The sequence below is a fragment of the Nicotiana tabacum genome, chromosome 24 (genome assembly GCF_000715075.1).
Source record: "Nicotiana tabacum cultivar K326 chromosome 24, ASM71507v2, whole genome shotgun sequence".
In the NCBI taxonomy this organism is placed as follows: Eukaryota; Viridiplantae; Streptophyta; class Magnoliopsida; order Solanales; family Solanaceae; genus Nicotiana; species Nicotiana tabacum.
Window position 1 is genome coordinate 55,009,221 of NC_134103.1, and position 144,179 is coordinate 55,153,399.

The window sequence follows — 144,179 nt, forward strand, 5'->3', positions numbered from 1 at the left end:
AATATTTCTCAAGGTCACGATGTCATATCTGTGAAATTGAATTCCCCATGTTGGGGTTCACTCTATTTATCTTGCACGATCTATTGATTTATATGTATCCTCTTGTCTAGCCATAACTAGCCCCTTCCTGAATCAACTACTAACTACTCGTTGGCCCATTCTCATATCAATACTCCGCATAATCTTTCTTGGGTTATTTTCTTTGTCTTAACTTACGTCTCGTACTGGCTCCTTATTTATCAATAACATCTTGGATAGGAACCCTTACTTCCTTTCCTTGACATCATGCTTGCATAATGTTCTGGAATTGTATCATATTAGTAGTATTTGAGTAAGTGCAATCTCATCCCTTTCTCATTTTTATCGCATTTTTCTTTTAACACTCCATAGTTACTAGAACCACTTAACTATGACTTAATGCCACATCATTCCATATTCCCCCTTTTAGGGGAGTACTAAAAGTTGGAGCTATGACAATCTACCTATAGATATTTTACCTCTTCACCCTTACTCGCCTTGCGGTAATTCTTCTATACCAAGGATAACAAAATTCCTTACTCACGAGGCTGACACTTAGTGTAACTGGCACACATAGTCCCTTAAGCTTAACTTTGCTCACATTGCTTGTTGTAGGGAAGCGTATTCCTGAATGACCTTTCTCTGAATTTTTCATGAATCTTCTTCTGTTGTACATTCTATTATCGCCGGAATGCAAGCTAAAATTCTCATGCTGCTGACCATTATCAAATCACTCAGTCCCTAATTCATGTTTAGTTTATCTTGTTCGCCAGCCCATACTAATTCCTATTACTCTAGGGTCTAACTTTTCCTTCTCGTAATCACGTTAGAGTCACGAACTTATTTCTCGAAATGAGGATATGATTTATGGCCTATACTCTTTTGTTGTCTCAAGGTCTGTCACCTCTCATCTTTTCCTTCCCTTGACTATAGACTCTGTAATACTATCATTTATTTATTTTTATCTACCTTTGTCATCCATGTATCACATCTCACTCATAAAACTTCATTAACTCTCTTCTTATTTCCTTGCTAACATTTCTGTCTATCACTTTATTCTGAAAACTTCAACAAGTCATTCTTTTTCTATTAGCTCCCCTTTGCTCCATCCACTGGCTCTTCGGGTTGCCTAACATTCTCTGTCTACTAGGGATGGGAGCCACGCTAAGATAATATTTATCCCTTCCAGGATTCCAGTGCCTGTCTTTGAACATTCTAGTATTCATATCTTGCTGTACTATTGTAGAGTGCACCATCTGGGTGTCTCACAAGGAAATCTATTAGCACATTTGTAATATCCTTTGGAAATGTTAACTAACGCAAACAATCCATCCACCATTCTGGGTTACTCTAACCCCAGCCGGATCCTGATATCCTTTCCTTCTCTTAAACCATATCTGTTAGCTCCCATAGGGCATAAATGAGATGGGTGTGGCCGATTGTACATACCTCTGTTATTGTTGAGGTAACTCAAAATGCTTATATATCTCTTCCTGAATTGTAGATAATGTTCATCTTTACTAACTGGGTACCTCGTACCCTTCTTCACCTTGCTTCTTTTACTTGTTGAAATTTGTATCTATCTTCTAAATCTCTCATTGCCTTTCACCATAGGGGTGGATAGATATTCTTGTCTTAAGGCTCCTTATCAAAAAGCTTGCACGTCTTAGTATCCACATATTCTGCTGGAGACCTTAATTTACTCATCATAAGCATGATGCAAAATCGAGTTCCTCTGACTCAATTCTTCCACAGCCATATTCAATCCCTTACCAACCGTCTTTCTAGATGTCGGTATCGTTGTATTATGAATATAATAGAAGTTAGGAGTTTGAATTCCTACGACTGAGCTCTACCACACGATCTAGAGTAAGAAGAAAGAGTGACAGTCCTAAATGCCTTGTAGCCTCCAACTTATAAGTGTGGTGCACAACACACTCATAAACAAGACTATACTAGACACGGCTTGTAGACTCCCCAGGACAGAACTGCTCTGATACAACTTTTGTCACGACCCAAACCGATTGGCTGCGACGGGCACCCGGTACCTTACTCAACCGAGTACCAACATAACGTATCTTTCGTATCATTCCATCATAGGTAAATGAACCGGAGTAAATCATGAGGGAATAAACTTATACATATGACATACTGGCCTATAAGACCCAAAACGATCACTCGTACAGTGAACATAGGCCGACAAGGCCATACAACCTTTCATATATATGACATCTGTCTACAAGCCTCTAAGAATACATAATTGTCATAAAGATCGGGACAGAGCCCCACCATACCAAACAATGCACATCTAAATCATACTGACAAAACAAGCAATTCCGGAACAAATGGAGTGCACCAACATCTTCCGTTGAGCAGATCGCCTACTTGGAGGACTCTCGCCCTATCTATGGAGACCTGCAGGCATGAAACGCAGTGTCCCCAGGCAAAAGGGACGTCAGTACAAATAATATACCGAGTATGTAAGGAATGAAAATCAGTAAAGAATAGACATGAGATAAAGATGGAGTAAAAGACTCGTCATGTATGTCTGCACAGCTCTGTGAATCATTTCATTTTTATAATGTTATGCATATGCATATAAATGTCATACCATGCATAGGTATATACGTTCATAACATCATCAAGCCTCTGAGGGCATCCCATCATATCATTTCGGCCAATGTGGGCAAATCATCAATGTATACCAGCTGATCAGGTGGTGGTGCATATATAACGCCATAACATTTTCCCATATCCCATATACATATAATATACGCGTATATAACGCCATCTGGTCATGGGTCAATATACATGTATAAATGCATGAAATGCATAAGAATTACATTAATAAGATTTCTAGGAATGTCATAAAAATCAATATACCTTTCAGATAAACTTTGTCAAATACATATTTTTCTGAGACCCATGAATAGAAGATATAATAATAATTCATATGGGAAATCAAGAATATAGGCATCCAGTATTTCTATGAATAGAGTCATTTATGAAAGTTACGTATTTTGCTCGTTTCATTTGTATTATTTGGATCACCCCAAAAGGAAAGAAGGGATAGCCTTAACATACCTGAGCCGATTCTCTTGACACACCCTCTAACATACGTCAATTGCGACAAATTACATAATGGCGGATCGAAGTTGGGAAAAATCCATATGATATTCTTGAGAAAGATTGTACCGTACTCCCTTAGAATCGCAAAATCTTGTTGCTATTATGCTAAGAAGTATCGTATGAATTGAAGTAACTTATGTTACTATCATATATGATCTTGGATGATCTTGGATGAAATTTTTCTTGCTGAAACATTCTTTGAATTGTAGAGACTCAAAATGAATTAAAGAGATCTCTTTAATCTTTTGGGTGTGGGCCCCACATTTTTGTGATGACTAGGCCACATAAATTCTCCAAATGTGCCACCTATTTTATGCACTTAAGAGTTATATATTATGCTTTGATCAAGAATTTATTGGCTGCCACATTGGGGCCCTTTAGTCTTTATCTAAAATTCCTTAATCACATTGTTAATCTTCCACCAAAATCCATAATTAACCAAATATCCATATAATTAAGAATTATCTCAAATTACTTAAAATACTACTCACTTTTAAAACACTTCATACACCTTATAATATCATGGTCATTTGGTACCTTTTATGGCACTAGTCCATAAATACGGGATATTGAAACTTGGACCTTATTTTATTTCATAATGTCAAACTTCGACGAAAACTCATTTTCTTCGATTTTCTTACCCTTTCACCTTCACGAATTTACTTATCACTTGTTTGAAATAGCATAATACTTATAATCTCCAAATAATCTTGTCCTTGAACTGGGGTCGATTATCGTATGACAATTTTCAACGTACAATACTATAGGGTGAAACATCATTGTAATATAATACTGCGGAGCGTAACATCGATGTAATACTGCGGGGCGTAACACCCGAGATGTTAATATTTTTTGGAACCCTTTTAGAAAGCTTAAGGGTAAGTTTATGGGTGTTCTCTATTCCTGTTATATGAAAAAATGAAGAGAAAGCTGACTTAAGACCTATATATATCAACTTTTGAAAAGTCAAAGAGGTGCTAGCTTGTCACCCTAACATTGGCCCATCTTCAGACGCTTATACCTTTTTATACGGACGTTGTATGAATGCGCGATTAAGATTGTTGGAAACTAAATTCCAAGACCTTCAATTTGGTATATAATATGTCCCAAAAAGACCTTATACAGCACATGAAATGTATAGCTCAAAAAGCTTCATTACAAGGCAAATCCTTAGTCAGTTTTTCCACAACTTAAATCCGATTTTTTCCAAACTTTATATTTTATATCCAAAAATCATATATAGTCATATTAGGACTTTACACTCATTTAAATTATTATTAACAAGTCTCATATTCATTATACATCGCCTTGGGATACGCAGGGTATAACAATCTTTCCCCTTAGAAACATTCGTCCTCGAATGTTAAACTCTCAGAGATCTATAGAAATTTAGGCAGAGTCTCCTTTATAACTCTACTACTACCAACATGTCACGCACAAAACCCAACAATACAAAGCCACACACGGCCACAATCATCAATAACACCATGGCCTCACACGACCAATGACAGTAGCTAACATAAGAATCCAATATCATATACGTAACTAAAGGCTGTGATGTCTTAGTCCGATCCTTCCCCGGAAACGGAAACAAGTGAGGATACCTAGACTTCATGTCTTCTTCAGCTTCCCATGTAATCTCCTCCACATTTTTGTTTCTTCAAAGTACTTTAACTGAGGCGACGTCCTTAGTTCTCAATATCCGAACTTGTCTATCTAGTATAGCAATGAGAGCTTCCTCATATGATAACTGCTATGTGACCTGAACATCGTCAACTAGAACGACTCTAGAAGGATCTTTGATACACTTACGGAGTATAGAGACATGAAAGACTGGATGTACGGACTCTAAGTCGGAAGGCAAGTGATAACAACACGATAGGGGTCCAAGAATTACTAAAGAAAATCAAGAAACGTGCGGGAGCTAAAAGAAAATTAAAAAACAAAAAAATAACAAAAAATTAAAGATAGATTGAATTTAAGAAAGAGTTTCTTGAATTCAAGAAGTCTATTCTTGAAGTTGAATCCTAACAACAACAATTAGCTAACAAAGAGCTATCGCCTTTGGTAGAGAATTAAAAACAAGAGATAGATTGCGAAACCCGACCCTTTAGAATAACAAGAACAACAATAAGCCTAAATTTATCACCTTTCTTGAATACCTAGAAGTGATCTAAGATTTCTAAAGAGTTTAATCTTACCACCTTAAGTTGAGTCTTGAAGGTTGAAGAATAAATCCAAGAGTAGCCACAAACAAGAGTGCAAGAAAAATCTCACAATTTTTATTGATATTGTCTATAATAATCTAAAATCTAAAAACAAAGAAGACACCCCTTTATATAGAGAGGGGGTCACGAAATTCCTACATAAAACCAAGGAAATAAAGTCCTAAACTACTTTGGACAACAAGTCCAAATACCTTAGGAAAAGGAAAAACACTAGGAAACAAAAACCAAGTCAATCTTGGAAAGTAACTCCAACAATCTTAGGAAAAGGAAAACATAACCTTAACTACCTAGGAAAGCAATAAATCTAGGATCAAAATATATGAAAATAAGTTAAAACCAATCTTGGATAGAATCTTGAAAGTCGCAAACCAATCATGGATAGGATCTTGGAAATCTTGAAGGCAACTTGCAAGCAACTTGGCACCAATTTGTACCCAACTTCTATCACGCCTATTGAACCTTTCTTGGGAAGCAAGTAAGTCCTTTTTATGTTATAAAATCGTGGCTTCATGTAGGACTTATTGGGCTGCAAGTTTGGACACATTTTTAGGTGCCAAATAGGTCCAATAGTGGCCTGATTCGGACCTTCTTCAGAGGATGTCTCTTCGGATCTAATCCACCTTTTCTTGGACATGAATTTGGACCATAAAATAATTATAATACCTAGACAACTCATATCCTTTATCCTTGAGCTCTTCATCCCAATTAACAACTTCTTTATTTGCACTTGAAGTCTAATGACCTTGTTTTGCAACTCTTTAGCTTGACATCTTGTTAAAGGCCCTCTTTGAGATTCCAAAGCTTCATTATTATCCTTGAATAGATTTGAGCTTACTAGGATGCTATTATTCCCCTCTTCTTGAAGAAAATTCGTCCTCGAATTTCGATCTTGCAAGAAAAAGAAGTCACGCACTAGTAAATGGCATCCACTAATCTGAAAAAGTGGTAGGAATAAAACAAGATAGTGACCATGTGTTCACTTAACCCAATTAAGCCTAATAGGTGTAAATACTCCTTTATAAAGCATATGGACATCATCATCCCAATAAAATTTATGCCTACTTAGAGTTGTCCAATAAAAACCTCTCTTAGATGCACTATGTAATGAAATTTGCAATGCGATCTTGTCAATAAGGTAGTCCAAACATGTGCATTCCAAAGAAATTACAAAATATTGGTCATGCATCCATTTAACACAAGTATCTCTGCCACATGTATCAAATAAGACACTCTTATGATATAGCCAAGTATCAATTGTGAGATTTTTCTTTCACTATTGTGTGTGGCTACCCTTGGATTTATTCTTCAACCTTCAAGACTCAACTTAAGGTGGTAAGATTAAACTCTTACGAAATCTTAGATCACTTCTAGGTATTCAAGAAAGGTGATAAGTTTAGGCTTATTGTTGTTCTTGTTATTCTAAAGGGTCGGGTTTCACAATCTATCTCTTGTTTTTAATTCTCTACCAAAGGTGATTAGTTCTTTGTTAGCTAATTATTGTTGTTAGGATTCAACTTCAAGAATAGACTTCTTGAATTCAAGAAACTCTTTCTTGAATTCAATCTATCTTTAATTTTCCGTTGTTTTTTTTTGTTTCTTTATTTTCTTTTAGCTTCCGAACGTGTTTTGATTTTCTTTAGTAATTCTTGGACCCCTATCTTGTTGTTATCAGCAAGTCTAACTCATATGCTACCTGGCCTGCTCTTCGTATGATCTTATAAGGTCAAATATACCGAGGGTTAAGCTTTCCTTTCTCACCGAATCTCATAACGCCTTTCATCAGCGATACCTTTAGGAATACTCAATCGTCTACCTGAAACTCCAAGTCTCGTCATCGATTATCTACATAGGACTTCTGACGACTCTGAGTTGCTAATAGCCTTTCCCGTATAAGCTTAATCTTCTCAACTGCCTGTTGTACCAACTCTAGTCCTACTAACTTAGTTTACCCAACATCAAACCATCTGATAGGTGACCTACACTTCCGTCCGTAAAAGAGCTTCTTATGGAGCCAGCTGAATGCTATAATGATAACTATTATTATATGCGAACTCAATAAGCGGAAGATGATCATCCCAGCTACCCTTGAAGTCTATCATACAAGCCCGTAGCATATCCTCAAGTGTTTGAATAGTACGCTCAGCCTGATCATTTGTCCAGGATGAAATGCAGTACTAAGACTTACTTGAGTCCCCAATCTTTTTTGGAAGGACCTCCAAAAATCAACTGTAAACTGAGTACCTCTATCTAAGATAATAATTATAAGGACACCATGAAGTCGTACTATCTCCTTAATGTAAAGCCTTGCGTAATTCTCTGCTGAATATGTAGTCCTCACAAGCAGAAAATGGGCTGATTTTTTAAGTCTATCAACCATCACCCATATAGAATCGAACTTATGCTGGGTACGAGGTAAGCCTATGATGAAATCCATATTAATTACTTCCCAATTGCAAGTCGGAATCTCTATAGCCTGCAATAATCCATCGGGTTTTTGATGCTCAATCTTAACCTGTTGACAATTAGGGCACTGAGCAACAAACTCTTGTATATCCTTCTTCATTTTGTCCCACCAGTATATTTCCCCGATATCATGATACATCTTCGTCGCTTTTGGATGAATAGAATAACGAGAATAGTGAGTTTCTCACAATAGATATCACAACCATCGATTTCCTTTGGGAGTGTCAGAACCGGTGCAAGTCAATTTGTCATTCAATGCCTGGAAATTCCGCTCACAAGCATCAGTCTACTAAAACTTAGTTGCCTTATGAGTCAACTTTGTTAATGGTGCTGAAAGAGAAGAAAACCCCACAAATCTCCTGTAACAACCTGCCAAACCCAGGAAGCTACGAACCTCCGTCGGTGTCGTAGGTCTAGGCCAAGTTTTCACTGCTCAATCTTCTGCGTATCAACCCGGATACCCTCACCTGAAATAATATGTCCAAGGAAAGCTACAGAATTCACATTTAGAGAATTTTGCATAGAACTTCCTTTCATGTAGAACTCTGAGCGCAGTACGCAAATGAAATGCATGCTTAGCCTCTGAACGAGAGTAATCCAAAATATCATCTATAAATACAATCATAAACAGATCTATAAATGGTCTGAACACATGGTTCATCAAGTCCATGAATACTGCTGGGGCATTGGTCAAACCGAATGACATAACACGAAACTCAAATTGCTCGTATCTGGTCCTGAGGTTGTCTTCAGAATATATTTCTCTTTAACCCATACCTGATGGTACCCATACCTCAAGTCTATCTTCAAGAAACACCTGGCACCCTACAAGTGATCAAATAAATCATCAATCCTCGGGAGCGGGTACTTATTCTTGATCATCGCCTGATTCAACTGCTTGTAACCAATACACATCCGCAAGGAACCATCTTTCTTTCTCACAAATAACACAAGTGCTCCCCACTATGATGTACTGGGTCTGATAAAGCCTTTTTCAAGCAAATCCCTTAGTTGTTATTTCAACTCTCTCAGCTCTGCAGGTGCCATTCTATAAGGAGGAATAGATATCGGCTAAGTGTCTGGTAATATGTCAATAGCAAACTCAATCTCCTGCTCTGGCGGAAGTCTTGGAAGCTCATCGAAAAACATCGGGAAACTCATTAACCACCGGGATAGACTGAAGGGTCAGTGACTCTGCTTTCACATCATGTACACAATCCAAGTGATAAATATAGCCCTTTCTGATCATCTTCCTTGCGTTGAGATAGGAAATAAACCTACCTCTCGGAGATGCAGTATTACCTTTCTACTCCAGAACTGGCTCCCGTGGAAACTAGAACAGAACCAACTTTGATCTACAATCAACGTTAGCATAACAAGAAGCCAACCAATCCATACCCATTATAACATCAAATTCTACCATATCTAACTCAATCAGGTCTGCTACTGTAGAACGGCTATGAACTACTACTATACAATCTCTATACACCCGTCTAGCTATCACTGGATCCCGACAGGTGTAGATACCTCAAAATGTTTAATCAACTCAAGTTCTATCCCAAACTTACTATCAACCCACGGAGTGACATATGATTATGTGGAACCTGGATCAATCAATGCATATACATCATATGAGGTGACTAATAATATACATGTAACAACATCAAGTGACGACTCATGATCATGTCGACCCGCTAATGCATAAATGCGGTTCTGAGGACCGCTCGAGCTAGATGCTCCACTTTTGCCTCTACCACGATCGGCTGGTGCTTGTGAACCGTGCCATGGGGGACGTACTGATGATGAAGAACTAGCTACAGATCATGCTGGTTGAACTATACCTGCACTACCTCTCATCGGACAATCTCTCATAACATGGCCTGGATAACCACAAGTATAACAAACACCCAACCCCACAAGGCACTGCCCGACATGCTGCTTAACACACTGAGCACAACATGGCAAGGGTGGCCTCATCTGACTTGACTCACCCTATACTGAGACTTAGAGACCCTGGAAATCTGATTGGGCCGTGAATATGCGAAGCGATCAAATCTCCTACCGACAAACTGAAAGGGTGCACTAGCAGATGGCTTGTCTGGATACCTCAGGTACTGCTGTCTCTGACCACCTCAAAACTCACCAGAAGGATCTGAAGATCTTGATCTCTAACTCAAGCCCCTATCATGCCCACGATCGGCCCTTTACTAGCTGATGGATGTTCTGGATACCTCGGTTACTGCTATCTCTGACCACCTCGAAACTCACCAAAAGGATATGGAAATCTCGCTCTCTTACTCTGGCCCTATCATGCTCATGATCGGTCCTCTACTTTTGCTTACGCTCCTCTACACCCAGAGTGTACGTCTGAATACGAGAAATATCCATGTCTGGCTGAAGTGAGACCGACATACACTCATTAAGCAGGTGCAGCTCCAACCCTATCATGAACTGGTGAACTCGATCCTCTATCTTAGCTACAATAGTGGGAGCATAACTCGCCAAAGAATCAAACTGAAGGTTTTACTTCCGAACACTCATATTACCCTCCCGAAGGGTCAAGAACCTATTAACTTTATCCCATCTAAGCTCTGGTGGCAAATAATAATGAAGAAAAGCCTTTGTAAACTCCTTCCATACTGCTGGAAGGGCATCATCACCTCTGGACAACACCCAAGACTCGTACAAATTAACTGCAACATCCCGAAGTCTATAGGATGCTAGCTCAACTGACTCTGTCGCAATGGCCTTCATTACCCTCAAAGTCCTCTGCATCCTATCGATAAATACCTGAGGGTCCTTGTTTGGATCTGCTCCAGTGAATATCGGAGGGTCCAAATTAATGAAATCACGAACCCTCGCATTAATGGCCCTATCTGCATGACCAATACCTAATTCCTGGAGCCTAGTATGTGTGGCCACTAGTCGAGTCAATAGTTGAATAGCATCTCTCATCTCCTGACCTAGTGCATCTGGCTGAGGAGCTGGCGGTGCTGGGGCGGGCGTTGGAGCTGGTGCCCCTCAGATCTCCTCTAGAGAGGGCGGGCTATGAGAAGTTTGAGATGGATTCTCACTCTGAGACTCTCCCCGAGCCCTGTTAACTCGTGGCGCACAACTCGTAGTCTCATCAGCCATGGACTTGCCCTTCTGGGCGGCTGTAGACTTCTTAGGCATCGCTAAAAACATAACATATCATTAGGTAAATGAATTCTTATATCGCACAATCTAAGATAAGAAGGGAGGATAAAATCCTATATGTTCTGCAGCCTCCTGTTTATAAGTGTGGTGCACAACACACTCATAAAAAAGAGTCTACTCGACACGGTCTGTAGACAACCCTAGGATGGAACTGCTCTAATACTACTTTTATCACGACCCAAACCTGATAACGACAAGGTCGACAAGGTCGGGAATCCAAACTAGAGTAAGAATTTAAAAAGTAAATGCGGAAGCAATATCAATAAGGAATTGAACAACTAGAACTAAAGGGCAGAAAATAAATGATATGGAAAAATTCAAGGAAAGAATTCAAAGAACTTCCAAGAACGCAAGTTCTATAGCCTTGACAAGATCAAAGCAACAACGTCTTGATTTATTGAAGAAATCAAATGCCTTTACTTAAAAGCAAATCAAAACAATAGATTCGGATCTTGACCGCTTTACGAGTAACTTGAGACAACAATTAGTAACTAGTATTAATCGCCTTCTAAGAATACCAAAAAGGAATCAACGATATCACAATAGAGAAGTAATCTTACCACCTTGAACTATGAACTAGTAAAGGTTGAAAGATAAATCTCAAAGCACAAGTAACAAAGGTTCAAAAGAACTCTCAAAGTATGATATACTTAATCAATAATGAAGTGTCTCAATGAATGAGAAGAACTCTTTATTTATAGGAGTACTAAGGCATAAAAAGTCATTACAATTAGGTAGGGGGCTGCTAAGGGGTAACAAAGTCATCAATATTAGGTAGGGTGGTTGCTAAGAAATAAGAAAAGTCACAAAATTAGGTAGGGGCGGCCAAATCACTTTGGGGCAGATTTGGGCCTTAAAACTACTAGTTTGGGCCATTGGTTTGGACTCCAATTGGGCTCCATTTCAAACACCCCCATTTGGACCTCTTTTAAGCTCACTTTGGGCTCTTCTAGGTACCCTTTTGCTAGATTTCAAGGGCCGAGTTTGGGACTCAATCTTCCTCCTCTTGGACTTCAGTTTGGGTCACCAAATAATTGTAAAACTTGTATAATTTATCTCCTTTGGTCTTGAGCTCATCCTCCACAATTAAAAGCTTCTTTATTTGCACTTGAAGTCTAATGGCCTTATTTTGCAACTCTTTAGCTTGACATATTGTTAAAGGCCATCTTTGAGTTTCCAAAGCTTCATCCTTGTCCTTGAATAGAGTTGAGCTTCCTAGGATGCTATAAAAACCAATGGGCCATAATGAGTACCCGAGTTCTATCTGTCGAACACTGTTAAGCATATGTCTATGATATAATCATGAAATAGGGGTAGGTCATGCATAACATCTATCAATAAATTGCTGAATCATGTGAAGAACATATGTGAGAAAACATGCCTAAAAGACATATATACATATATATATATATACGCGAACTAGGGTGAGCCGACAAGGCCACATACTATCCAACTATACATGATTGTCTACAGACCTCTAATAGAGTGTACAAATGTACAAAGTATGAGACTGGACCCCTTCATACCCATATATGTATACAAGAATATCGTACCAAAACCCAATAGCAGCTCGATCAAATGGAGCACACCAACTCTCGCTAAGAAAGGATCCTAAGAAAGGGGACCGTCATCCTATCTACCTGCACCTGCGGGCATGAATAACTCTATGAATCATGAAATATTTATAATGTCATGCATATACGTACAAATATCATATCATGTATAGGTATATGCGTACATAACATCATCAAGCCTCTGAGGGCATCCCATCATATCATCTCGGCCTTAGTGGGCGAAATCATCAACGTATATACGAACTGATCAGGTGGTGGTACGTATATAACTCCATAACCTTTCCCCATACCTCATATACATATGATATATGCGTATATAATGCCATCAGGTCATGGGTCAATATACAGGTATAAATGAATACAATGCATAATGAAGTAAGTCAACAAGATATCTCGGAATGTCATAAGATCAATATGGGACGTACAAGGTGTAACATAATAATTCTTTTACATAACAGAGTATGAGAAAATGACTCCACACAAGTAAATTCATCTTGAAACTCAATTCGCCAAGTAACATGGAGGCACATGTTGGCACATTAAAAAAACACAGCAAATCACGTAGATGCATGAGTCATATAAGAAGTCACAATAGTTTCCACAAAAAAATAACAACAAATAACCAAATACAATCAAAATACAAGTCAGATAATTTAAGGAAAATCAATAATCTTTCAAATCAACAAGCCTTTTAAATGAAGAATGTACAACAAAATCACATCGATGTATCACACCTCATATTCACATTTCACAAATCACAATCACAATCTTCCTTATATTGATGTGTTAGCCTTGCATATATTTTTGAAAACTTTTTTCCCGAAATAGCTTCACGCGCTTTAGCCCAATATTGTCACAGTGGGGCTTCAAGTAATTGCTATACTAGCAACACGCGTATAAATCCCACCTTATCTTGCCGCATGCACATCAACACCTATCCTTATACCACCGCGTGATCATCAATATCACAACACAATAATCAACTCACACCACACGTGTTCATATGCTACAACATTACCAAATCAACAATAACAATGTTAACATAACACATTGCCCACGGCTCAACCATAATATGTACAAGAATCTCAATAATAAAAAAATGAATGAGAAACAACTCAGCGAGGTAAGATATTCCAATAACCAACAATTTTAACCACAACCGGGTTAGTAGCTTACAACAACTACAACTTCAATAACTCAGCATTGAATGTATTTACATGAAATTGCAACTTCAAATCAAATGCATAATTTAGGCTTGACAAGGAAAGAGATAGCACGAACTAGAAACTACAAATAAATGCATGAGAATAACTCAACAATGGGTGAAATAACATGTAATAACCACTACCACTAAATGCATATAAGAGTAACCTCGACAATTAAAATATAGAATATGTAATAGCAACTTTATCTAAGGCATGTAAGAATAAACTTGACAACGAAAGATATGAAAAATAATAGAAACTTTAGATAAATGCCTATAATTGACCAAGAGTGTATACCGGTCAATTGTTCTCATATAAGACTATTTACACATGTCATGACCCAAACCGATGGGCCACGACGGGCACCGGGTGCCTTACCCAACTAGTACCAACGTAACGTATCTTTCTTATCATACTATCATGGGTAAATGGGCAAGAAGGGCCGTCATGATATAACCAGAATAAAACACAATGGAGCCCAACATGGAATACAAACTTATACATGTGACATACGGGCCTATAAGACCAAAATGATCACTTGTACACTCAAAACATAGGCCGACAAGGCCATAAAATCTTTATATGCATGGCATATGTCTACAAGCCTCTAAAAGTACATAAACGTCATAAAGGTCTGGACAAGGCCCCACCATACCAATCATTACATGTCCAAAGCATACCGACCAAATAGGTAACTCCAAAGCAAGTGGAGTGCGCCAACACCTTCTGTTGAGCTGATATCCTACTAGGAGGACTGTCAACCTATCTATCGGGACCTATGGGCATGAAATGCAGCATCCCCATGTAAAAAGGACGTCAGTACGAATAAAGTACTGAGTATGTAAGGCATAAAAAGTAGTATATAAAAGACATGAAAGAAATATGGAGTAAAGGACTCAACTTGTAAGTCTGAATAGCTCTGTGAATCATGAAACATTTATAATATCATGTATATGCGTAAAAATGTCGTATCATGCATAGGTATATACATACATAACGTCATCAAGCCTCTAAGGGCATCCCATCATATCATCTCGGCCTTATTGAGCGAAATCATCAACGTATGACAGCTGATCAGGTGGTGGTGCATATATAATGCCGTAACCTTTCCCCATATCCCATATATATATATAATATACATGTATATAATGCCATCTGGTCATGGGTCAATTTTCAAGTATAAATGAATGCAGTGCATAATGACGTAAATCAATAAGATCTCTCGAAATGTCATAAGATCAATATGCCTTCAGATAAACTTTATCAACTTACGTATTTTCTTAGACCCATGAACAGACGATATAATAACAGGACACATGGAGACTCAAGAACATAGGCACTCCTAATACTTCTATGAATAAAGACATTTATGAAAGTTACGCGTTTGCTCGTTTTGTTTGTATCATATGGATCATGCCAAAAGGAAAGAAGGGATAGCCTTAACATACCTTTGTCATTTACTTAACCTCATGGAATTGGTTCAACACGTTAGTACTTCAATATACAACAACGATATGGAAGCATTGTTAAGCTTACAGAAGCTAGAATTCAACACAAATGAGCGACTAGCTCGTCTACGAGTAATTGGACAGCAGCTCCCCTTATTCTTTTCATTTCCTCGAATCAAACAACAAGACCAACATTCCCAGAATTTAATCAAACATATTACATCAATATCCCACCTTAAAATCCATCGCAATACATCACCAAAACAGTTCACACAATCTTACACAACAACCCAGTGCTACTTTGCACTTTTCCATCCTTAAAATTTAGCTAGAACTTTTGAATACACTTCAATACTAACAACGATAATATACTCAGGTTATACATATGGATTTTAAACCACAACACAACACAAAAACGAACTCATAGCAGTGCACAATTACAGCAACTCAAAATTGATTTTTAGACTATTACTTCATCAATTCTTACTCTCACAACTTAGTTAAGACACCAATAAGCTTAAAAACAACATGTCCAAGCCAAGATTCACATGTGACAGCCATATAATAACATGAAACTACTCCAAGTCTCATTCATCTTAACTTACTTAAGACTTCGATAAACATTCCTTAGCCTTGAAGAAGGATTTCATCCTTCTTGAGCTTACATTAGATAATTTTATAATGATAGTGGCGTCTAAAGTACGGGGTGTAACATCCTTCCCCCTTTAGAAACATTCATCCCCAAATGTGAACTCTTAAAGGCTTGCAAAAATGGGTCGTAATATCATTAAATTACTTTATATAATTTCAAAGAAGATCTCATTTACGAGCTTACACAAATTGACGTACGACGTTTTTTCACGTACGAAAACATGGGGTGTAACATCATTCTCCTCTTTGGAACATTCGTCCTCGAACGTTGACTGATGCGCTTATCATTCTCATAACCTATAGCTCTTACGAATATTTTAATACTGTCCTTGCCATCTAGGCAGCTGTATTGTGAATCAATCCATTGGCCAGGGTATTCCCCCCTTTAGGCCTCTTTCTCACACCATGAGTTGTGGTCAAAATTCATCCAATCTTGTAACTATTACTACCTTCTATCATGCATTACGTACGACTTTGTCCCTGTATGTGCGCCTATGCGACTCTTCTATCCTTTTTCCTTTAGCTTTTAGCCAATCTCTAGGCCTCACTTTGTGAACATATACAAAACTATGACAAGTTGTCCCTCTCGGCATCTATAGGTTTACTGAAGTTCTTCGCTCGATACTTTGTCAAACTTACGACCATTGTATATCTTGTTTCCTAGCCTCAGTTATCTATGCTTATGGCTTTACTACATCTAGGTAGGTCATACTATACCATAACTCTTACTTTGATTCATTATTTTCGGGGTCTGCTACCCAACTCTAGGTTACTCTCTCACTGCTTATCCTATATGAATAAATCTAAGTCCTTTAATGCTTCCTTATTATTATTCATCTAAAGAATGACATCTTTATCTCCTCTCACACATTAGAATATTTATCCATTTATTGTTGATTCACCTTAATGTTGATCTATAATCTACCACTGATAACTTGAAACCTCTCACGCAATACATTGTCACTAGGGCTCGTGTCTTATCGGGTAACATCTTAAGTGATTTCCATGATTTACTATCACGATCCAAATTCCAAACCATCGTGATGGCACCTAACCCAACCCGCTAGGTAAGCCAATTAACAAAATAACATAATATAATAACATTGATGTGAATGAAAGATGAGATAACTGAATTTTATACAACTCCCCAAGGACTGGTAGTACAAATCATGAGCTTCTAAGATTTAGAATTTACAAAGCTGGTATAAAATAAAATACATCATCTGTTTAAACTATACGGGAACAGATTAAAATTCTAAAGCTATAAAGATCAAGAGGCAGTTGTGACCGGAACACAGGTACATCTTCAAATCCAGCTCCCGCCGTGCACAGCAACATCAACATCCAACATATGCAAGCAAGGTGCAGAAGTGTAATATGAGTACAACCGACCCCATGTACTCATTAAGTAACAAACCTAAACTTAGGTTGAATGTAGTGACAAGCTGGGACAAGGGTCAGGGTCCAACTCCAATAACCAGCAAAAATTCATAATAATATGATAAAGATGGTACAATAAATAATTCAGATGGTTCACAGTTACGAAAAATAGGCATACTTTTCAAGTATAACACTAGATCCCAGATCTTTCACCGAAAACCTCAAAAATATATGGATAATTTTGAAAACTGTGATTTTCCCAAAAAATACCTTTCAACAATAAACAAGATGTTTCATTTTCATATAGCAGGAGGAAAATACATCTCTATGCCTACATGTCAATATACAGGTGAAATCATGAATGTCACCAACACCGGGTAGCATGAGAAAATGCATCTCTATGCATGTATCTCAAGTAGGCATGTCAAATGCAATGCATCTCAATGATGAACCTATGTACCTACACTTTCAGAGTACTCAATCTCGCTGTCTCGTATTCTCACTCATCATGCTCAATATTCAGCACACTCAGTCACTCAGTACTGTACATGGCAGATCCAACCCAAACATATTAGCTGCTAGCAACTGCGCTCAAACAAATGGTCGGGTCGTTACATCCACCTAGGGATGATACTATACTTCAGTAATCGTATTTCCTAGCACCCCAACGCGATTCATCTTATGGGAGGTATTCTATCCCCGTGCAATTCATGAAATATATTTTTTAAATCATTACTCAATCAAAGGCCTAAACGTCATTCTCTTATCTATAACAATTACACCCTAATTCCACTACCAGGGCTGCATTCCATCTCTTCTAAATGCTCTTAGTCTTAGACTCCTCCGAGTTAATTCAAGCTATACTGAGCTTTCTATAACTTACGGAAACCATTGCCTCTGTCATTTTGATGGGCTTAATTCTGAAGCCTTACCTATTCTTGTCACCTTCTCACTCACCTTTTCTTATCTTTACTCCTATCTACCCAAAATCTTTTCACTCTACAATACTTTAGCTTGCAACCTACACATATCTATTTATACTACTCGCAACCTTCCTTTAACTTGCTTGCACAATAGATTTCCTTTCGTGCCTTTGTAGTTGTCTTTAAACATAAGCAAATACTTTTCCTTGTCGTTCTGCCACTTGCTGCATGGATACTTGGCTTATCTTAGTTCCCACTAATACTGAAAATCCATGTAACTCATATGATCTTAAATATCACTTTTGATTTTTTTTTTCCTGTTTATTAGCCACGATAGGTGCCACTTTCTTATAAAGTGCATAAAATATTGTAGTGAGGCTGTTGTTACAAGATCATTTCTTCTTTAGGTCACTATGCTTAGGGTGAAGCCTTCTTCATTATTTCCTCAGCTGGTATTCTGTTGAAGTACTTAGGGGACAGCCTCTGACTGTTGTAAAGCTGCGAGCTTATTACATCGTATACCCGGAGGATGTTTTTGATGTTCTTACTCGCCCATAATTATCCTTAGTTACTTTCTTCTGCACTCTTGTGCTCGTAGGGTTGCTTCTGAACTGAAATTTTAACTTGTATCCCTAGTGGCACTCTCTTTTATTTCTATAACACCTATATGGTACCTTTAACTACCCTAACTCATATCCGAATATTTTTCAAGGATCACAATGTTATATCTACGAGATTGAATTCCCTATGTTGGGATTCACTACATTTATCTTGCATGATCTATCAATTTATCTGTATCCTCTTATCTAGCCATAACTTGACTCATCCTGAATCAACTACTAACTACTCGTTGGTCCATTCTCATATCTATATTCCGCGTAATCTCTCTTAGGTTATTTCATTTGTCTTAACTTACCTCTCGCACTGGCTCCTTATGTATCAAGTGTTCATTCACACTTATTTATCAATAACATCCTGGGTGGGAACCCTTACTGCCTCTCCCCGGTGTTGTTCTTGCATAATGTTCTAGAGTCGTAACATGTCTGTAGAATCTATATAAATGCAATCTCATCCTTTTCGCCTTTTAAGCACACTCTTCCTTTACTATTCAATAGTTACCTGAACCATATAACTCATACTTAATACCATTTCACACCACCCCCCCCCTTCATCTTTGGTGTCATTTCACATCTTCACTTACTCTTACTCGTCTTGCGGTAACCCTTCTGTACCAAGGATAACAAAATTTCTTACTCACGAGGGTGACTCCTAGTGTAACTGGCACACTTAGTCCCTTAAGCTTAACTCTGCTCATAGTGCTTGCTTCAGGGGAAGCGTCTTCCTGAATGATCTTCAAAAGATGTACTTCTGTTCTCCATTCTATAATTGGCGGAACCTGGTCTCTGAAATTCTCACAGTGCCGACTATTATCAAATCCTTCGGTCCCTAATTCATGTTTAGTTTATCTAGTTCACTATCCCATAGTGATTTCTATTACTTCGGGGACTAACCTTTCCTTCGGTAATCATGTTGGAGTCACCAACTTATTTCTCGAAATGAGGATATGACTTTATGGCTTATGCTCTTTTATTGTTTGAAGGCTCGTCTTGTAATAACCCGACCGGTCATTTTGAGAATTAGCATCTTGTTCGGTGGCTTAAGGTCTCAAGTAGCTTCGTGTTATGTATTATGACTTGCGTGTGTGGTGGAGTTCGGTTTTCGGATAATTCAGAATTGATTTGGAAGGATGATACTTGTCTTAGAAGCTTAAGCGGTAATAGTTGACCAAAATTTGACTTTTGTATAGGCAACTCTGGAATAATGTTTTGATGATTTCAATAGCTTCGTATAGTGATTTTGGACTTAGGCATATGCATGAAATTGGATTTGGAGGTCCGTAGGTTGATTTGATGCATTTTAGCAAAAATTGGAAAGTTAAAGGTTTGGATTGTTGATAGGATTGACCGGGAGTTGACTCTGTGAATATCAGTTTTGGATTGTCATTCTGAGAGTTGGAATAGCTCCGTTATTTCATTAGGGACTTGCATGGAAAATTTGAGGTTATTCCGGGTTGATTTGTTATGATTCGGCGCGAGTTGTAGATGTTGAAAGTTCATATGTTTATTAAATTCGATTTGAGGTGCGATTTGTACTTTTGATGTTTTTGATGTGATTTGAGGCTTTGAGAAGGTCCGCGTTATGTTACGGAACTTGTTGGTATGTTCGGACGGGGTCTCGAGGAGCTCGGGTGAGTTTCAGGGTGGTTTAAAAAATCTAGGCCATTTTTAATTTCTGGATTTTGGCCACAATGGTATGCATCGCGATCGCGGACTTTGGGTCACGTTCGCGCAGAGCAAATTTGATGTTTGGGCACTGTTAATAGTAATCACGGAAGCATTTTCGCGATCGCGTAGAGGAAATTATGTTGTCACTGACCCGACTTTGGAAGCTTATATCTTGGAATCTATAAGGAATTTGGAGATGATCCAAAAATGAAAGTTGTATCCCTTTGAGTCTATGTTTTAGAACATCAAAACGTTTGTCATTTGGAGTATTTTTACAAAACAATATGTTTGTTACACTACGTACTGTCTCAGAAGAGATTGAGAAGGGTAATGGGAATTTGTTCATCGTGATCGCGGGGAAAAGGCCGCAATCGCGAAGGGTAAAATTTGTGTTGGAAAATTTTTGAATCGTGATCGCAAGGTTGGTGACCGCAATCATGAAGTGTACCTCTGGAGCCGTGTTTAAAGTACTCTATTTCGAAGGTCTTGGTCATTTTATCATATTTTGAGCTATGGAGCTCGGATTTGGGCGATTTTGAAGGGGATTTTCACACTTTAAATTGGGGTAAGTGTTCTTTATTCAGATTTAATTATATTTCGTGATTCCATATTTATTTGTAACATTAAATTAGTTATTTGAATGGGAGAAAATGAGAATTTTTGTGTAATCTTTCAAAAATGTAAAATGAGGATTTGAAGGCCGATTTGATGTCTGAATTGGATAATTTTGGTATGGTTGGACTCGTATCGGAATGGGTGGTCAGATTTTATGAATTTTGTTGGGTTCATAGGTGCGGCCCCGGGGTTGACTTTTTGGGTTGACGTTTTAGTTTTCATTAAAGATCGAAGTTTTATTATCCGAAATTATTTCCTATGATTTTTATTTATGATATTAAATTAATTTTGGCTAGATTTGAGCCGTCCGACAGTTGTTTCACACGAGACGGTCATTTTTGTCACGACCCAAAACGATGGGCCACGACGGGCACCCGGTACCTTACTCTACCGAGTACCAACTTAACGTATCTTTTCGTATCTTACTATCATAGGTAAATAATCTGGAGAGGCTATCGTGAGATAAGTAGAATAAAACATGAGGAAATACTCGACATTGACCGACCCAACATGTAATCCAAACTTATACATATGACTTACGGGCCTATAAGACCAAAATGATCACTGAACATAGACCGACAAGGCCATACATCTTTCACGTACATGACATATATCTACAAGCCTTTAAGAGTAGATAAATGTCATAAGGTCGGGACAGGGCCCCGATATACTAATCAATATGTGTACAATGCATACTGACCAAATAAGCAATTTCGGAGCAAATGGAGCACACCAACACCTTCCGCTGAGCTAATAGCCTACTTGGAGGACTCTCAACCTGTCTATCGGGACCTACGGGCATGAAACACAGCATACCCGAGAAAAAGAGATATCAGTACAAATAATGTACCGAGTATGTAAGGAATGAAAATTAGTAAATAAAAGACAGATAAACTGTAACACCCCGAAAATTTTTGAAGTATTTCAGTGTAAGGCCCCGTAAATTTCGCAAGGGAATTCAAGGTTTTGTGGTGCCGGGTAGGCTTACATGTTTGTTGCGTGGTTCGGACTTTTTGGGTTGAACAATGCACCGGAAAGTAAAGGAAAATTTTTGGCGGAAAAGCACGTTTACGCGGTCCATTATGCGACCGCATAATCACTCTGCAGGCCGCATAATGGCCGCAGAAGTGAGCAGGAGAAGGGCCAGTCTGGGGGCAATTATGCGGTCGACTATGCGACCGCATAACTGTTATGTGGTGCATTATGCGATCGCATAATAGTTATGCGGACCGCATAGTGACTGCATACACAGACAGATTTTTGATCGTTTTGGTCTGTAATTATGCGACCGAAATGCGGTCCGCATATCTATTATGTGGTCGCATATGCGACCGCAGAACCTGTTGCGAAGCTCCATTTTTGGGTTCTTACAACCTGACCTTACTTCATTAAATAAACGCAAAGGGTCATTTTCTAATGTTTTAGAGAGAAGGGAGAGTGTTTTAGAGAGAGAGAAAATCCTAGGCTAATTATTCATCAAGTCTTGCTCAAATCTTGGAAGATTAACAAGGAAACCCCACAAGTTTTTCATCTAAGAGGTACGGTTCCATACCCTAGTTTTTAATTTCATATCGAACTTACTATAAACATTGTCTTTGTAAGTTCTTTTCAAGAGATCCCTTTTATTTGGAATGGGATATCTAATCCATTTCAAGACAGCATTCAGAGCCTCATAGTTTATAACTAATCTAGGAGCACCTCTTTCTTTCTCTGTACTTTTGTTAACATAAAACGCAGAGCAACTCTAGGGAGATTTAGAAGGACAAATGATTTTATTATTACTGAAGATATTAACGAAGATATCATCTTAGGAATTTCTTTTATCACCCAGATAAAACATTTCATTACTGGTTTAGACGGTATTGCTACATGCATACTAGGAAAAGAATTGCATTTTCCTTTTGTTAAAACCCTTTCACAAGATGAAAGTAATTTCATTAGAGAAAAAACTGTTTTCCGCATAAACAAACTTTCTCAGCATTTAACCTTTTTAAAGGATGAAATTAAAGTTAAGAAAATCGAGCAGATTTTAAAAACCCCGATGATGGTTACTAAAATAGCCAATCTTCAAAACCTTTTTAAAGAAGAAATATGCTCTGATTTTTCTAACGCTTTTTGGGAAAGAAAAAAGCATTTAGTTGAGCTTCCATATGTTGAGGGATTCAATGAACAGGTCATCTCTACCAAAGCAAGACCTATCCAGATGAATCAAGAAATGATGAAAACTTGCAAAACGGATATTTCAAATCTTCTAAAAAATAATATTATTCGTCCTTCTAAATCTCCCTGGAGTTGCTCTGCGTTTTATGTTAACAAAGGTGCAGAGAAAGAAAGAGGTGCTCCTAGATTAGTTATAAACTATAAGCCTCTGAATGCTGTCTTGAAATGGATTAGATATCACATTCCAAATAAAAGGGATCTCTTGAAAAGAACTTACAGAGCCAATGTTTATAGTAATTTCGATATGAAATCTGGTTTCTGGCAAATTCAAGTAGCCGAGAAAGACAGATACAAAACGGCATTTAATGTTCGTTTTGGCCAATACGAATGGAATGTGATGGCATTTGGGCTCAAGAACGCCCCATCTGAGTTTCAGAACATCATGAACTCCATCTTTAACGATTACAGTTATATGTCTATTGTTTACATAGATGATGTTCTTATCTTCTCTGAAAACATAGATTCCCATTTCAAACACCTCAACACCTTCCTTAATATTGTTAAGAGAAATAGTTTGGTAGTTAGTTATCAAAAGATTAAACTCTTCCAAACTTCCATTAGATTCTTAGGTCATGACCTATATCAAGGATCTTACAAACCTATTTGTAGAGCCATTGAGTTCTCATCCAAGTTCCCTAATGAGATTACGGACAAAACCCAACTGCAGAGATTTCTAGGAAGTCTTAATTATGTTGCTGATTTTATCCCCAACATTAGACAAGTTTGTGAACCTCTTTACAAACGACTTAGAAAGAATCCTGTCCCTTGGAGTTCAGAACATACTAAAGCTGTCATCCAGATAAAGGGATTAGTGCAAAACCTTCCTTGCCTAGGAATCCCTAACTCAGAGAAGCTTACCAAACCCCAACCTAAACCTTTAGAAAAAGGATTAGCATCCAGCTCTTCAGTACAGACAAAAGAGAGCTACGCCATGAAAGTTCCAGAAACTTTCACAGAAGCAGTCAACCCTTCAACAAAGAAGACGTCACAAGAAGATCTTCACAAAGAAGAAAAGTTCGAATACGTTACCATCCAGGTATTACCCATATTAGCTCTGGATAAGGAGTATGAATGTCTCAGGATAGAAGGCCTAATCAAACCTTGTTTCATAAATTTTAATTATGTGGATATTGACAGTCCATACAAGACGAGGAGGTTCTACGAAGCTATCCTCATCGACATAGACTCCATTGAAGTAGAACATACTTTATGTGATAATAGACCAGGGTTCATTAATTACTCTAGGTTTACTATTAAAAAAATCTTATCACCGTTTGAGTAGTTTGTAGATCATTTGCACACCCCAGTAGCACTTAGCACTTAGACATCGTCCCCAGACTTATAATTGGCACGATTATAAAGCAGCATGGTTTAATTTCCTATACCACAGACCAGGACATACTTGGTTCGTCAAATATAGTTTAGATGTTACTAAAGCTATAATTCCTAGATACTTCTACGAGTGGCGGAACTTATTCGGAGGAAATAGAGAAATCCTCCCACAATAATTCTTCAACAGGTTTGATAATTTTCAGACCAAAGAGGCCATTTCTACTTTACTTGAGCACATTAGAATGTGCAAATATTTTGTTCAGAAACGTATATCCTTCATTATCAGTTGGAATTTCACTAAGGCAGAATTTGATAGAATCAAATATCTATCTAAAGAAGTCAAAATCAAAGGATGGACTCCTAAACAGCAAGTCCCAAAAGTTCCGAAAGACATCCAGCAAAGCTTCCCTAAAGCTTCACTTTCCAAGGCAGCTCTCAAAGAAAAGCTGAAACAAGCCTTACAAAACATAGACAACTATGAAGAAAGCCAAATCATGTAATTGATTGAAAACGCAGCTTCTACAGGAGAAAGCAGCAATGGAGACATGTGCGACCCAAAGGGAATAGCTTTGGCGTACATGGACCCAAATTACGACTGAAAAGTCTCTATCAACGAAAGCCGACCAAGTCTGCATCAGCAAAGGAATCTTATACTTTTTTCTGTTTACTTTAAAAAAGTAAACAACTTTCACCATTTGCTTTTTTAAAGCAGGACCCCCCATTACTACCCCCCATTACTGGTTGTCGATCAAATCTGACTATACAATTGTAAGCCTAAAGAAAAAAGGCATCCCTCACTTAGTATATATAAGACTCCCATCTCCCATTGTAAGAGGCATCAGAAAATTACCCAATTTTTAAGACCTCTCTCCCCTCTGTATTTTCCTACTGCTATGTTTTAATGTTAAATCAATAAAACTCCTGTAAGTTTTCAAAGGGCTTTTGTTATTCTGTTTAAATCTTAAATACTACACTTCGTTCCGTTTTTAAAACGTTGGTATTTGGAAATCATGTTTTTCATGAATGAAGCTGCTAATGAGAATGAGAAAAGAAGTTGTTAATAAAATATTTTCAGTGAATGATTAATGGAGTACATCTTCTCTTTATTCACGGATGAGTTTGGGTAGAAGGAAATCTAATAGGCTTGCTCGGCCGGGTTCTCTCGGTAGAGCGCCGATCGCGCTCCCCGAGTTTAGGGCGTGACAAAAACATGGAGTAAAAAACTCAACATGTATGTCTGAATAGCTCTGTGAATCATATTTATAATATCATGCATATGCGTATAAATGTCATACCATGCATAGGTATATGTGTTCATAACATCATCAAGCCTTTGAGGGCATCCCATCATATCATCTCGGCCACTGTGGGCAAATCATCAACGTATACCAACTGATCAGGTGGTGGTGCGTATATAACGCCATAACCTTTTTCCATATCCCATATACGCGTATATAACGCCATCTGGTCAAGGGTCAATGTACATGTATAAATGCATAAAATGCATAGAAAATACGTTAATAAGATTACTCGGAATGTCATAAAATCAACATGCCTTTCGGATAAACTTTATCAAATACGTATTTTTCTGAGACCGATGGACAGAAGATATAGTAATAATTCACATGGGGAATCAAGAATATAGACACCCGTAGTACTTCTATGAATAGAGTCATTTATGAAAATTGTGCATTTACTCATTTTGTTTGTATCGTATGGATCATGCCAAAAAGAAAGAAGGGATAGCCTTGACATACTTGAGGCAGTTCTCTGGACAATCCCTCTAACACACGACAATTGCGACAAAACACGTGATGGCAAGATCGGAGTAGGGAATAATCCGTATGATATTCTTGAGAAAGATTTCGCCATACTCCTTTAGAATCGCAAATGACACGTTGTTATAATATTAAGTAGTCTTGGTATGAAGTGTTGAAGCAATCACGTTGCTATTGCAAATTATCACTCCGCTTATAGAATTTTATGGGTTGTATGAATTCTTTTGGTGGCTTTCCCATCCGTTACTTGTAGATGCATCTCTCGTAATGAAGTAAAGAGATCTTTTAAAGTTGTGAGCTCCATCCGTTACTTAAGATTAGATATAAGCATTTTCATTTAGTTAATTTAGAGAGGCTCTCTTAACCTTTGGGAGTGGGCCCCACTTAGGATGACTTAGCCACCCAAAAATCTCCCAAAATACCACCTAATTTCCTAACCAAGAGTCACTATTTGGGCTTTATTTAAGACCCATTGGGCTACTACGTTAGGAGCTTATCAAGTTTATTCAAAATAATTCACCCCTTTCCTTAATCAACTTATTAATCCCCCACTAATCTATAATTAACCAATTACCCACATAATTAAGAATTATCCCAAATTACTTAAAATACTACTCACGTTTAACATACCTTATACACCTCACTATCAAGGTCATGTGGTACCTTGTATGTCACAAGTCCATAAATACAGGCTATTATAGCTTTGACCGTATTTTATCTCCAAATGTCAAACTTCGACGAAATTTATTTTCTTCGATTTGCTTACCCCCTCACCTTCACGAATTTGCTTATCACTTGTTTGAAATGCGTATTACCTATAATCTCAAAATAAATCTCATTCCCGAGCTTACGTCGATTAACTTACGATGAAACTTTAACGTACGAAAATGCGGGATGTAACATCTCATTTCCGAGCTTTCATCAATTTACTTATGGCGTACTTTCACGTATGAAAACATGGGGTATAACATCATACCCCCCTTTGGAACATTAGTCCTCGAATGCTAACTAATGCACTTATCATTTCATAACCTATGTCTTCCGAATATTTTAGTACTCTCCTTGCCATCTAGGCAGCTGTTCTGTGAATAAATCCAAAAGCCAAGGTATTCCCCCCTTTAGGACTCTTTCTCATACCACGACTTGTGGTCGGAATCCTTCCAATCTCGTAGCTGTTTCTACCTTCTATCATGCAGCCTATACGACACTGACCTTATGAGTGCGCTTATGCGATTCCTCTCTCCTTTTTCTTCCAGTTGTTTTTAGCCAATCTCTAGGCCTCCCTTTGGGAACATATACAAAACTTGACAAGATGTCCCTTTGGGCATCTATAGGTGTACTGAAGTTCTTCGCTCAGTACTTTATCGAATTTACGACTATTACTATATCTTGTTTCATAGACCCAGTTATCTATCCATATGACTTTACTGCATCTAGGTAGGTCATACTATACCATAACTCTTACTTTGATTTATCTTTATCGTCACTGAGGTCTGCTACCAAACTTCAGGTTACTCTGGTTGCTTATCCTATATGTATAAATCTAAATCCTTTAATGCTTTCTCATTACTGTTCGTCTTAGGAATGATGGCCTAATCTCATCTCATACTTTGTATTTTTTATCCATCCATTGTTGATTCACCTCAATATTGATCTATAATCTACCATTGATAACTTGACCTTTTATGTAATCACTAGGGCTCATGTTGCATCGTGGAACATTTGAAGTGATTTTTCTGATCCACCTGGGGTGATACTATACTTCCATAACCGTATTTCATATCATCCCAATGTGATTCACCTAACGTGAGTATTTTAATCCTGTATCATCCATGAAATCCCCCTTTTTTCTTTTTCAAATCATTACTCAATCGAAGGCCCAAATGTCATCCTTTATCTATCACAATTACACCCTCATTCTACTACCAGGGCAACATTCCATCTCTTCTAAGTGCTATTAGTCTTAGACTCCTTTGACTTCATTCAGGCTATACTGAGCTTTCTATAACTTAGAGAAACCATTAGCTCTCTCATTTTCATGGGCTTAATCCTGAGGACTTATCCATTCTCGTCACCTTCTCACTCGCCCTTTCTTATCCTTACTCCTCTCTTCCTAAAACCTTGTCGGTTTATCATACTTTAGCTTACGACCTACACATATCTATTAATACTACTCGCAGTCTTCCTTCAACTTGCTTGCACTATAGATTTATGTTATTCTGGAATATCAAGCGAGACATTACATCGTCTCTAACTCTTCTTTACTCTTTTGACTAGATATCTCGGTACCTAGAAACCATAGGCTGGAAAACATGCCACTGATGATGCCGCTATCATTCGTGGATACTGAATCCCAGTGCTTCTAGCCTTCTATCTGAAGTATGGACTATTCACCACTTTCTGCATTTGAGTATCTCGTACGTTGTTCACCTTTACCTTACTTACCTTAAAATCTCGCATCACATCTTCTATCTCTTTCATGACCTCCCTTCCACATAGGTATAATTCACATCCACAACTTGAAGCTCTATTATAATACTTGCACCTCTGGTGCATACACAATCCGGTGGGAGTTTCATACTGACTTCTTATGAGGCTAGTACTTTTCTAACTTGCTCTATCGTAGAGCCGTTATAGAATATGGTTGTTGTACTATCTCTCTTGTACCTCTGATATTAGAGTAATTCTGCAATGTTCTCAATCACAATTTTTATAATTTTCTAGGTCCAATAATCAGATTCCTGCTTTACTTAGTTGATGTAATTTTTTAGTTTCCCCTTCCCTCTGATCAGCCTTTATAAAGGCTTAAGCTATCTTCCGATCTGCGGTTCATGGTCTAGTTTACGCTTTTATGGATGCTATGAAATATCCAGGATACAATCCTCTAACAATTCAATCCTTTGTCTATGACCTGGACTCAATTCATTCTTTTAACTTATACCATAGTCTTCTACGGCTGTATGATTGTCAACATATATGCTGCATAGGTAATACTCCAAAATCTTAAGTGCGTTCTGCCACTTGTTGCATGAATACTTGGCTTATCTTAGTGCCCACACATATTGGAATACCATACATTGAATATCACCTTTTGATTTTATTTAATATTTTTTTTCTTCCCGTTCATTAGCCATGATAGGTGCCACTTTCTTATGGGGTACATACAGTGTTGTTGTAAGACTGTTGTATCATGCCCCGAACCTGGGGGGCGAGACCGGCACCTGGTGCCTCACCTATCCCTGCGTACCAACTTGTGATTAAGGGACTCTGCAGATATAATGTCATACTTTAGCCATGGGCCATATTGCAAGACAATTGCGAATGCTAACTAAACATCAATATAATGCTAGGCCGACAAGGCCATCATAACTATTACAGCTGGCAAACCAACAAAATATACATAAAAGGCCTACAAGCCCAAAATACTGCACTAACTGACCGGATATGTCTACAAGCCTCTACTGATGGATATACTGTGATCGGAACAGGGCCCTGACCTACTCATATCATATATATACTCATAACATATATACATATATATACAAGATGTACATAATGCTCTAGACCCGGCAACTCCGAAAGACATGGAGCTTACCTATCAAGCTGAACTCGGGCAATACCTAATGAGGAGGTCTACCCGTCTGTCTGTCTGAACCTGCACGCATGAAATGCAGCGTCCCCAAAAAAGGGACGTCAGTACGAAATAATGTACCGAGTATGTAAGGCAATAAAATAACTGAAATCTGAAACTGAACTGATAATATGATAACTGAAATTAACTGGGAGTCAAAGATGATCTGGAGATATACTTACCTGCTGATACTGACTCAACTCCTTCAATATAGTAAGTAAAATAATTGTACGGCCTTATAAGGCTCGGTATATATAACTGCTCTGCCATAGTAGGCTCGCTCATAGGCGCTCGGCCATACTAGGCTATGTATCTCGGCCATGCTGGGCTCGCTCATAGGCGCTCGGCCACAGTAGGCTCGGTATATAACTTTCCATCTGATCAGAGGTTGCCCAATAGGGGCCTGCCCATCGATTATAGCTCCATGGTAATGAAAATACTGTAATACTGTATATATAGGCTTGCTGCTCTCTTGACTGGAAGAAGACAATACTAAATTGAATATAGAATCTCGATAAGGAATTACTGTAATTTATGAGACTAGGATAATGTATATAAATTAGGGAGTATGAACTTCTCTTTATGCCTCGTTATCAAACACACGTAATTACGAGATCATGCCAAAATGAGGGAAGGGCTTAGCCTTAACATACCTGAGCCGGTTCTCTTGACAATCCCTCTAATACACGTCAATTGCGACAACATGTAATCGGCAAGATCGGAGTAGGGAAAAATTCGTATGATATTCTTGAGAAAGATTGCACCGTACTCACTTAGAATCGCAAAATCCCGTTGCTATTACACAGTATATTTTCGTATGAAATTTTTGCTGAAACAAAATCACGTCAACCTATCTTACTTTGTAAAAGAGTCATATCAATTCTTGTTTTGAGACTTTCATCCGTAACTCACTTACAAGATATATGAAAGTCCCTAACTTTTAAGATTTGTGGGCCCCACTTTTGGGGATTATTTATCCAAAATTCCCCTAATCATGCCACCAAACTATAAAGACCAAGCATCATTGCATCTTAAGTTCCTTGCTGCCACGTGGGGATAGGGACTTTATTAAACTTGCCCACAAATTTAAATTAATTTGTTAACTTCCCACTAAATTTAATAATTACCCGATTATCCACATAATTAAGAATTATCTCAATTTATTTAAAATACTACTCACTTTTAATACATTTTATACACCTTACTATCATGGCCATGTGGTACCTTGTATTGTACTTGTCCATAAATACTGGGTATTTTAGCTGGGGTCGTATTTTATCCCAAAATGTCAAACTTCGACGAAATTTATTTTCTTCGATACGCTTACCCTCTCACCTTCACGAATTAACTTATCACTTGTTTGAAATAACGTAATACTTATAATCCCAAAATAAATCTCATTCCTGAACTTACGTTGATTAACTTACGACGAAAATTCAACGTACGAAAATGCGGGATGTAACATCTCATTTCTGAGCTTATATCAATTTATGTATGGCGTACTTCCACATACAAAAACATGGGGTGTAACATCATTCCCCCCTTTGGAACATTCGTCCTCGAATGTTGACTGATGCACTTATCATTTTCATAACTTATGTCTTTCGAATACTTTAGTACTCTCCTTGCCATCTAGGCAATTGTTCTGTGAATAATTCCAAAGGCCAGGTCATTCCCCCCTTTAGGCCTCTTTCTCACACCACAGTCTATGGTCGGAATTCTTCCAATCTCGTAACTCTTATTACCTTCTGTCATGCACCCTGTACGACTTTTTCCTTGTATGTGCGCCTATGCGACTTTTCTCCCCTTTTTTCCTCCAGATTTTTTAGCCAATCTCTAGTCCTCACTTTGTAAACATATACAGAGCTTGACAAGATGTCCCTTTGGGCATCTATATGTATGCTGAAGTTCTTCGCTCGGTACTTTGTCGAACTTACGAATATTGATACATCTCGATTTATCGTTATTGAGGTCTGCTACCAAACTCCACGTTACGTTTCGTTGCTTTATCCCATATGTATAAATCTATGTCCTTTAATGCTTCCTCATTACTGTTCATCATAAGAATGACGGCCTATTCTCACCTTATATTTTGTGACTTTTGTCCATCCATTTTGATTCACCTTGATGTTGATCTGCTATTTACTAGTGATAACTTGAAACCTCTTACGTAATACATTGTCACTAGGGCTTACGTTGCATTGAGGAATATTTGAAGTGATTTTCCTAATCCATTTAGCGGTGATACTGTACTTTGATAACCGTATTTTATAGCATCCCAACGTGATTCACTTTACATGGGTATTTTAATCCTGTACAATTCATGAAATCCTCTTCAAGTCATTACTCAATCGAAGGCCCAAACGTCATCCTTTATCTATCACAATTACACCCTTATTCTACTACCAGGCAGCATTTCATCTCTTCTAAATGCTATTAGTCTTAGATTCCTTTGAGTTCATTCAGGATACACTGAACTTTCTATAACTTAGAGAAACCATTAGCTCTCTTATTTATATGGGCTTAATCCCGAGGACTTATCCGTTCTCATCACCTTCTCACTCGCCCTTTCTCATCCTTACTCCTGTCATAAAACCTTATCGCTTTACTATACTTTAGCTTACGACCTATACGCATCTATTTATAGTACTCGCAACCTTCCTTCAACTTGCTTGCATCATAGATTTCCTTATGTCATCCTGGAACATCAAGCGAGACATCACATCGTCTCTAACTCTTCTTTACTCTCTTAATTAGGCTTCTCGATACCTAGAAACCATAGGCTGGAAAATACGCTACTGACGATGCCGCTATCATTCCTAGATACTGAATCCCAGTGCTTCTAGCCTTCTATCCGAAGTATGGACAATACCTAATCTTCTGCATGTGAGTATCTCGTATGTTGTTCACCTTTACCTTACTTACCTTAAAATCTCGCATCACATCTTCTATCTCCTTTATGACCTTTCTTCCACATAGGTATAATTCACATACACAACTTGTAGCTCTATTATAATACTTGCAACTCTGGTACATACACGATCCAGTGGAAGTTTCATATTGATTTCTCATAAGGTTGGTACTCTTCTAACTGGCTTTTTTGTAGGGCTGTTATAGAGAATGCTTGTTGTACTATCTCTTGTACCTCTGATATTAAGAGTGATTCTGTAATGTTTTCAATCATGATGTCTATAATTTTCTAGGTCCAATAATCAGACTCCTGATTTACTTCGTTGATGTAACTCTTTAGTTTCCTCCTCCTTCTGATCAGCCTTTATGTAGGCTTAAGCTATTTTCCTATCTGCGGCTCATGGTATTAGTTATTACTTTAGCCTTTCATAGGCGCTATGGAATATCCGTGATACAATCTTATGATAATTCAATCATTTGTCTATGCCCTAGGCTCAATTACTTCTTTTAAGTTATATCAGAGTCTTGTACGGCTGTATGAATGTCCAATATATATGTTGCATGGATAATACTCGGAAATTTTAAGTGCGTTCATAACGTAACTAACTCTGGATCATTGATCGAATACTTCCTTTCGTTCCATCTCAGCTTTCTTTAAAAGTAAGTAATTACTTTTCCTGGCCGTTCTACCGCTTATTTTATGAATAGTTGGCTTATCTTAGTGCCCACACATATTGGAATTCCGTACAACCCATATGATCTTGAATATCACCTTTTGAATTTTTTTCTTCCTCCCGTTCATAGATACGATAGGGGCCACTTTCTTATGGAGTATATACAATGTCGTTATGAGACTGTTGTTACAGGACCATTTCTTCTTCAACTTACTATGCTTAGGTTTAAGCCTTCTTCCTTATTTCCTCAGCTAGTCTTTCATTGTAGTACTCAGGGAGGACCTTCTGACTCTTGTAAAGCCACGAGCTTATTACATCGCATTCCCGATAGATTTTTTGATGTCCTTCCTCACCTATAATTATCCGTAGTTACTTACCTCCACGCCCTTGGGCTTGTAAGGTTGCTTCTAAACTTGATATTTTGACAGTCTTCCCGGTGGCATTCTCTTTTATTTTTGTAACACTCATACGGTACCTTTAACTACCCCAACTCCTATCTGAATATTTCTAGAGGATTCACGATGTCATATCTGTGAGACTGATTTCCCCATGTTGGGGTTCACTGTGTTCGTCTTGCACATTATGTTGATTTGTTTGTGTCCTCTTGTTTAGCCATAACTAGGTTCTTCCTGAATCAACTACTAACTACTCGTTGGTCTATTCTTATATCAATATTCAGCGTAATCTTTCTTGGGTTATTTCCTTTGTCTTAACTTACGTCTCGCTTTGGTTCCTTATCTATCAATAACATCTTGGGTAGGAACCCTTATTTCCTCTCCTTGACGTCATGCTTGAATAATTGTAAAACCTCGGAAAATTTTGAAGTATTTTAGTGTAAAGCCCCGTAAATTTTGCAAGTGAATTCAAGGTTTCGTGGTGCCGGAGTAGGCTTACATGTTTGAGGTCCGGACTTTTTAGGTTGAACAATGCACCGGAAAGTAAAGAAAAATTTTTGGCGGAAAAGCGCAATAATGCGGTCCATTATGCGACCGCATAATCCCTCTGCGGGCCGCATAATGGCCGCAGAAGTGAGCAGGAGAAGGGCCAGTCTGGGGGCAATTATGCGGCCGACTATGCGACCGCATAACTGTTATGCGGTGCATTATGCGATCGCATAACTGTTATGTGGACCGCATAGTGACCGCATACACGGACAGATTTTTGATTATTTTGGTCTGTAATTATGTGTCCGAAATGCGGTCTGCATATCCATTATGCGGTCGCATATGCGACCGCAGAACCTGTTACGGAGCTCCATTTTTGGGTTCTTACAACCCGACCCTACTTCTTAAATACACGTAAAGGGTCATTTTTGAGCAAATATTCTGATGTTTTAGAGAGAAGGGAGAGTGTTTTAGAGAGAGAGAAAACCCTAGGCTAATTATTCATCAAGTCTTGCTCAAATCTTGGAAGATTAACAAGGAAACCCCACAAGTTCTTCATCTAAGAGATTGGGATTGCTAGAATTTCCGGAACGTTGTAGTAATTTAAGGAAAAGCTCAAAGCAAGGTATGTTGGCTAAAATTTCTCTCTTAGAATAAATATCCATAATGTTTCCATAAGATCAAGTATGATTGGCTCAAGATTAATAACTTCTATATTCCGGGTTATTCCTTATAAACTTGTTTATTCCGAATGAGCCTTATGTCGAAAGATAGATGTTCAAAGTATGGTTTGCATATTAAAATGTCGTGGCTTTGAGCCGTGTTTTAGATGAGATGGCCTAGTCGATCGGGTCGTGATCGGACTCCGTACTAAATTTACAGTGGTATTGATATTGACAGTAATTATGGTTGATTCTCTAATGAGATAGCTTAGCCGATCGGGTCGTGATCAGACTCCGTACTAAATTTACGCTGGCATTGGTATTGATAGTAATTGTGGTTGATTCTCTAAGGAGATAGCCTAGCCGATCGGGTCGTGATCGGACTCCGTACTAAATTTACGGTGGTATTGATATTGACAGTAATTGTGGTTGATTCTCTAATGAGATAGCCTAGCCGATCGGGTCGTGATCGAATTCCGTACTAAATTTACGGTGGCATTGGTATTGATAGTAATTGTGGTTGATTCTCTAATGAGATAGCCTAGTCGATCGGGTCGTGATCAGACTCCATGCTAAAAGTACGGTGGCATTGGTATCGTGAACACTCGTATAGTGAACATTGGTATTGTGAAAATTGGTATTGTGAACACTGGTATTGTGAACATTGGTATTGTGAACATTGGTATTGTGAAAATTGGTATTGTGAACAATGGTATCTAATGATCTCCCAACCAAAATTATATATGAAGTTCGTATTTTGAAAATTATTATCTTTTAACTAGACGTTTGGATATTGTTGATTGTGACTTATTGTTTCTATGTGTTGCCTTTTCTTATATAGGCATTCTATTTTGAAAGAGGATTTTTAGCTATACATACTAATGCTATTCGACAGTACTAACGTCCCTTTTGCCGGGGCGCTGCATCTTTAATGGATGCAGGTGGTTCTATAGCATACGACATTGATGAGTGATAGCAGTACACTCTTTTCAACTGATTTGGTGAGCCCCACTTCATTTCGGGGTCATGTATCTTTTGTTTCTCATGTACTGTGTTTTGAGGTATAGCCGGGGCCTTATTGCTGGCATTTTCATATTACTCTTCTATTGTACTTAGAGGCTCCGTAGACAGGTTGTGGGTTGTGGTTAATGTTGGGAACTGAACTAGATATGTTGGTATTTGGAAATCATGTTTTTCATTAATTCTATAAAGTCGTAATATTTTGGAAATTATGAAGGAAGCTACTAATGGGAATGAAAAAGAAAGTTGTTAATGAAAGCTTTTCAGTGTTTGATTAATGGAGTACATCTATTATTTCATAAATGAGTTTGGGTAGAATGAAATATAACAGGCTTGCTCATCCGGGTTTACTCGGTTGAACGCCGGTCGCGCTCCCCGAGTTTGGGGCGTGACAATAATCTTCTGGAATCATAGCATATCTGTAGGATTTGAATGAGTGCGATCTCATCCCTTTCTCATTTTTTTTTTGTATTCTTCTTTACTATTCCATAGTTACTAGAACCATTTAATTCTGACTTAATGCCACATAACTCCATATTCCCCCCTTTAGGGGAGTACTAAGATTTAGTGTTACGACGAGCTACCTGTAGATATTTTATCTCTTCATCTTTGGCGTCTTTGCACATGATCGATGACCCTTCATCGCCTTGCGATAATCCTTCTGTACCAAGGATAACAAAATTCCTTACTCACGAGGGAGACACCTAGTGTAATTGGCACACACAGTCCCTTAAGCTTGACTTTGCTCACATTGCTTGTGTTAGGGAAGCGTCTCCCTGAATGACCTTTAAAGATTATTCTCCTGTCGTCCATTCTATTATCGTCAGAACGCAATCTCTGAAATTTTCATGATACAGACTATTATCAAATCACTCAGTTCCTAATTCATGTTTAGTTTATCTTGTTCACCAGCCCATACTGATTTCTAATACTCTGGGTCTAACTTTTCCTTTGGGTAATCACGTTAGAGCTGCGAACTTATTTCTTGAAATGAGGATATAACTGTATGTCCCATACTCTTTTGTTGTCTTAAGGCATGTCACCTCTCGTCTCTTCCCTCACTTGACTATAGACTTTGTAATACTATCATCTTTTTGATCTACCGTTGTCATCCATGTATCATATCTTACTCATAATGCTTCATTAACTCTTTTCTTATTTCCCGCTAACATTTTTGTCTATCACTTTATTCTGAAAACTTCAATAAGATATTCTTTTACTCTTAGCTCCCCTTGCTCCATCCACTAGCTCTTAAGGTTGCCTAACATTATCTCTGTACTAGGGGCGAGAGCCACTCTAAGGTAATATTTATCCCTTCCAGGATTCCAGTGCCTATCTTTGTAGTACTCATATCTAGCTGTACTATTTTAGAGTACACCATCTGGGTGTCTCACAAAGAGATATATTAGCTCATTTGCAATATCCTTCGGAAATGTCAACTAACGCAAACAATCCATCATTCTCTTAAACTACACCTGTCAGCCCCCATAGGGCATAATTGGAATGGGTGTGATCCATTGTATATATCTCTGTTACTGTTAAAAGTAACTCAGAATGCTTATATTTCTCTGCTTAAATTGTAAATATTATTAACCTTCATTAACTGGGTACCTCGTATCCTTCTTCACCTTGCTTCTCTTGCGTGCTGAAACTTATGTCTACCTTCCGATTCTCTTATTTCTTTTTACCGTAAGAGTGGATAGATATTCTTGCCTTAGGGATCCTTATCAAGAAGCTTACAAATCTTACTACACACATGATCTACTGGAGACCTTACATTTACTCATCATAAGCATGATGCAAAATTGAGTTCCTCTGACTCAACTCTTCCATAGCCGCATTCAATACATTACTAACCGTCTTTTCTCGATGTAGGCATCATCGTATTATGAATAAGATAGAGTTTAGAAAATTGAGTTCTTACAACTGAGCTCTACCACACGATATAGAGTAAGAAGAAAGAGTGGCAGTCCTAAATGCCCTATAGCCTCCTGCTTATAAGTGTGGTACACGTCACACCCATAAACAAGACTCTACTAGACACGGCTTGTAGATTCCCTAGGACAGAACTGCTCTGATACCACTTTTGTTACAAGACCATTTCCTCTTTAGGTCACTGTGCTTAGGTTGAAGCCTTCTTCCTTATTCCCTCAGCTAGTCGTTCGTTGTAGTACCTAGGGAAGACCCTCTGACTCTTGTAAAGCTTCTAGCGTATTAAATTGTATGCCCAATAAACTTTTTGATGTTCGTAGTCACCTATAATTATCCTTAGCTACTTACCTCCACGCTCATGTGCTCGTATAGTTGCTTCTGAACTGATATTTTGATTGTCTTCCCAGTGGCACTCTCTTTTATTTCCGTAACACTCATACGGTACCTTTAAATACCTAACTCCTATCTTAATATTTCTCAAGGGTCACGATGTCATATCTGCGAGACTTAATTTCCCATGTTGGGGTTTACTATGTTTATCTTGCACAATCTATTGATTTGTCTGTATCTTCTTGTCTAGCCATAACTAGGATCTTCTTGAATCAACTACTAACTATTCATTGGCCCATTCTCATATCAATATTCTGCGTAATCTTTCTTGGGTTATTTCCTTTATCTTAACTTACCTCTCGCACTGGTTCCTTATTTATCCATAATATCCCGGGCAGGAACCCTTACTTCCTTTCCTTGATGTCGTGCTTGCATAATGTTCTAGAATTGTAGCATATCGGTATGATTTGGATAAGTGCAATCTCATTCCTTTCTCATTTTTTATCGCATTCTTCCTTTACCATTCCATAATGACTAGAACCACTTGATTCCGACTTACTGCCACATCACTCCATATTCCCCCCTTTAGGATAGTACTAAGATTTAGTGCTACGATAATCTACGTATAGATATTTTACCTATTCATCTTTAGCGTCTTTTCACATCATCGATGACCCTTACTTGCCTTGCGGACATCCTTCTGTACCAAGGATAACAAAATTCCTTACTCACGTGGGTGACACATAGTATAACTGGAACACATAGTCCTTTAAGCTTAACATTGCTCACATTGCTTGCTTTAGGGAAGCGTCCTCCTGAATGACCTTTAAAGATTATTCTTCTGTCGTCCATTCTATTATTGCTGGAACGCAATATCTGAAATTCTTATGATGCCGACTATTATCAAATCACTCTGTCCCTAATTCATATTTAGTTTATTTTGTTCACCAGCCCATACTGATTTCCATTACTCTGGGGGTTTAACTTTTCCTTCTAGTAATCACGTTAGAGTCACGAACTTATTTCTCGAAATGAGGATGTGACTTTATGATCTATACGCATTTGTTGCCTCAAGGCCTGTTACCTCTCGTATTTTCCTTTCCTTGTCTATAGACTCTGTAATACTGTCATTTTTTGATCTACTGTTGTCATTCACATATCACATCTTACTCATAATGCTTCATTAACTCTCTTCTTTTTTCCCTGCTAACATTTCTATCTATCAATTTATTCTAAAAACATCAACAAGACATTCTTTTTCTTTTAGCTCCCCTTGCTTCATCCACTGGCTCTTCGGGTTGCCTAACATTTTCTCTCTATTAGGGACGGGAGCCACACTAAGGAAATATTTATCCTTTCCAGGCTTCTAGTGCCTATCTTTGTAATACTCATTTCTAGTTGTACTATGTTAGAGTGCACCATCTGGGTGTCTCACAAGGAGATCTATTAGCACATTTGCAATATCCTTCGGAAATGTCAACTGGCGCAAACAATCCATCTATCATTTTGGGTTACTCTAACCCCAGCGGGATCCTGATATCTCGTCCTTATCTCAAACCATATTTGCTAGCTCCCATAGGGCATAACTGAGATGGGTATGGCCAATTGTACATACCTCTGTTACTGTTGAAGGTAACTCAAAATGCTTATATTTCTCTGCCTGAATTGTAAATACTGATACTTTTCATTAACTGGGTGCCTCGTACCCTTCTTCACCTTGCTTATTTTACTTATTGACACTTGTATCTATCTTATAAATCTCTCATTTCTTCTTACCATATGGGTAGATAGATATTCTTGCCTTAAGGATCCTTATCAAGAAGCATACACGTCTTAGTACACACATGATCTGCTAAAGACCTCACATTTACTCATCATAAGCATCATGAAAAATCAAGTTTCTCTGACTCAACTCTTCCACAGCCACATATAACCTCTTACCATGTGTCTTTTGGATGTAGGTATCATCTTATTACGAATAAAATAGAATTTAGGAATTTGAATTCCTACGACTGAGCTCTACCACACGATCTGGAGTAAGAAGAAAGACCGACAGTCCTAAATGCCCTGTAGCTAGGAATAAGTGTGGTACACAACACACCCATAAACAAGACGCTACAAGACACGGCTTGTAGAATTCATAGGACAAAACTGCTCTGATACCACTTTTGTATCTAAACCGATGGGCCGCGACGGACACCCGGTACCTTACTCAACTGAGTACCAACATAACGTATCTTTTCGTATCTTACTATCATAGGTAAATGAGTTGGAGAGGCTGTTGTGATAAAAGTAGAATAAAACATGAGGAAATACTCGATATTGGACGACTGAACATGTAATCCAAACTTATACATATGGCATACGGGCCTATAAGACCAAAATGATCACTCGTATACTGAACATAGGCCGACAAGGCCATACAATCTGTCACGTATATGACATATGTCTACAAGCCTCTAAGAGTAGATAAACGTCATAAGGCCGGGACAGGGCCCCGACATACCAATCAATACGTGTACAACGCTTACTGACCAAATAAGCAACTCCGGAACAAATGGAGCGTACCAACACCTTCCGCTGAGCTGATATCCTACTTGAAGGACTCTCAACCTGTCATTCGGAACCTGCAGGCATGAAACGCAGCATCCCCAGGCAAAAGGGACGTCAGTACAAATAATGTACCGAGTATGTAAGGAATGAAAATTAGTAAATAAAAGACATAGAGAAACATGGAGTAAAAGACTCAACATGTAAGTTTGAATAGCTCTGTGAATCATATTTATAATGTCATGCGTATGCATATAAATGTCATACCATGCATAGATATATGCGTTCATAACATCATCAAGCCTCTGAGGGCATCCCATCATATCATCTCGGCCACTGTGGGCAAATCATCAACGTATACCAACTGATCAGGTGGTGGTGCGTATATAACGCCATAATCTTTTCCCATATCCCATATACATATAATATACGCGTATATAACGCCATCTGGTCATGGGTCAATGTACATATATAAATGCATGAAATGCATAGAAAATACGTTAATAAGATTTCTCGGAATGTCATAAAATCAATATGCCTTTCGGATAAACTTTATCAAATATGTATTTTTCTAAGACCCATGAACAGAAGATATAATAATAATTCACATGGGGAATCAAGAATATACACACCCCTAGGACTTCTATGAATAGAGTCATTTATGAAAATTGTGCGTTTACTCATTTCATTTGTATCGTATGGATCACGCCAAAAAGAAAGAAGGGATAGACTTAACATACCTGAGGTGGTTCTCTGGACAATCCCTCTAACATACGACAATTACAACAAAACACGTGACAGCAAGATCGGAGTAGGGATAAATCCGTATAATATTCTTGAGAAAGATTTTACCGTACTCTTTTAGAATCGCAAATCCCATGTTTCTATAATATTAAGTAGTCTTCGTATGAAATATTGAAGCAATCACGTTGCTATTGCAAATTATCATGCTGCTTATAGAATTTTGTGGGTTGTATGAATTCTTTTGGTGGCTTTCCCATCCGTTACTTGTAGATGCATCTCTTTTAATGAAGTAAAGAGGTCTTTTAAAGTTGTGAGCTCCAACCGTTCCTGAAGAATAGATATAAGAATTTTCATTTTGTGAATTTAGAGAGGTTCTCTTAACCTTTGGGAGTGGGCCCCACTTAGGATGACTTAGCCACCCAAAATGCCACCTAATTTCCTAAACAAGAGTCACTGTTTGGGCTATAATTAAGACCCCCTGGGCTGCCACGTTAGGAGCTTATCAAGTTTATCCAAAATAATTGACCCCTTTCCTTAATTAACTTATTAATTCCTCACTAATCCAATAATTAATCAATTACCCATATAATTAAGAATTATCCCAAATTACTTAAAATACTACTCACTTTTAACATACCTTGTACACCTCACTATCATGGTCATGTGGTACTTTGTATGGCACAAGTCAATAAATACCGGGTATTATAGCTTGGACCGTATTTTATCTCTAAATGTCAAACTTCGACGAAATTCATTTTCTTCGATTTGCTTACCCCCTCACTTTCACGAATTTACTTATCACTTATTTGAAATAGGGTAATATTTATAATTTCAAAATAGATCTCATTCTCGAGCTTACGTCGATTAACTTACGATGAAACTTTAACATACGAAAATGCGGGATGTAACATCTCATTTCCGAGCATTCATCAATTTACTTATGGCATACTTTCACGTATGAAAATATGGGGTGTAACAATTTTAGAGTCTCGGTTTGGCTTCTTTGAGGTAAGTATCTTGCCTAACCTTTTGTGGGGGAACTACCCCTTAGGATTTGAGTCGTTTGTGCTATTTGTGTCATGTGAAAGCCGTGTACGCAAGGTGACGAGTACGTACTCGAGCTTATATGTGAAAAATTGACCGGCTTAGACTCTTAGGCTTCTTGCATGTAATTATTTGGAATTGTTAGTACATGTTATATCTTTTATTCGTCATGTCTACTATCACATGCTTTATTTGAAGTCGTTGTTATATGTCACATTCTTTACTTGTCGAGTTTGGTCTTATATGCTTTATTTGAACTTGTTATCATTTCATCATTATGTGATTTAATTTATTGTGGAGTTACTCTTAGTTGAAATTGTTGTTACATGATATCCTTTTGTTGCCGAGTTAATCTCATGTATTTAGACGTAGTGCTAGTTCGTGCCATCACTTTCATTGTTAGCCTATTCATACACTAGAATCTGAAGTTTGCCATTTCATAGAAATACATTCCCTATTGAGTTTATCCTTAAACAATTAATTGGGATAGAGGTTATCGAAAGTCATTAATCTATTTTAATTGAAGTTGTGTTTAAAGGGGGTGTTGTTCCTTGTTAAGCTACTTTCCCGTTCATTTTGTTGCTATTGAAATTTTATACACATTGTGTTGAGCCGTGGGCTATTTGTTGTGAAAATATTGATATTTTTGGATCTTTGGAAAGGTTGTGGCCTATGGGCACTTGTGATACGAGTTGATATGTCGTGTTGTTGTGATATTAGCACATGTGAATTTGTAACACCCCAGAAAATTTCTAAGTACTTAAGTGTAAAGCCCTGTAAAATTTGCAAAGAAACTAATGTTTTATGGTGCCGGACTAGGCTTACATGTTTGAGGATTGTAGAACGGCTCGAACTTTTTTGGGCTGAACAATGTATCGGAAAGCAAAGGAAAATTTTGGCGGAAGAGCGCGTTTATGCGGTCCATTATGCGATGGCATAATCACTCTGCGGGCCGCATAATGGCCGCGAAAGTATGCCGGAGAGGGCCAAATCTGGCAGCTGCTATGTGGTTGACTATGCGACAGCATAACTGTTATTCGGTGCATTATGCGAGCGCATAATAGTTATGCGGAACGCATAGTGACCGCATACACAGACAGATTTTTGATCATTTTGTCAGCAATTATGCGACCGATATATTGTCCGCATAACCACTATGCGGTCGCATATGCGACCACAGAACCGTTCCGAAGCTCTATTTTTGGGTTTCTAAAACTCGACCCTATTTCGTTAAATACATTCTTTGAGCCATTTTTGAACCATAATCTGATATTTTAGAGTGAGAGAGAGTGCCCTAGAGTGAGAAGGTGTTCTTCAATAATTATTCTTCAATTCTGGCCAACGTTTTGGAAGATTAAGAAGGGAAACTCACTAGGTCTTCATCCTAAAAGTAAGATTCTACACCCTAACCCTCACTTTCAAATTTTGTGTAGAATTGGATAATTAGCAAGATAATTTCTGGACATGAGGGTTGTTTATTTACATGCATGTGATATCAAGGGGTGTAGGAAGATTGTTGAACTAGGCATGGTAAATATTGGATTGTGGGATAATGGAATTCTCCATAAAAGGGCCTGGAAACCTTATGCACACCTTGTGTTTGATAAAATACTCAAATGAGCTAGAACCATGATCATCTTCCTAATTTTGGTTCAATTTGTTATATTTCTAAAATAGATTGAAGTTGCTAAGAATTCCGGAACATTTAGAGTGTAAGGAAGCTCAAGTGAGGTATGTTGACTAAACTCTTCTTTAAGAATTGGAATTCCCAATATCCTTGTAAGTTCCGAGATGTTGATTATAAATGGAGTATTCCGATAAGTTTTGTGATGAAGATATATGTTCAATGCGTGTTTCAAATGCTCTTATCATATTGCATTATAAATTGAGGATGTGTCCCAAACTATGGATTATGTATCCACATGTTATAATTTCTAGTCGTGATTTATGTGAAAGTTATTATGCCAAGTTGTGTAGATATTTTGATTGTGATACACCTCCACCCGCATACTTTGGGGTGAGGCGGCATGACCACTTTGTATGGGGATTATGGTATAGAGATTGTGATTGTGACACACCTCCACCCGCATATATATTGGGGTGAGGCGGCATGACCGCTTTGTGTAGGGATTATGGTATTGTGGGACTGCACCTTCACCCGCTTACATAGGGGTGAGGTGGTACGACCGCTTTGTGTATAGTTTTGGTATTTTGGTGGCACCACCACCCGCATACATTGGGGTGAGGCGGCAGAGCCGCTTTGTATTGGCATTGGTATCGTTGATGCATTTCCACCCGCATACATTGGGGTGAGGCGGCATAGCCGCTTTGTGTAAGTTCTTGGTACTGTGGTTATACATCCACCCACATACATTGGTGTGAGGCGGCAGGGCCGCTTGATTAGAGTTGTGGTATTGTACGTACACTTCCACTTGCATACATCGGGTGAGGCGGCGGGGACGCTTTGTGTGAAGATGGTTACAGAGGATCTCATCTTAAATCCTATAAATGTTATTGATAGCTTTTAATAAGCTTGCTATGGTTTAAGTGGTTATCTATATTATTCTATTATTGCACTGGTTCATCATATTCATCTTGTATTTCCGAATTCTTAAATTAGTGTTTAGTTTTCATACTAGTACTATTCTACGGTACTGACGTCCCTTTTGCTGGGGGCGCTGCCTCTTTTAAATGGATGCAGGTAGTTCCACAGTACGAGATATTGATCAGTGATAGCAGCACACCTTCTTCCCAGCTGACTTGGTGAGCCCCACTTCATCCCGGGGTCATGTATCTTTTGTTCTTTGTGTATTTTGTTTGAGGTATAGTCGGGGCCTTATTGCCGGCATTATCATTGTACTCATCTTTATCTATAGAGGCTCCGTAGACATAGTGTGGGTTGTATAATGGTGCTGGGGTAGTCAAACTCGTGTGTTGTGCTTGAATTACTATTTCCACTTCAGATTATGAAAAATGTGTATCGAATTGAGACTTTAAAATAAAGTAACTGATGGTAAGAAATTGGTATTGCAGACATGATCACTTTATGTGTTGATTAACGAAAACATATATATTCTCACTATTCATGAATGAGTTTTGGTAGAAGGAAATCTAATAAGATTGCTCGGGCGGGTTCACATGGTTGAGCGCTGATTGCGCTCCTCGGTTTTGGGGCATAAAAAACTTGGTATTAGAGGCTAAGGTTTTAAAGTATCCTAGGATGTCTCGGAACCGTGTCTAGTAGAGTCCTTATTATCGGTGTGTTGTCGACCACATCTAGAATTAGGATGCTACATGGGCATTTAGGAATAATACCCTTCTTTCTTGTTCTTGATCGTGCGATAAAGCTGGTTGTAAGATTGTTCCTCCTTTAACTCATGCGTTGCTCTAATTTTCAGTACATGGCACCTAAGAAGAAGGCAAGAACTGGCCAAAGAGCCAATGTCACCCCAGGAGTGACAGTTTACCGTATAATTGATGATGCGGGTGAGAACGCGAGGAGTGAAAATATTCCTCCAGTTACTACACTGCTTGACTCTACTACAACTGATCAGACCGCACCTGTCCCTACACCTACAGAAGGTGCAACGGTTCCTCCAACTGATATTCCAGTTCCACCTCCAGCTCCAGCTTCCGATTCAGGTGTGTCTGATATTGATATTAGGGGAGCCATACAAATGTTTACACAGATAGTGGCTTCTCAGGCCCAGAGATCGAGTGTTGGGCGTACTTCTTCCAGTCATCCAGGGGAATCTGCTAGTTCCAGGGTGAACAAGTTTCTTCAGTTAGATCCTCCGGTGTTTATGGGTATTGATGAGATGCACAAAACTCTCCGGGTTATGTATGCTACAGAGACGAAGGGAGTAGAGTTGGCCTCCTACCGCCTGAAAGGGGTGGCCTATTCTTTGTTTGAGTTGTGGGAGGAATCCCGTGAAGAGGGAAGCCCTCCGGCAAGGTGGGGTAAGTTCACAGATGCCTTTATGGATCATTTCTTGCCTGCCGAAACTAAGGCAGCTCGTGCCGCTGAGTTTGAAAGCCTGAAGCAGGGTAGTATCAATGTGTGGGAGTACCATATGGAGTTTGCGCGCCTGTCCAAGTATGCTATTCACATGTTGCCCACTATGGCCTTAGCCCCTTGGTTATCAATGAGGCCTCTACAACTGCCTTGAATTTCGATATGAACTATGGTAAGATGGTGGCATTTGCCCAAGCCACAAAGACCCGCAAATTGAAGAATAGAATGGAGCGTCAGAGTAGAAGCAAGGCCCGGTCATCGGGCAACTTTGGTGGTTCTTCCGGTGGTAGTGGTGGTAGGTCGGCATTCAAGGGAGCGCCATCAGGACCATCCCAATCATTCGCCCAGTCTTCGATGGGTGCACAATGATCTGGACCTAGTTAGGGCAACATGGGACCCCACCAGCAGGGTCGACCCGACAGAAGGTTTCAACAGCGGAGGCTTCCATGCCCTAAGTGTGGGAAGTTGCACTTTGGGTCCTGTTTCATGGACCTACCAGTATGCTATGGGTGTGGTTTGAGGGGTCACATTTAGATAGATTGTCGCTCGTCCCTCCGAAATATGGGCAGAGGTGCGGCACCGCCAGCTAATTCTACAGCTACTACATCCACAACACCTCCAGCTCGAGGCACCCCAGCACCCGTAAGGTGTGGTGCAACTAGGGGTAGTGCACAGAATTCGGGAGGACCCAACAGATTTTATGTTATGCGGAGATGTCGGGAATCAGAGGCTTCTCCAGATATTGTCACAGGTATATTGACTATCCAATCTCTTGATGTATAAGCTCTTATTGATCCCGGTTCCACTTTGTCATATGTCACACCTTATGTTGCTATGTAATTTGGGATAGAACCAGAATATCTTTATGAGCCGTTCTCTGTATCTACTCCGGTTGGTGAGTCTATTTTGGCCGCGCGAGTTTATAGTGATTGTGTTGTCACATTGCATGGTCGAGACACTGTGGCCGATCTTATTGAATTGAGAATGGTCGATTTTGATGTGATAATGGGGATCGATTTGCTTAATTCATGTTTTGCCAAGCTTGATTGCCGAACCAGAACTGTTAGGTTCGAATTTCCAAATGAGCCAGTTATTGAGTGGAAGGGTGATGATGTGGTGCCAAAGGGTAGGTTTATTTCCTACATTAAGGCCACAAAGATGATCAACAAGGGATGTATTTACCATTTGGTCCGGGTTACGGACACCGATGTTGAGGCACCTACATTTGAGTCCGTGACTGTTATGAATGAATTTCCGGGAGTATTTTCGGATAAACTCCCTGGGATCCTAACAGACAGGGAGATTGATTTTGGGATTAATGTGATGCCATACACGCATCCTATATCTATTCCACCCTATAGAATGGCACCAGCAGAATTGAAGCAGCTAAAGGAACAATTGAGAGATTTGTTAAAAAAGGGTTTTATCCGGCCAAGTGTGTCGCCTTGGGGCGCACCGGTCCTTTTTGTAAGAAAGAAAGATGGGTCACTGAGAATGTGTATTGACTATCGACAACTTAATAAGGTCACAATCAAGAATAAGTACCCACTGCCAAGGATAGATGATTTGTTTGATCAATTGCAAGGTGCTGAGTACTTCTCCAAGATTGATTTAAGATCCGGGTATCACCAATTGAAAATCAGGGACCAGGATATTCTGAAAACAGCTTTTAGAACCCAGTATGGGTATTTTGAATTTTTGGTGATGTCTTTTGGTCTAACAAATTCCCCATCAACCTTCATGGATCTTATGAATCGCGTTTTCAAGCCATTCCTCGATTCTTTTCTGATAGTGTTTATTGACGATATTCTTCTATATTCACCCAATCGAGAGGACCATGCCGGTCAACTCAGGGCAGTGTTGCAGACTCTGTATCAACACCAGTTGTATGTGAAAATTTTGAAATGCGAATTTTTGCTCGAGTCTGTCACATTCTTGGGTCATGTTGTCTCTAGTAAGGGGATTAAGGTTGATCCTCAGAAAATTGCGGCCGTGAAGAATTGGCCGAGGCCTATAACTCTAACGAAGATTCGCAGTTTCTTAGGCTTAGCTGGATATTACAGAAAGTTTGTGGAGGGGTTTACTACTCTTCTCCATTGACTAAATTGACGCAGAAGGCAATTAAGTTCCAATGGTCAGATGCTTATGAAAAGAGTTTCCAGGAATTGAAAGCAAGATTGACTACAACGCTGGTGTTGACTCTACCAGAGGGTATAGAAGGATTTGTGGTATATTGTGATGTTTCAAGAATCGTGCTTGGGTGTGTATTAATGCAACATAGGAAGGTGCTAGATTATGCTTCTAGGCAACTAAAGAATCATGAGAAGAACTATCCAACACATGATTTAGAACTTGCGACAGTGGTATTTACATTGAAAATTTGGCATCATTATTTATATGGTGTCCATGTTGATATATTCACGGACCATAAGAGCCTTCAATATATTTTCAAGCAGAAGGAATTGAATCTGAGGTAGAGAAGATGGCTTGAGTTACTCAAGGACTACGACATTGATATTCTATATCATCCGGGAAAGGCCAATGTTCTGGCTAATGCTCTTAGCCGAAAATCTATGGGTAGTTTGGCTCACTTGGAGGCATATTAGAGGCCATTAGCCAAGGAAGTTCACCGATTGGCTAGTTTGGGAGTTTATCTTGCGGACTCTAGTGATGAAGGGGTAATTGTGCAAAATAGGGCTGAATCATTGCTTGTTGTGGAAGTCAAAGAGAAGCAATACAACGATCCATTGTTGGTGCAGTTGAAAGATGGGATTCATAAACATAAGGCCATGGCCTTTTTTTCTTGGCATGGATGATGGTACACTAAGGTACCAAGGGCGACTATGCGTTCCAAATGTGGATGTTCTTCTGAAAAGAATTATGACTGAAGCTCACAATTCTAGGTATTTCGTGCACCCATGTTCTACGAAAATATATCTTGATCTTTTGGAAGTCTATTAGTGCAATGATATGAAGAGGAATGTGGCAGATTTCGTGGCAAGATGTCTAAATTGTCAGCAAGTGAAGGTCGAACACCAAAGGCCGGGTGGGTTGGCATAGAACATAGAAATTCCAATATGGAAGTGGGAAATGATTAATATGGACTTTGTGGTAGGATTACCGCGCACTCCGTGCAAGTTTGACTCAATTTGGGTGATTGTGGATCGACTCACAAAATCAGCACAGTTTTTGTTGGTTAAGTCTACCGACATAGTGGAGCAGTATGCTCAGTTGTATATCAAAGAAATAGTGAGGTTGCATGGCACCCCAGTTTCCATCATTTCTGATCGGGGGGCAAAATTCACTGCTAATTTTTGGAAAATATTTCAGCAAGGTTTGGGTACTCAGGTGAATCTTAGTACAGCCTTTCACCCGCAGATTGACGGGCAGGCAGAGTGGACTATTCAGACGCTTGAGGATATGTTGCGCGCTTGTGTTATAGCCTTCAAAGGTAGCTGGCATAATCATTTACCACTCATAGAATTTGCATATAACAATAGCTATCATGCTAGCATTCAAATGACACTGTTCGAGGCTTTATATGGTAGGAGATGTAAATCTCCCATTTCGTGGTTTGAAATTGGGGAAGCAGATTTGATAGGGCCAGACCTTGTGCATCAGGTTATGAAAAAAGTTAAAATCATTAAGGAGTGGTTGAAGACTGCTCAAAGTCATCAGAAATCCTATCCGGATGTTCGTCGTAGAGATTTGGAGTTCCAAGAAGACGATTGGGTATTCTTGAAAGTTTCTCCCATGAAGGGTGTAATGCGATTCGGTAAGAAAGAGAAATTGAGTCCGAGGTATGTCGGACTGTACAAAATCATTCAGAGGATCGGTGAGGTGGCATACAAGCTTGAACTACCACCTGAGATGTCATTAGTACACCCGGTGTTTCATGTGTCTATGTTGAAGAAAGTAGTTGGAGATCCGACACTCATTGTTCCGGTTGAGACTATTGAGGTAAATGAGAAATTGACTTACGAAGAGATTCCGATTTCTATTAATGATCGGCAAGTCCGAAAATTGAGAAATAAAGAAATTGCCTTTGTGAAAGTGTTGTGGCGAAACCAACAGGTTGAAGAGGCTACTTGGCAGGCTGAGCAAGAAATGAAGAAAAAGTATCCTTATTTGTTTGAATGACCATGTATTTATAAAGTTGTGATCTAGGAAAAAAAAATTATTAGACTTACTTTTTATGAATTTTGTATCATTTGAACAATTGGCGTTAAGGGTGTTCCTTTCTGGAAATATATTGCTTATGAGGCCACAGTTGGTGTTGTTTTGTATTATGTTATGTCGTTGGAATATGTATATATTGTTAGGATATGTTTCTGGGGCTCTTTGACAGGTGGATAGGCCTAATTACAAAGGAAACTCTAGGGCTGCTAGTTTGTGGTATAAAACAAACTTAGTTGCATAAGATGCTAATGACAGATTTTTACCCTTATTCGAGGACGAATGATCCTAAGCGGGGGAGAATGTAACACCCCGGAAAATTTCGAAGTACTTAAGTGTAAAGCCCGGTAAAAGTTGCAAAGAAAATAATGTTTCATGGTGACGGACTAGGCTTACGTGTTTGAGGATTGTAGAACGGCTAGGACCTTTTGGGTTGAACAATGTACCAGAAAGTAAAGGAAACTTTTGGAGGAAGAGCGCGTTTATGCGGTCCATTATGCGACCGCATAATCACTTTGCGGGCCGCATAATGGCCACAGAAGTGAGCAGGAGAGCGCCAAATCTGGCAGCAGCGGTCGACTATGCGAGCTCATAACTGTTATACGGTGCATTATGCGAGCGCATAACAGTTATGCGGACCGCATAATGACCGCATAAACAGACAGATTTTTGATCATTTTGTCAGCAATTATGCGACTGATGTATGCGGTCCGCATAACCACTATGCGGTCGTATATGCAACCGCAAAACTGTTCCGGAGCTACATTTTTGGGTTTTTAAAACCCGACCCTATTACGTTAAATACACTCTTTGGGCTATTTTTGAACCATAATCTGATATTTTAGAGTGAGAGAGAGTGCCCTAGAGTGAGAAGGTGTTCTTCAATAATTGTTCTTCAATTCTTGCCCAAGTTTTGGAAGATTAAGAAGGGAAACTCACTAGGTCTTTATCCTAGAGGCAAGATTCTACACCCTAACCCTCACTTTTGAATTTTGTGTAGAATTGGATACTTTGGGGTGAGGCGGTACGACCTCTTTGTGTGGGGATTATTGTATAGAGATTGTGATTGTGATACACCTCCACTTGCATACTTTGGGGTGAGGCGGCATGACCACTTTATGTGGGGATTATGGTATAGAGATTGTGATTGTGATATACCTCCACCCGCATATATATTGGGGTGAGGAGACATGACCGCTTTGTGTAGGGATTACGGTATTGTGGGACTGCACCTCCACCAGCTTACATTGGGGTGAGGCGGTACGACTACTTTGTGTATAGTTTTGGTATTGTTGTGGCACCAGCACCCACATACATTAGGGTGAGGCGGCAAAGCCGCTTTGTGTTGGTATTGGAATCGTTGAGGCATTTCCACCAGCATACATTGGGGTGAGGCGGCATAGCCGCTTTGTGTAGGTTCTTGGTACTGTGGTTATACATCCACTCGCATACATTGAGGTGAGGCGGCAGGGCCACTTGATTAGAGTTGTGGTAATGTACGTACACTTCCACCTGCATACATCGGGTGAGGCGGCGGGGCCGCTTTGTGTGAAGATGGTTATAGAGGATCTCATCTTAAATCCTATAAATGTTATTGATTGCTTTTAATAAGCTTGCTATGGTTTAAACGGTTATCTATATTATTCAATTACTGCACTGGTTCATCCTATTCATCTTGTATTTTTGATTCTTTAATTAGTGTTTAGTTTTCATACTAGTACTATTCGACGGTACTAACGTCCCTTTTGATGGGGACGCTGCATCTTTTAAATGGATGCAGGTGGTTCCACAGCAAGAGATATTGATCAGTGATAGTAGCACACCTTCTTCCCAACTGACTTTGTGAGCCCCAATTTACTCCGGGGTCATGTATCTTTTATTCTTTGTGTATTCTGTTTGAGATATAGCCGGGGCCTTATTACCGGCATTATCACTGTACTCATCTTTATCTGCAAAGGCTCTGTAGACATAGTGTGGGTTGTATAATGGTACTGGTGGAAGTCAAACTTGTGTGTTGTGCTTGAATTACTATTTCCACTTCAGATTATGAAAAATGTGTTTGGAATTGAGACTTTAAAATAAAGTAACTGATGGTAAGAAATTGGTATTACAGACATGATCACTTTATGTGTTGGTTAACGAAAACATATATATTCTCACTACTCATGAATGAGTTTGGGTAGAAGGAAATATAATAGGCTTGCTAGGAATTCGTACTACCCTGCTTCAAGCTTTCAAACTCAGCGGCACGAGCTGCCTTAGTTTCAGTAAGCAAGAAATGATCCATAAAGGCATCTGTGAACTCACCCCACCTTGTCGGAGGGCTTTCCTCCTCACGGGATTCCTCCCATAACTCAAACCAAGAATAGGCCACCCCTTTCAGTAGGTAGGAGGCCAACTCTACTCCCTCCGTCTCTGTAGCATGCATTACCCGGAGAGTTTTGTGCATCTCATCAATGGAGTCCTGGGGGTCCTCCTCGGGATCAGTACCCGTAAACACTGGAGGATCTAATTGAAGAAACTTATTCACCATGGAACTAGCAAATTCCCCTGGATGACTGGAAGAAGTAGGCCCAACACTCGATCTCTGGGCCTGAGAAGCAGTATATGTGTCAACATTTGTATGGCTCCCCTAATATCAATATCAGACACACCAGAATCGGAAGCTGGAGTTGGAGGTGGAACTGGAATATCAGTTGGAGGAACCGTTGCACATTCTGTAGGTCTAGGGACAAGTGCGGTCTGATCAGTTATAGTAGAGTGAAGCAGTGTAGTAACAGGAGGAATATTCTCACTCCTCGGGTGCTCACCCGCATCATCAATTATACGATAAACTGTCACTCCTGGGGTGACATTGGCTCTTTGGCCAGTTCTTGCCTTCTTCTTAGGTGCCATGTACTGAATATTAGAGCAGCGCATGAGTTAAAGGAGGAACAATCTTACAACCAACTTTATCGCACGATCAAGAACATGAAAGAAGGGTATTATTCCTAAATGCCCATGTAGCATCCTAATTATAGATATGATCGACAACACACCGATGTATGCAGGTGGAAGTGTACGTACAACACCATAACTCTAATAAAGTGGCCCTGCCGCCCCACCCCAATATATGCGGGTGGATGTATAACCATGATACCAAGAACATACACAAAGCGGCTATGCCGCCTCACCCCAATGAATGCGGGTGGAAATGCATCAACAATACCAATACCAACACAAAGAGGCATTGCCGCCTCACCCCTATGTATGCGGGTGGTGGTGCCACAACAATACCAAAACTATACACAAAGCGGTCGTACCGCCTCACCCCAATGTAAGCAGGTGGAGGTGCAGTCCCACAATACTATAATCCCTACACAAAGCGGTCATGCCGCCTCACCCCAATATATATGCGGGTTGAGGTGTATCACAATCACAATCTCTATACCATAATCCCCACACAAAGTGGTCATGCCGCCTCACCCCAAATTATACGGGTGGAGGTGTATCACAATCACAATCTCTACACAACTTGGCATAATAACTTTCACATAAATCACGACTAGAAATTATAATATGTGGATACATAATCCATAGTTTGGGACACATCCTCAATTTATAATGCAATATGATAAGAGCATTTGAAACACGAATTGAACATATATCTTCATCACAAAACTTATCGGAATACTCCATTTATAATCAACATCTCGGAACATACAAGGATATTGGGAATTCCATTTCTTAAAGAAGGGTTTCGCTAACATACCTCACTTGAGCTTCCTTACACTCTAAATATTCTGGAATTCTTAGCAACTTCAATCTATTTTAGAAATATAACAAATTGAACCAAAATTAGGAAGATGATCATGGTTCTAGCTCATTTGAGCATTTTATCAAACACAAGGTGTGCATAAGGTTTCAAGGCCCTTTTATGGAGAATTCCATCATCCCACAACACAATATTTGCCATGCCTAGTTCAACAATCTTCCTACACCCCTTGATATCACATGCATGTAAATAAACAACCCTCCTGTCCAGAAACTATCTTGCTAATTATCCAATTCTACACAAAATTCGAAAGTGAGGGTTAGGGTGTAGAATCTTACCTCTAGGATGAAAACCTAGTGAGTTTCCCTTCTTAATCTTCCAAAACTTGGGCAAGAATTGAAGAACAATTATTGAAGAATACCTCCTCACTCTAGGGCACTCTCTCTCACTCTAAAATATCAGATTATGGTTCAAAAATAGACCAAAGAGTGTATTTAACGAAATAGGGTTGGCTTTTAAAAACCCAAAAATGAAGCTTCGAAACGGTGTTGCTGTAGCATAATTGCTGACAAAATGATCAAAAATATGTCTGTGTATGCGGTCACTATGCGGTCCGCATAACTGCTATGCGGTCGCATAGTCGACCACATAGCTGCTGCCAGATTTGGCCCTCTCCTGCTCACTTCTGCGGCCATTATGTGGCCCGTAGAGTGATTATGCGGTCGCATAATGGACCGCATAAATGCGCTCTTCCTCCAAAATTTTCCTTTACTTTCTGGTACATTGTTCAACCCAAAATGTTCGAGCCGTTCTACAATCCTCAAACACGTAAGCCTAGTCCGACACCATGAAACATTATTTTCTTTGCAAATTTTACCGGGCTTTACACTTAAGTACTTCAAATTTTTCTAGGGTGTTACATTCTCCCCAGCTTAGGATCATTCGTCCTCGAATGAGGGTAAAAACAATCCGTCATTATCAGCTTATGCAACTTAGTTTGTTTTAAACCACAAACTAGCAGCCCCAAATTTGACTAACTCCCTAAATTTCCAAAACTTTCACTAGAGTTTCCTTTGTAATTAGGCTTATCCACCTATTAGAGAGACCCAAAAACACATCCTAACAACATATACATATTCCAACGACATAACATAATACAAAACAACACCAATTGTGGCCTCATAAGCAATATATTTCCAGAAAGGAACACCCTTAACGCCAATTGTTCAAATGATACAAAATTCATAAAAAGTAAGTCTTATAATTTTTTTTCCTAGATCACAACTTTATAAATACATGGTCATTCAAACAAATAAGGATACTTTTTCTTCATTTCCTGCTCATCCTGCCAAGTAGCCTCTTCAACCTGTTGGTTTCGCCACAACACTTTCACAAAGGCAATTTCTTTATTTCTCAATTTTCGGACTTGCCGATCATTAATAGAAATCAGAATCTCTTCGTAAGTTAATTTCTCATTTACCTCAATAGTCTCAACCGGAATAATGAGTGTCGGATCTCCAACTACTTTCTTCAACATAGACACATGAAACACCAGGTGTACTAATGCATCTCAGGTGGTAGTTCAAGCTTGTATGCCACCTCACCGATCCTATTAATGATTTTGTACGGTATGACATACTTCAAACTCAATTTTCCTTTCTTACCAAATCGCATTAACCCTTCATGGAGGAAACTTTCAAGAAAACCCAATCGTCTTCTTGGAACTCCAAATCTCTACGACGAACATCTGAATAGTATTTCTGGCGATTCTGAGCAGTCTTCAACCGCTCCTTAATGATTTTAACTTTTTCCATGGCCTGATGCACAAGATCTACATCTCCTACCATATACAGCCTCGAACGGTGCCATTTGAATGCTAGCATGATAGCTATTGTTATATGCAAATTCTATAAGTGGTAAATGATCATCCCAGCTACCTTTGAAGTCTATAACACAAGCGCGCAACATATCCTCAAGCGTCTGAATAGTCCGCTCTGCCTGCCCGTTAGTCTGCGGGTAAAAGGCTGTACTAAGATTCACCTGAATACCCAAACCTTACTGAATTCCAAAAATTAGCAGTGAATTGTGCCCCTCGATCAGAAATGATGGAAACTGGGGTGCCATGCAACCTGACTATTTCTTTGATATACAACTGAGCATACTGCTCCACTGTATCGGTACACTTAACCGGCAAAAAGTGTGCTGATTTTGTGAGTCGATCCACAATCACCCAAATTGAGTCAAACTTGCGCGGAGTGCGCGGTAATCCTACAACAAAGTCCATATTAATCATTTCCCACTTCCACATTGGAATTTCTATGTTCTGTGCCAACCCACCGAGCCTTTAGTATTCGACCTTCACTTGCTGACAATTTGGACATCTTGCCACGAAATCCGCCATATTATTATTCATATCATTCCACCAATAGACTTCCTTAAGATCATGATACATTTTCGTAGAACCTGGGTGCACGCAATACCTAGAAGTGTGAGCTTCAGTCATAATTCTTTCCCGGAGACCATCCACATTTGAAACACAGAGTCGCTCTTGGTACCTTAGTGTACCATCATCCATGCCAAGAGAAAAGGCCATGGTCTTATGTTTATGAATCCCCTCTTTCAACTGCACCAATAATGGATCATTGTATTGCTTCTCTTTGACTTCTACAACAAGCAATGATTCAGCCCTATTTTGCACAATTACCCCTCCTTCACTAGAGTTCGCAAGACAAACTCCCAAACTACCCAATCGGTGAACTTCCTTGGCTAATGGCCTCTAATATGCCTCCAAGTGAGCCAAACTACCCATAGATTTCTGGCTAAGAGCATCAGCCACAACATTGGCCTTTCCCGGATAATATAGATTATCAATATCGTAGTCCTTGAGTAACTCAAGCAATCTTCTCTGCCTCAGATTCAATTCCTTCTGCTTGAAAATATATTGAAGGCTCTTATGGTCCGTGAATATATCAACATGGACCCTATATAAATAATGATGCCAAATTTTCAATGCAAATACCACTGCCGCAAGTTTTAAATCATGTGTTGGATAGTTCTTCTCATGATTCTTTAGTTGCCTAGAAGCATAAGCTATCACCTTCCCATGTTGCATTAATACACACCCAATCCCAATTCTTGAAGCATTATAATATACAACAAAATCCATTTATACCCTCTGGTAGAGACAACACCGGCGTCGTAGTCAATCTTGCTTTCAATTCCTGGAAACTCTTTTCACAACCATCTGACCATTGGAACTTGATTTCCTTCTACGTCAATTTAGTCAATGGAGAGGTAAGAGTAGAAAACCCCTCCACAAACTTTCTGTAATATCCAGCTAAGCCTAAGAAACTGCGAATCTTTGTTGGAGTTATAGGCCTCGGCCAATTCTTCACAGCCGCAATTTTCTGAGGATCAACCTTAATCCCCTCACTAGCGACAAAATGACCCAAGAATGTGACAGACTCGAGCCAAAATTCGCATTTCAAAAATTTCACATACAACTGGTGTTGATACAGAGTCTGCAACACTGCCCTGAGGTGACCGACATGGTCCTCTCGATTGCGTAAATATACAAGAATATCGTCAATAAACACTATCACAAAAGAATCGAGGAATGACTAGAAAACACGATTCATAAGATCCATGAAGGCTGCTGGGGCATTTGTTAGCCCAAAAGACATCACCAGAAATTCAAAATGCCCATACCGGGTTCTAAAAGCTGTTTTCGGAACAACCCGCTCCCTGATCTTCAATTGGTGATACCCGGATCTTAAATGAATCTTGGAGAAGTACCTAGCACCTTGCAATTGATCAAACAAATCATCTATCCTTGGTAGTGGGTACTTATTCTTGATTGTGACCTTATTAAGTTGCCGATAGTCAATACACATTCTCAGTGACCCGTCTGGTGAGGCGGCGGGGCCACTTTGTGTGAAGATGGTTACAGAGGATCTCATGTTAAATCCTATAAATGTTATTGATAGCTTTTTATAAGCTTGCTATGGTTTAAACGGTTATCTATATTATTCTATTGTTGCACTGGTTAATCATATTCATCTTGTATTTCTGAATTATTAAACTAGTGTTTAGTTTTCATACTAGTACTATTCGACGGTACTAACATCCCTTTTGCCGGGGGCGCTGCATCTTTTAAATGGATATAGGTGGTTCCACAGCAGGAGATATTGATCAGTGATAGCAGTACACCTTCTTCCCAGCTGACTTGGTGAGCCCCACTTCATCCCGGGGTCATGTATCTTTTGTTCTTTGTGTATTCTGTTTGAGGTATAGTAATGGTGCTGGGGCAGTTAAACTCGTGTGTTGTGCTTGAATTACTATTTCCACTTCAGATTATGAAAAATGTATTTGGAATTGAGACTTTAAAATAAAGTAACTGATGGTAAGAAATTAGTATTGCAGACATGATCACTTTATGTGCTGATTAACGAAAACATATATATTCTCACTATTCATGAATGAGTTTGGGTAGAAGGAAATCTAATAGGCTTGCTCGGCCGGGTTCACATGGTTGAGAGCTGGTTGTGCTCCTCGGTTTTGGGGCGTGACAGAATTATTGTGTGGGTTGGTTGTTGTTTTGATGAGTATAAGGGTGGAATTTCACCGTTGTTGTTATGCAGGGTATAAGGGTGGCATCTCACTGTTGTTGAATGTACGGAGTGATATGGGTGGCTATTGTGTTATTGTCCGAGCGGAGCGATAAGGGTGGCTATTATATGGTGTGATACGAGTAGCTATCAGAGTGATACGGGAGGCTAATAATATTGTCGGGGCGGAGTGATACGGGTGTCTATTATACGGAGTGACACGTGTGGCTATCAGAGTGATGTGGGTTGCTAATGATATTGTCATGGCGGACTGATACGGGTGGCTATCAGAAAGATAAGGGTGGCAATGTCAGGGATGATGTGTGATAGCTTAGGGACATTGTGTTGGTGATTTTCATGTGATGGTGTGCTTTTCCTTGTGTATGTCATACACCTTACATGATTTGTTGTGTTGCTTCGATGAGCTACTCGATGTCTTTGATATTACTTGTTGACTTGGGCTACAGTAGTACATTCACACAAGCATACACCGTAGCAAGCCACTTATACTAGCTCGGGAGTATGAAACTTGACATTTATTAATCATGCCCATGTGTTATTGTATTATCGGTTTTCATGTTGATATTGAGCATGTGACCAAGCCGGGCGGATTGTGATTATGAGTCTGTGACCATGTCGGGCGGATTGTGATTGTGAGCCTATGACCATGCCGGGCGAATTGTGATTATGAGCCTGTGACCACGCCGGGCAGATTGTGAATGTGAGCCCGTGATCATGCCGAGCGGATTGAGATATTGGCACGTGAGTTGTCCGCGGGGCTGTGATTTGAAATGTGGGCACAAGATGCCGTGAGCATATGATGGTGGGTTGAGACCTGTGACTTATGATTATGAGATGAGGTATGATAGAGTGATTTCGTTGTGAAACTTGTGTTAGAACGGCTTGATTAATTGGTTATCCTTTGTGTACCTTATTTGGTTTTAACGATACTTCACAGTGTTCTTATTGCTTTACTATTTATATCACGTGTTGATTCTTGTTGCCAGATTCTGATTTATGCTTTCATTATTAACATTATATTTCTATACTGCACATGTTATTTTGTCTAGTGAGTGTCCTGACTTGTACCTCGTCACTACTCCACCGAGGTTAGTGTTTATACTTACTAGGTATCGATCATGGTATACTAATACTACACTTCTGCACATTTTTGTGTAGATCCAGGTATTGGAGATATCAGACTCGGGTAGAGATAGCATATTGTGTACGGGGATTTAAGGTAGAGCTGCTTGGTCATCGCATTCCCTTGGAGTTCTTTCCTTTCATTGTACTGTCAGCTTGTTATTTGAATAGTATTGTATTTCGATCTTTGAGATATTTCCACGTACTTAGATAGAGTTCGTGACTTTGTATTACCAAATCTTGGGAGGTTGTTATGGTTATTACCGCGTAGGCTTATTACACTTTTGTTTCTGTATTCATATTAGACTCTGTTCCAAATTATCATTGTTAAAAATTTGCCTTATCGTTATTAGTAATCGGTTTACCTATCTTAGAGACTAGGTGTCATCACGATGTTTGCGGTGGGTTTTTGGGTCGTGACACGTCTCCTCTTGTCTTCCCTTCACTTGACTATAGACTCTTTCATCCTGTCATATTTTGATTTACCGTTATCACTCATTTATCACATCTTATTCATAATGCTTCATTTACTCTCTTCTTATTCTTCTGCTAATATTTATGTCTGTCACTTTATTCTAAAAACTTCAATAAAACATTCTTTCGCTTTTAACTCTCCTTGCTTCTCCATCCACTGGATCTTCGGGTCACCTAACATTCTCTCTTAACTAGGGACGAGAGTCATACTAAGGTAAATATTTATCCATTCTAGGATTCAAGTGCCTATCTTCTGAAATTTTTGTACATTCTAGTATTCATATCCAACTACACTGTTCTAAAGTGCACCACCTGGGTGTCTCACAAGGAGAACTATTACCACGCTTGTAATATCCTTCGGAAATGTCAGCTAACTCTAACCATCCATCCACCATTTTGGGTTACTCTAATCCCAGCTGGATCTTGATGTCCCATCCTTCTCTTAAACTATATATGTTAGCTCCCATAGATCATAACTGAGATGAGTGTGGTCAATTGTATATAACTTTGTTACTGTTGAAAGTAACTCAAAATGCTTATATTTCTCTGCCTGAATTGTAAATACTAATAATCTTCACTAACTGGGTACCTCGTACCCTTCTTCACCTTGCTTTTTTTACTTGTTGAAACTTATATCTACCTTCTGATTATTTTGTTGCTTTTTACCATATGGGTGGATTAGATATTCATGCTTTAGGACTCATTATTAAGAAGCTTACACATCTTAGTACACACATGATCTGCTAAAGACCTTACATTTACTAATGATAAGCATGATGCAAAGTCGAGTTCCTCTAACTCAACTCTTCCACAGCTACATTCAATCTCTTACCAACTGTCTTTCTGGATGTAGATATCGTTGTATTATGAATAAAATAGAATTTAGGAGTTTGAATTTTTACAACTGAGCTCTACCACATGATATAGAGTAAGAAGAAAGAGTGACAGTCCTAAATGCCCTGTAGCCTCTTGCTTATAAGTGTGATTGACAACACACCCATAAACAAGAGTTTACTAGACACGGCTTATAGACTCCCTATGACATAACTACTCAGATACCACTATTGTCAGGACCCAAACCAATGGGCCGCGACGGGCACAGGTGCCTTAACCAACCGAGTACCAACATAATGTATCTTTCTTATCATACCATCATGGGTAAATGGGCCAGAAGGGCTATCATGATATAGCCAGAATAAAACATAATGGAATACTCGACATAGGACAACCCAACATAGAATACAAACCTACACATGTGACATACGTTCTATAAGACCAAAGTGATCACTTGTACACTCAAAGCATAGGCCGACACGGCCATACAATCTTTCATATGCATGACATTTGTCTACAAGCCTCTAAGAGTACATAAACATCATAAATTTCTGGCCATACCAATCATTACATGTCCTAAGCATACCGACCAAATAGGCAACTCCGGAGCAAGTGGAGTGCGCCAACACCATCCGCTGAGTTGATAACCTACTAGGAGGACTGTCAACATGTCTATTGGGACTGCGGGCATGAAACGCAGTGTCCCCGGGCAAAAGGGATGTTAGTACGAATAAAGTACTAAGTATGTAAGGCATGAAAAGTAGTATATAAAAGACATGAAAGAAACATGGAGTAAAGGACTCAACCTGTACGTCTGAATAGCTCCGTGAATCAAGAAAAATTTATAGTGTCATGTATATGCGTATAAATGTCATATCATGCATAGGTATACATACGTAACATCATGAAGTCGTAGAGGGCATCCCATCATATCATATCATCAGTGGGCAAAATCATCAACGTATGCCAGCTGTTCAGGTGGTGGTACGTATATAACGCCGTAACCTTTCCCATACCCCATATACATATAAAATATAGGTATATAGTGCCATCTGATCATGGGTCAATGTACATGTATAAATGAATGCAATGCATAATGAAGTAAGTCAATAAGATCTCTCGAAATGTCATAAGATCAATATGCCTTCAGATAAACTTTATCCTTATGTATTTTCTGAGACCCATGAACAGAGGATATAATAATCGGACACATGGAAAATCAAGAACATATTCCCCCTAGTACTTCTATGAATAAAGTCATTTATGAAAGTTGCGCGTTTGCTCGTTTTGTTTGTATCATATGGATCATGCCAAAAGGAAAGAAGGGATAGCCATAACATACCTTTGTCGTTTACTTAACCTCATGGAATTGGTTCAATCAGTTAGTACTTCAATATACAACAACGATATGGAAACATTGTTAAGCTTATGGAAGCTAGACTTCAACACAAATGAGCGACTAGCTCATCTACGAGTAATTGGATAGCACCTCCCATTATTCTTTTCCTTTCCTCAAATCAAACAACAAGACCAACATGCCCAGAATGTCAACAAACATATTACATCAATATCCCACCTTAAAATCCATCGTAATACATCACCAAAATAGTCCACACAATCTCACACAACAACCTAGTGCTACTTTGCACTTTTCCATCCCTAAATTTTAGCTAGAAATTTTGAATACACTTCAATACTGACAACCAAAATATACTCAGGTTATACATACTGATTTTTAAGCCACAACACAACATAAATACAGTCTCATAGTAGTCCACAAATTACAGCAACTCAAAAGTGATTTTCATATTATTACTTCATCAATTCTTACTCTCACAACTTAGTTAAGGCACCAATAAGCTTAAAAACAACATGTCCAAGAAAATATTCACATGTGGCAACCATATAATAACATGAAACTACTCCAAACAGTCCATAACACCTCAACAACATCAACTCACTTCTCAACCCCTACTTCACAAGTCCTTCTCCAAACAACCTAGCTAGAACTTAGATAAACTCAAATAAATGAAGAAGAGATGGTTTTCTTACCTAGGTTAGATCTTGTAGGGATGAAACAATGGTAGTATCTGTTGACGGCCAATTTTGACCCTCCTTTTAAAAACTAATTTATTCATACTTAATAATTTATAATAAATACTTTAAAAGTATTTTCTATTAATGAATATCTATTTTTTATAAATTAATTAAGTACTAGTCTTAAAAAATATAGTATTAATATTATGTAATTACAAATGTATTTACTATCTTAAGATTATTAAAATAATTTTTGTATATACATTACATAGGTTTTATAATTAATTTGACGAATTAATCCTTAATTTCTAGTGAATTAGGTTATTATGCTAATATTTTGAAATTAGTGCTATAATTCAAAATATGTGTTATTTATAGATAATTGATCAAAATAATTACTAGCATATATAGTAATTATAATTTTATCACATTTTATTGAAATTATTAAATTTATTTAAATTAATTTTAAAAGGGTTAAAAACTAAAAGGCTACAATTGTAATTCCTTAATTAAACACCAGATGACCTTTTCTTAAATTATTTTAGCCCAAATACACAGCCAGTCCGAAATACACCTAGCCCAAACACTCACCTCTGTCCACTTTGGCAATCCTTGCCACTCCATGAGAAGCTATTAGAGCACACCACGTCATCCATCTCTATCACTCACAAACAAAACACAAAGACATATAGGTCGTTCATTTTCTATCAATGGCCCACGATTTTACTATACTTTCCCCTTTAATTTTCAAAACACTCAGAGGTTTTATCTCAACCGTTTAAATCTCATGATCCAATGGCCATTAAAATTCCTTCTAAAAAACCCTAAATGCACAAAAATTTAGGGTCGTTAATCACCAGATCCAACGGTTAGTATCATAACTACTAAGCTTAACCCCCAGAGACGGCCCCCAAACATATTAGCCCTAATTCATTTGCCACCTTCTCAGCCGCCCCCTTTCCTCTTTCCTTCTCTTTTCTCTCAGTCTCTCATGAATGTCAATCAACAGACCTTGCACAAATTCATACAAGGTCATGAAACCTCTCACCAAATCGTGCTCTCCTGCTTCACTATACGAGAATCCCGCTGTTATTTCCTCTTTTATCAACTAAATCCGTAACACTAACGTTCAACATCCCAAACTCGGAACATCATTCCGTCTTTGGCTTTCAAATCAAACTCATAGACCACGTTTTGTCTCTAGGTTATGAAGAAGGTTGTTCTCTTTCATTTTTTGTTGATAAATGTTTAAAACCCCAAATCCAAAAAGCCTAGACCAAATCGTGCAAGGGTTAAATCTCTTAAATCTCCTCTGTTTTGTTAAATCTACGACATGCATGGGCATATCTTAGAGCTCAATCATGCTTATTCGAGGTCCAGAGGTCAAATGCAGTGACCTCTGGACATTGAAGCTTTATCCAGCGCTCCATGCTTTCAATGGTTGACTTCTCTCCTCTCAGCTAAAAATCTTCAACGATTCTCCCTCTGTTCTCTCTGATTTTACCTGACTATGATTACATCACCAATTCATCGTCACTCTCCACTATCTTAGTTTGAAATTGGAAACCCTAAGGCCTTATATGGCACTATAAAAAGGGGTCTTCAACGCTCTCAACTAACAGACAGATATGAACACACATTAATCACACAAAAAGACATTGAGAAATTCAGGGGTTCGAATCTTAGTTTTCAAACTGTCTCCATCTCTTTTGCTGAGTTCTATTGCTGGTTTAAACTCGAGGGTTCTGGGATTTTGAATAACAAAAGAGTTCGCTTGGTTTGCTTGCCCTTAAGAAGGTCAGTATCTCTCTCATTGTTTCTCTTTTGTTCACCTCTCTCCGAATGACACAAGTATGCCTAGATAGGTTATGTAGATTACAATTAGTCTATATATGTTTGACATGTTGATATTCATGCTTTGTTAGTTTAATGAATTCTTATGCTTAGCTTATTCAGTTAAGAGTCTTTAACTGATAGTTGATTAAACCATAATTGATACCTGTTGATTTTTGCTCTGAGTTTTCTAACAATCTCCATGCTTAGTTTCTTATGTGTTTATGTTCAATATAACCTTCATAGTTCTCATTGACTTGCAGTAAGCTCATCTCTGTCTTGTTGCACCTCTGTTATTTTTTGTGAGCTTTTAAGTTGAGTTTAATAGCTTATAATAACTTAGATGACTTATATCCCCTTGCCTTTTAACCTTGAGCCTAAACTTGAAGTGTCTCTGCTTGTGTTTGTCCAACTGTTTTTCTGAGTTACTACTATAGTCTTTTACTTTATTTAGCGATTATTGCTAAACCAATCATGCTTACCTAAACTTCATGCTTTTTCCTTCACTGATGATTTTGTTGTGATCTTCATATTGTTCTTTGCATCTTATTTGCCTTATGCTTGAGTTCATTATTTGATTATCCTAACTGAGATACATCTGAAAGTTCAACAAGTCCATATCACTTAACTAAGGTGAAAGAATCTAGATGTTTAGATACTCTCCTTCTATATAGTTGTATCTACCAACCCTGAGGGGTAATTTTTGGACTGTCACCATGATATTCTCATGATCACACCAAACTATTAAATGAATTTGTTGGAAACTATCCTGTTTGAACTAAATTGCCTGCTTTTTTTCATGAACCTTTATTGTACACATTATGTTAAGGATAAGCTTCTTTCATTTTCATATAATAGGTCATGATCTTGTTTGAATAAAGTCAAAAAGTAATTACTGTATAACACAGCTTGCTTGTCCATGTAGTTGAGATGTTCATATACATGTGTAATTCAAAACTTGTACAGTATATCATTGTCCTCAATATCTTTGAGCCACTGCTGATTCTGTAAAGCTTGCATGCATCTATCATCAACTTGTCTTTCATGAAAGTAGGACTCAGACATACTATTATAATGAATTTAGGAGCTGAAACATGGTCACTTCGTACTTATATACTAAGCTAAACTTATGTTTGAGTTGAATTTGTTTTGATACAATATTTTCCATTTCCTCTCTTCACTAACATGTTGATTTGATTCTGTAATTAGTTCTATAATTTGCAAAGTTCCCCTGCTTATATGAGGTCACTACCTAACTTACCCCGCCTCTGAAATATGTTGTCCCTTAATGATTCACCCCTACAACAGTATGATATAAAACTTTCGTTTTCCATCTACATATGTTCTGAAGTCAGCCCTTTAGGTTTGCTTGATATGTATTCTTTACTTAGTGTCAAAAGTAATATATATTCTCTTGTGTTAGTCTGTTAAGAGGAAAGTATATATTTTGTGGTAAGTAATACTTTAGTATTTATTTTAAAGTGGAAGGGCCTCATTGGCACTTAACCTCGTAGGAAAAATATGTTGTTAGTGTTTAAGGGTATTTAGGAGAGGAGTTCGGCTCTAGGTTGAGCTACCCTCATCGGCACAAGAATTGCCCTGGGCCTTGAGTCCCTTGGGAACTTTGATGTGTCGGGGGATCCAAAAGAAGCATCGACCTCGAGTAGGGTTCCCTCCTTAGCTCTTAATTCATTGACACATTCAGTTCTTTAAGGGTTTAATATTTAATAACAACAAAATATTTCCAATGTGAACTATTTGCTAAGTAAAGCCACCACAATAATATACAATTTCCCCCTTACAGTATTAATCATATTCGTGTTTCAATTATCTTTTTGTGTATGTGTCATGTACATCAGAGTGTGATCTACAATTAGAATATGCTGAATATATTGAATAATATATATAATGACTTTCTTATTCTTTTGACATGTACATCTGTTCGGGCCGCCGAGTTCCTAGTGAACTGAGGCCCAATTCCAGCCTTGTTGCATTTTGTCGGGGAGCCCAAAATCCGGTGTCCTCACATCTCTTTACTGCCGGGCCTACCTTCTTGATAACAACATGATAGGGGTCCAAGAATTACTAAAGAAAATCAAAAAACGTGCGGAAGCTAAAAGAAAATAAAGAAACAGAAAAATAACGGAAAATTAAAGATAGATTGAATTCAAGAAAGAGTTTCTTGAATTCAAGAAGTCTATTCTTGAAGTTGAATCCTAACAACAACAATTAGCTAACAAAGAACTAATCGCCTTTGGTAGAGAATTAAAAACAAGAGATAGATTGTGAAACCCGACCCTTTAGAATAACAAGAACAACAATAAGCCTAAACTTATCAATACCTAGAACCCATAGGATGGAAGATACGCCACTGAAAACATCGCTACCATTCTTGGATACTAAATCCCAGCGCTTCTAGCCTTCTATCCGAAGTATGGACTATTCACGATCTTCTGCATTTGAGTATCTCGTACGTTGTTCACCTTTACCTTACTTACCTTAAAATCTTGCATCACATCTTCTATCTCTTTCATGACCTCCCTTCCACATAGGTATAATTCATATCCGCGACTTGAAGCTCTATTATAATACTTGCACCTCTGGTGCATACACACTCTGGTGGGAGCTTCATATTGATTTCTTTTGAGGCTGGTACTCTTCTAACTGACTTTATCATAGACCATCTCTCTTGTACCTCTGATATTAAGAATGATCCTACAATGTTCTCAATCACGAAGTCTTTAATTTTCTGGGTCCAATAATCAGACTCATGATTTACTTAGTTGATATAACTCTTTAGTTTCCTCTTCCTTATAATCAACCTTCGTGTAGGCTTAAGCTATCTTCCGATCTGTGGCTCCTGGTATTAGTTATTACTTTAGAATTTCATGGGCACTATGGAATATCCATGATTCAATCTCCTAACAATTCAATCCTTTGTCTATGCCCTGGGCTCAATTCTTTCTTTTATCTTATATCGGAGTCTTCTACGTATGTATGATTGTCAACATATATGTTGCATATATAAAACTCCGAACTCTTAGGTGCATTCATAACGTAACTAACTATGGATCATTGATCGAATAATTCCTTTCATTCCTTCTCAACTTTCTTTAACTGCAAGCAATTACTTTTCCTGGTCATCATTTTTTTCCACTTGTTGCATGCATACTTAGCTTATCTTAGTTCCCACGTATGCCAAAATTTTCATGCAACTCATATGATCTCGAATATTACTTTTAATTTTTCTTCCCATTCCTTAGCCACGATAGGTGCCATTTTCTTATGGAGTGCATACAATGTTGTTGTAAAACTGTTGTTATAAGACCATTTCCTATTTAGGTCATTGTGCTTAGATTGAAGACTTTTTTCTTATTTTCTCAGCTAGTCTTTCATTGTAGTACTTAGGGAGGACCCTCTGACTCTTGTAAAGTTGTGAGCTTATTACATCGTATTCCCGATAGAATTTTTGATGTTTGTGCTCACTTGTAATTATCCTTAGTTACTTACCTCCACACCCATATGCTCGTACGGTTGCTTGTGAACTGAAGTTTTGACTGTCTTCCCGGTGGAACTCTCTTTTATTTCCGTAACACTCATACAGTGCCTTTAACTACCCCAATTCCTATCTGAATAGTTCTCAAGGATTACCTTGTCATAACTGCGAGGCTGAATTCACTATGTTGGAGTTTACTATGTTTATCTTGCACGATCCGCTACTTCGTCTGTATCCTCTTGTGTAGCCATAACTAGGCTCTTCCTGAATCAACTACTAACTACTCATTATCTCTCTCATATCAATATTCTGCGTAATCTTTCATGGGTCATTTCCTTTATCTTACTTACGTCCCGCGCTGGCTCCTTATCTATCAATAACATCTCAGGCAGGAACCCTTACCTCCTCTTCTCGACGTCGTGTTTGGATAATGTTCTGGACTTATCCCTTTCACATTCTTATCACATTCTTCCTTTATTAATCCATAGTTACTAGAACCACTCAATTCTGACTTAATGCCATATCACTCCATATTCCCCCCTTTAGGGGAGTACTAGGAGTTGGATCCACGAGGATTTACCTATAGATATTTTACCTCTTCATCTTTGGCATCTTTTCAAATCATCGATTACCCTTACTCGCCTTGCGGCAATCCTTCTGTATCAAGAATAATAAAATTCCTTATTCGCGAGAGTGACACTTAGTACAACTGGCACATACAGTCCCTTACGTTTAACTTTGCTCACATTGCTTGCTTTAGGGAAGCGTCTTCCTGAATGACCATTCTCTAAATTTCTCATGAATCTTCTTCTATTGTTTATTCCATTATCGCCAGAACGCAATATGAAATTTCCATGATGACAACTATTATCAAATCACCCAGTCCCTAATACATGTTTAGATTATCTTGTTCACCAGCCCATACCGATTTCTATTATTCTGGGGTCTAACTTTTCCTTCTGGTAGTCGCGTTGGAGTCACGAACTTATTTCTCGAAATGAGGGTAAGACTTTATGGCCTATACTATTTTGCTGTCTCAAGGCCTGTCACCTCTCGTCTTTTCTTTCACTCGACTATAGACTCTGTAATACTGTCATTTTTTTTCTACTGTTGCCATCCATGCATCACATCTTACTCATAATGCTTCGTTATCTCTCTTCTTATTTTCCAGCTAATATTTCTGTCTATCACTTTATTCTGAAAACTTTAACAAGACATTCTTTTGCTTTTAGCTCCTCTTGCTTCATCTGTTGGCTTTTCGGGTTGCCTAACATTCTTCCTTTACTAGGGACGGGAGCCACATTAAGATAATATCCCTTCCGGATTCCAATGCCCATCTTTATAGTACTCATATTTAGTTGTACTATTTTAGAGTGCACCATATGGGTATCTTACAAGGAGATCTATTATCACATTTGCAATATCCTTCAGAAATGTCAACTGACACAAATAATCCATTCACTATTTTGGGTTACTCTAACCCCATCCGGATTCTGATATCCGTCCTTCTCTTATACTACTTCCGTTAGCTTCCATAGGGCATAAATGAGATGGGTGTGGCCAATTGTACATACCTCTGTTACAATTAAAGGTAACACAAAATGCTTATATCTCCCTTCCTGAATGGTAAATAATGATAATCTTCATGAGCCCCATACCTCATACCCTTTTTCATCTTGCTTCTTTTACTTGTTGAAGCTTGTGATACCTTCTGAATCTCTCGTTGCTTTTTACCATATGGGTGGATATATATTCATGCCTTAGGGCTCCTTTTCCAGAAGCTTACACATCTTAGTACATACATGACTTGCTGAATATCTCATATTTATCCATCATAAGCATGATGCAAAAATTGAGCTCCTCTGATTCAATTCTTCCATAGCTATACCTCTTATCAACCGTCTTTCTGGATGTAGGCATCGTCGTATTATGAATAAGATAGAGTTTAGGAAGTTGAGTTCTTACAACTGAGCTCTACCACACGATCTAGAGTAAGAAGAAAGAGTGACAGTCCTAAATGGCATGTAGCCTCCTGCTTATAAGTGTGGTGCACGACACACCCATAAACAAGACTCTACTAAACACAACTTGTAGACTCCCTAGGACAGAACTGCTCTGATACCACTTTTGACGACCCAAACCGATGGGCCACGACGGACACTCGGTACCTTACTCAACCGAATACCAACATAACGTATCTTTTCGTATCATGCTATCAAAAGTAAATGAGACAGAAAGGCTGTCGTAGGATGACTAGAACAAAACATGTAATACCAACTTATACATTAGACATACGGGTCTGTAAGACCAAAATGATCACTCGTATACTAAACATAGGCCGACAAGGCCATATAATCTTTTATGTACATGACATCTGTCTACAAGCCTCTAAGAATACATAATTGTCATAAAGGTCGGGAAAGAGCCCCGCCATACCAAACAATACACATCTAAATCACACTAACCAAACAAGCAACTCCGGAGCAAATAGAGTGCACTCACATTTTCAGCTGAGCTGATCGCCTACTTAGAGGACTCTCGGCCTATCTATCGAGACCTGCATGCATGGAATGCAACATCCCCAGGCAAAAAGGATGTCAGTACAAATAATATACCGAGTACGTAAGGAATAAAAATTAGTAAATAATAGACATGAGAGAAACATGGAGTAAAAGACTCGACATGTACGTCTGCATAGCTCTGTGAATCATTTAATTTTTATAATATCATTCATATGCGTATAAATATCATACCATGCATATGTATATGTGTTCATAACATCATCAATCCACGGAGGGCATCCCATCATATGATTTCGGCAACTGTGGGCAAATCATCAACGTATACCAGTTGATCAGGTGGTGGTGCGTATATAATGCCGTAACCTTTTCCCATATCCCATATATATATATATATATATATATATATATATATATATATATATATATATATATATATATATATATATATATACACACACACACACACACACACACACATGGGTCAATGTACATGTATAAATGCATGAAAAGCATAAGAAATACGTTAATAAGATTTTTCGGAATGTCATAAAAATCAATATGCCTTTCAGATAAACTTTATCAAATACGTATTTTTCTGAGACCCATGAACAGAAGATATAATAATAATTCACATGCGGAATCAAGAATATAGACACCCCTAGTATTTCTATGAATAGACTCATTTATGAAAGTTGCGTATTTTGCTCGTTTCATTTGTATTATTTAGATCATGCCAAAAAGAAAGAAGGGATAGCCTTAACATACCTGAACCGATTCTCGTAGAATTTGCAACTTACGCTTTACAAAATCAATCAACCGACGTTTTTAATTCTTGGTACGGATTTGTTTTGCTCTTTAAAGAGCTCACGATCAGCCACTCTTCTATAAGAGATTCAGTTTGGATTTTTAAGGCAACATATGAATTCATATTGATGAAACATGAATCAAACTAGTTGTAGGAAGATGGAAACTCACGGCCAGCCCACTCCTTAAGAGATTGAATTCCATTCTTGATCTTTAATCCTTGGTTACTAAGGAATAAGCATTTCATTAGTTGTAGGAAATCAAGTCACTTTAACTCCTTCAAAATGTGACATATGTGCAAGACTTTAAGAGTATCTTTATAAGTGATGGGGTGCTGCCACGTGTTGGGGGGCTTAATCTTATCCTATAATTGTAATTAATCAACCACTACTCCCTAATTAACTAGTTAACCTCCCACTAAAATCAATAATTACTCGATTATCCACATAATTAAGAATTATTTTAAATTACTTATAATAATACTCACTTTAAACACACCTTGTACACCTTACTATCGTGGCCATATGATACCTTGTATGGTACTAGTCCATAAATACAGGGTATTTTAGCTCAGGCCATATTTTACCCAAAAATTGCAAAACTTCGACGGAACTCTTTTTTTTTTATTAGCTTACCCTCTCACCTTCGCGAATTAACTTATCACTTGTTTGAAATAGCATAATGCTTATAATCTCAAAATACTTTTCATTCCCGAACTTACGTCGATTAACTTACGACGAAACTTTAACGTACGAAAATGCGGAATGTAACATCTCATTTCCGAGCTTATATTAATTTACTTATGGCGTACTTTCATGTACGAAAACATGGGGTGTAACACTACTATAGACGAGACAACAACAACCTAACTACAATTCGAGACCTTTAATGCAACAAAAAGCCCAAATATACCATAACACGCCCAATCAACAAGTTACCAAATAGCCTGAATGTCACGACCCAAAATCCAACTAGTCGTGATGGTACCTAACCCATCCCTTTAGGTAAGACAATTACCAACTAACCAATTTCAATGATAATTATTAAAGCAATTTAAGTGAATAAAGATCCTGATCTTATACAATCCCAAGAACTGGTAGTACAAATCATGAGCTTCTAAGAATAAAGTATACAAAGCGGAAATGAAATAAATACATAGTCTGTTTGAATAATACATAAACAGAGCTTTTATAGATCTAAGGCTACCCTAAACAAGAGGCAGCTACAACAGGAACACAGGTACATCTTCAAATCCCGCAACCATCTAGCACAGCAACAACAACCAACATCCTGCACGCAATGTGCAGAAGTGTAGTATCAGTACAACTGACCCCATGTACTGAGTTAGTAACAAACCTAGCCGTAGGTTGATTGTAGTGACGAGCTTCCACCAAGGTCGGGTCCAAAATCAATAGTCCACAACAAACCATAACAACATAAAGCAAATAATACCAGAAGTAACTCAGGATAAAATAATCATCCAAATAATAATTTCAAAAATAGTAGTTCTTTCTTTCAAATACATCAGTGTAAACACAAATCGTTTGCCGAAGTTGCCAATAATATGAATAGTTTGAAAACAATAAATTTCTCCAAAAATCTTTTCAATAATAAATAATATGTTTCATTTTCCTTCTAGATAACCCGTGTAAAACAAATACATCACTATGCCCATCTGTCAAAATGTGTGAGAAATTATGAATGATGTGATGTTGTACAGAATGAAGAAAAATACATCTCTATGCCTGCATGTCATGTGTGCATGCCAATGCGATGCAACTTAGTGATAAAATCATAAACAGCTCCTCGGGCAGAGCATCACTCATATACAGCCCCTCGGGCAAACCTCACAGTCACTCGTGCCACTCGGGCATACCTAACAATCACTCTTGTCACTCGGGCATACCTTACAATCACTCTTGCTACTCGAGCATACCTCACAATCACTCTTGCTACTCGGGCATACCTCACAATCACTCTTGCCACTCGGGCATACCTCACAATCACTCATGTCTCCCAGTCACTCAACACTCGGCACTCGCACTCAATAGGTACCTGCACTCACTGGGGGTGTGTACAGACTCCGGAGGGGCTCCTTCAGCCCAAGCGCTATAATTTGCACGGATAGCTCACGTGCTACACGGATAACTCACGTGCTATAATAATAAAGTATGCTGCAGGCGGGCAGCCCCGATCCACACTCATCCTCATAATCAGTCCCTCGGCCGATATCAAACATGTTGTGGCGTGCAGCCCGATCCCATAAATATGCAACATGTTGCGGCGTGCAGCCCGATCCCATAAATATCCTCACAAATCAGGCCCTCGGCCTCACTCAGTCATTAATCTTTCCAGTCTCTCGGACTCACAATGTCATGAAAAATAGCCCAAAAATAATGATATGATATATCAATAAATAACAACAGAGACTGAGATATGATATGCAATGAAATGAATATGACTGAGTATGAATTTTCAATTTAAAACAAATAATTCACAGCAATATGACCTCTGGGGGTCCCAATAATACTGGCACGTAGCCTCAACATGATTTTTAATATGCTTTGCAGCTCAATATCTTTAACTCATAAAACTGCATGGAAAATGCCAAGATTATTTAACTACAAATTCCACAGAAATAACTATGTCACAATTTCTATAGTGCACGCTCACACGCCCGTCACCTAGCATGTGCGTCAACTCCCAACAATTCACAAAATACATATATTCAGGGTTCATACCCATAACTCCAAGATTAGAAGAGTTACTTACCTCGAACAAGCCAAATCCAATGTCGAGCAAGCTAAGCAATGCTCCAGAAATTCCATTCTGCGCCTAACAAATTCCAAACGGCTCGAATCTAGTCACCATAATTTGATTCAGCCCACAGAAATTATAGGAATTAATTCCATATCAAAATACTAATATTTTTCAAAAATTTGAAATTCCGCCTCAAAAATTACCCGTGGGGCCCACGTCTCAAAATCCAACGAAACTCACAAAATACGATAACCTATCCAATTACAAGTTCAACCATACTAATTTCACTCAAATCCGACTCCAAATCGGTATTCAAACTTGAAAATTTCATTTTGTGACATTATAGAAATTTCCTTCTATTTCTCTTGAAGATTCAATAATATTACACCAAAAATGAAGATTAATTCATGGAATATAACCACAAGGGAGTTAAGAACACTTACCCCAAGTTGTGTGGAAAATTTACTCTCCAAAATCGCCCAAACCGTGCTCCAAAATCCGAAAATGAGAAAAATTCTCGGAACCCTCATTTTTAACACTGCCCAGGCATTTCCGCACATGCGGTGCCTGCACTCGCACCTGCGCATCCGCTGTTGCGGACAAAAATGCGCGCCTGCTGAAACAGCCGGCCCTCTAAAATCTCGCATCTGCGGCGCTATTCTCGCATCTGCGGGCTTCGCAGATGCGCATTCCCCTTCGCACCTACGGTCGCCTCACGCCAGCCCCAGTCCACATCTGTGCCAACACCTTCGCTCCTGCAGCCTTGCAGATGCGGAAAATTCCTCACACCTGCGAGCACTGCCCAGTTCCATACTTGGCCGCTTCTGCGACTGATCTCGCGCACATGCGGCTTCGCACCTGCGATCAAAAGCTTTGCAGGTGCGATCACACCAGTAGGTAGGAGCCCCAATATTTCCTTATGACCAAATTTGATCCATTAACCATCCAAAACTCACCCGAGGCCCCCGAGACCTCAACCAACTATATTAACAAGTCCCATAATATAATACGGACCTACTCGAGGCCTCAAATCATACTAACAACCTCAAAAATACGAACTACACACGGATTCAAGCCTAATAAATTTCCATATTTCAAAAATCTACAAACGACGCCGAAACCTATCAAATCACGTCCGATTGACCTCAAATTTTGCACACAAGTCACATTTCACACGACAAACCTATTCAAATTTCCAAAATTGGATTCCGACCCCGATATCAAAAAGTCAAACCCCCGGTCAAACATCCCAAAAATTCAACTTTTGGCAATTCAAGCCAAATTCCACTACGGACTTTCAAATAATTTTCCGGACATGCTCCCAAGTCCAAATTACCATACGGAGTTATTGGAATCATCAAAATTCGAATCCGAGGTCGTTTACACATAAGTCCGCATCCGGTCACTATTTTAACTTAAGCTTTAAACCTTGGAACTAAATATTCCAATTTCTTCAAAAACCTCACTGGACCCGAACCAATTACCCCGGCAATTCACACAATAACTGTAAAGTACAATTTGAGAAGTAAATGGGGAAACGGGGTTGTAATACTCAAAACGACCGGCCGGGTCGTTACACTGAAATAGTAACGACGAGCGACCAGACCACTATCCTAGATCATGTGTCATTTCTCCACACCCTTTATCCTTTCAAACTTCATAAATCAGCAGGACAAGAGGCCAACACGAGTGGACTACAAAATAATCCACTACAAGTGAAATAAATCGAACTCACGGCTTCCGATTACCGTCTCGTGAGTTCTGACTATTAGGAAATTAATTTATCAACCTTCCTTGTGATTTAAAAAGCATAAATTCAGAAAGTAGGTGTTTTCTTAACCATGAAGTACCTGCCAAAACTCAAACTACAAAGAAAAAGAGAGGCGGTATAATGATACTTACGTCGTAGGGATCGTTCTAATATTATCGCTTCTGGATTTCATGAAAGGGGTGTTAATTTGCTTGAAATTTCTTTGAACAGCCTTGGAGAGATTGCGAGTGTTTTTTTGTAAGTATTCTCTGTATATTGACGATATATAAGGGTAAAGATCACTTATAAGCCCATCGTCTCAATACTCCAAGCAGATGGGTAAGCTACCTGCTTGGCAGCTTGAGCGGTGCAACTTTGGATGCTTGTATCTCTCTACTCCACATTGTATTGACCAATGGTTTGTAGCGTTGGCAAATAGACACATGGGGTTTTAATTCCATATAAATATCTTCATGTAACTCTCAATAGATTGAGAGAAAACTGCATCGCAACCTAGCCTATAAACCTGCAAGTTTCTCCGTAGTGCGGGGACGTGACTTGGTGACCCTTTATGAGAGTACTAAGATTTAGTGCTATAACTATCTACCTATAGATGCTTTACCTCTTCATCTTTGGCATCTTTTCACATCATCAATAACCCTCACTGGCCTTACAGTTACCCTTATGTACCAGAGATAACTGAATTCCTTATGCACAAGGGTGGCACCTAGTGTATCTGGTACACTTAGTCCTTTAAGCTTAACTCTGCTCACAGTGCTTGCTTTAGGGAAGCGTCTTCCTGAATGAACTTTAAAGTTTATTCTTTTGTTGTCCATTCTATTATTGCCGGAATGCTATCTCTGAAATTATCATGATGCCAACTATTATCAAATCTTCTGATCCCTAATTTATGTTCAGTTTATCTTGTTCACTAGCCCATACTGATTTTTGTTACTCCGGGGGTCTAACTTAGCCTTCTGGTGATCATCTTCAAGTCACCAACTCATTTCTCGAAATAAGGGTATGACTTTATGGCTTATACAGTTTTATTGTCTCAGGGCATGTCACCTGCTGTCTTTTCCTTCACATGACTATAGACTCTGTCATATTTTAATTTACCGTCATCACCCATTTATTACATCTTACTTATAAGCTTCATTTACTCTTTTCTTATTCTCTGACTAATATTTATGTCTATCACTTTATTCTAAAAACTTCAACAAAACATTCATTCACTTTTAGCTCCCCTTGCTTTATCTCGCTGGCTCTCTGGGTTGCCTAAAATTCTCCCTTTTCCTAGGGGCGGGCGTCATACTAAGGTAAATATTTATCCCTTTTAGGATTCCACTACATATCTTCTAAAATTTCTGAATATTCTAATATTCGTATCTGACTGTTGTGATCTAGAGTGCAGCATCTGGGTATCTCACAAGGAGTTCTATTACCACCTTTGCACTATCCTTCAGAAAAATTAGCTAATGATAACAATCCATCCACCATTTTGGGTTACTCTAATACCAGCTGGATCCTCATATCCTATCCTTCTCTTAACCTATATTTGTTAGCTCCCATAGTGCATAACTGAGATGGGTGTGGCTAATTATATATATCTCTGTTACTGTTGAAAGTAACTCAAAATACTTATATTTCTCTATCTGAATTGTAAATATTGATAATCTTCACTAACTGGGTACCTCATACCCTTCGTCACCTTGCTTATTTTACTTGTTGAAACTTGTATCTACCTTTTGATTCTCTTATTAATTTTTACCATATGGGTGGATAGATATTCATGCCTTAGGGCTCCTTATCAAGAAGCTTACAATTCCTAAACATACTAACCAAATAGGCAACTTCGGAGCAAGTGGAGTGCACCAACACCTTCCGCTGAGCTGATAGCCTACTAGGAGGACTGCCAGCCTATCTATCGGGACCTGCGGGCATGAAGCGCAGAATCCACAGGTTAAAGGGACGTCAGTACAAATAAATTACCGAGTATGTAAGGCATGAAAGAAACACGGAGTAAAGTACTCAACCTGTAAGTCTGAATAGCTCTATGAATAATGAAACATTTTTAATGTCATGCATGTGCGTATAAATGTCATATGATTCATAGGTATATGCGTACATAACATCATCAAGCCTGTGAGGGCATCCCAACATATCATCTCGGCCTCTGTGAGCAAAATCATCAATGTATACCAACTTATCAGGTGGTGGTGCGTATATAATACGGTAACCTTTCCCCATACCCCATATAGATATAATATACGCGTATATAATACCATCTGGTCATGGGTCGATGTACATGTATAAATGAATGCAATGCATAAGAATAAAGTCAATAAGATCTCCAGGCATGTCATATGATCAATATGCCTTCGGTTAATATGATGAAATAAACATTATCAACTTACGTATTTTCTGAGACCCATGAACAGACGATATAATAATATGACACCTGGGGAATCAAGAACATTGTCACCCCTAGTACTTATAAGAATATAGTCATTTGTGAAAGTTGTGCGTTTGCTCGTTTCGTTTGTATCATATGGATCATGCCAAAAGGAAAGAAAGGGTAGCCTTAACATACCTTATAGAAATATGTCCAGTAACAATGCTAAACTCAGCTCACTGCACCTTAATATACAACAATGATAGTGAAACTATTATCAAGCTACAAATGACTCTCTCATTTATATAACGAAAGTAAATTAATCTTCAACAAAATGGGCAGTATTTCCCCTGATTTTACTGCTTCCTCAAGCCTACTATAGGCAAGACAATAACACAATACAATCAGTAACTCAAAAATAACCTAACTACAATTCGGGACCTTTAATACAACAAAAAGCGCAAATATACCATAACACACTCAATCAACAAGTTATCAATTAGCCTGAAATTGCAACGACGAGCGACCAGCCCACTTTCCTAGCCCATGTGGCGTTTCTACACACCCTTTATCCTTTCAAACTCCATAAATCAGCAGCACAAGAGGCCAACATGTGTGGACTACAAAACAGTCCACTACAAGTGGAATAAATCGAACTCACGGCTTCCGATCACCATCCCGTGAGTTTTAACGATTAGGAAATGAATTTATCAACCTTTCTTGAGATTTAAAAAGCTTAAATAAAGAAAGTAGCTATTTTCCTAACCATGAAGTACCTTCCAATAATCAAACTACAAAGAAAAAGATAGGTGGTATAATGATACTTACGTTAGAGGGATCGTTCTACTGTTATCGCTTCTTCATTTCATGAAAGGGGTGTTGATCTGGCTTGGAATTTCATGGAACAGCCTTGGAGTGCTTGAGATTGTTTTGGTGTAAGTATTTTCTGTATATTGACGAGATATAAGGGAAAATATCAATTATAAGCTAACCGCCTCAATTCTCCAAGCAAGTGGGTAAGCTGCCTGCTTGGCAGCTTGAGCGGTGCAAGCGCGGATGCCTGTATCTCTCTACTCTAAAATCTTTTTGGCAAACGGTTTGAAGCGTTGGAAACTAGACACATGGGGCTTTAATTCCATATAAAGATCTCCCTGTAACTCTCAATAGATTGCGAGAAGACTGCCTCGCAACCTGACCTATAAACCTGCCAGTTTCTCCGAAGTGTGGCGACGTGACTTGGCGAGTTGGGGAGTTGAAGAAAAATTTTGGAAGTACGGGGCATTTCTGTAGTTGCAAAATTGATCTGCGGACCACATATCTTCCACAGACTGAACCACAAATTTAGGCAAAACTTTTCAACCATTATGCATTCCATTATGCGACCGCATAATCATTTTGTGGGCCACACAACTCATCGCAGATCGAACACATATGAAGAGGAATGTAGCAGACTTTGTGGCAAGATGTCCAAATTGTCAGCAAGTGAAGGCCGAGCGCCAAAGGCTCGGTAGGTTGGCACAAAACATAGGAATTTCAATGTGGAAGTGGGAGATGATCAACTTGGACTTTGTAGTGGGACTACCTCGCACGCCTCGCAAGTTTGACTTGATTTGGGTGATTGTGGACCGACTCACGAAATCAGCACACTTCATACCTGTTAAGGCTACCAACACAGCATAACAGTATGCTCAATTATATATCAAGGAAATAGTTAGGTTGCATGGCACTCTAGATTCTATTAACTCAAATCGAGGGGTACAATTCACAACTAATATTTGGAAGAAATTTCAGCAAGGTTTGGGTACTCAGGTGAATCTTAGTACAACCTTTCACCCGCAGACTGATGGGCAAGCTGAGTGGACTATTTAGACGCTTAAGGATATGGTGCACACTTGTGTTCTTGACTTTAAGGGTAGCTGGGATGATCATTTGCCTCTCATAGAGTTTGCCTACAACAACAGTTATCATGCTAGCTTAAGATGGCACCGTTAGAGGCTTTATACGGAAAGAGATGTAAATCTCCCATTGGGCGGTTCGAGATTAGGGAAGGGGATTTGATTGGGCCAGACGTCGTGCATCAGGCTATGGAAAAGGTTAATATCATTACAGAACGGTTGAAAACTGCTTAAAGTCGTCAGAAGTCCTATTCATATGTTCATCAAAGGGTTTTGGAGTTCAAAGAAGATGATTGGGTATTCTTGGAGGTTTCCCCTATGAAGGGTATAATGCGGTTCGGTAAGAAAGGGAAATTGAGTCCGAGCTATGTTGGACCGTACAGAATCATTCAAAGGATTTGTCAGGTTGCTTACAGGCTAGAACTACCTCTAGTGATGTCTTTAGTGCACCCGTTGTTTCATGTATTCATGTTCAAGAAGGTGGTTGGAGATCCGTCGCTTATTGTTCCGGTTGAGACTATTGAGGTTAATGAAGAATTGACTTATGAAGAAATTCCAGTTGCCATTCTTTATAGGGAAGTCCGTAAGTTGAGAAATAAAGAAATTACCTCCGTGAAAGTACTATGGCAGAACCAACAAGTTGAAGAGGCACCTGGGAGGCCAAGAAGAAATGAAGAAGAAATACCCTCTTTGTTTGAATAACCACGTATTTATAAAGTTGTGTTCTATAAAAATGCTAAGAGATTACCTTCTATGAATTATGTATCATTTGTACAGTTGATGTTAAGGGTATTCCTTTTTGATGATATACTGCTCGTAAGGCCAATGTTGCCATTGTTTTTATGTTATGATGCGTAATTGGTTCATGTATATGTTGTTAGGGTTGGTTTATGGGATTCTCTGACAGGTGGATAGTCCCAATTACAGGGGGAACGCTGGCGAACATTTTGGAAATTTGTGGAGTTAGTAAAAAGTTTGGAATTATTGGTGTGCATTATAGTAACAGAGTCACATTGGTTTCTAATGGCGGATTTTGGCCCTCATTCGAGGACGAATGATCTTAAGCGGGGGAGGATGATTGTATAGATTCTTCGTGGCGAGCAAGCTCATCGCGGCTCAAACTTTTTTGGTTGAACAACGCGTTGGGAGTTGAATAAATTTTTTGGAAGTATAAGGCATTTTTGTGGTCCATACTACTATTGCAGAGCTGATCTGCGCACCGCATATCTGGCACAGACTAAAGCAGAAATTGGGCAAAAACACTTGAGGATATGTCCTTGATATTAAAAGTAATTGGAATGATCACATACTATTCATTGAGTTTGCTCATAATAACAACTACCATTCTAGTATCAAGATGGCACCGTGCGAGACTCTGCATGTGTCACGCCCCAAACTCGGGGAGTGCGACCGGCGCTCAACCGAGTGAACCCGGTCGAGCAAGCCTATTAGATTTTTTTCTACCCAAACTCATCCATGGATAAAGAGGAGATGCACTCCATTAATCAAACACTGAAAAGAGATCATGTAGACAATACCAAATTCATTACCATTAATTACTTCATTTAATAAGTCTCAAAACACACACACCCACCTTCATGGTTTCAAGTGGAACAAGTGATTCAATCACAACACAAATTGTTTAACATTCCCAATACCCATATACAACCCATACTAAGTCTATGGAGCCTCTAAAGATACCAAAGAGTACAATGATAGTACCGGCAATAAGGCTCCGACTATACCTCAAAACACGATAACACATACGAAACAAAAGATGAACAATCCCGAAATGAGATGGGGCTCACCAAGTTAGCTGGGAAGAATGAGCACCGCTATCACCGGATAATATCCTCCTCTGTGGAACTACCTGCATCCATTAAAGATGCAACGCCCCGGAAAAAAGGGACGTTAGTACTTGTCGAATAGTACTAGCATGAAAACCAAAATATCTATTCAAGAACTTGAAAATACAACATGAATATGATGAATTATGGTAACAATCATAGGGCTCTGATAGCCATAAAAGTTAAAAGATTTGTTAAGAACTTTCGATAACATTTATAAATTTCCAGTCGAGGATTCTCTACAACTACCTTTACACAGAGTGGCTTTGCCGCCTCACGCCAATACATGCGGGTGGAGGTGCAATCACAGTATCAGAACTTTACACAAAGTGGCCTCGTCGCCTCACCCCAATGTACGCGGGTGGAGGTGTATTCCACAATACCAAAACTCTACACAAAGCGGCCTTGCCGCCTCATCCCAATATATATGGGTGGAGGTGTATTCCACAATACCAAGACCCTACACAAAGCAGCCTTGCCGCCTCACCCCAATATATGTGGGTGCAGGTGTAATTCCAATCACAATCTCTACACAATTTAACATCATAGTTTTCATTTGAAACACGACTTGAAGTTATAATATTTAGATATTCAATCCATGCTTTGAACACGACAGTAACACAACACAACAATAACTTTTGGAACACGGACGGAACATATACCTCTTGTCACAAAGCTTATTCGGAATAATCGAATCGTGGTGAACAACTTGAAACATACAAGAATAGTGTGGGGTTCAATTTTTAAGAGAAGAGTTTAGCCAACATACCACAAATTCATCCCTTAATGATGCTACAATGATCCACTACACTAAGCAATTTCAAGCTACAATAACAACATCCAATGAGACCAATATTAGTAACAAATTCCATAATTTAGGCCATTTAGGCCTTTTATCAAACACCTAGTAGGCATGAATCTCTACACCTCTTAACCATAGAATTAGTTCATCCAACTACTATCATTTACCAATAATTTATCCCACCATCATTCTTAAACAATTCATAACTTCCAACATCACATACATGACCATCCATCCACACCCAACCAATAAAATTCCATCAAATAATCACCTTTCAATCTCTACAATGGTTATGTATTTAAATTGGAAACTTATGGCTTCCAATCACTATACCATAAGTTCAAATACCTAATTCATACTCATATTCCCATAATATATCCGCATGTAAGTCTAAGGGTGTAGGATTACCTTTTGGATGAAATCTTGCAAAACCCTCCTTTGAGTTCTTGAAGAAATTTCTTGAAAATCTATGTATTTTATGGAGGATTGAGTTAGTTTTAGGGTGGAATTGATGGAATGAAACCCCAAATTAGTAGGGATTACTCACCTTGTGTATGGGGGAGTTGGAAGTCTTGAGAGAGTGGAGGAAAACCAAAAAGTTCGGCCAAGAGAAATGGGAAAAAATGAACCCCTAAATAAGTATATAATATTTCGGGCGCCACATGTGGCATGGGGCGCTGCCTGTGTCGCTGGTTCCAATACATCAAGATTCCCGGCGCTAGGGATAGTGCCCCACACTACCTTGGGCACTGGCAATGGGAAATCGTTTCTATTTTTCCCGGAAATAGGCATAACTCACTCATACGATGTCCGGATTTCGACGATTATTTTTGCTATGGCTCTGTAATTTCCATATGGATCTAATGCTTTAATCAAAACTGAATTTGGAGCTCATTTGCTTAATGTGATACCACTTATACTCGAAGAAACGACGTTAAAACATCTTAGAAATATCCAAATTAAATTGCGGGCATACGCCCGAGTCCAAAATCACGTTCCAGACCTAACAGAATCATCAAAACTCCGTTCCGAGGTCGAATACAAAAACTCAAACTTGGTCATAATACATCATATGAAGTATTATGACAAATCAAGCATAAATGTTCAAAATAACAAATCGGGTCGTTACATTCTCCCCCACTTAATATCATTTATCTTCGAATGAGGGTTAGAACCCGTCATTAGCAACCAATATGGCCCAAATGCGAATTCACACACACGAGCTATTTCAAAATTTGGTTAACTCCGTAAATTTTCAAAAATTTTGCCAGAGTCTCCCATATGAATGGGCATATCCACCTGTCAGAGAATCCCAGAAACCAATTGTTACAACCTTTTTTTGGTACGTGAAATTACACCATAAATAAATTGATGAAAGCTCGAAAATGAAATGTTACATCCAGTATTTTTGTACGTTAAAGTTTCGTCGTAAGTTAATCGACGTAAGCTCGGGAATGCGATTATTTTGGGATTATAAGTATTATGTTATTTCAAATAAGGGATAAGTAAATTCGTGAAGGTGAGAGGGTAAAAAAATTGAAGAAAATGAGTTTCGTTGAAATTTGACAATTTGGAATAAAATACGGTCCGAGCTATAATACCCGGTATTTATGGACTAGTGCCATACAAGGTACCACATGACCATAATAGTAAGGTGTACAAAGTATGTTAAAAGTGAGTAGTATTTTAAGTAATTTGAGATAATTCTTAATTATGTGAATAATTGGGTAATTATTGGATTAGTGGAGAATTAACTAGTTAATTAAGAAAATGAGTGGATAAGCTTAAGAATCCCCAACGTGGCAGCAACATATGATCATTTAAGTGACTCTTAAGCCACATTGAAAGGTGGCAAAATTGGAGGAATTATTGTTGGCCAAGTCATGCATAAGTGGGGCCCACAACCCACAAAATTATAAGAGATATTCCTAAGTTAGTAAGTGAGATGTTGATGTCTCTATATCGTGAGAGATGAAGGTTTCAACAAATTAAAACAAAGAGTTTGCATCTTAATAACGTAATGTTCTTGAAACAAAATTCAAAACAAGATCTCTTAGCATCTTAGCAACGTGAGGTGTTAGAATTTTAAAGGAGTACAGTGCAATCTTTCTCAAGAATATCATACGGATTCTTCCCTACTCCGATCTTGCTGATTATATGTTGTCGCAATTGACGTGTATTAGAGGGATTGTCTAGAGAACCGGCTCAGGTATGTTAAGGCTAAGCCCTTCTTTCATTTTGGCATGATCTCGTAATTACATGTGTTTGATAACGAGGCATAAAGAGAAGTTCATACTCCCGAATTTATATACATTATGCTAGTCTCATAAATTACAGTATTCTCCTTATCGGGACTTCATATTTAATTGAGTATTGTTTTCTTCTAGTCAAGAGAGCAGCAAGCCTATATGTACAGTATTACAGTATTTTCATTACCATCGAGCTATAATCGATGGGCAGGCCTCTATTGGAAAACCTCTGATCAGATGGTAAGTTATACACCGAGCCTATTGTGGTTGAGCGCCTATGAGCGAGCCTACTATGGCAGAGCAGTTATATATATCGAGCCTTATAAGGTCGGATAGCTATTTTACTTACTATATTGAGAGAGTTGAGTCAATATCAGCAGGTGACCATATCTTCATATTATCTTCGACTCCTAATTACTTTCAGTTATTATATTATCAGTTCAGTTTCAGCTTTTAGTATATGGCCTTACATACTCGTTACATTATTTCGTACTGACGTCCATTTTTCTGGGGGCGCTGCATTTCACACGTGCAGGTTCAGACAGACAGATGGGTAGACCTCCACATTAGGTGTTTCCCGAGTTCAGCTTGATCGGTAAGCTCCATTCCCTTCAGAGTTGTCGGGCCTAGAGCTTTATGTACATCTTGTGTATATATGTATATATGATATGAGTAGGTCGGGGACCTATTCTGATCACAGTATATCCATCAATAGAGGCTTGTAGACATATCCTGTCAGTTAGTATAGTATTTTGGGCTTGTAGGCCTTTTATGTATATTCTGTTGGTTTGCCAGCTGTAGTAGTTATGACGGCCTTGTCGGCCCAGCATTATATTGATATTTAGTGATAACGACAAGGTCGGGAATCCAAACTAGAGTAAGAATTTAAAAAGTAAATGCGGAAGCAATAACAATAAGGAATTGAGCAACTAGAACTAAAGAGCAGAAAATAAAGGATATGGGAAGATTCAAGGAAAGAATTCCAAGAACTTCCAAGAACGCAAGTTCTATAGACTTGACAAGATCAAAGCAACAACGTCTTGATTTATTGAAGAAATCAAACGCCTTTACTTAAAAGCAAATCAAAACAATAGATTCGGATCTTGACCGCTTTACGAATAACTTGAGACAACAATTAATAACTAGTATTAATCGCCTTCTAAGAATACCACAAAGGAATCAAAGATATCACAATAGAGAAGTAATCTTACTACCTTGAACTATGAACTAGTAAAGGTTGAAAGATAAATCTTAAAGCACAAGTAACAAAGGTTCAAAAGAACTCTCAAAGTATGATATACTTAATCAATAATGAAGTGTCTCAATGAATGAGAAGAACTCCTTATTTATAGGAGTACTAAGGCACAAAAAGTCCTTAAAATTAGGTAGGGTGGTTGCTAAGGTATAAAAAGTCATTACAATTAGGTAGGGTGATTGCTAAGGAGTAAGAAAAGTCATTACAATTAGGTGGGGGGCGGCCAAATCCCTTTGGGGCAGATTTGGACCTTAAAACTACTAGTTTGGGCCATTGATTTGGACTCCAATTGGGCTCCCTTTGAAACACCCCCTTTTGGACCTCTTTTAAGCTCATTTTGAGCCCCTTTGGTGGAGTTCAAGGGTTGATTTGGTGGTCCAATCTTCCTCCTCTTGGACTTCAATTTGGATCATCAAATAATTATAAAACTTGGATAATTCATCTACTTTGGGCTTGAGCTCTTCCTCTACAATTAAAAGCTTCTTTATTTGCCATTGAAGTCCAGCAACCTTAGAGTGCAACTCTTTAGTTTGAGATCTTGTAAATGGCCTTGGAGCTTCCAAAACTCTATCCCTGTCCTTGATGCTATCATTCCCCTCTTCTTGAAAAGAATTCGTCCCCGAATTCGATCCTACATCAAACAAAGACAAGTCAGCAACATTGAATGTAGCATTTACTTGGAACTCACCAGGTAGGTCCAGCTTGTAAGCATTGTCTCCAATCCTTTCAAGGACTTGAAATGGGCCATCTCCTCTAGGGTGCAAGTTTGACTTCCTTTTGTAGGGAAATCTCTCATTTCTAAAGTGAACCCAAACTAAATCTCCAGGTTTAAAAATTACTTGTTTTCGACCCTTATTCTTTCTCAAGGCAGTTTGCTCATTTTTCTTCTCAATTGCAAGCCTTGTTTGTTCATGAATTTTTTTCATCATATCAGCCTTTGTCCTACCATCAAGATTAACAATATTATTAGTAGGTAATGGTAATAAATCAAGGGGAGTGAAGGGATTAAAACCATAAACAACCTCAAAAGGAGACATACCTGTAGAAGAATGGATTGTTCTATTGTAAGCAAATTCAATAATAGGTAAGTGAGCCTCCCAAGAAGTTAATTTACCTTTCAAAACAGCCCTCAACATGTTTCCTAAGGTTCTATTAACTACTTCAGTTTGTCCATCAGTTTGTGGGTGACAAGAAGTAGAAAACAACAATTTAGTGCCTAACTTCCCCCAAAATACACGCCAAAAGTGGCTCAAAAACTTAGCATCCCTATCACTAACAATAGTTCTAGGTATACCATGCAATTTGACAACTTCTTTTACAAAAAGATCAGCAACATGTGAAGCATCATTAGTCTTTAAACAAGGAATAAAACGAGCCATTTTGGAGAACCTATCTACCACAACATATATACTATCCTTACCATACCTTGTTCTAGGCAAACCTAACACAAAATCCATAGAAATATCAATCCAAGGTGAAGTAGGAACAGGTAGTGGTGTGTAAAGACCATGTGGTAACACTTTAGATTTAGCTTGTTTACATTCCAAACACTGTGCACACATTCTTTCAACATCTTTTCTCATTCCTGGCCAAAAGAAATTTTCAGCAAGTATGTCTAGCGTCTTTGGGACTCCAAAGTGACCCATAAGCCCTCCACAATGTGCTTCCCTTACAAATACTTCATGTAAAGAGCAATTAGGGATACACAACTTATTTTCCTTAAAGAGAAACCCATCTTGGAGGTTAAACCTCTCAAAAGGACCCAACTTACAATCTGCAAAAATCTTGCCAAAATCAACATCATTAGCATAAAGTCCCTTGATTTGATCAAAACCCATCAATTTAGAAGTCAGGGTAGAAACTAAGACATACCTTCTTAAAAGTGCATCCGCAACAACATTCTCTTTCCCTTGTTTGTAAGAAATTACATAAGGAAAAGTTTCAATGAATTCAACCCACTTAGCATGCCTTCTACTAAGCTTACCTTGACTCTTCAAGCATTTCAAGGATTCATGGTCAGTTTTAATGACAAACACTCTTGGCCACAAGTAATGTTGCCATGTGGCTAAAGCCCTTACCAAAGCATATAGCTCTTTGTCATAAGTGGAATAGTTCAATGTGGCTCCACTCAACTTCTCACTAAAGTAGGTAATAGGTTTAGAATCTTGCATCAAAACAGCACCTATTCCTTTGCCAGAAGCTTCACATTCAATTTCAAAAGATTTAGAAAAATCAGGCAATTGTAACAATGGAGCAGAACATAACTTTTCTTTCAACAAGTTAAAAGCATCATCTTGTTCTTTTCCCCATGTAAAAATCTTATCCTTTTTAATAACTTCAGTTAAAGGAGAAGCAATGGTGCTAAAGTCTCTCACAAACCTCCTATAAAAACTAGCAAGTCCATGAAAACTCCTAACTTCAGTTACACTCTTAGGTTTTGGCCATTCTTTTATTGCTTTAATTTTTTCTTCATTAACCTCAACTCCTTTAGAACTAACCACAAAACCCAAGAAAATCACACGATCCACACAAAAAGTACACTTTTTAAGATTAGCAAATAAGAGTTGCTTTCTAAGAACTTCAAAAACTTATTTTAGGTGTTCTACATGCTCTTCTAAAGTGTTAGAAAAGATCAAGATATCATCGAAGTACACCACAACAAATTTTCCATGAAAATCCTTAAAGATATGATTCATTAATCTCATGAAAGTGCTAGGTGCATTAGTCAAGCCAAAAGGCATAACTAACCACTCATAAAGCCCATATTTGGTCTTAAAAGCAGTTTTCCATTCATCTCCAGGATTCATTCGAATTTGATGGTAACCACTTTTTAGATCAATTTTAGAAAAGATTTTGGATCCATGTAATTGATCCAACATGTCATCAAGACGAGGAATAGGATGGCGATACTTTACCGTTATCTTGTTGATTGCTCTACAATCCATGCACATCCTCCAAGTTCCATCCTTTTTGGGTACCAATAGGACGGGAACAGAGCAAGGGCTCATGCTCTCTCTCACAAAGCCTTTCTCAAGCAGCTCCTCAACTTGCCTTTGAAGCTCTTTTGTCTCTTCTGGATTACTCCTATAAGCAGGCCTATTTGGGATTTGTGATCCAGGCACAAAATCAATTTGATGCTCAATGCCACGTAAAGGTGGCAATCCATTAGGAATATCTTCAGGAAAGACATCTTCAAAATCCTGCAAAAGAGAAAAAATACTACTTGGCAAAGAAGAAGTTAGTAACTCAGAATTAATCAAAACTTCTTTGTAAGTAAGTAGTATTATGGGCAACCCCTCTTTTCTTGCATTTAAACACTCTTTGGCTTTTACATAAAAACTCTCTTTTTTTTTATTTCTTTAGCCTCTTTCCTCTCACCAAGACTTTCTATTTTCTCATTCAAGCCCCTTTTTATCTCTTCTCTCAAATTGTTGCCCTCTCTCTCTTTCTCTCGGCCATCTCTCTTTTTTTCCAACTCTTGGCTTCCTTTCTTTTCTTTTTCCTCAAGCTCACTTTTTATCCCTCCCCTTGGTTTTCCCATTGTTTCCCTTAATCTCTTTTGATCTTCAAACACTTGAGAAGGAGATAAAGGTGCAAGAGTAAATTTCCTGCCATTTAGCTCAAGAGAATATCTATTCTTCCTTCGATCATGAAAAACATTCCTATCATACTGCCAAGGACGACCCAGTAAGATATGACAAGCTTGCATAGGGACTATGTCACAAAGAATATCATCCTCATATCTACCAACATTGAATGAAATCATGCATTGTTTGTTTACCTTTAGTTCACCACTATCATTTAACCATTGGAGTCTATAGGGAGTAGGGTGTTTCATGCATGCAAGTCCCAATTTTTCCACAAAGTATGAACTCACCACATTAGCACAACTACCACTATCAATGATCATAGAACAAGTTTTCCCCTTTATCCCACACCTAGTATGGAATATATTCTCCCTTTGTTCTTCACTATTGCTTCCCAAATTGATAGTCATAATCCTCCTAACTACCCCAATCATGCCATCATTAGGTAGTTCTATATCATCATCATTACTCACATCTCCCTCTTCTTCTCCCTCACTTTTTTCACTCTCATATCCTCCATCTTCTCTAAGAATGATGTTTCTTCTACTTGGACATTCATGCATCATATGTCCCCTTCCTTTACATTTATGACACTGAATAGAACTAGAAGGTGTAAAAGGTTTAGGGTTAAAGATTTTACCTCCCTCTTTGTTCTCAAATTTAACTTTGTCCTTGTCTTCTTGAGGTCTAGAAGAATTCTTCATCTCTTGATTCGACCATGGCTTCTTGGAGATGGTGTTTGACCGACCTTTCCATGAGCTAGCTTGCTTTCTTGTATTTTGATTTTCTACCTTTACAGACAAATCAACTAACTCATCTATTGTTACATATTGTTGTAATTCTACTACATCAGCTATTTCCTTATTTAAACCATTTAAAAACCTAGCCATTGTATCCTCTTCTTCCTCCATACAATTAGTTTGGATCATAGCCATATCCATAGCCTTAAAGTACTCATCCACAGACATGGACCCTTCCTTCAATGTTTGAAGGCGTTGTTGTAGCTCTCTTTGAAAGTGTGATGGTATGAATCTCTTTCTCATCACCCTCTTCATCTCAGCCCAAGTAGCAATTGGTGCTTGTCCTTCTTGCAATCTGTCCCTAGCAAGATTTTTCCTCCAAATAGCAGCATAATCAGAAAACTCAACAATAGCAAGTTTAACCTTCTTACCCTCAGAGTAGTTGTGACAGTCAAATATGGCTTCAACCTTTCTCTCCCAATCAAGGTACAAGTCTGGATCCCTTGTTCCCTTGAAAGATGGCATCTTCATCTTTATACTGCTTATATTATCATCTTCTACTCTACCTCTTTGTCCCCTCCTATCTCTTCCCATCCTATCAAAATCGATATCATTAAAATTATCTATTGGGTTTTCTTGATTTACAATGGGAGCAAGGGGTACATTTCTCCTATCTTGGGGCCTAACATTATTTTCCCTTCTACGTTCAGCTATTGTATCATTTTGCTTAGCAATGGTGTCCCTCATCTCTTAGAGTTGCAAATTCCACCTTTCGAATTGTTGATGCATAGCTTGCAAGGTAAAATCATTTCTTGCTTTGATTTCAGCTTCTTGAAGAACCCTTCGTTCATCATCACTACCTGTATGTGACATCTTAAATAATTAAACTGTATCAGAAAATTGAATTTTTCCTCAATTGTTCACACACATACTTTGCCTTTTTTTCTCTCTCGAAATAACCTTTGAACGAAATACTTTGTAGATTTATAGTTAAACCCAACTCGTATAAAGTTCTTAGTAGTAAAATATAGATTTTTGGGGAACAAATGAAAGAAGAACCAAATCCTAGAACTATTAGACTCGGTTGAAACAAGACACGAACAAAAAGGAAATGATTATATATTTAGATTAGAAAGAGTAAGAAGAATTGAATTTTTGTCTTATCTTTGAAATCTGGGATCCCCTCTTCTTGTTTCCTTTGATAGTTTTTGGAAACAAATTAGATACAAAAGAAAGTTCCTAGAGAGCAAGCAATTTTTTTAAAAAAAATTGATTTTCATTTTTTTTTATTATTTTTTTTAACTTTTTTTTTCCGCTCTTAGTATTCAAGAAATCCCCAGAATTATCAAGAACGAAACCTTGATAGAACCGCTCTGATACCACTTGATAACGACAAGGTCGGGAATCCAAACTAGAGTAAGAATTTAAAAAGTAAATGCGGAAGCAATAACAATAAGGAATTGAGCAACTAGAACTAAAGGGCAGAAAATAAAGGATATGGGAAGATTCAAGGAAAGAATTCTAAGAACTTCCAAGAACGCAAGTTCTATAGCCTTGACAAGATCAAAGCAACAACGTCTTGATTTATTGAAGAAATCAAACGCCTTTACTTAAAAGCAAATCAAAATAATAGATTCAGATCTTGACCGCTTTACGAGTAACTTGAGACAACAATTAATAACTAGTATTAATCGCCTTCTAAGAATACCACAAAGAAATCAAAGATATCACAATAGAGAAGTAATCTTACTATCCTTGAACTATGAACTAGTAAAGGTTGAATGATAAATCTCAAAGCACAAGTAACAAAGGTTCAAAAGAACTCTCAAAGTATGATATACTTAATCAATAATGAAGTGTCTCAATGAATGAGAAGAACTCCTTATTTATAGGAGTACTAAGGCACAAAAAGTCCTTAAAATTAGGTAGGGTGGTTGCTAAGGCATAAAAAGTCATTACAATTAGGTAGGGTGATTGCTAAGGAGTAAGAAAAGTTATTACAATTAGGTGGGGGGCGGCCAAATCCCTTTGGGGCAGATTTGGACCTTAAAACTACTAGTTTGGGCCATTGATTTGGACTCCAATTGGGCTCCCTTTGAAACACCCCATTTTGGACCTCTTTTAAGCTCATTTTGAGCCCCTTTGGTGGACTTCAAAGGTTGATTTGGTGGTCCAATCTTCCTCCTCTTGGACTTCAATTTGGATCACCAAATAATTATAAAACTTAGATAATTCATCTACTTTGGGCTTGAGCTCTTCCTCTACAATTAAAAGCTTCTTCATTTGCCATTGAAGTCCAGCAACCTTAGAGTGCAACTCTTTAGTTTGAGATCTTGTAAATGGCCTTGGAGCTTCCAAAACTCTATCCTTGTCCTTGATGCTATCATTTAGTTAGTATTCGCAATTCTCTTGCAATATAGCCCATGGCCAAAGTATGACATTATATGTTCAGAGTCCCTTAGTCGCAAGTTGGTATGCAAGGATAGGTGAGGCACCGGGTGCCGGTCTCGCCCCCCAGGTTCGAGGCGTAACAAAAGTGGTATCAAAGCAGTTCTGTCCTAGGAAGTCTACAAGCCGTGTCTAGTAGAGTCTTGTTTATGGGTGTGTTGTGTACCACACTTAAAAGCAGGAAGCTACAGGGAATTTAGGACCGTCACTCTTTCTTCTTACTCTAGATTATTTGGTAGAGCTAAGTTGTAAGAACTCAATTTCCTAAACTCTATCTTATTCGTAATACAACGATACCTACATCCAGAAAGACGGTTGGTAAGAGAGATAGCTGTGGAATAATTGAGTCGGAGGAACTCGATTTTGTATCATGCTTATGATGAGTAAATGTAAAGTTTTCAGTCGAACATGTGTGTAAGCTTCTTGATAAGGAGCCTTAAGGTAAGAATATCCACTTTTATGATTAAAAAAATAATAATGTGATATTCAGAAGATAGGTACATGTTTAAACAAGTAATAGAAGCAAGATAAATAAGGGTAGGAGGCGCCCAGTTAATGAAGATTATTAATATTTACAATTCAAGCAGAGAAAGATAAGCATTTTGAGTTACCTTCAATTGTAACAGAGTTATGTATAATTGGCCACACCCATCTCAGTTATGCCCTATGGGGGCTAATAGGTGTAGTTTAAGAAAGGGACGGGACATCAGGATCTGACTGGGGTTAGAGTAATCCAAAATGGTGAATAGATTGTTTGTGTTAGTTGACATTTTCGAAGGATATTACAAATATGCTAATAGATCTCCTTGCGAGCTACCCAGATGGTGCACTGTAGAATATTGCAATTAGATGTGAATACTAGCATGATCAAAAAAATTCAGAAGATAGGCACTGAAAGGCTGGAAGGGATAAATATTACCTTAGTATGGATCCCGTCCCTAGTAGAGCGAGGACATTGAGTAACCCGAAAAGCCGATGAATGAAACAAGGGGAGCTGAAAGCAAAAGAATGTCTTGTTGAAGTTTTCACAAGAAATGGATAGGCAGAAATATTAGCAGGGAAATGATAAGAGAGATAACGAAGCATTATGAGTAAAATGTGATACATGGATGACAACGGATGATCAAAAGGATGACTGTATTACAAGGTCCATAGTCAGGTGAAGGAAGAGACGAGAGGTGATAGGCCTTAAGACAACAAAAGAGTATAGGCCATACAATCATATCCTCATTTTGAGAAAAACATTTGTGACTGTAACGTGATTACCAAAAGTAAACGTTAGACCCCAGAGTAATCGAAATCAGTATGGAATGGTCTAGAATGAATGCGATTAAAATGAGAAAGGGATGAAATTGCACTTATTCAAATCCTACAGATATGCTACGATTCCAGAACATTATGCAAACACGACATCAAGGAAAGAAAGTAAAGGTTCCTGCCTAGGATATTATTGATAAATAAGGAGTCAGTGTGAGAGGTAAGTTAAGAAAAAGGAAATAAACCAAGAAAGATTTTGCGGGATATTGATATGAGAATGGGTCAGCGAGTAATTAGTAATTGATTCAGGAAGAGCCTAGTCATGGCTAGAGAAGAGGTTACCGACAAATGAGCAGATCATGCAAGATGAACATAGTGAACCCCAACATGGGGAATTCAGGCTCGCAGATATGACATCAGAACCCTTGAGAAATATTCAGATAAGAGTTGGGGTAGTTAAAGGTATCGTATGAGTATTATGAAAATAAAAGAGAATGCCACTAGGAAGATAGTCAAAACTTCAGTTCAGAAGCAACCGCACGAGCACAAGTGCACAGAGGTATGTAACTACGGATATTTATAGACGAGTAAGAACATTGAAAACTTCTTCGGGTATACAATATAACAAGCTCGCAACATTACAAAAGTCAGAGGGTCCTCCCTAAGTACTACAATGAAAGACTAACTGAGGAAGTATGGAGGAAGGCTTCAACCTAAGCTCAGTGACCTAAAGAGGAAGTGATCTTATAACAATATTCTCACAACAACGTTGTATGCACTCCATAAGAAAGTGGCACCTACCGTGGCTAATGGACAGAAAGTAAAAATCAGAAGTGATATTCAAAATTATATGAGTTGTATGGAATTCCAAGATGTATGGTCACTAAGATAAGTTAAGTATGCACGCAACAAGTGGCAGAACAACCAGGAAAAGCAATTGCTTGCAAAGAAAGTTGAGAAGGAACGAAAAGAATTATTCAATTAATGATCCAAATTTAGTTACGCTATGAACACACTTAAGAGTTCGGAGTATTATCTATGCAGCATATATGTTGACATTCATACAGCCATAGAAGACTCCAGTATAAGTTAAAAGAAAGAATTGAGCCCAGGGCATAGACAAAGGATTGAATTGTTAGAAGATTGTATCATGGATATTCCATAGCGCCAATGAAAGGCTAAAGTAATAACTAATACCAGGAGCCGCAGATCGGAAGATAGATTAGTCCTACATGAAGGCTGATCAGAAGGAAGAGGAAACTAAAGAGTTTAATCAACTAAGTAAATCAGGAGTCTGATTACTAGACCCAGAGAATTATAGAAATCATGATTGAGAACATAGCGGAATCAATCTTAATATCAGATGTGCAAGAGAGATAGCACAACAACCATATTCTATAACGGCTCTACGATAAAGCCAATTAAAAATGTACCAGCCTTATAAGAAGTCAGTATGAAGCTCCCACCGGATTGCGTATGCGCCAGAGGTTCAAGTATTATAATAGAGTTTCGAGTTGTTGATGTAAATCATACCTATGTGGAAGTGGGGTTATGAAAGAGATAGAAGATATGATGCGAGATTTTAAGGTAAGCAAGGTTTAAGATGAACAACGTATGAGATACTCAGGTGCAGAAGGTTGTGATTAATCCATACTTCAGATAGAGGGCTAGAAGCGTTGGGATTCAGTATCCAGGAATGATAGCGGTGTCATTAGTGGCATATCTTCCAGCCTATGGTTTCTAGGCACCGAGAGATCTATTCAAGAGAGTAAAGAAGAATTGGAGACGATACGATGTCTTGCTTGATGTTCCAGAATACCACAAGAAAATCTATGGTGCAAGGAAGTTGAAGAAAGGTTGCGAGTAGTATAAATGGATATGTATGGGTCGCAAGCTAAAGTATGATAGAGCGACAAGGTTTTAGGAAGACAAGAGTACGGACAAAAAAAAGGGTGAGTGGGAAGGCAACGAGAAACGGATGAGTCCTCGAGATTAAGCCCATGAAAACAAGATAGCTGATGGCTTCTCTAAGTTATAGAAAGCTCAGTATAGCCTGAATGAACTCAAAGGAATCTAAGACTAATAGCATTTGGAAGAGATGGAATGCTTACCTGGTAGTAGAATAAAGGTGTAATTGTGATAGATAAAGGATGACGGTTGAGCCTTTGATTGAGTAATGATTTGAAGAGGATTTCATGGATTGTACGGAATTAAAATACCCACGTAAGGTGAATCACATTGGGATGCTATAAAATATGATTATTGAAGTACAGTATCGCCCCTAAGTGGATCAGGAAAATCACTTCAAATATTCTTCGATGCAACATAAGTCCTAGTGGCAATGTATTACGTAAGAAGTTTCAAGTTATCAGTGGTATATTGTAGATCAATATTGAGGCGAATCATAATGGATAGACAAAAGTCACAAAGTATGAGCTGAGATTAGGTCGTCATTCTTAAGATGAACAGTAATGAGGAAGCATTAAAAGACTTAGCTTTATACATATAGGATAAGCAACGAGAGAAACTTGGAGTTTGGTCGCAGACCTCAGTAACAATAAATCGAAGTAAGAGTTATGGTATAGTATGGCCTACTTAGATGTAGTAAAGCTAATGACACCAAGAGGGACAGCTTGACATAATTTTGTATATGTTCACAAAGTGAGGCCTAGAGATTGGCTAAGAGCTAGAGGAAAGTCGTGGTATGAGAAAGAGGACTAAAAGGGGGAATGCCCTGGCTTTGGATTTATTCAAAGAACAGTTGCCTAAATGACAAGGAGAATATTAAAGTATTTGCAATAACTATGGGTTATGAGAATGATAAGTGCATCAATCAACATTCGAAGACGAAATTTTCAAAAGGGGGGAGTAATGTTACACTCCATATTTTTTGTACGTGAAAGTACGCCATAAATAAATTAATGAAAGCTCGGAAATGAGATGTTACATCCCGCATTTTTGTACGTTAAAGTTTCGTTATAAGTTAATCGATGTAAGCTCGGGAATGAGATTATTTTGGGATTATAAGTATCATGCTATTTCAAACAAGGGATAAGTAAATTCGTGAAGGTGAGAGGGTAAGAAAATCGAGGAAAATGAGTTTCGTTGAAATTTGACAATTTGGGATAAAATACGGTCCGAGCTATAATACCTGATATTTATGGACTAGTGCCATACAAGGTACCACATGACCATAATAGTAAGGTGTACAAAGTGTGTTAAAAGTGAGTAGTATTTTAAGTAATTTGTGATAATTATTAATTATGTGGATAATTGGGTAATTATTGGATTAGTGGGGAATTAACTAGTTAATTAAGAAAATGAGTGGATAAGCTTAAGAATCCCAAACGTGGAAGCAACATATGATCATTTAAGTGACTCTTAAGTCACATTGAAAGGTGGCAAAATTGGAAGAATTATTAGTGGCCAAGTCATGCATAAGTGGGGCCCACAACCCACAAAATTATAAGAGATCTTCCTAAGTTAGTAAGTTCGATGTTGATGTCTCTATAACGTGAGAAATGAAGGCTTCAGCAAATTAAAACAAATCGTTTGCATCTTAATAACGTAATGTTCTTGAAACAAAATTCAAAACAAGATCTCTTAGCATCTTAGCAACGTGAGGTGTTGTAATTTTAAGGGAGTACGGTGCAATCTTTCTCAAGAATATCATACGGATTCTTCCCTACTCTGATCTTGCCGATTACATATTGTTGCAATTGACGTGTATTAAAGGGATTGTCAAGAGAAGAGGCTTAGGTATGTTAAGGCTAAGTCATTCCTTCATTTTGGCATGATCTCGTAATTACATGTGTTTGATAACGAGGCATAAAGAGAAGTTCATACTCCCAAATTTATATACATCATCCTAGTCTCAAAAATTACAGTATTCTCCTTATCGGGACTTCATATTTAATTGAGTATTGTCTTCTACCAGTCAAGAGAGCAGAGAGCCTATATATTCAGTATTACAGTATTTTCATTACCATCGAGCTATAATCAATGGGCAGGCCCCTATTTGGCAACATCTGATCAGATGGTAAGTCATATACCGAGCCTACTATGGCCGAACGCCTATGAGCGAACCCAGCATGGTCGAGATACACAGCCTAGTATGGCCGAGTGACTATGAGCGAGCCTACTATGGCAGAGAAGTTATATATACTGTGTCTTATAAGGCCGGACAACTATTTTACTTACTATATTGAGAGAGTTGAGTCAACTACTATACTGTGTCTTATAAGGCCGGACAACAAGTTACTTTCAGTTATTATATTATCAGCTCAGTTTTAGCTTTTAGTATATTGCCTAAAATTGGTACATTATTTCGTAATGACGTCCCTTTTCATGGGGCGCTGCATTTCATGCGTGCAGGTTCAAACAGACAGACGGGTAGACCTCCTCATTAGGTATTGCCCGAGTTTGGCTTGATCGGTAAGCTCCATGCCCTTCAGAGTTGTCGGGTCTAGAGATTTATGTACATCTTGTGTATATATACATATGATATGAGTAGGTCGGGGCCCTGTTCCGATTACAGTATATCCATCAGTAGAGGCTTGTAGACATATGCTGTCAGTTAGTGCAGTATTTTGGGCTTGTAGGCCTTTTATGTATATTTTGTTGGTTTGCAGTTGTAGTAGTTATGACGGCCTTGTCGGCCCAGCATTATATTGATGTTTAGTCAGCATCCACAATTGTCTTGCAATGTGGCCCATGGCCAAAGTATGGCCTTATATGTTCAGAGTCCCATAGTCGCACGTTGGTACGCATGGATAGGTGAGGCACCACGTGCCGGTCTCGCCCCCCAGGTTCGGGGCGTGACACCAATCCTAACAACATATATATAATCTGATGAAGGAATATAACATGAAAACAACACAAACTGTGGCCTCATAGGCAAAATATATTACCAGAAAAAGAACAATCTTAGCATAAGTTGTACAAATGATACGTAATTCATAAGGAGCAATTTCGTAGAACGATTACATAGTTATTCAAACAAATAAGGGTACTTCTTCTTCATTTCTTCATCGGCCTCCCATGTGGCCTCTTCAACCTGCTAGTTTCGCCATAACACTTTTCACGGAGGCAATTTCTTTATTTCTCAACTTTCGGACTTGCCGATCAATAATAGAAATTGGAATCTCTTCATAGGTCAATTCCTCATTAACCTCAATAGTCTCTACCGGAATAATGAGCGTCGGGTCTCCAACTACTTTCTTCAACATAGACACATGAAATACCGGGTGCACTAATGACATCTCATGTGGTAGCTCAAGCTTGTATGCCACCTCACCAATCCTCTGAATGATTCTATACGGACCAACATACCTCGGACTCAATTTTCCTTTCTTACCCAAATGCATTACACCATTCATGGGGGAAACCTTCAAGAATACCCAATCATCTTCTTTGAACTCCAAATCCATACGAAGAACATCCGAATAGGACTTCTGATGACTTTGAGTAATTTTCAACTGCTCCTTAATGATCTTAACTTTTTCTATAGCCTGATGCACGAGGTCTGGCCCTATCAACTCTGCTTCCCCAATTTCAAACCACCCAATGGGAGATCTACATCTCCTACCATATAAAGCCTCGAACGGTGCCATCTGAATGCTAGCATGATAGCTATTGTTGTAGGCAAATTCTTTGAGTGGAAAATGATCATCCCAGCTACCTTTGAAGTCTAGAACGCAAGCGCACAACATATCCTCAAGTGTCTGAATAGTCCGTTCTGCCCTCCCGCCAGTCTGCGGGTGAAAGGCTGTACTAGGATTCACCTGAGTACCCAAACCTTTCTGAAATTTCTTCCCAAAATTAGACGTGAACTATGCCCCCAGATCATAAATGATAGAAACTGGAGTGCCATGCAACCTGACTATTTCTTTGATATACAACTAAGCGTATTGTTCCGTTATGTCGGTAGCCTTAACTGGCAATAAGTGTACTGGTTTCGTGAAACGACCCACAATCACCCAAATCAAGTCAAACTTATGAGAAGTGTGAGGTAGTCCTACCACAAAGTTCATATTAATCATTTCCCACTTCCACATTGGAATTTCTATATTCTGTGCCAACCCACCAGGCCGTTGCTGTTCGGCCTTCACTTGCTGACAATTCGGACAACTCGCCACAAAGTCCGCTACATTCCTCTTCATGTCATTCCACCAATAGAATTCATTAAGATCATGATACATCTTTGTAGAGCCCGAGTGCACGAAATACCTAGAAGTGTGAGCCTCGGTGATGATTCTTTCCCGGAGACCATCTACATTTGAAACACATAACCGCCCTTACTACCTTAGTGTACCATTATCCATTCCAAGAGAAAAGGCCATGGTCTTATATTTATGAATCCCCTCTTTCAGTTGTGCCAACAATTGATCGTTGTATTGCTTCTCCTTGACCTTCACAACGAGTGATGATTCAGCCCTATTTTGCACAATCACCCCTCCTTCACTAGAGTCCGCAAGACGAACTCATTAACTAGCCAATCAGTGAACTTCCTTGGCCAATGGCCTTTGATATACCTCCAAGTGTGCTAAACTACCCATAGATTTCCGACTAAGAGCATCCGCCATAACATTAGCCTTCCCTCGATGATATAGAATATCAATGTCATAGTCCTTGAGTAACTCAAGCCATCTTCTCTGCCTCAGATTCAATTCCTTCTGCTTGAAAATATATTGAAGGCTCTTATGGTCCGTGAATATATCCACATGGACCCCATATAAATAATGAAGCCAAATTTTCAATGCAAATACCACCGCCGCAAGTTCTAAATCATGTGTTGGATAGTTCTTTTCATGATTCTTGAGTTGCCTGGAAGCATAAGCTATCACCTTGCCATGTTGCATCAATACACACCTAAGCCCGATCCTTGAAGCATCACAATACACCACAAACCCATTTGTACCCTCTGGTAGGGTTAACACCAGTGATGTAGTCAATCTTGATTTCAACTCTTAGAAACTCCTTTCACAAGCATCTAACCATTGGAACTTAATTGCCTTCTGCGTTAATTTAGTCAACGGAGAGGCAAGAGTAGAAAACCTCTCCATAAACTTTCTGTAATACCCCGCTAAGCCTAAGAAACTACGAATATCTATTGGAGTTGTAGACCTCGGCCAATTTTTCACAGCTGCAATTTTCTGAGGATCAACCTTAATTCATTCACTAGAGACGATATGACCCAAGAATGTGACAGATTCAAGCCAAAATTCACACTTTGAAAACTTTGCATATAACTAGTGTTGATTTATGGTTTGTAGAATTACCCTGAGATGATCGGCATGGTCCTCTCGATTGCGTGAATATACAAGGATATCATCAATAAACACTACCACAAAAGAATCGAGGAATGGGTTGAATACTCGGTTCATAAGATCCATGAAAGTTTTCGGGGCATTTGTTAGCCCAAAAGACATTACCAGAAATTCAAAGTGCCCATACCGGGTTCTGAAAGTTATTTTCCGAACAACATGCTTCCTGATATTTAATTGGTGATACCCGGATCGTAAATCAATCTTGGAAAAATACTTAGCACCCTACAACAGGTCAAACAAGTCATCTATCCTTGGTACTGGGCACTTATTCTTGATTGTGACCTTGTTAAGCTGCCGATAGTCGATACATATTCATAGTCACCCATCCTTCTTCCTTACAAAGAGAACCGGTGCACCCCAAGGCGACACACTCGGCCGGATGAAACCCTTATCTAATAAATCATTCAATTGTTCCTTTAGTTCTTTCAATTCTGCTGGTGCCATCCTGTAGGGTGGAATAGATATAGGTTGTGTGTCTGACATCACATCAATCCTAAAATCGATCTCCCTGTCTAGGGGAATCCCAGGGAGCTTATCCGGAAAGACTCTTAAAAATTCATTCACAACAGGCACAAACTCAAGTGTAGCTGCCTCGACATCGGTGTCCGTAACTCGGACCAAATGGTAGATACATCCCTTGTTAATCGTCTTCGTGGCCTTAAGGTAAGAAATAAACCTACCCTTCGGCACCACATCATCCCCCTTCCCCTCAATAACTGGCTCATTTGGAATTTCAAACCAAACGGTCCTGGTTCGGCAATCAAGCTTGGCAAAATATGAATAAAGCCAGTCCATCCCCATTATTAATTACATCAAAATCGACCATCCCTAATTCGATGAGATCGGCCATGGTGTCCTGACCACGCAACGTGACAACAAAATCCCTATAAACCCGTGTGGCCAAAATAGACTCACCAACCAGAGTAGATACAGAGAACAGCTCATGAAGATGTTCCGGTTCTATCCCAAATTCCATAGCAACATAAGGAGTGACATATGAAAAAGTGGAACCGGGATCGATAAGAGCATATACACCATGGGATTGGATAGACAGTATACTTGTGAAAATATTTGGAGAAGCCTCTGAATCGTGACGCCTCCACATATCATAAAATTTCCTAGGTCCTCCTGGATTTTGTGCACCACCGCTAGCTACACCACGCCCTGCGGGTGCTGAGGTGCCTCGAGCTGGAGGTGTTGTGGATGTAGTAGCTGCAGAATTAGCTGGTTGCGCTGTACCTCTGCCCATGATCCGACGGGACGAGCGGCAATCCCTCTGAATGTGACCCCTCACACCGCACCCATAGCATATAGGTAGGTCCACAAAGTAGGCCCCGAAGTGCATCCTCCCACACTTAGGGCATGGTAGCCTCCGCTGCTGCTGAATTCTTCCGTCGGGCTGACCCTGCTGGTGGGGTCCCCTGTTGCCCTGACTGGGTCCAGATAACTGTGCACCCATCGAAGACTGGGCGAATGATTGGGATGGTCCTGATGACCCTCCCCTGAATGCCGACCTACCACCACCACCACCGGAAGAACCACCAAAGTTGCCCCCGGACCGGGCCTTGCTGCTACTTTGACGCTCCATTCTATTCTTCAATTTGCGGGTCTCTGTGGCTTGAACAAATGCCACCATCTTACCATAGTTCATATCGGAATTCAAGGCAGCTGTGGAGGCCTCATTGATAACCAAGGGGCTAAGGCCCTGTACAAACCGGCGCACCCTAGCCTCCATAGTGGGCAACATGTGAATAGCATACTTGGACAGGCGCACAAACTCCATATGGTACTCCAACACATTCATACTACCCTGCTTCAGGTTTTCAAACTCAGCGGCACAGACCGCCTTAGTCTCGGCATGCAAGAAATGATCCATAAAGGCATCAGTAAACTCACTCCATCTCGCTGGAGGGTTTCCCCCCTCACGGGACTCCTCCCACATTTCAAACCAAGAATAGGACACCCCTTTCAGGCGGTAGGAGGGCAACTCCTCTCCCTTTGTCTCAGTAGCGCGCATAACTCGGAGAGTCTTGTGCATCTCATCGATAAATTTCTGGGGGTCCTCCTCAGGATCAGTACCTGTGAACACTGGAGGATCCAACTGGAGAAATCTGTTTAACCTAGAACTAGCAGAATCCCCTGGATGACTGGAAGGAGTGGGTGCAACATTTGATCTTCGGGACTGGGAGGCCACTATCAGAGCCAACATCTGTATGGCTCCCCTAAAATCCCCTTCAGAAATACCAGAATCGGAAGTTGGAGCTGGAGGTGGAACTGGAATATCAGTTGGAGGGACCGTTACACCCTTAGTAAGTGTAGGGACAGGTGTGGTCTGACCAGTTGTAGGTGAATCAGACAGTGTAGTAACTGGAGGGATATCCTCACCCCTCGGGTGTTCACCCGCATCATCAAATATAGAATTCACTGCCACTCCTGGTGTGACATTGGCTCTTTGGCCAGTTCTTGCCTTCTTCTTAGGTGCCATGTACTGAAAGTTAGAGCAAAGCACGAGTTAAAGGAGGAAAAATCTTACAATAAGCTCTATTACACGATCGAGAACATGAAAGAAGGGTGTTATTCTTAAATGCCCAAGTAGCATCCTAATTACAGATGTGGTCGACAACATACTAATAAGAAGGACTCTACTAGACACGGCTCCGAGACATCCTAGGATACTTTAAAATCTTAGGCTCTGATACCAAGTTTGTCACCCCCAAACTCGGGGAGCGCGACCGATGCTCAATAGAGTGAACCCGGTCAAGCAAGCCTATTGAATACTTTCTACCCAACTCACCCATGATTTTAAGAGTATACATAACTTCTTTAATTAACCGACAAGGAGATCATGTAGACAATACCAAATTCATTACCATTAATTACTTCATTTAATAAGTCTCAAAACACACACACCCCCACCTTCATGGTTCCAAGTGGAATAAGTGATTCAATCGCAACACAACTTGTTTAATATTCCCAACACCCATATACAACCCACACTAAGTCTACGGAACCTCTAAAGATACCAAAGAGTACAATGATAGTGCCGGCAACAGGGCTCCGGCTATACCTCAAAACACGATAACACATATGGAAAAAAAGATGAACAACCCCGGAATGAGACGGGGCTCACCAAGTCAGCTGGGAAGAATGAGCATCGCTATTGCTGGTCAATATCCTCCGTTGTGGAACCACCTGCATCAATTAAAGATGCAGCGCCTCCGGGAAAAAAGGACGTTATTACATGTCGAACCTAAACATCTATTCAAGAACTTGAAAATACAACATGAATATGATGAATTATGGTACAATTATAGGGCTTAGATAGCCATAAAAGTTAAACAAATTTGTTAAGAACTTCCAATAACATTTATAATTTTCTAGTCGGGGATTCTCTACAACTACCTTTACACAGAGCGACTTTGCCGCCTCACCCCAATATATGCGGGTGGAGGTGCAATCACAATACTAGAACTTTACACAAAGCGGCCCCGCCGCCTCACCCCAATGTATGCGGGTGGAGGTGTATTCCCCAATACCAAGACTCTATACAAAGCGGCCTTGCCGCCTCACCCCAATATATACGGGGGGAGGTGTATTCCATAATACCAAGACTAGACACAAAGCGGCCTTGCCGCCTCACCCCAATATATGCGTGGTGGAGGTGTAATCCCAATCACAATCCCTACACAATTTAACATCATAGTTTTCATTGGAAACACGACTTAAAGTTATAATATTTAGATATTCAATCCATGCTTTGAACACGACAGTAACACAACACAACAATAACATTTGGAACATGTACGGAACATATATCTCTTGTCACAATGCTTATTCTGAATAATTGAATTGTTGTGAGCAACTTGAAACTTACAAGAATAGTGTGGGAGTTTTAAGAGAAGAGTTTAGCCAACATACCTCAAGTTCGTCCCTTAACGATACTGCAATGATCCACTACACCAAGCAACTTCAAGCTACAATAACAATATCCAATGGGACCAATATTAGTAACAAATTCAATAATTTAGGCCATTTAGGCGTTTTATCAAACACCTAGTAGGCATAAATCTCTACACCTCTTAACCATAGAATTAGTTCATCCAACTACTATCATTTACCAATAATTTATCCCACCATCATTCTTAAACAATTCATAACTTCCAACATCACATACATGACCATCCATCCACACCCAACCAACAAAATTCCATCAAATAATCACCTTTCAATCTCTATAGTGGTTATATATTTAAATTGGGAACTTATGGCTTCCAATCACCATACCATAAGTTCCAATACTTAATTCATACTCATATTCCCATAATATATCCATACATGTAAGTCTAAGGGTGTAGGATTACCTTTTGGAAGAAATCTTGCAAAACCCTCCTTTGAGATCTTGAAGAAATTTCTTGAAAATATATGTATTTAATGGAGGTTTGAGTTAGTTTTAGGGTAGAATTGATGGAATGAAACACCAAATTAGGGGAGTTGGAGGTCTTGAGAGAGAGGAAGAAAACCCCAGCCAAGAGAAATGGGGAAAAATGAACCCTGAATTGAGTATATAGTGTTTCGGGTGCCACAGGTGGCATGGGGAGCTGCCTGTGGCGCTGATTCCAGAACACCAAGATTCCCGGCGCCAGGGATAGTGCCCCATGCTACCCTGGGCACTGGCGGTGGAAAATCATTTCTATTTCGCTCGGAAATGGGCATAACTCACTCATACGATGTCTGAATTCGACGATTCTTTTTGCTATGGCTCCATAATTTCCATACGGATATAATGCTTTAATAAAAACTGAATTTGTAGCTCATTTTCTTAATGTGATACCACTTATACTCGATGAAACGACATTGAAACATCCTAGAAATATCCAAATTAAATTTCGGGCATACGCCCGAGTCCAAAATCACCATCTAGACCTAACAGAATTATCAAAACTCCATTCCGAGGTCGAATACAATAACAAACTCAAACTTGGTCATAATACATCATATGAAGCTACTCAAGACTTCAATAATTGAAAGGAGCATAAATGTTCAAAATGACAAGTCGGGTCGTTACTTCCAGCGGATCGTAGACCGATCGCATATTGAGGCAGGAGTGCCCAGTTCTAGAGGGCCATTTTGCGGTCCATTTTGCGGACCGTAGAAATGTTATGCAGTCGCATATGCGACTGCAGATCTGCATCGGGGCTTTATTTTTTCTAATTTTGACGTGACCCTAATTCGATATATTGAAGCAAAGGGCCACTTTTGAAGCAAAAATATGATATTTCTAGAGAGAGGGATTACCATAGAGTGAGAGGAGAAGCTCCTAAGCTTATTAATAATTAAATCTTGCTCCAAGTTGAAGAATTCACAAGAAAATTCACTAGGTTTTCATCCTAGAGGTAAGATTTTACTCCCTAGCCCTCAATTTCATGATTTTACTGAAAATAGGTAATGAGAAAAGCAATTCTTGGGTGAGGGAGTTGTCCATTATGCATGCATGTACTATCAAGGGTTGGGGGAAGAATTGTGAGCTAAATTGGGTAGATTTTGGGTAGTGGATGGAGGAATCCACCATAGGAGGACCTTGAAATCATAATACCCACCCAGTGTTTGATAAAATGCTCAAATGAGCTGGAACCATAAATTCTCTCCTAATTTGTGTTCTATTTTGCTATATTTCTAAATAGATCGAAGAGGCTAAGAGTTTCCGGAACATTGTAGTAATTTAAAAAGCTCAAGGCGAGGTATGTTGGCTAAATTCATCTCTTAGAATTTAGAATTGAACCCCACAATATCCTTGTAAGTCCCGAGTTGTTCATCATGAATTGATTATTCCGAATAAGCCTTGTGTCGAAAGAAATATGTTCAATATGTATTATAATATTCTTATTATATTATATTCTATTTGAAAATGTGCTCGAAGCATGGGTTACATATCCAAATGTTATATCTTTAAGCCGTGATTCAAATGAAGGCTATTATGCCAAATTGTGTAAGAAATCTCAATGTGTTTAACATTCTTATTTTCTCAATATGTGGACATAAAGTATTGAATAGTAATGCTCTGTTGTTGATGATTCATGATAATGTTTTAAAGTGAAAGAGATGAATATCAAGTATGAAATACGGTTGATGAGCCAAAAATGACATTGTGTTATGGCCATTGGTGCCAATGAAATGAATGATATACAAAAGATAATGAAATGAGTTGTCAATTATTTAAATAAATAAACACCCTGGGAGTATCGTAAGTCACCGAGGAAGGGTAGGTTGAAATAACCTAACCCCGAAACTACACGTGTCGGTGTAGGAGCGAACTGTGACTGTACCCCTTTATGGGGATGAGATTGATGTGATGAAAATATTCCCCTTTATTGTGATGAGATGATTGCTAACAAAGGGTGATGTCGATCCACATGGAATTGTGGTGAGACGCCTAGCCGGTCGGGTCGTGATCGGATGCCATGCCGCACACACGGTGGTGATTGTGCTTGAGATTACGATTAAAACAGCGATTGAGACTGAGATAATGATTGTGATTGTGGTTGATATCTTTGGTTAGACGGCCTAGCCGATCGGGCCGTGATCGGACTCCGAGCTCAAGATTACTGTGGTATATCGGTGCTAAGATCTCCCAAACTTAAAATATGGAAATATACTTGAAAACTTGTCTTGCTCCTAATTTGATGTTTTGGTATTGTTTGTGGCTCCCATTGATTTTATGATTGTCCTTCCTTGCGTTATCATTCATTCTATTGAGAGGGTGTTTAGTCATTCATACTAGTACTATTCCATATGTACTAACGTCCCTTTTATCGGGGGCGTTGCATGTTTAATGGATGCAGATAGTTTCACAGAAGGTGGCATCAATCATTGATAGCAGTACACCATCTTCTCGGTAGATTTGGTGAGCCCTACTTTTTTCAGGATCGTGTATCTTTTGTCCCACGTGTATTATGTTCTGAGGTATAGCCGGGGCCTTGTTGCCTAAGTTATCATAGTATTTTATATCCATAAAGGCTCCGTAGATACAGTGTGGGTTGTATATGGGTATTGGGAAAGTCAAACTAGCCTTATTGTATTTGAATCACTTGTGCACTTTAACTATGATTGTGTATGTTTTTTTAGGCTACTAAATGAAGTGACTAACGGCAATGGAATTGGCATTGTTCATGGAATCCACTCAATGTTTAATTAATGATATAAATATATCTTCTCTTTATTCATGGGCGAGATGGGTAGAAGGCATTGTAAAGGCTTGCTTGATCGGGGTATATTGGTTGAGCACTGGTCGCGCTCCCCAAGGTCGGGGCGTGTCAAAAATGGTATCAGAGCCTAACATTTTAAAGTTTCCTAGGATGTCTCGGAGCCGTGCCTAGTAGAGCCCTTCTTATCGGTGTGTTGTCGACCACATCTATAATTAGGAGGCTACTTGGGCATTTAGAATAATACCATCTTTGATGTTCTAGATCGTGCAATAAAGTTGATTGTATGATTGTTCCTCCATTAACTCGTGCATTGCTCTAATTTTCAGTATATGGCGCCTAGGAAGAAAGCAAGAATTAACCAAGGAGCCAATGCCACCCCAGGAGTAGCAGTTAATTCTTTACTTGATGATGCGGGTGAGCACCCGAGGGGTGAGAAAATCCCCCCGACTACTACGCTGCTTGTTTATACTATACCAAATCAGACTGCGCCAGTTCCTGCATCTACTGAGGGTGCAACAATCCCTCCAACTAATATTCCAATTCCACCTCCAGCCCCATCTTCCGGTCCCGATGTTGTAAGGAGGATCTTAGGGGAGCCATATAGATGTTGGCTAAGATAGTGGCTTCTCAGGCCCAGAGATCAAATGTTGTGCCTACTTCTTCCAGTCAGCCAGGGGAATTTGCTAGTTCCAGGGTGAACAAGGTTCTTCAGTTAGATTCTCCAGTGTTCACGGGTACTAGTCTCGAGGAGGACCCCCAGGATTTCATTGATGAGATGCATAAGACTCTTCAAGTTATGCATGCTACTGAGACAGAAGCAGTGGAGTTGGATTCCTACCACCTGAAAGTGGTAGCATATCCTTGGTTTGAATTGTGGGAGGAGTCCCATGAGGAGGGGAGCCCTCTGGCGAGGTGGAATGAGTTGACCAATGCTTTCATTGATCATTTCTTGCCTGTCAAGACTAAGGAAGCCTGTGCCGCTGAGTTTGAGAGCTTAAGGAAACATAGCATGATTGTGTAGGAGTACCATATGAGATTCGCGTGCCTATCGAAGTATGCTGTATACATGCTGCCCACTATGGAGGCGAGAGTGCGTCAGTTTGAGCAGGGCCTTAGCCCCTTGGTTATTAATGAGACTGCTACAACTACATTGATTTTTTAAATGAACTATGGGAAGATGGGGGCATTTCTCAAGCTTTAGAGAATCGTAAATTGATGGATATGATGGAGCGAGAGAGTAGAAGCAAGGCCCGGTCCGCGAACAATCTTGGAGGTTCGTTGGGTGGTGGTGATGGTAGGCCGGCATTTAGGGGAGGGTCATCAGGGCCATCCTAGTCTATTTCTCAGTCCTCAGTCAGTGCACTGCCATTTGGGCCCAGTCAGCATTAGCAGAGTCGTTATATGCCCGGTTAGGGGAACAGGGGACCCTACCAGCAGTGTCGACCTGGTGGGAGATTCTAGCAGCAGCAGAGGCCCCCATACCCTAGGTGTGGAAAGATGCACTTGGGAATCTACTACATGGACCTACCCAAATGCTCTAGGTGTGGATTGAGGGGTCACACTCAGAGAGATTGTCATTCGTCCCACCAGGGTGCGGGCAGGGGTACGGCACGGCCAGCCAGTTCTTTAGCTACTACATTCGCAGCACCTCCTCCAGATCGAGGCAATCCAGCACCTGCAGGGCGTGGTTTAGCTAGGGGTGGTACACGGAGTTTGGGAGGACCCAGCCGTTTCTATGCTATGAAAGGTAGCCAGAGTTAAGAGGCTTCTCCAGATGTTGTCACAAGTATATTGACTGTCCAATCTCATGATGTGTATCCTCTTATTGATCCCGATTCCACTTTGTCCTATGTCACCCCTTATGTTGCTATGGAATTTTGGGATAGAACAGGAACAGCTTCATGAACCGTTCTATGTATCTACTCTAGTTTGTGAGTCTATTGTGGCCACGCATGTTTATAGGGATTGTGTTATCACGGTGCGTGGTCGAGGCACCATGGCCATTCTCATTGAATTGGGGATGGTAGATTTTGATGTAATAATGAGGATGGACTAGCTTTATTCATGTTTTGCCAAGCTTGACTGTAGAACCAGAACTGTTAGGTTTGAATTTCCAATTGAGTCGGTGATTGAATGTAAGTGGGATGATGTGGTGGCGAAGGTTAGGTTTATTTCTTACCTTAAGGCCACGAAGATGATTAACAAGGGTATATTTACCATTTGGTCCATCTTACGGACATTGATGTTGAGGCACCTACACTTGAATCCGTGCTGTGTGAGTGAATTTCCGGATGTCTTTCCGGATGAGCTCCTTGGGATTCCACTAGATAGGGAGGTTAATTTAGGGATTGATGTGATGCCGGGCATGCAACCTATATATATTCCGCCCTACAGAATGGCACCGACATAATTGAAGGAGCTAAAGGAACAATTGAAGGATTTGCTAGAGAAAGGCTTCATTCGGGGAGAGTGTGTCGTCTTGGGGCGCATCGATTCTATTTGTAAGAAAGAAGGATGGGTCGCTAAGAATGTGTATTGACTATCGACAGCTCAACAAGGTTACAGTCCAAAATAAGTACCCACTGCCAAGGATAAATGACTTGTTTGACCAATTGCAAGGTGCTAAGTATTTCTCCTACATTGATTTAAGATCCGGGTATCACCAATTGAAGATTAGGAAGCAGGATATTCCGAAAACAACTTTCAAGACCCGCTATGGGCACTTTGAATTCCTTGTAGTGTCTTTTGGGCTAACAAATGCCCCCGCAACTTTCATTGATCTTATGAATCGAGTCTTCAAGACTTTTATTGACTCCTTCATGATAGTGTTTATTGACAATATCCTTGTATATTCTCAAAGTCGAGAAGACCATGTCGATCATCTTAGGGAAGTTTTGCAGACCCTGTTGTCACCCCCAACCTCGGGAGGCGTGACCGGCACTCAATCGAGTGAACCCGGCTGAACAAGCCTGTTAACTTTCTACCCATGATAAGAGAAGGCATGTTTTTATTAGCTAAATAGTAGAAGGACCATATGTATAGACCATTTCATTTTGCTACTTCTTGTTACGTTTCAAAAGGCATACATTTTGTGATTTAGTGGAACAAAAATCAAAAATACTACATAATCTGTTTGACCTTTCTAGCACCCATGTACAACCCACATAGTGTCTACGGAGCCTCTAAAGATACAAAAGAGAGTCAAGATGGTGCCGGCAACAAGGCCCCGACTATACCTCAAAAGTGACCACAATATAAACAAAAGGTACAATACATGACCCCGGAATTAAATGGGTCTCACCGAGTCCGCTGAGAAGAGGATGCAGCACTATCTATGATAAACAAAGTGTGCTATGCAGCCACCTGCATCCATTTAAAGATGTAGCGCCCGTGGCAAAAGGGACATTGGTACCGTCGAATAGCACTAGTATATAAAGCTAACCACCAACTCAATAGAATGAATAATAATACAAGAGGAACAATCAAGAATTCAACAAGGGCTTCAAATAATATAGAAACAACAATGTTAAGGATCATATACATTTTCATGTCAATTTCCGTATTATTAGGTTGGGTGACCTTTAGTACCGATATTCCACAATTCACAATACCTCTGTATTCTTGCACAGAGTCCGACCTCGGCCCGATCGGCTAGGCCATCTCATTTGAGACATTACCACAATTTCATTATAACCTCCAGCACAGTACCACCATCTGTGCGGCATGGCGTTCGATCACAGCCCGATCGGCTAGGCCATCTCATTTGAGACATCAACCATTTTCATAATTTCATCCACAATACCACCGTCTTCTTACACGGAGTCCAATCTCGGCCCGATCTGCTAAGCCATCTCATTTGAGACATTACCTTTTTCAGTCAATTATCTCACATCGTACTCCTTAACAATTACAAAGTCATTCTTGGAACTTGGCCGTATTTTATAATTCCAGTTCCCTTTTCCACAGTCAAATATCATTATCATTATCAACATCAATAGGGCTTCCCATTCAAGACATTAATTCACATATGAGCAATTTGGCAAATCTTAGGCACATAGAGGCCTTTCATACAATTTGGCATAACAACCTTTATTTCGGTCTTCACATGAAGTTTTAACATTCCTAACACATATTCCACATTTTGAACATATTCTCAAATGGAAAGATGACATGATGAAGCATTTAGAGTAAACATTGAACAAACACCCTTCAACACAACCATATTAGGAATAGCCAATTCAATAATGATCAAGGACTTACTCCAATTACATGAACACCACGGAATTCGATTCTAAAGAAGAAGGGGGTTTAGCCAACATACCTCAATTGAGCTTCTCAAACTATAGAATGATCCAGAATTCTTAGAAACTTCAATCTATTTTAGAAATATAACAAGTAGAACTAAAAATTAGGAAGATGATCATGGTTATAGATCATTTGGGCATTTTATCAAACACTAGGTGTACATTAAGGTTATAAGGCTTTTTTGTGGAAGATTCCATCATTTCCCAACCCATTATCTATCATTTTTAGCTCACAATCTTCCCACATACTACAAGGATACATGCATGCAAGGTAAGCACTCCCATCCTCATGAATTACCTTACTATTGGCCCATTCTAGTTACATTTTGAAATTAAGAGTTTGGGTGATAGAATCTTACCTCTTAGGAAGAAGACCTATGTGCCTCTCTTGATAATCTTCAAGGTTTTAAGTGAGAATTGAAGAGCAATTCTCCCTCAAGGACTCTCTCTCTCACTCTAAAAATATCAGAAAATATGACCAAAATGGTTTAAGGGATGTGTTTTAACGGAATAGGGTCGGGTTTAAAAATACAAAAATGAAGCTCCGGAATAGGTTCTGTGGTCGCATATGCTACCGCATAGTGTTCATGCGGTCCGCGAAATGACCGCGAAAATGGGTGCTAGAGCTAGAAAGAAACTGACATGGTGTGCGGTCACTATGCGGCCAGCAGACCTGTTTTGCGGTTGCATAATGCACTGCAGAACGGTTCTGCGGTCGCATAATGCACCGTAGTACCTCCCTCCGAAAAATCCCAAGGCGGGATATATGACAAGAATGCGGCATGAGAAACGGTTATGCGGTTGCATAATGGCATCAAAAATGCCCCAGAAATCTGCCCCACTCTGTGACCAGTCTGCGGTCCGCAGAGTGGTTCTGCGGCCACAAAAATGTGTACTTTTGCCCAACATTTTCCTTCAAATCCCGGCGCACTTTTCAATCCAAAAAGTCTGATATGCATAGAAACCAATGATGTAACATAACTCATAACAACACCAACCGTGGCGTACTTTGGCATCACAGAAATCAGATTTTTAGGAAAAATTTTACGGGACCTTAAACCTGTATTAGCACCAGTTATATGCAAAGTTTTCAAAATGTGAGTTTTGGCTTGAATCTGTCACGTTTTTGGGTCATGTTGTCTTTAGAGAAGGAATTAAGGTTGATCCTCATAAGATTGCAGCTATTAAGAATTGGCCTAGACTTACTACCCTATTTGAGATTCGTTGTTTCTTGGGCTTAGCTGGATATTACAAGAAGTTTGTGGAGGGGTTATCTACCCTTGCCTCTCCGTTGAATAAATTGATGCAGAAGGCGATTAAGTTCCAATGGTCAGATGCTTGTGAAAGGAGATTCTAGGAGTTGAAATCGAGATTCACTACGACACCAATATTGACTCTACCAGACGGTACAAATGGGTTTGTGGTATATTATGATGCTTCAAGAATCAGACCTAGGTGTGTATTAATGCAACATGGCAAGGTGATAGCTTATGTTTCTAGGCAACTCAAAAATCATGAAAAGAACTATCCAACACATGACTTAGAGCTTGTAGTGGTGGCGTTTGCGTTGAAGATTTGGCGTCGTTATTTGTATGGGGTCCGTGTATATATTCACGGACCATAAGAGCCTTCAATATATTTTCAAGCAGAAGGACTTGAATCTGAGGCAGAGAAGATGGCTTGAGTTACTCAAGGATTACGACATCGATATCTTACATCATCCAGGGAAGGCAAATATTGTGACGGATGCTCTTAGCTGGAAATCTATGGGTAGGTTGGCTCTCTTGGAGGCATATCAAAGGTGGTTGGCCAAGAAGGTTCATCGGTTGACTAGTTTGGGAGTTCGGTTTGCGGACTCTAGTGAAGGAGGGGTGATTGTGCAAAACAGGGCTAAATCGTCGCTTGTGGTGGAAGTCAAGCAGAAGAAATACAACGATCCATTGTTGGTACAATTGAAGGAGGGGATTCATAAATATAAGACCATGGCCTTTTCTCTTGGCGGGGATGATGGTAAACTAAGGTACCAAGGGCGACTATGTGTTCAAAATGTAGATGGTCTCCGGGAAAGAATCATGACCAAGGCTCACACTTCTAGGTATTCCGTACACCCGGGCTCTACAAAGATGTATCATGATCTTAGGGAAGTCTACTAGTGGAATGATATGAAGAGGAATGTAGCAGACTTTGTGGCAAGATGTCCAATGTGGAAGTGGGAGATGATCAACGTGCACTCCGTGGTGGGACTACCTCGTACGCCTCGCAAGTTCGACTCGATTTGGCTGATTGTGGACCAACTCATGAAATCAACACACTTCTTACCTGTTAAGGCTACCGACATAGCAGAACATTATGCTCAGTTGTATATCAAGGAAATAGTCAGGTTGCATGGCACTCCAGTTTTTATTATCTTAGATCGAGGGGAACAATTCACGGCTAATATTTGGAAGACATTTCAGCAAGGTTTGGGTACTCAAGTGAATCTTAGTACAGCCTTTCACCCGCAGACTGACAGGCAGGCAGAGCGGACTATTCAAATTCTTGAGGATATGTTGGGCACTGGTATTCTTGACCGTAAGGGTAGTTGGGATGATCATTTGCCGCTCATAGAGTTTGCCTACAACAACAGTTATCATGCTAGCATTCAGGTGGCACCGTTCGAGGCTTTATATGGTAGGAGATGTAGATCTCCCATTGGGTAGTTCGAAATTGGTGAGGCGGAGTAGAAATGGCCAGACCTCGTGCAGTAGGCTATGGAAAAGGTTAAGATCATTACAGAACGGTTGGAAACTACTCAGAGTCATCAGAAGTCCTATTCAGATGTTCGTTGTAGGGATTTGGAGTTCAAAAAGGATGATTGGGTATTCTTTAAGTATCCCCTATGAAGGGTATAATGCGGTTCGGTAAGAAAGGGAAATTGAGTCTGATGTATGTCGGACCTTACAGAATCATTCAGAGGATTGGTCAGGTGGCTTACGGGCTAGAACTACCTCCAGAGATGTCTTTAGTGCACCCGGTATTTTATGTATCCATGTTGAAGAAGGTGGTTGGAGATCCGTCACTTATTGTTCGGTTGAGACTATTGAGGTTAATGAAGAATTGACTTATGAAGAAATTCCAATTGCCATTCTTGACAGGCAAGTTCTTATGTTGAGAAATAAAGAAATTGCCTCTGTGAAAGTACTATGGCAGAACCAATAGATTGAAGAGGCCACCTGGGAGGCCGAGGAAGAAATGAAGAAGAAATACCCTCATTTGTTTGAATAACCATGTATTTATAAAGTTATGTTCTATGAAAATGCTAAGAGTTTATCATCTATGAAAGAATATAGAGATTCCGACCTGGAAATGAGAGGTGATTAATATGGATTTCATTATTGGATTACCTCACTCTTATCCTATGTTTGACTCTATATAGGTGATAGTTGATCGACTTACAAAATATGCCAGTTAAGACAACTTACACGGCTGAAGATTATGCGAAGTTGTATATCAAGGAGATTGTTAGGCTTCATGGTGTGCCGGTATCTATTATATCAGACTGAGGAGCTCAATTTATGGCTAACTTTTGGAGGTCTTTTCAGAAGGGTTTAGGAACACAAGTGAATCTCAGCACTGCATTCCATCCGCATACTGACGGACATGCTGAACGTACCATTCAGACACTTGAAGATATGCTACGAGCATGTGTTCTAGATTTAAAGGGGAATTGGGATGACCATCTAGCACTCATAGAATTCGCCTATAATGATAGCTACCATTCTAGTATTAAAATGACCCCGTACGAGAAGGTGAAAGTGATACAAGAACGACTGATCACACAAAGAAGGCAAAAGTCTTATTCCGATGTCCGACGCCGTGATCTGGAATTTAAGGTTGGTGATTGTCGACATAACAAACATGTCCACAAATATATACATACAAATAAGATCACTATCTTCACACTGACAGAAGTCACCAAGCTTAAATGCGTCAAACAAAGAATCATTTTTCCCTCTCACATTTAATCATTGCTCTTCCCACATAGGGCTAAACACTGCCCTCATTATTGAATAAGGCTAAGCACTGCCTTCCCTTACATGAAACTAAGCACTGTCTCTATTCCTCGCATGAGATGAAGCACTATCTCCACTACATTGCATGAGGCTAAGCACCGCCTCCATCATTGCATAAGGCTAAGCACTTCCTTTCCTTGCATGAGACTAAGCATTGTCTCAGCTCTTTGCATGAGGCTAAGCATTGCCTCCATCATTGCATAAGTCTAAGCATTGTCTTCCCTTACATGAGACTAAGCACTGTCTCCATTCTTTGCATGAGGCTAAGCACCGCCTCCATCATTGCATAAGTCTAAGCACTACCTTTTCTTGTATGACACTAAGCATTGTCTCCATTCTTTGTATGAGGCTAAGCATTGCCTCCATCATTGCATAAGACTAAGCACTGCCTCCCCTTGCATGAGACTAAGAATTATCTCCATCACATTATACGGGGCTAAGCATTGCCCCATCATTGTATAAGGCTAAGCATTGCCTTTCTCTGCATCGGGCTAATCACTGTCCTCAATATATTGCATGAGGCTAAGCACTTCCTCTGTCATTGCATAAGGCTAAACATTGTCTTCATTCACATAGGGTTAATCATTGCCCTCATTATCTGCATAGGGCTAAGCATTGACCTCATCTCACACAAGGCTAAGCACTGCCTTCCTTCATTCTCGCACGTGGCTAAGCATTGCCTATTTCCTCTATCAAACGACCGATATCTCTGGATCGTTGCATTTCATGGGCTGAAACATCGCCACATTGTCCAAAGAAGTCATAGTCTGAGGGAATCATCCTCATATCCCGAAGACATCATGCCATGGTCGGAGGATCTCTCGACATTGCATATCATTATTCAAAGGCCTCATAGTCCAGAGGCACCATCCTCCTGGCCCGAGGACACCATTTCATGGCCTGCAAATCCCTTATCATACGCTTCATGGCCCAGGATGTCATGGTCTAAGGACATCATCCTCATCGTCCAAAGACAACTCTCATGGTCCGAAGGGAATTTGTGTCATGTTTAAATTTTTGCAATAACCCGTATATTTGCATGCATCGTCTTTTAAGTTTTGCAGGTAACTCGGAAGGTAACCGTTCTACGAACATGAGCAATCCTCGCTCTAGTTTCCATTGACAACATTCACATCTTTCGATCATCTCAAACGTAACCGACGATCAGCAATTGATTACCCTTTATCCCATAACCGCTCAAATACTTGCCTCACACATCCGTAACGTTCAAATTCGCATTCGTAACTCCACCTGAAATTATCAGTCACAACGCTATCCTATCCAAGAGATCCTTTTTCGAAGCGCACGACCACTCTTATAACAACTCCATCGGTCTCGTTCGTTGTTGGATCCAGAACTACACACGGCCTGATTCACGTAACACCAGGGATATGTAGGCAACTCAGAAACCAGGGTTCAACCCCCATTTATTCAAAAACGCATCATCCCCACTCATTTCACACAAAATTTGTCGTCATTTTTTTTACCCGACAACTCTTTCATCATTTCCGGGTAAAGAGGGGCACCTGTTGATACCCAATTTTGAACTCATTTTTATAAATATCATATATACTTTCAAAATATCGTGAATCTTATACATAATCTAAATGTATCTTAGACAAATATAATCTCTCTCTCTCTCTCTCTCTCTCTCTATATATATATATATATATATATATATATATATATATATATATATATATATAATTGAAGGCCATTGACCAGGGACGTGGCACATCTCTTCAATTAGAATGATAATTTATCTAATTCCTCCTTTTTTGCATTAAAATTTTTAAAAACATATATCTTCTCCTGGTGAAAAGTCACACCGTTTACAAAACCCATTATGTATTTGAGTAATTCACAATCGTTTAGCAGTTGAAAAGTCGCTATCAAAAGCCCTAAAGTCCCTTCGTAGAAAACCAACTCCAAATATGTGCGAAAGATCAATTTTCCTTGTAAGAGGATTCCCTTTTCATGTGGTAATAAATGATGGAATGCTGCACATAATGATGACAAATCGAAGGGAAATGATCAAAGGGATACAGTAAAGGGAACTGACAACTTGTTATAACTAAACAATGAATATTTGAAGTATACAGAAGATGGAACTTCTCCTCTTCCGTTCTCTGAAGCTTTTCTTCCTGAACCTTAGGTTTTCCTCTTTGAACTATCTTAAGGTCTTTACATTTGCTCCATCTGACTGTCTTTTTGTATATCATTTAATTAGGATTATATTCCAATCTTCTGTAGACATACTTAAATAAATGCTAATTCGATTTGTGTTGTTGAAACAAACAGGTTTAATTGGAGCGAAGTTGGTAGTACAAAAACAAGGGGAAAGTGATTCAGGACACTCATTCACGTAAGCAATAAACTAAGTTTAATTCTTTTCCTTCATTATTCTATGATCAATATTGTTGTTAGCAGTCCATATTTTTCTTACCTTTAAAGAACCTTATAGACATAAGACGTTTGCTACCTCGGCATCAGCTATTGACATTCTCTGAATAAATATAGTAAAAACTATGATCTTCTCTTAACAATCATTAGTTTCCGTATGAAATAACCTTGATGACATTTTTTTAATGTCTATGAATTGGAAGTCTTTGTTCTTCCGGTTTTATGGCAATCATGTAATGGTTTAGCAAATTGGAAGTTCCTAGGTTTTTGTGTGATCAGTGACCATGCTTCTCTGTTAGTGTATTGTGAATAACCATAGTACAAAATTCCCCTAACTTTAGAAACTAAAAAAACAAATACAAGTTTGGCACAATTTATTTTAAATAGAGGAAAAAACCTACATTTGAAACAGAAACTTTTAGACATGATTTTAAGAAGCAGAAGTTCTAACAACTAAATTCCTTTATAAACTGATGTATTTACTTGGTTTGGTTGCGAAAGTATTGTTTGTATTGAGTCTTTCACGGAGGCTCCGATCACCATCTCAGACTTTGAAGGTTAAAATGATAGTCTAACATTTTAGCCTAGATCAGATCCTTGGGAGTTATCATTGTATTTCTTTACATCACCAATATATATTTTCCAAAGGGGTCATTTGATATTTTTAGTATGGGATTGTTTTGAAGATCATTTTGTCTTAATTTACTGTCATGGGCTTAATCAAAAGAGAAAAACACGTTACTGCTATGGGCTTAACTTCTTTCCCTGAAAATCTCAAGACAATTATTTTCCTTTGAATGTATGATAATAAAATTTATTAGATGTACTAAAATTACTTGATCGCCATAAGGGATTGCGAAAATGCTTCATGTGACCAGGTCAAATTTGATTCATTATTTTGAGCAACTTTTATGACGAAAACATAATTAAGAAGCACGATGAAATAAGGTCACCTTATCTCGTAGTTTCAGATGATGTCCCGTTTGCCTATATCATTTCATTAAACCTGTTATCAAGCAGAGTTCCAGTGTTCTTGCATGAAGTAACAAAATACAGTTTGATCTTACATTCATGATTCATCCTTAATGTGAATCGGCAAAGTAGATTAAATCTTATTAAATGTTTATTTTTACCTCATTTCATTTAAATATTTGAACTTGCATTCATCTGGTATTCAACTGTCGTGCTACCCACACCATGATTCAATGGAGCACATGAGTTTTCATGGAGCACATGAGTTTTGTAACCTTGAAGAAGTTAATGAATCAGTACCCTGTCTATTACTGAATGTCGATATCAAGATACTTGACATCTATTTTCTATTGAATACTGTTTAAGTTCTGATCAAGATGTTTTGCAAAGCAAATAAATCGGTTATGATCTTATTAGAACCTATGAACATAATGGTGATGAGTAACAACTTCTTTTCATTATAAAAATGTTCTTAGTGCTCTATTTCTTAAAGTCCCCCGTATAACACGTCTTCTCTTACTTTTTCAGAAAATTGAGTTATAAGTCCCCATCCATCCCAGGCAACAGCTGACGAGTTAACATATGCCTTTGCCTTGAAAACATAAGCGTTAAGAGCGGATAGGAGTACCCGTACTCAAGTATTAAAGCTCTCACAGCGTCATAAATGCCATAATTTTTATGATATCAGAGGGAACGGTGTATGCAAGTTAACAACTCCAAAGGGAACAAGGGAAGATTTGCATAGAGAGGTACAACGACACTAAAAATGCTTCTATGGTTAAATCTGAGTAGTGTGAAGGATCCATGGTTTATGTCTATCAATGATATATGACATTTGTGTGGAGAAGCTTTAACTATAGTTTCCTTTTTTGATTTCAGCATATTTCAAAATATGGATAATGTGAACCATGTTACACAATGCAATATATTGGAAGTGAAGGGAATATAAACTTCGTCTATGCTGTTGATTTGGAATGACAAAGGCTCACTACTAAACTGGTCAAATAATAGACAAAGTGTAATTGTGTTGTGCTTGAAGATACACATGTTTCATATTTTTTTGGGTATTATATCTAATAATAGTTGGTTATGATTGTACTAAATAGCCTAGAGCTACACAGTGTTCTTGGGTTCTCTTTTGCAGATATTATACAGGAAAAAGAATTACTCTCATATTATCCTATTATGCACTTGATGTAAAACTGATTTGGCATGGTTATTAATTTTCATTTTTATATCGAACACTAATGTATTGGTACCAGAACACTCAGAAAAAGAAGAATAAGTCGAATACTTATTTCTATGTGATACTTTCAGTTGGATTTTTGTGTTTATTCTTTTCTATGTAATTTTTTCTTACATATTGGGCTTTTTTTACTATTACGTATGTATGTCTTCTATTATAAGTATATTTGTTTTATAGAATTTTTCGATAAGTTTTTTTATCTTTCTATATCAACAAAATTTACAAAGAGATATGTCTGACCACGTGAAGCGCAGGCAACATAACTAGTTTTTCATAATTTTTAGTGCTTTAAAATTGATTTTCTTGCATTTAAATTGTTCAAATATTTATTAATTATCCTTTCAAATTACATTGTGATGACTTAATCATCTAAATTTATTATTTACACACACATTTATATTTTATAACATTTTACTTCATTTCATATAATTACATTTGCAGTTTTGAGCTATTTACACAATTTTTGCAATAATATCCCATATTTTAAAATTAATTGCATTTATCATTTTATTCAGGGTCCAAATATTTTTTTATATTTTTAAAACCTTCAACTATTATTTTTAAAACATTAAGTTTCATAAATAGTATTTTTTATATTTATTTAGATATTTTATTAAATTATTTTCCCCCTAATTTCTTTTATTTAAAATCTGGCCAAAATAGGCCACAGTCTCAGACTCAATCCACCAGCCCACTCTCTAAGCTAACCCAAACCTTAGCTTATCTGCCTTGGCCCAAACCAAATGACCCCATTAACCTAACCCGGACGCGACCCGTTTATTTGACTCGCTTCGCTTCTCCTCTAATCCTTGTCGTTGATCTCAAATGATCAACGGCCCACAAGTATTCTCCCATTTTTACTTACACCCTCCCAAACCCTAAAGATCATTCCCCCAAAACCTGTCGCCTTTGCATTCTCCCTACTCCTTTCTTATTCTTTGCGAACCCTAGCCGTCGTATCTCTACTCCCTCTCCAAATTCGGCCCTACAATGGAATCAATCATTAATTCACTTACCTATTTTGTGGTACTTTGCTATTGTGTATACGTCTGTGGTATTACTTAGTTATTGCCCTATTTTTGGCAAGAGCTACCTTTCAAAATCAGGCCCGATTGATTTTGATCTTCGAGGATTCAAACGGTATTACGTCTATATACACCTGAAAGGAGGCGATTCTTGCACTCCTAGTTCGATTTACAGTTGATTGGACCCAACTAGGGTTTGAATTTCTATTTATCCTTTACCGGTTCTATTATTGATTGCATGTGATATCTTCTTTTCTTATATGTGCTTGATTGATTGCTTTCCATGTTTGTTCATTCCATTTCTACTACTATATAAACTCTCATTTCCTCGTTCCCCTTCTTAGGCTAGACAACCATCGCTTGACTACTGTTACTACCACTACTCTCTCACTCTCACTCATTCTACATTATAATGAGACTTTGATTTTGGCCGGCTGAAAGCCAAGGCCACCAAAACTTGACTATTAGACCTCTCTCAGTGTGAGCACTGTTCGGGGTTCATCTGAGACCCTTTGGAACTCTGACACACTGAGAATTTTGGGGTTTCTGGTGTTCTCTCCTTGTTACTGATAAGCAAGCTGTTGTCTCTTAATTTGTACCTTATTAGCTCGCTAATTCTACAACTTGGTGAGTAGTGAGACTCTTGCAATTTTATTCTCTTTTGCTTGTGTTCATGTCATTCAGGCCTTTATGAATCAATATGATATTATTTGCCTATGTTCGTATTCATGTTTGCCTTAACATTATCCTGTACCCTTGTGCTTTTCTAGTATCTGAACTTGCTTGAATTATGAGCTTCGACGCATGCCTGTTATATGTGTCCAATTTGAATGATTTCTTATTACTTTCAGCTTGCTGTGCTATTCTGATTACCTATTACTCTTCAAGAACCCTTTCTCATGCCTTGCCCTGGATTCTTGCATTCTTAAGCAGATTATCTCCTGCCCAGAACTTGCTTGAGTGAATTTCTTTCTGATGAATACTTCATGTATGTTCTACTATTTTCCTGGTTACATGAGCCTTATGTGCCAATTACTGTCTTAGTGTTTAGCCAAACATATTGCTCCCTGATGTTATGTTTGTTCAATACTGTATTCTTTAGTGTTGCCTAAAACTTCTAATTGACTTTCAATATACTTAGCTTCTTCTACCATGCATAGTTAACTGGCATAAGCCCTAGGGTCTGCCTGTTTCTTTCAACCTTAAGTGGATATGTATGCCTACCATGAATTCTTTAGACCTTGAAATCTGTGTGTGTTATACTCAGCATGTTGGGCTGCCTGTTGACTATTGTAAACCATGCCTACTTGTTTATTTACTATGTGTAATTGTCATCCTCTGACTATGACTCTATCAGACCTTCATGCCTTAGACTCCTAGTTTTTGAGTCTCTTTTAGGCTAATTCTAGCTCATGCTTTACTATAAACTTGTTGTTCTGAAAAACTAAGCATGTATATGTGCTTCCCATGTTAATCAAAGTAATATGCCTCCCCAATTATGCTAATATTGCGCATGTTATACTCTTTCACTTGTTATGAAACTATGTTGTTAGTTTTTCATGTCAGACTCACCATGTGGAGACTAAGTTCTATTGGTTCTCTTAGTTTCATGTTTAAGCCCTTGTTTGACCAATCCTGTCATCCTAGCTTCTAAAATGCAAGTGCCAATATGCTTTTATGTGAACCTGCTAAATGTCATGTAATCCTGTCCCTATAAGGTATTGCTTCAGGACTGTTTAATTGATTGCTATGTGTGGTTCGTTAACTTATATATGTTTAAGTGGTTTATCTGTAATTGTTGGGTGCTGGTTTTGGTATGAGTTCACGTGTGGCCCTGGGTTGTGCAAATGGACACACTCTCGTGTTTGAGATGCGTTTTGATCTAGGTCTGTTATTCAAGTAAGAATGAACCTGTTAAAGGCCCAGGCAGTGATGGGTTATTTTCATTTGAGCCTGCTCTTGGGCCATCAGTTGTTCAGTGTGTAATATTTATACTCATATTCATTATTTTGGGTCTGTAATAATTTATAAACGAGACAGTTGGGTAATTAGTGGAATGAGGAACGGGTATCCTTTAATCTCTACATGAACGAGTAGAGAGCATGCCTATAGGGGTTTACGTGCTTTGTTTGCTACTTTGTTCATGCTCCTATTCTACACACTCATAGAAATCATGCCTATAGGAATCGTGCACACCTCACATGTACACTGTTCAAGCACGTTAGTCCAAGTATTTGCCATACTTGTTTACATGTTACGAGTGTGCATTTAGACAGCATGCCTATAGGATGTAATAGCATATGCTTTGTTAATCTAGATAACATGCCTATAGGACTCCCACTAATCAATTGGTCAACCACTTCTATTGCTTTTAGTATACTGCCCATGCTTCATTGTATTGCCACATTTAGATGATATGCCTATAGGGATAAAGTATCATAAAATCAATTTCAGTTATTAGAAATGGAAAAGGGCCAGAAATGCCCTTAACGTATTAGAAATGGCTCAAAATGCCCTCCTTCCACCAATGGGTTCAAATTTGCCCTTAATGTAATGTTAAGGGCCAGAAATGCCCTTAACATATTAGAAATGGCTCAAAAATGCCCTCCTTCCACCTATGGTTTAATTTGCCCTTAATGTTATTTTTAGGCTTAAAAATGTCCCTCTCTTAACGGAAAGATGGCATGGCATTGATGGGCATTTTAATTGAATATGTGGCATTTATTTAGTGCTCCACATAGATTGTTTCTAACTCAACCCAAAAGATTCGACCCATCTTCTAATAACCCGATTTGTTTTAAATTAACTCAAGTTTCTGGAAAACCATTGGCATTATTTTCGTCTCTTTTGTTCCAAGTAGAGTTTTTTCCTCTTCTTCTCCCTTCCTTGTTTGTCCATATGCTTTCTGAGTTCAGGTTTTATATATTTTAGTTCTAATGTTTTGATACTAACTCTTTATCTTAGTTCTTTTAATTCTCTGATTTAAGTTAATTTTGTGATTTCAATTCTTATAATTTTCTTTTTTAGTTCTAATATTAATGTTTCTTAATTGTGGCAGTTGTTGTGTTGGTTAATTTGCATTTAATGTATGGAAAATTGATAGACTGATTTGTGTTTAATTTGTGTTCTATTATGCTAATGAAAAATGAAGGAAGAAAGAAAAGCAAAGTAAAAACCTTATTTGAAACAAGAGATGCTGGGTTGGGATACCGAAACTTTTGCTGGTGAAAACAAGATGAATGTTCATCTACTCATTATTGCGGCAAGAAAGGATATTTTTATTGTGCATGTGAAAACTTTTCATGGATTATTGCAAAAGGAGAAAGTAAAAATATGACATTGATCGGACCCATCGGGTTATTAGAAGATGAGTCGAATCTTTTGGGTTGGGTTAGAAAAAATCTATGTGGACCACTAAATAAATGTCACATGTTCAATTAAAATACGCATCAATGCCATGTCATCTTTCCGTTAAGAGAGGGACATTTTTAAGCCTAAAAATAATATTAAGAGCAAATTTGAACCCATAGGTAAAAAGAGGGCATTTTTGAGCCATTTCTAATACGTTAAGGGCATTTTTGGCCCTTTTGCATATTAAAAATCCTACCTATAGGATACTGTCACCTGCCTAAGAAGCATGTCTATAAAAAATCAGCACTGGTAATTCAGAATTCTGGGATTGTTTCACTGCCTCGCGCAAACAATTAGAGATCATGCCTATAGGACTTGCAACGCTTTTAATCTGCCTACGCATTAGTCTAAAGATGCAGTACCACTTGTACAATACTAGAAATCAGAATCACATAGAAACCATGCCTGTAGGACTTAGCGACTCTAATGCGTCTTAATTCTAAGAACTGTCTATTGTTGAATCTGCATGCGTGCAATTTGTTGTTTATGTGTTGAGGTTAACTTGAGCCTTTTCTGGCATTTATGTGTAGTCCTATATGTTTTGAATGCGCGCTAGTTTTATCATTTTTGAGCATCCTAAGTAGAGTCTAGAACCACCTAATAATAGGTCCAAAGCCTCCTGGACCATAGGTATGGGACGGGTAATGCACACATAGAATACGACCTAGAATTGAATTAGAGAGCCTTTAGGTAAACAACTTTAACATATTAATCGGGTAGCAGGAGATGATAGTATGTACCCATTCAATAATTTGAGCAACCCTTACCTCAAGGGAGTTACGAAGTATTATTTATGTTGCACGGGGTGATCCTTTAGGCTAAAAAACTTAGGATCCCCCCTTTTCTTTATATGTTTGTTGTTAACACTTAGGTAAGAAATATATACTAATCAAGTTGTATTGTTTAACCTCTAAAGACTTGTATTGATTATCTATATAGTCTAATTATTGCCCAATTTTCTTTGCACATGTTCATAATAGAACCTTTAAATTTCATGTCCTCCTTCACTTATATGATCGCTTAGGATAATTGTAATCCTATAATCCGCATAGTGTAAACTTTGGCCGGGAACCACAGTTGTGGACCTCGAAGAGTGCCTAACACCTTTTCTTTGAAGTAACGTGAGCTCTTACCCGATCTTTGGTGTCGTTGACTAGTTAAAACAAAATTATTTGCAAATAGGTGACCTAACACACCTTAAAATCGTTAGGTGGTGACTCTTCTCTTCTAATACCCATTTAAAAGAGTTGTCACACATCGAAACCCGCTTTCGCAAAAAAAAGGGGGCGCGACATTGATCTACCCCCGCAGTCGAGAGGAGCATGAGCAGCATCTTCGAGTTGAACTTCAGACTCTGAGAGATAGTCCATTATATGCCAAGTTTTCAAAGTGTGAGTTTTGGTTGGACTCGGTTGCTTTTTGGGGCATGTTGGATAGGCCGAGGGCATTAAAGTGGATCCTAAGAAGATTGAGGCAGTTTAGAACTGGCCTAGACCTACTCCAGCTATAGTGATTCGGAGCTTCTAGGGTTTGGTGGGTTATTATCGCTGGTTCGTGGAGGGGTTTTTATCTATAGCAGCAACATTGACTAGATTGACCCAGAAAGGTGCCCCATTTAGGTGGTCCGATGAGTGTGAGTTGAGCTTTCAAAAGCACAAGACTGCTTTGACTAGAGCCTCCGGGTTGGTGTTGCCCACAGGTTCAAGATCCTACACTGTGTATTGTGATGCATCACGTGTTGGGCTCGGTGCAGTATTGATGCAAGATAGCAGGATGATTGCATACGTGTCGCGGCAATTGAAGGTTCATGAGAAGAATTACCCTGTTCATGACTTAGAGTTGGTAGCCATTATTCATACATTGAAGATTTGGAGGCATTACCTTTACCGCGTGTCGTGTGAGGTATTCACATATCATCGGAGTCTACAGTATTTGTTCAAGCAAAAGGATCTCAACTTGAGGCAACGGAGGTGGTTGGAGCTATTGAAAGACTATGATATTACCATTTTGTATCATCCTAGGAAGGCCAATATAGTGGCTGATGCCTTGAGTAGAAAGGCTGTGAGTAAGGGTAGCCTTGCATATAGTCCAGTTGGTAAGAGACCTCTAGCATCATATGTGCAAGCCTTAGCCAATCCGTTCGTGAGGTTATATGTTTCGGAGCTTAGTCGGGTTCTAGATTGCACGGTCTCTCAGTCCTCTTTGTATGAGCGCATCAGAGAGTGTCAGTATGACGACCCCCATTTGCTTTTCCTTAAGGACACGGTGCGGCACAATGGTGCCAAGCAGGTTACTATTGGAGATGATGGGTTGTTGCGGATGCATGTTCGGATTTGTGTGCCCAATATGGATGGGCTTCGTGAGTTGATTCTTGAAGAGGCCCATAGTTTGCGGTATTCCATTCATCCAGGTGCCGCCAAGCTGTATCAGGATTTGAGGTAGTATTATTGGTGGAGAAAAATAAAAAAAGATATAGTTGCATATGTGGCTCGGTGTTTGAATTATCAGCAGGTAAAGTATGAGCATCAGAGGCCTGGCGGTTTTCTTCAGAGACTTGAGATTCCCGAGTGGAAGTGGGAGCGTATTACCATGGATTTCGTTGTTGGGCTCCCACGGACTTATAAGAAATTTGACGCAATATGGGTCATGAGAAATATAAGCATTATGAGTTACATTCAATAGTAATAGAGCTATGTACAATTGGCCACACCCATCTCAGTTATGCCCTATGGGAGCTAACCGATATAGTTTAAGAGAAGAATGGCATATCAGGATCCAACTGGGGTTAGAGTAACCCAAAACGGTGGACGAATTGTTAGTGTTAGCTGACACCCATATGGTGCACTCTAGAATAGTACATTCAAATATGAATACTAGAACGTTCAGGAATTTCAGAAGATATGCAGTGGAATCCTAAAAGGGATAAATATTTACCATAGTATGACTCCCGCCCTTAGTAAAAAGAGAATGTTAGGCGACCCAAAGAGTTAGTGAGATGGAGCAAGGGGAGCTAAAAGTGAGAATGTTTTGTTGAAATTTTCAGAATAGGGTAATAGACAGCGATATTAGTAGGAGAATAAGAAGAGAGTAAATGAAGTATTATGAATAAGATGTGATAAATGGGTGATAACGGTAAATCAAAATATGACATGATGACAGAGTCTATAGTCAAGTGAAAGAAAATACAAAAAGGGACATGATTTGAGACTATAAAAGAGTATAAGCCATAAAGTTATATCCTTATTTCGAGAAATGAGTTTGGTGATTCCAACTCATTACTAGAAGGCTAAGTAGACCCCTGGAGTAATAAAAATTAGCATGGGCTAGTAAACAGGATCAATTTAGAGACTAGAGGATTTGATAATAGTCGACATCGTGAGAATTTTAGAGACCATATTCCATCAGCAATAGAATGGAAAGATGATGTGATATGGTATTAAGTCGAAGTTAAGTGGTTCAATGTAAGGCCCCGTAAAATTTCGCAAAGGAATTTAAGGTTTCGTTGTGCCGAAGTAGGCTTACATGTTTGAGGATTGTAGAAATTCTTTGCGGCGAGCTTTCTCGCCGCGACTCGAACTTTTTACGTTGAACAATACACTGGGAGTAAATAAAAAATTTGGGCAGAAAAATGCATTTATGCGGCCACCCTCTATGCGGCTACAGAATCACTCCGCGGACCGCATAATGGCCGCAGAGTGAGGCAGGAAAGGAGCAGTTTTGGATGCCATTCTGCAGTCGACTATGAGACCGCAAAACTATTCTACGGTTCATTATGCGACCGCAGAACAGGTCTCCGGGCCGTATAGTGACCGCAAACCCAGGCAAGCGACATCCATTTTTGGGCACCAATTTTTGCGGCCGATATGCGGACCGCATATCACTTCTGCGATCGCATATGCGACCGCAAATCCTGTTCCGGAAGTTCATTTTTGGATTTTTATAACCCGACCCTACTTTGTTAAATGCATGCAATGAACCATTTGAGCTAAAATCTGATGTTTTAGAGAGAAGTGGGAGTGTTTTAGAAAGAGAGGAAACCCTAGGCTAATTTTCATCAATCTTTGCTCCAGATTTGGGGAAATTTACAAGGAAAATTGATAATGTCTTCATCCTAGAGGTAAGATTCTACACCCTAACTCTCAATTTCGAAAGTTAACTAGAAATGGGTAATTAGTAACATAATTCTTGGGTATGGGAGTTGGTTATTTTGCATGCATATGTTATCAAGGGGTGTAGGAAGATTGTTGAACTAAAAATGGTAAAGAATGGGTTGTAGGATGATGGAATCCTCCATAAAAGGACCTTGAAACCTTAATGCACACATAGTGTTTGATAAAATGCTCAAATAAGCTAGAACCATGATCCTCTTCCTAATTTTGGTTTAATTTATTATATTTCTCAAATAGATTGAAGTTGCTAAGAATTCTGGAATATTGTAGAGTTTAAGGAAGCTCCATTGAGGTATGTTGGCAAAACTCTTCTCCTAGAATTGAATCCCACTGTATTCATGTAATTTATGTAAGTTCCAAGTTGTTCATTATAAAAGTGGCTATTCCGAATAAGCTTGTGTTGAAAGATATATGTTCAATATGCATCCCCAAAATATTTTTATCATGTTATGTTATCATTTGAGAGTATGTTCAAGGTATGGGCTGTGTATTAATAATGTTGCGACTATAAGTCAAGTTCAAACGAAGGCTATTATGCCGAATTTTGTAAAAACCCTCTATGTGACTAAGAGTCTAAATTGTTCACATGTGTGCTAGAAACATTAATTTGAAATGCCTTGTTGTGGATGATAATGATGATGTTTGAAAGTGAAAAAGGTGAGCATGAAATATTAAATACGGCCGACGTGCCAATAATGAATTTATAATTGTGGCCACTAGTGCCAATAAAATGAAAAGATGCGTATGAAATGAGCTGATTGGTATAAGAAGGATGATGTCTCTATTGAGACTGCCTAGCCGATCGGGTCGTGATCGGATGCCATACCGCACACATGCTGGTGATTGTGCTGGAAATTATGAATATGGTTGGTGTCTCTAATGAGATGGCCTAGCCGATCGGGTCGTGATCGGACTCCGTGCTAAAATTATGGTGGTATTGGTATTGTGAATATTGGAATTGTGAATGGTTCCATATTGGTACTAAAGACCTCCCAACTAAAAATATGGAAATTTATTTGAACATTGCCTTGATCCTAATTTGAGGTTAGATGTTGTTTGAGGCTTCACTGATATTATGATTGTACTTTCTCGTATTATTTATTATTCTATTGAGAGGGTGTTTTGTCATTCATACTAGTACTATTCCATATGTACTAACGTCCCTTTTGCCGGGGGCGCTGCATCTTCAATGGATGCAGGTGGTTCCACAGCAGGAGACACTGATCAGTGATAGCAGTACACTCTCTTCCCAGCAGACTTGGTGAGCCCCACTCCATTTCGGGGTCAATGTATCTTTTGTTCCTTGTGTATTGTGTTTGAGGTATAGCCGGGGCCCTGTTGCCGGCATTATCATAATACTCTTCTGTATCTATTAAAGGCTCTGTAGACATAGTGTAGGTTGTATATTGGTGTTGGGTAAATCAAACAATGTTATGTTGTGATTGAATTACTTGTTCCACTTTAGACCATAAAAATGTGTGTGAAATTTGAGACTCTAAAATGAAGTAACTAATGGTAAGAAATTGGTATTGCAGAAATAATCAATTTATTGTTTGATTAACGAAAATATGTGTTCTCTTTATTCATGAATGAGTTTGGGTAGAAGAAAATCTAATAGGCTTGCTCGGCCGGGTTCACTCGGTTGAGCGCTGGTCGCGCTCCCCGAGTTTGGGGCGTGACATTCAGGTAACTATGAAGTGGTAAAGGAAGAATGCAGAAAAAATTCGAAAGGGATGAGATTTCATTTACTGGGATCCTACAGATATGTTATGAGAGCAGAATGTTATGTAAGGACGATGCTGAGAATAGGCAGTAAGGGTTCCCAGCCAGGATTTTAATTAGTAAATAAGTGTGAATGGACACTTAATACATTAGGAGCTTGTGTGAAAGGTAAGTTAAGACAAAATACATAACCCAAAAGAGGTTACGCAGAATATAGATATGAGCATGGACTGACGAGTAGTTAGTAGTTGATTCAGGAATAGCCTAGTTATGGCTAGACAAGAGGTCTCACATAAAGAAGTAGATCATGCAAGATAAACGTAGTGAAACCTAGCATAGGAAATTCAGTCTCGTAGATACGACATCATAATCCTTGAGAAATATTCAAATAGGAGTTGGGGTAATTAAAGGTACCGTATAAGTGTTACGAAAATAACAGAGAATGCCACTCGGGAGACAGTTAAAAATTTCAGTTCAGAAGTAACCCTACGAGCAAAAAGGCACGAACGTAAGTATCTAAGGATAATTATGGGCGAGTAAGAACATCAAAAATTCCATCGGGTATACGAGGTAATAGGCTAGTAGCTTTATAAGAGTCAGAGGGCCTCCCTTAAGTACAACAACAAAAGACTAGCTAAGAAAATAAGGAAGAAGGCTTCAACCTAAGCATAGTAACATGAAGAAGAAATGGTCTTGTAACAGCAGTCTCACTACAACATTATATGCACTCCATAAGAAAGTGGCTCCTATCGTGGCTATTGAATGGGAAGTAAAATCAAAAGTAATATTCGAGATCATGTGATTTGCACAAAAACTCCGGCATGCGTGGGAACTAAGATAAGCCAAGTATTCACACAACAAGTTGCAGAAAGGCTAGGAAAGGTAATTGCTTACATTTAAAGAAAGTTGAGAAGGAACGAAAGAAATTATTTGATCAATGACCCAGAGTTAGTTAAGTTATGAACGCACATAAGATTTAGAGTATTATTTATGCAGCATATATATTGAAATTCATACAGCTGTACAAGACTCTGGTATAAGTTAAAAGAAAGAATTTAGTCTAGGTCATAGACAAAGGATTGAATTGTTAGAAGATTATATCATGGATATTCCATAGCGTCCATGAAAGGCTAAAGTAATAACTAATACCCTGAGCCGCAGAATGGAAGACAACTTAAGCCTACATAAAGGCTGAGAGAGAAGAGGAAACTAAATAGTTACATCAACTAAGTAAATCATGAGTCTGATTATTAGACCCAGATAATTATAGAAATCATGATTTAGAACATTGCAGAATCACTCTTAATATCAGAGGTACAAGAGAGATAGTACAACAACCATATTCTATAATAACTCTATGATAAAGCTAGTTAGAAGAGTACCAGCCTCATAAGAAGGCAGTATGAAGCTCTTACTAGATTATGTATGTACCCGAGGAGCAAGTATTATAGTAGAGCTTCAAGTTGTGGATGTGAATTATACGTATGTGGAAGGAAGTTTATGGAATATATATAAGATAAGATGCAAGATTTTAAGGTAAGTAAGGTAAAGGTGAAGAAGGCACGAGATACTCAAGTACAGAAGATTGTGAATAGTCCATACTTTAGATAGAGGGCTCAAAGCGCTGGGATTCATTATCCAGAAATGATAACAGTGTCGTCAGTGGAATGTCTTCTAACCTATGGTTTCTACGTACCAAGAGGTTTAGTTAAGAGAGTAAAGAAGAGTTGGAGATGATGTGATGTCTCCCTTGAGGTTCCAGAATAACATAAGGAAATCTATGGTACAAGCAAGTTAAAAGAAGGTTACGAGTATTATAAAAATAATATATGTAGCTCGCAAGCTAAAGTATGGTAGAGAGACAAGGTTTTAGGAAGACAGGAGTAAGGATAAGAAAATGAGAGTGAGAATGTAACGAGAATTGGTAAGTCCTTGGGATTAAGCCCATGAAAACAAGAGAGCTGTTGGTTTCTGTAAGTTATAGAAAGCTCAGTATAGCCTGCATGAACTCTGAGGAGTCTAACACTATGAGCATTTAGAATAGATAGAATGCTTCCCTAGTAGTATAATGAAAGTGTAATAGTGATAAATGATAAGAGAATGACATTTAGGCCTTCGATTGAGTAATGATTCAGAGAGAAGGGAGTTCATGAATTTCACGGGATTAGAATACCCCATAAGCTGAACCACGTTAGGATGCTATGAAATACGGTTATTGAAGTATAATATCGCCCCTAGGTGGATTAGGCAAATCCCTTCAGATGGTCCCCGATAAGACATGAGCCCTAGTGACAATGTGTTACGTAAGAGGTTTCAAGTTATCATTGGTAGATTATAGATAAACATTCAGGTGAATCACCAATAGATGGATAAAAGTTTCAAAGTATGAGAAAAGAATAGGCTGTCATACTTGAGATAAACGAGGAAGCATTAAAGGACTTAGATTTATACATGTAGGATAAGCAGTGAGAGAGTAACCTGGAGTTGGGTAGCAGACCTCGATAATAATAAAATCCGGCTATGAGACCGATAAGCGCATCAGTCAACATTCGAGGATGAATGTTCCAAATTGGAGAAAAATGGTACACCCCATATTTTCGTACGTAAAAGTACATCGTAAGTCAATTGATGTAAGCTCATAAATGATACCATATTTTAAAGTACATAAAGTAAGTTAATAATGTTACATTGGAGGTTACAAATATTAAAGATCATGGATAACAAGTACCAAGAGGTTTGAAAGGCTTAGAAACTAAACGAATTGAAGAAAATAAGTTTCGTCGAAAGTCGACAAGATGGGAATGTTATAACATATACTTTGGGGTGAGACTAGGGTGCTTAACATGATAAGGAGGTTATTTTATGAGTTATTTTAGTCGTATGATAGTCGTGTGTTATATTTTGAAGTAAAGCGAGTTGTGGAACAAAAGTTGGCAAAAGTCATCACAAGTTTCATTCTTCATAAATATGCTAAGAATTAGGTCAAATGTAGATGAGCTTTTCTCCCAATGTACTTTGAATTATGGAGTGATCTGTAACACCCCGAAAAATTTTGAAGTACTTAAGTGTAAAGCCCGGTAAAATTTGCAAAGAAAGTAATGTTTCATGGTGCCAGACTAGGATTACATGTTTAAGGATTGTAGAAATTCTTCGCGGCGAGCTTGCTCACCGCGGCTCGAACTTTTAGGGTTGAAAAATGCACCGGAAAGTAAAGGAAAATATTTGGGAGAAAACCGCGTTTATGCGGTCCATTATGCGACCGCATAATCACTCCGCGGGCCGCATAATGGCCGCAGAAGTAAGCAGGAGAGGGCAATTCTGAAAGCAGCTATGCAGTCGACTATATGACTGCATAACTATTATACGGTGCATTATGCGACCGCAAAACAGTTATGCAGACCGCATAGTGACTGCATACACAGACAAATTTTTGATCATTTTTGTCAGCAACTATGCGACCGATATGCGGTCCGCATATCCATTATGCGGTTGCATATGCGACCGCAGAACCGTTCTGGAACTCCATTTTGAGATTTTTAAAACCCGACCCTATTTCATTAAATATACTATTTGGGTCATTTTTGAACTATAATCTGATATTTTAGAGTGAGAAAGAGTGCCCTAGAGTGAAAAGGTGTTCTTCAATAATTGTTCTTCAATTCTTGCCCAAGTTTTGGAAGATTAAGAAGGGAAACTCACTAGTTCTTCATCCTAGAGGTAAGATTCTACACCCTAACCCTCAGTTTTGAATTTTGTGTAGAATTGGATAATTAGCAAGATAATTTCTGGGCAGAAGTGTTGTTTATTTACATGCATGTAATATCAAGGGGTGTAGGAAGATTTTTGAACTAGGCATGGTAAATATTGGGTTGTGGGATGATGGAATTCTCCATAAAAAGGGCCCTGAAACCTTATGCACACCTTGTGTTTGATAAAATGCTCAAATGGGCTAGAACCATGATCATCTTCCTAATTTTGGTTCAATTTGTTATATTTCTAAAATAGATTGAAGTTGCTAAGAATTCCGGAACATTTAGAGTGTAAGAAAGCTCAAGTGAGGTATGTTGGCTAAACTCTTCTTTAAGAATTGGAATTCCCAATATCTTTGTAAGTTTCGAGATGTTGATTATAAATGGAGTATTCCGATAAGTTTTGTGATGAAGATATATGTTCAATTCCTGTTTCAAATGCTCTTATCATATTACACTATAAATTGAGGATGTGTCCCAAACTATGGATTATGTATCCACATGTTATAATTTCTAGTCGTGATTTATGTGAAAGTTAGTATACCAAGTTGTGTAGAGATTGTGATTGTGATACACCTCCACACGCATACATTGGGGTGAGGCAGAATGACCGCTTTGTGTGGGGATTATGGTATTGAGATTGTGATTGTGATACACCTCCACCCGTATTTATATTGAGGTGAGGCGGCATGACCGCTTTGTGTAGGGATTATGGTATTGTGGGACTGCACCTCCACCCGCTTACATTGGGGTGAGGTGGTACGACCGCTTTGTGTATAGTTTTGGTATTGTTGTGGCACCACCACCCTCATATATAGGGGTGAGGCGGCATAGCCGCTTTGTGTTGGGATTGGTATTGTTGATGCATTTCCACCCACATACATTGGGGTGAGGCGGCATAGCCGCTTTGTGTAGGTTCTTGGTATTGTGGTTATATATGCACCCGCATATATTGGGGTGAGGCGGCAGGGCTGCTTGATTAGAGTTATGGTATTGTACGTACACTTCCACCTGCATATATCGGGTGAGGCGCCGAGGCCGCTTTGTGTGAAGATGGTAATAGAGGATCTCATCTTAAATCCTATAGATGTTATTTATAGCTTTTAATAAGCTTTCTATGGTTTAAACGGTTATCTATATTATTCTATTGCTGCACTGGTTCATCATATCCATCTTGTATTTTTGAATTCTTAAATTAGCATTTAGTTTCATACTAGTACTATTCGACGGTACTAACATCGCTTTTGCCAGGGGTGTTGCATCTTTTTAATGGATGCAGGTGGTTCCACAATAGGAGATATTGATCAGTGATAGCAGCACACCTTCTTCCCAACTGACTTGGTGAGCCCCACTTCATCCCGGGGTCATGTATCTTTTATTCTTTGTGTATTCTGTTTGAGGTATAGCCAGGGCCTTGTTGCCGGCATTATCATTGCACTCATCCTTATCTATAGAGGCTCCGTAGACATAGTGTGGGTTGTATAATGATGCTGGAAAAGTCAAACTCGTGTGTTGTGCTTGAATTATTATTTCCACTTCAGATTATGAAAAAATGTATTAGGAATTGAGACTTTAAAATAAAGTAACTGATGGTAAGAAATTGGTATTGCAACATGATCACTTTATTGGTTGATTAACGAAAACATATATATTCTCTTTATTCATGAATGAGTTTGGGTAGAAGGAAATCTAATAGGCTTGCTCAGCCGGGTTCACTCAGTTGAGCGCCGGTCGCACTCCTCGGTTTTGGGGCGTGACAAACTTTGTATCAGAGCCAGGTTTTAAAGTATCTTATGATGTCTCAGAGCCGTGTCTAGTAGAGTCCTTATTATCGGTGTGTTGTCGACCACATCTATAATTAGGATGCTACATGGGCATTTAGGAATAATACCCTTCTTTTATGTTCTTGATCGTGTGATAAAGCTGGTTGTAAGATTGTTCCTCCTTTAACTCATGCGTTGCTCTAATTTTCAGTACATGGCACCTAAGAAGAAGGCAAGAACTGGCCAAAGAGTCAATGTCACCCAGGAGTGACAATTGACCCTATAATTGATGATGCGGGTGAGCACCCGAGGAGTGAGAATATTCCTCCAATTACTACACTGCCTGACTCCACTACAACTGATCAGACCGCACTTGTCCCTACACCTACAGAAGGTGCAATGGTTCCTCCAATTGATATTCCAGTTCCACCTCCAGCTCCAGCTTCCAATTCTGGTGTGTCTGATATTGATATTAGGGGAGCCATACAAATGTTGACACAGATAGTGACTTCTCAGGCCCAGAGATCGAGTGTTGGGCCTACTTCTTCTAGTCATCCAGGGGAATCTACTAGTTCCAGGGTGAAGAAGTTTCTTCAGTTAGATCCCCCAATGTTTACGGGTACTGATCCCTAGGAGGACCCCCAGGACTTCATTGATCAGATGCACAAAACTCTCCGGTTTATGCATGCTACAGAGACGGAGGGAGTAGAGTTGGCCTCCTACCGCCTGAAAGGGGTGGCCTATTCTTGGTTTGAGTTGTGGGAGGAATCCCGTGAGGAGGGAAGCCCTCCGGCAAGGTGGGGTGAGTTCACAGATGCCTTTATGGATCATTTCTTGCCTGCCAAAACTAAGGCATCTCGTGCCGCTGAGTTTGAAAGCCTGAAGTAGGGTAGTATGAATGTGTGGGAGTACCATATGAAGTTTGTGCGCCTGTCCAAGTATGCTATTCGCACGTTGCCCACTATGGAGACTAGAGTATGCCGGTTTGTACAGGGCCTTAGCCCCTTGGTTATCAATGAGGCCTCTACAACTGCCTTGAATTCCGATATGAACTATGGTAAGATGGTGGCATTTGCTCAAGCAACAGAGACCCACAAATTGAAGAATAGAATGGAGCGTCAGAGTAGCAGCAAGCCCGGTCTGCGGGCAACTTTGGTGGTTCTTCCGGTGGTAGTGGTGGTAGTTCAACATTCAGGGGAGCGTCATTAGGACCATCCCAATCATTCGCCCAGTCTTCGATGGGTGCACAATCATCTGGACCTAGTCAGGGCAACAATGGACCCCACCAGCAGGGTCGGCCCGACATAAGGTTTCAGCAGCGGAGGCTTCCATGCCCTAAGTGTGGGAGGATGCACTTTGGGTCATATTTCATGGACCTACCAGTATGCTATGGGCGTGGTTTGAGAGATTGCCGCTCGTCCCATATTCAGAGAGATTGCCACTCGTCCCGCCAAAATATGGGCAGAGGTGCGGCACAACCAGCTAATTCTGCAGCTACTACATCCACAACACCTCCAGCTCGAGACACCCCAGCACCCGTAGGGCATGGTGCAGCTAGGGGTGGTGCACAGAATTCGGGAGGACCCAACAAATTTTATGCTATGCTATGCTATCCAGCTAGGGGTGGTGCAGCTAGAGGCTTCTCCAGATGTTGTCACAGGTATATTAATTGTCCAATCTCATGATGTATATGCTCTTATTGATCCCGGTTCCACTTTTTCATATGTCACACCTTATGTTGCTATGGAATTTGGGATAGAACCAGAACAACTTTATGAGCCGTTCTCTGTATCTACCCCGGTTGGTGAGTCTATTTTGGCCACGCGGGTTTATACGGATTGTGTTGTCACATTGCATGGTCGAGACACCGTGGCCGATCTTATTGAATTGAGAATGGTCGATTTTGATGTGATAATGGGGATGGATTGGCTTTATTCATGTTTTGGCAAGCTTGATTGCCGAACCAGAACTGTTAGGTTCAAATTTCCAAGTGAGCTAGTTATTGAGTGGAAGAGTGATGATGTGGTGCCAAAGGGTAGGTTTATTTCCTACCTCAAGGCCACAAAGATGATCAACAAGGGATGTATTTCCGGATGCTGAGGCACCTACACTTGAGTCTGTGCCTGTTGTGAATGAATTTCCAGGAGTATTTTCGGATGAACTCCCTGGGATTCCACCAGATAGGGAGATTGATTTTGGGATTGATGTGATGCCAGACACGTATCATATATCTATTCCATTCTATAGAATGGCACCGGCAGAATCGAATGAGCTAAAGAAATAATTGAGAGATTTGTTAGAAAAGGGTTTTATCTGGCCAAGTGTGTCGCCTTAGGGCGCACCGGTACTTTTTGTAAGAAAGAAAGACGGGTCACTGAGAATGTGTATTGACTATCGACAACCTAATAAGGTCACAATCAAGAATAAGTACCCACTACGAAGGATAGATGATTTGTTTGATCAATTGCAAGGTTCCAAGTACTTCTCCAAGATTGATTTAAGATCGGGGTATCACCAATTGAAGATCAGGGAGCGGGATATTCCAAAAAAAGCTTTTAGAATCCGGTACATTTTGAATTTCTGGTGATGTCTTTTGGGCTAACAAATGCCCGAGCAGCCTTCATGGATCTTATGAATCGCGTTTTCAATCCATTCCTCGATTCTTTTGTGATATTGTTTATTGACGATATTCTTGTATATTCACGCAATCGAGAGAACCATGCCGGTCACCTCAGGGCAGTGTTGCAGACTCTGTATCAACACCAGTTGTATGCAAAATTTTCAAAATGCGAATTTTGGCTCGAGTCTGTCACATTCTTGGGTCATGTTGTCTCTAGTGAGAGGATTAAGGTTGATCCTCAGAAAATTGCGGCTGTGAAGAATTGTCTGAGGCCTACAACTCCAACAGAGATTCGCAGTTTCTTAGGCTTAGCTGGATATTATAGAAAGTTTGTGGAGGGGTTTTCTACTCTTGCCTCTCCATTGACTAAATTGACACAGAAGGCAATTAAGTTCCAATGGTCAGATGCTTGTGAAAAGAGTTTTCAGGAATTGAAAGCAAGATTGACTATGGCACCGGTGTTGACTCTACCAGAGGGTATAGATGGATTTGTGGTATATTGTGATGCTTCAAGAATCGGGCTTGGGTGTGTATTAATGCAATATGGAAAGGTGATAGCTTATGCTTCTAAGCAACTAAAGAATCATGAGAAGAACTATCCAACACATGATTTAGAACTTGCGGCAGCGGTATTTGCATTGAAATTTGGCGTCATTATTTATATGGGGTCCATGTTGATATATTCACGGACCATAAGAGACTTCAATATATTTTCAAGCAGAAGGAATTAAATCTGAGGCAGAGAAGATGGCTTGAGTTACTCGAGGACTACGACATTGATATTCTATATCATCCAGGAAAGGCCAATGTTGTGGCTGATGCTCTTAACCGGAAATCTATGGGTAGTTTGGCTCACTTGGAGGTATATCAGATGCCATTAGCCAAGGAAGTTCACCGATTGGCTAGTTTGGGAGTTCGTCCTGCGGACTCTAGTGAAGGAGGGTTAATTGTGCAAAATAGGGCTGAATCATCGCTTGTTGTGGAAGTCAAAGAGAAGCAATACAATGATCCATTATTGTTGCAGTTGAAAGAGGGGATTCATAAACATAAGACCATGACCTTTTCTCTTAGCATGGATGATGGTACACTAAGGTACCAAGGGCGATTCTATGTTCCAAATGTGGATGGTCTCAGGGAAAGAATTATGACTGAAGCTCACACTTCTAGGTATTCCGTGCACCCAGGTTCTACGAAAATGTATCATGATCTTAAGAAAGTCTATTGGTGGAATGATATGAAGAGGAATGTGGCGGATTTTTTGTCAAGATGTCCAAATTGTCAGCAAGTGAAGCCCGAACACCAAAGGCCCGGTGGGTTGGCACAAAACATAGAAATTCCAATGTGAAAGTGGAAAATGATTAATATGGACTTTGTGGTAGGATTACAGCACACTCCGCGCAAGTTTGACTCAATTTGGGTGATTGTGGATCGACTCACGAAATCAGCACACTTTTTGCCGGTTAAGTCTACCGACACAGCGGAGCAGTATGCTCAATTGTATATCGAAGAAATAGTCAGGTTGCATGGCACCCCAGTTTCCATCATTTCTGATTGGGGAGCACAATTCACTGCTAATTTTTGGAAGAAATTTCAGCAAGGTTTGGGTACTCATGTAAATCTTAGTACAATCTTTCACCCGCAGACTGACGGGCAGGCAGAGCGGACTATTTAGATGCTTGAGGATATGTTGCGTGCTTGTGTTATAGACTTCAAAGGTAGCTAGGATGATCATTTACCACTCATAGAATTTGCATATAACAATAGATATCATGCTAGCATTCTAATGGCACCGTTCGAGGCTTTATATGGTAGGAGATGTAGATCTCCCATTGAGTGGTTCAAAATTGGGGAAGTAGATTTGATAGGGCCAGACCTTGTGCATCAGGCTATGGAAAAAGTTAAAATCATTAAGGAGCGGTTGAAGACTGCTCAGATCGTCAGAAATCCTATTCAGATGTTCATCGTAGAGATTTGGAGTTCCAAAAAGATGATTGGGGTATTCTTGAATGTTTCCCCCATAAAGGGTGTAATACGATTTGGTAAGAAAGGGAAATTGAGTCTGAGGTATGTCGGACCGTACAAAATCATTCAGAGGATCGGTGAGGTGGCATACAAGCTTGAACTACCACCTGAGATGTCATTAGTTCACCCGGTGTTTCATGTGTCTATGTTGAAGAAAGTAGTTGGATATCCAACACTTATTGTTCCGGTTGAGACTATTGAGGTAAATGAGAATTTGACTTAAGAAGAGATTCGATTTCTATTATTGATCGACAAGTCCGAAAATTGAGAAATAAAGAAATTGCCTCCGTGAAAGTGTTGTGGCGAAACCAACAGGTTGAAGAGGCTTCTTGGGAGGCTGAGGAATAAATGAAGAAAAAGTATCCTTATTTGTTTGAATGACCATGTATTTATAAAGTTGTGATCTAGGAAAAAATTATAAGACTTACTTTTTATGAATTTTGTATCATTTGAACAATTGGCATTAAGGATGTTCCTTTCTTGAAATATATTGCTTATGAGGCCACAATTGGTGTTGTTTTATATTATGTTATGTCGTTGGAATATGTATATATTGTTAGGATGTGTTTCTGGGGCTCTCTGACAGGTGGATAGGCCTAATTACAAAAGAAACTCTAGCAAAAGTTTTGAAAATTTAGGGAGTTAGTCAAATATGGGGCTGCTAGTTTGTTGTATAAAACAAA

At 39.0% G+C, this 144,179-nt stretch overlaps 1 protein-coding gene across 1 annotated transcript; it reads right to left on the bottom strand.

Annotated features, from left to right (window-relative positions):
• Positions 1-24,928: 24,928 nt before the first annotated feature.
• Positions 24,929-92,397, bottom strand: LOC142178154 (uncharacterized). The gene is made up of 6 exons (XM_075247481.1): positions 91,135-92,397; positions 90,428-90,676; positions 89,345-89,980; positions 88,423-89,227; positions 88,026-88,296; positions 24,929-25,115 (listed from the first exon to the last, which is right to left on the bottom strand). The coding sequence occupies exons 1-6, from the start codon at positions 92,395-92,397 to the stop codon at positions 24,929-24,931; spliced, it is 3,411 nt and encodes a 1,136-aa protein (XP_075103582.1).
• Positions 92,398-144,179: the final 51,782 nt, after the last annotated feature.

Excerpts from the sequence above, each read along its gene's own strand:
- LOC142178154 (XM_075247481.1), bottom strand. The coding sequence starts at position 92,397 with ATGGGAAGAGATAGGAGGGGACAAAGAGGTAGAGTAGAAGATGATAAT. Across the intron at positions 88,297-88,422 it reads TAATATTGTTAATCTTGATG|ATTTAGTTTGGGTTCACTTT; the intron begins GTAGGACAAAGG and ends TTAAACCTGGAG. Across the intron at positions 25,116-88,025 it reads AGAGTTTTGGAAGCTCCAAG|CTTTTCTTTGAGAGCTGCCT; the intron begins GCCATTTACAAG and ends GGCTTGTTTCAG.